The sequence below is a fragment of the Coptis chinensis genome, chromosome 3 (genome assembly GCF_015680905.1).
Source record: "Coptis chinensis isolate HL-2020 chromosome 3, ASM1568090v1, whole genome shotgun sequence".
Lineage (NCBI taxonomy): Eukaryota > Viridiplantae > Streptophyta > Magnoliopsida > Ranunculales > Ranunculaceae > Coptis > Coptis chinensis.
This window is the reverse complement of record NC_141458.1, coordinates 84,858,899-85,003,077: the sequence shown is the minus strand read 5'-3', so window position 1 is coordinate 85,003,077 and position 144,179 is coordinate 84,858,899. Positions and strand designations below refer to the sequence as shown.

General features: G+C 37.4%; 4 protein-coding genes, 4 long non-coding RNA genes and 1 pseudogene across 12 annotated transcripts; 2 read left to right on the top strand and 7 right to left on the bottom strand.

Moving 5' to 3' along the window:
• Positions 1-41,506: 41,506 nt before the first annotated feature.
• Positions 41,507-42,325, bottom strand: LOC147511236 (uncharacterized). The gene is made up of 3 exons (XR_015216963.1): positions 42,198-42,325; positions 41,984-42,119; positions 41,507-41,705 (listed from the first exon to the last, which is right to left on the bottom strand). It is a non-coding gene; the product is annotated as an uncharacterized LOC147511236 (long non-coding RNA).
• Positions 42,326-42,341: 16 nt separating this feature from the next.
• LOC147511235 (uncharacterized) lies at positions 42,342-44,512 on the bottom strand. Of its 2 annotated transcripts, none has more exons than XR_015216961.1 (4): positions 44,402-44,512; positions 42,674-42,735; positions 42,509-42,597; positions 42,342-42,394 (listed from the first exon to the last, which is right to left on the bottom strand). It is a non-coding gene; the product is annotated as an uncharacterized LOC147511235 (long non-coding RNA). The 2 variants fall into 2 exon arrangements; XR_015216960.1 differs by lacking the exon at positions 44,402-44,512 and adding an exon at positions 43,777-44,294.
• Positions 44,513-47,760: 3,248 nt separating this feature from the next.
• Positions 47,761-48,704, bottom strand: LOC147511234 (uncharacterized). Its single transcript, XR_015216962.1, has 3 exons — positions 48,591-48,704; positions 47,981-48,101; positions 47,761-47,808 (listed from the first exon to the last, which is right to left on the bottom strand). It is a non-coding gene; the product is annotated as an uncharacterized LOC147511234 (long non-coding RNA).
• Positions 48,705-59,769: 11,065 nt separating this feature from the next.
• LOC147511233 (uncharacterized) lies at positions 59,770-60,381 on the bottom strand. The gene has a single exon (XM_086598405.1). The coding sequence runs from the start codon at positions 60,379-60,381 to the stop codon at positions 59,770-59,772; it is 612 nt and encodes a 203-aa protein (XP_086454531.1).
• Positions 60,382-61,662: 1,281 nt separating this feature from the next.
• Positions 61,663-62,391, bottom strand: LOC147511232 (uncharacterized). The gene has a single exon (XM_086598404.1). The coding sequence runs from the start codon at positions 62,389-62,391 to the stop codon at positions 61,663-61,665; it is 729 nt and encodes a 242-aa protein (XP_086454530.1).
• A 6,291-nt stretch (positions 62,392-68,682) lies between these two features.
• On the bottom strand, positions 68,683-89,419 carry LOC147511230 (adaptin family protein). Of its 3 annotated transcripts, none has more exons than XR_015219283.1 (12): positions 89,246-89,419; positions 88,647-89,163; positions 87,273-87,397; positions 81,263-81,461; positions 79,861-80,089; positions 79,499-79,665; positions 79,195-79,404; positions 77,445-77,555; positions 77,149-77,325; positions 75,299-75,724; positions 74,390-74,749; positions 68,683-68,993 (listed from the first exon to the last, which is right to left on the bottom strand). XR_015219283.1 is itself a non-coding variant. In XM_086602965.1 (11 exons), exons 1-11 carry the CDS (start codon positions 89,296-89,298, stop codon positions 74,456-74,458), a joined length of 2,508 nt encoding a protein of 835 aa, XP_086459091.1. In that variant the 5' UTR covers positions 89,299-89,419; the 3' UTR covers positions 74,086-74,455. The 3 variants fall into 3 exon arrangements, 1 of the variants encoding a protein (XP_086459091.1); XR_015219282.1 differs by lacking the exon at positions 68,683-68,993 and adding an exon at positions 74,086-74,293; XM_086602965.1 differs by lacking the exon at positions 68,683-68,993 and having other exon boundaries at positions 74,086-74,749.
• Positions 69,163-71,499, top strand: LOC147511231 (uncharacterized; annotated as a pseudogene). Its single transcript, XR_015216034.1, has 3 exons — positions 69,163-69,173; positions 69,847-70,021; positions 70,668-71,499. The product of XR_015216034.1 is annotated as an uncharacterized LOC147511231 (transcript).
• Positions 89,420-96,450: 7,031 nt separating the features above from the next.
• On the bottom strand, positions 96,451-98,042 carry LOC147511229 (uncharacterized). The gene is made up of 3 exons (XR_015216959.1): positions 97,750-98,042; positions 96,878-97,116; positions 96,451-96,615 (listed from the first exon to the last, which is right to left on the bottom strand). It is a non-coding gene; the product is annotated as an uncharacterized LOC147511229 (long non-coding RNA).
• A 15,016-nt stretch (positions 98,043-113,058) lies between these two features.
• Positions 113,059-124,576, top strand: LOC147511228 (phox (PX) domain-containing protein). Its single transcript, XM_086602964.1, has 15 exons — positions 113,059-113,346; positions 113,623-114,013; positions 114,117-114,294; positions 114,378-114,517; positions 114,599-115,841; positions 115,947-116,047; positions 116,230-116,374; positions 117,195-117,263; positions 117,361-117,406; positions 117,510-117,874; positions 118,026-118,105; positions 118,214-118,349; positions 121,661-121,886; positions 122,792-122,874; positions 123,759-124,576. The coding sequence occupies exons 1-15, from the start codon at positions 113,256-113,258 to the stop codon at positions 123,891-123,893; spliced, it is 3,429 nt and encodes a 1,142-aa protein (XP_086459090.1). The 5' UTR covers positions 113,059-113,255; the 3' UTR covers positions 123,894-124,576.
• Positions 124,577-144,179: the final 19,603 nt, after the last annotated feature.

Genomic DNA, 144,179 nt, shown 5'->3' with positions numbered 1-144,179 from the left:
TAACTTCTTAAGAAGTAGACCAATATATTTCTCGAGTAAGTGCCCGAATACCCATCACACACTCTCACATTTTTAACATATGCACTTTTCTTCCTTTTCATTTTTCTTTTTTGGATCTTATTCTGATTTTCAAACACATGCAGGCTACAATATGATAATACATATTGAAAGCAGTCTAGACCTGTAAAAAGAACACCGGCTTATTATGAATGAGTGTTTTTATTTGCACATTTGATTTATACTTTTTTGTATGACATTATTTTTCTAGATAATCTAATAATATATCTAATAATCATCCAAACACAACCTCTGACATACATACACTTGAACACTCGATTCAGAAAATGCCAAAGTTAATACGAGATCAAATGCCAATGTGCAAACTCTCCCAAGTTCTTTATCATTAATGTAGAGAACTGTGCTTCTATCGGTTTAAGAACACTATGAAAGAATCGGACGATCACCGATAGTCATATTTGGAAGACAGGTAGATGTAATGCATGGTTATGCATGTGATGTTGTTTATATATATATATATATATATATATATATATATATATATATATATATATATATATATATAAGGTTTTCCATGTTTATGAGCACCATTAGGTCCACTAGCTTGTGTTTTTTGTTATTTATGTGACATATAATTGAAAGGGCTATTAATGTTTCGTGTTTATGGTTGACGTAATCTAGCTTACTTTTATCAAATATTTATTTTATTTTTATTGATTTTGTTTTATAGTTTTTATTTTTATATACTGGCTAACAGAATGATAACTTTTTTGGTATATAGATTATGATGTTAATCGATTGTTCCACTTATTGTCATGTCTATGCATTCTATTGCCTACATCTCATGATTTGGACTAATTTCAACTATACGAAACAATTCATGATCAAAGCTTTATCGCAAAATTTGAACTATTGCACAATCCATTTTGATTTGCAATTTCATAATGTTTTGGGATCACAAGTTTAATTTGCAAATGCAGTTTAATTTACATACTAATTCTATTAACTCCACCAGTCAGGATTCCACCTCAAGCAAATGCAAGCTTCCTACACCAAACAATAATATGATAACCAAACTTAATATGAGAGAGAGAGAGAGAGAGAGAGAGAACTCATAATCCCTACCAAGCACATATCTCCTCCAATATTGATGCCTCAGCCATACCATCTCTTCCATATTATCCAATGGTACATCGTTTGTCTCCGGTACAAAGAGACAGACAAACATAATCATTAAAAACAAATATGCCATAAAAACTATAAACACTCATTCCTTCATAACACACATCATGGGGTATAACAATTGAGCAAGAAATACGCTTGATGTAGCACCCACATTCGTATGTGTTATAGGTCATGTCCATCTCCACGAGATAACATTAATTGCTAGTGGCAGAGGTTCACGCAGAAGGTATTATTTTTCTTAACATGATTTTATTTTTATCTTTCTTACAAAATTGTCTGGATCGATCATGATGAGAATGATACTCAGGGTTTCAAAACAAAATTTAACATCACCAACATTGTAACATATATGTATTGAATAAAAAATTTGAATCAAATATCCAATTTAGTCGAAAATAGAAAAACAAACTAAAAGCAAAATACAAAACATCATGCATGATAAAATTAAATGATTTTACATCGGTTATACTCATGAATACAAAGTTTCAAGTAATGAGCCATCAGCCTCCTCAAAACATGGTTTAAAACAGTTGATTGCTTTTCATACAAAAAGAATTGTTTTCATTAATACAACAATTGAAAAATATAAAACATAAATAAAAACTAATATGAGTGCAGTGCCAAATACGTACCAAAATTATAAAGGTTATACTTGTTGGTCTTAAGGGAAAACGATGTGTAATAACAAGGCCAAAGGGTAGTTGTAGACTTGTAGCTTCAGGCTCCAACTAAAAATATTCAATCAAAAAACAAGTAATAGAAAAATAATATGGATGAAAAAAATATGGATTATATTTCTCTAGACTTACACCCTAAAATTCTCTTAGGATCTCAGGCTTTCAATGCATTGGTGGGTGTCTCAAGTCATCACATTTTTTATATCGTCATTTATGACATTTCTTGGGCTCCGAAAAAAGACACATTTTTATCTTTTATTTCTATAAAAGAAATAAAAAATATATATGTTAAGTTTTTCATATTTATGAGCACCATTAGGCTCACTAGCTTGTGCTTTTTGTTATTTATGTGAGATACGATTGAGAGGGCTATTATTATTTTTTGCATCATGTTTCATGTTTATGGTTGTCGTAATCTAGTTTACTTTTATCAAATATTTATTTTATTTTTATTGATTTTGTTTTATAATTTTTATTTTCATATTTTGGTTAAACATAATGATAACTTTTTTGCTATATAGATTATGATGTTAATCGATTGTTCCATTTATTGCCATGTCTATGCATTCTAGTGACTACATCTCATGATTTGGACTAATTTCATGTCTGACAAAGACATGTCTCTAGATGAAATGCTAATAATGCTTTTATAGATAACATTAATTGCTGGTGGTAGAGGTTCACGAATGATGCATTATATTTCTTAACATATATGATTTCATTTTTATTTTTCGTATAAAATGATCTGGATTTAAGAATGATACTCAGGGTTTCAAAACAAAATTGAAGAAGTTTGATAATATAATAGAATCACGTTAGAGAAAAATAATACATAATCCATAAATCTGCGCCAGTAACGATGTTGTCTCCAAACCCTCTCTTGCATCTCACCCAGAAGTACATCTTCAACGTAGGTACAAGATAATAAATGAAAAAAACCATTAGAATGCCAAATCCAATATAGAAGGAAAATAATAGAGCCTTGTAAACACATAATTGCTTTGGAATGAATGCAGCCACAGTAAAGCTATCTAAAAGCTACATTCCATTTCAAAGACAACATTGATGCAGTGAAAAAAATATCTTCTTAGAACGTCGAACTTAGCCATCCAAGTGTCCCGAAGGATGTGTAGGAGATAGAAGGCATGGACATGGCAACCAAAGGAATAAGGGTTCGAGCAAGAAGAGAAGGATAATCAAGAGTCGAGATATTAAACATTATCAAAAGGAGAACTTGAATACCAAATAAATAGAATCAATCCATTTAACCAATAAAGGAAAGTAAATCTAGAAAACTTAATATAAGAAATCAATAATTTTCATATTCGATGAAATTAAACTACTTTACTTGAGCGAGCCAGAGTAATAGATATGAATTAAAGCGCCAAATAATGAACCACACCCTTCCTATATTGGGTTAAAAAAAATACAAACTCACCAAGCTAAACAAGCTCACCAACGTGAAGAGACAAAATACCCAGTACGTCTTGTTGGGGAGCCCCAATTGTGTAACAAATGAAGGAATAGAAAACGCGATCACATGAGACCCCAACAATACACCAGAAGACTGAGATATTGTAGAAATAATGATTGTTGGTACGTGTCTTTGTTAAAAAATAGCCCAAAAAGCATGTTGATCAAATTTGATGACATTTTGGGATCTCAACAACTAAATATGAAGACAAACAAAGAAATGCAGAAACAACAACAACTAGAGCAGCCTCCAATCTCCATCCCCCAAGTGTGTCTAGATGACATTGCATAGTTCAATATGCTACTAGATAAGGTCCTAATAATAACTGAATAGTTGAATGCAATCTCAATTGTTCTTCTATGATGAACTGGAAATCTCATACAAATAAACTTGCAATATCTATAAATATTGAGACAAGTTAAAAAAAGCATATAAGCTCAAAGCTAACAAGATGGAATATGGGGTACACATCTTTTTCATATGAATCATTTTTTGGAGTGTTATATAGTACGTAAATGCGTAAATGCATACGACACAAAACATGTAAATAAGATATAAATAACAAATCAATTAACTTGAGACCCTACCAACGCAATGGAAATGTAGGATGATCGAGGAATTTAGAATGTTGGTAAGAAAATCTCAAAAACAAAATCTTAATTTACTGAAGGCCAAGATTCACATTTAAATATTATAAGAATACTAGTATAATTTTTTTTTAGCCAAACACATCATTTAGATTTAGATATCTTTACCATAATATTTTCTGCATTATAGTGTATTAAACGCAATACAAGACAAATAAGATATAACAAACACATCATGTGTCACAAATACTAATCATTCATAAATATATATAAAATAAATTAAAAAAAATTTGTACTATGTTCATATTCTTTTGCAAACTTACTAATAAAAATAACAGTCTTTCAACTAAAGTTATTGTGTTTTATGTACAAATGTTGCATGTGTATATACAAATCAATTATGTGTCTCAATATAACTTGAGACCTTGCCAACGCAATGGAAATGTTGGATGCTCGAGAAATGTAGAATGTTGGTAAGAAAATCTCAAAAAAAAAATCTTAATTTACTGAAGGCCAATATTCACATTATATTTAAATATTACAAGAAGAGTAGTATAATTTTTTTTAGCCAAACACATCATTTAGATTCAGATATCTTTACTATGATATTTTTTGTATTACAATGTATTAAACGCAATACAAGACAAATAAAATATAAAAAACACATCATGTGTCACAAATACTAATCATTCATAAATATAAAAGAAATATACAAGAAATAAAAAAAAAATGTTGTACTATGTTCATATTCTTTTGCAAACTTACTAATAAAAATAATAGTCTTTCAACTAAAGTTATTGTGTTTTACGTACAAATGTTGAAGGTGTATTAACGTTGTAGAGATTACTTCAAAAACGGGAAATGCAAATAGGTCTATCAGAAACAGTCGCATTTCTTGATAATGTTAATTACAAACTTGGGAGCGCAGATAATTTTTTATAACAACTGATTCTTTATAACGCCTCATATCTCGTGAAAGAATGCTTGGAAGAGTACACATTTTTGGCGAGAGAGGTTGAAGTTGTAGAGGAAAGTGTTTTAGTGATGCATCATGAAGTTGCTGAGGAAAGACATTGCATATTATGAAGGTGCTATTTTAGTTTGGCCCAATGTCCCACTTACTCTATATCTCCAACAACAAAAAAATTAATTATCCACATATTTTGCTCAAGTAAGACCATTAGAATCAATTGATCAAATGTAAGAAGATGTGCAGTCTAATCTCACTACCTTGAGGGAGAACACATCAACAACTTAGATTTTACAACCCAGTTTCATTGTGATCCATGCTCAAGCCCCAAGACCACGCCCAAGCCCAAATAGTCATACTTTGAATTTTTTAAGGCAGTTTTTTATGTGGAGGCGTGGAATAAAAACCCGATTTGAACGGGTTCGGTCAAAGACTGACCAAATCCAGAAAGGCGCAAGCGCAAGTAACGAACAACAACTTTTTTCAGTACTTTCGCAAAATAAGTCGAAGTTGTGAGAAATTGAGGTGACGATGAGTCATGGTGGAATTTATAATCAGATAGAAGTATAAAATTGGTAGAAATGGTGCGTCAGTGCCAAGAGTGGCTGATGTGGCTTGGAAGAGCAACAGTAAAAATGCTGAACATGCAGCATCTAAACCCCAATATATTTCAGCTCACTATTGCCCTAGCTTTTCCTCTCTCTTTTTTAACCGTTAGCTAACAATAATAGTCCCTCGTCTTCTCCACATTTCCCTCGCCTTCTCCAACAAAAAAACTCCTCGCCTATCCATAAGTAATAAAAGTTTTAACCTAATCCTCTATTAACAAATATAAAATATTAAAAACTACAATACAATCTTACCTCTATCATCTCTCCTTGCCTTCTACAATTTTTCTTTATAATCCATCATTCTTTCTATTTTAATTTGTGGCGTAGAATTCTTCTTCTCTTTATCTAGTTCTATTCTCTGTTAAATAAATTTATTGAAGTTTGTTAGTTTAAGAATACTATTCAAGCAAGAAAAAGGAAAAATTGTGATCAATATTTTACTCTAATTGTTATATTATAATTTGATATTTCGAACTTTAGTATATTAATAGTAGAGAGCCTCCTATTTGAACTTTGCTTAGGGTCCCTAATTGTCTCGAAGCTACCCCTGTGAGTAACTAAGCTAACAACTTTGCAGCTTTAAAATAGCATCAGTGGTCTTAGTTTTGAAAGTGTTAGAAATTTCGTAAACATCTTTCTCCATGCTATATACAGTATCTTCACCTGCATTTTATCTGAGTGACTACCTTGCATATGTTGCCACACCATTATGTATATTATATTACACTGACAGAAATCATTTTCAGAACTAAGTTGCTACTTCGATTCTTATTAAGAGACATATGACCTTACTTATTTGCTGCTCAAAGTCCCTCATAACCCATAACATACCTTGTGCCAATCCACCAAATTTCTTTTCAATTTTTATTTATTTCTGTCACACTAAATATTCCTTAGATATCAACACACCATAAGTAGTCTTCTGTTTCAAACTTGTGCATAGTGTTTTTAGTGCATATCTTCTGTTTTTGAATTTCAAACATGACATTGAAATCCCTTGAGCTTGGATGTACAACACCTTTAGATTAAGACCATGTTGAGTTTTTTCTTGCCCAGTCGTCGTCCTCAAACCAAACTCATCCCCTACGCATATTATTACTCATTGAATTCCATAATGAGTAGTAATTAATTCCTCATGCTATATGCTCACTCATATTTCTCGCTAATTTAACACATTCTTTTATTATAACATATCCGTTACCGAGTCTTGAGTGCTTCCTAATATTGCTAGCTACCATTCTCCATGTGCTCCAAACTTGGTTATGTATTCTCCATTGCAAATTTGTTTTGACTTACTGTGTCCTGTCCAAATCACATACACTACAAACATTCTTTGTACTTGTTAAGGATTTCCTTCTACTCGATCATGTAATAGGTGCAACTACAGATGACCGTCATAAGTGTGTTTTGCAACTAGACTCAAATTAACATATATAAGTGTTTGTGGCTTTGTGCACTTGGCACGTACCTTTTTTTTGGTAAACACTTAGCACCTACCTGATTAAAGAGAAAAAAATCAACCTAAATGACTTACAATCAGCCTAAATGACGATCTTTCAATTCGACAAATTAAATCTATTGTTTTTTTTTATTTTTTTTTTTTTTTTGAAATGGCTAGGGGTTAAGGAGACCCGAACCTTTTATTAACCAATCAAGAGCGCAAATACATTTTTCCTTCTTTCCCTTTTAACCAATTCATACATTTTTTGGTCAATTAGGGGGATATGATACAAAATTTTGTTACATGAGGACTTGCTCAGTTATATGGGTTTAGATAGATAATCTATTGTTAGTTAGCAAATTAATCTAAAATAAACAAAAGTATGTAGTACAAAAACGCTTTAGTGTGCCTTAGTTTAGATCACACACACATATTCTAGGATAGACAATCTTGCAGTTGTGCTTCTTTAATTGGTGTGACTCAGGTTCTTCATAATATAGTAAAAATTTAGTCAATAGCATATTATGGCTTAATGCTTCATCCAAAAAGAAGAACTTGGTTTCTGTTGTTGAGTCCCGAGCGCTTCCTAATATTGCTAACTTCCATTCTCCATGGGTTATAATTCTTCAATAGTCGTTTATGTATTCTCCACTACGACCTTGTTTCAACTTATTGTGTCTGGTCCAAATCACATACACTGCCAATGTTTCTACACATTCTATGAGTGTGTTTCATTTCCAGTCCCATTATGCACATTTATTTTGGTGGTGTCAATGCCTACAATTTTATGACGAACATCCTCTCACTTAGATTTTGTGCTTTTACCTATAGCTAAATTGCTAATACCATTGGGGGTAAGATAATGTGTATGTGACATATCCATATACACCCAGTTTATGCTGTAAATAGATAGTTTTAGAATAATAATATGAAGTCCATTTATGCTGTTGAGAATGGAAATCAAGGCATATTTAACGTTCTTTTCATGATCACCATATTCCTAGTTTCCGGTCAATTTGTATTCTTTTCTACTATGCTTTTATATTCGGGAAGGTGGGATTAATGATAAAAACAATGCACAATTTAAAAAGAACCGGATTATATTAAAATGGACATTCAAACAACATTTAACAACCAAATTCAAAATTAAATATGGAATTCATAAATTAACATCCAAACTAAAATAAAAAGCAAATACAAAACAAGATCAACTCATAATATTCCTAAACCACTCGCTACTAGTAGTAGAAGGGACATGGGAAGAGCTCCTGATGGGCCAGAGCCATCAGTCCTACGGCGACGATGCTCGTGCCTCACAAACTGCTCCTGGGGTGGAAAGCGTGCAAGCATATCATCTCGAAACTTGCGCTGAGCTTCCATCTCGGCCCTCGTCTGTTCCCACCGCTCATCCTTGCACTGGGCACGAGTCTCAAAGTTATGATGCATGGTAGCCTGCCGAGTTCGAGGTCTTCACAAAATAGTATTGAGAGAACGCATGCCACGATGAATCACAGCCATGCGTTCTGCATCCGACCTACACCTCTCCAAGGCATCGGCATCAAAACATGTCGTGTCCTCCTCATCCTCCTCGACTACCCTCTCTTCAGGCAACCTCCAAACTCTCTAGATACACTCCGTATAAATATGAGGATTTCAGTGCTCTTTCAGGCAAATCCTATCAGAAGTCGGAGTCACTCTCAAGGTCATCATGATCTTGGTTATCAAAACAGGGAGAGGTGCAATACTCTTCCCAACTCCCCTAATCATGTTACCCAAAACTCCAAAATACGTAACTCGTGACTCGCTTTGGAGTATCCATAGAATGTGAAGGCCGTTCAGACCGATGTCACTGACTTTCTCCTTTCCTATGACATTCCTACAAATCCACTGAGCTACAGCCAGCTGGTTGGTTCTGAGAGACGACTGGCGAACACAACGCGAGCTCGCATTGTAGTTCCTTTTCGAAACAGTTGCGCGTTCATCAAAGGCCCAACCCCAGTAAATTGGGAATCCTGTAATATGGCATCGAGATGGCGTCTAGGCGGAATGCCTAAAATCTCAACTAACAACCTAGTAGATACTTCTCTCCTTCGCCCAGCCACCTTAACAAAAATTCTATTTCCATCTAATTCCTTCATCCTATAAAACTGTCGGACCAAATCTTCATGGTAAAAATCCTCTGTCGAGTACCACAAACCACTCCAATCTCTCCTAACCATTTCGTCACCATAAAACGGTGCGAAGTGGTCGGCAGTAAACGCGTGCTCCAGCAAAATCCAACGTCTTTGAGCCATTTTAAGATTTGGGACGATGTGGGGGTTTAACTTGAATGTGGGGATGGAGTTTGAGACAACCTCACTAACCAAACAGTGGTGGTGGCACGGTAGTTCAAATTCCACAAATTTTTTTTGTTTTTTCTAAAGTTTTGGTGGTGGGAATTGGTGGGGGAATAAATTTAAGAAGATTTGGGGTGTTTTTAATTTATTGGCGTGGGTGTAATTAGATTTGTTTTTTTTTATTTATTTATTTTTTTTATTTTAGGTTTTGAAGCTTGGTAATGGCGGAAAATGAAGCTTAACTCGCGACTGTTTTGGTTTGGGATGAAGGGGACGCACGTGCGTGCGAGATTGGGCCCAAGCCCAATTCAATTTTTCAAAATTTGTCGATTTTTCATGCAACTTCAAACTAAAATTGCCGCTTCGTTACCGGTCCGATTTTTGCGAATGAGCTATGGAAATGATTAGGAGAGAATTTCCAATCCAATGATCCATAAAACACCATATTCCGACCGTGGATGACATATAAGAAGATGGAAAATATCTCAAAGTACGTGCATGATGTAAGTTATACGAACGAATGAGCTCTAAATTCATAGATAATCTCACTTCGAATCGAAATACGATTAAACGGCCTACGCAACACAAATGGAAAGTTGAACAATCCATTACGGAAAAATGAACATCCCACCCCCAAACAAATTTTAGACAATAGAGTTTGAAATTTTGTTTTAATAGTGGGTCTTTTAAAGTTAGATTCCCGAGACTTCCTAAATTACTATTTTTATGATTTTAACAAATTTTTTTTTTTTTTTTAATAAAGTTTAATATAAGAAAAATAATAAAGCAATAAATGCATAATTTACACCATAGAAGAACATGACTCAAAATCCGAGAAACGTGAATTATGTTTAATGTGGTCTTAGGATCCGGTACTTACAGCCACACACTCCATAAGGAGGGCCCAGTTACCTGAATGGTGCACTTACCAATATATGGAAATGAAAGGAAGTACACCAATGAAAAAGGTCAGTCCTCATAAACGTGGTCCCTCGTAAAGAGGACTTCCTCTACATCGTGGGGACAATAGCTCGTGAAAAATGTTTCAACCGCTGGCCATTGACTTGAAAAGTACTATTGTCCTTGGATTTACCAAGGTGATTGCCCCATGAGGGGTGACTTCAAGAACTAGAAAAGGACCAGACCAACGGGTTTTTAATTTCCCTGGAAAAATATGTAGACGGGAGTTGTAAAGCAAGACTTTTTGACCTACCACAAACTCTTGCGCAAGATTTGTTTATCATGAACACGTTTCATGTTAGCTTTATAATCCTTCACGAAATCATAAGAATCGCTACGGATTTCTTCAAGCTCATTCAATTGCAACTTGCACTTGACACCCGCCTCATCGACATTGAAGTTAAGGCTTTTTATAGCCCACATAGCACGGTGCTCCAATTCAACGGGAAAATGACAAGGTTTCCCAAATACAAGTCTAAAGGGAGACATACCTATAGGAGTTTTGAAAGTCGTCCTATATACCCATAAGGCATCAAATAGACGCTTTGACCAGTCCTTCCGATCAAGATTTACCGTTGTTTCTAATATCTTTTTGATTTCCCTATTAGAAACTTCTACTTGTCCGCTAGTTTGTGGATGATACGGAGTTGCTACTTTATGTGTAACTCCATACTTTTTCACTAGATATGCAACAACTCTGTTGCAAAAATGTGTTCTACCATCACTAATGATGGCTTTGGGAATGCCAAATCGACAGAAAATATATTCTTTAACAAAAAACACAACTGTCTTATGGTCATTGCTACGGCAAGCCATGGCCTCTATCCATTTAGCCACGTAGTCCACGGCGACTAGAATATAAATGAAACCGTGGGAAACTAGAAAGGGACCCATGAAATCAATGCCCCATACGTCAAAAATTTCTACAACCAATATTGGATTCAATGGCATCATATTATGCTTCGTGATTCGCCCTAAGTTGTTGGCAACGAATGCACGTCTTGCAATGCACTTGGGCATCTTTAAAGAGAGTAGGCCAATAAAACCCACATTGAAGAATTTTAGCAGCTATTTTTATACCACTAAAATGGCCACCACACTCTTTGTCATGGAAGAATGAGAGAACCTCATTATATTCCCATTGGGGAATACAACGACGAATAATCTGATCCGCACAATACTTGAAAAGGTAGGGCTCATCCCAGTAGTATAGCTTAACTCTGGCCAAGAACTTCTTACGTTCATTTCTTGACCAATCATAAGGAATAACATCAGACACTAAATAATTCACAATGTCAGCATACCATGGTGCATAAAAAATAGCATACAGATGCTCATCTGGAAAAGAGTCCGGTATGGAGTCAAAATCACTTTCATCGTCGTTTGTAAGTCTAGATAAGTGGTCGGCAACTACGTTTTCGACCCCTCATTTGTCCTTTATTTCTAATGTGAATTTTTGCAGGAGAAGAATCCATCGGATCAATCTCTGCTTAGCATCCTTCTTAGCGAGAAGGTTCCTAAGGGCTGCATGGTCCGTGTAAACTAGAGTCTTAGAACTAACCAAATAAGGACGAAACTTATCTAAAGCATAAACGACGGCTAAGAATTCTTTTTCAGTAATTGTATAATTCATTTGAGCATCGTTTAGAGTTTTACTAGCATAATAAATAACAGTGGATTTATTATCTAGTTTCGGTCCCAAGACACCAACTGCATAATCATTAGCATCACACATGACTTCGAAAGGTTTAGACCAATCGGGAGGCTGTATAATGGGTGCAGAAGTTAAGGCAAATTTTAAAGTTTCAAAAGCCTGTTTACAGTTAAAATTAAAATCAAAGATGGCCTCCTTTAAAAGCATATTAGTTAAGGGTCTAGCTATTTTCGAAATATCTTTGATAAAACGCCTATAAAAACCTGCATGGCCTAGAAGGGCTCTAATATCACGAATAGTCCGTGGTATAGGTAAAGTCGCTATCTTATCTAGTTTGGCCTTATCTACTTTGATGTCATCACTAGATACGATGTGACATAGTACTATACCTTTTTTCACCATGAAGTGACATTTTTCCCAATTTAAAACGAGACTCTTCTCTTCACATCGTGTTAAAACTTTAGACAGGTTAGACAGGCATTCAGTGAAAGAGTCTCCATAGATAGAAAAATCATTCATGAATACTTCTATGAAATGTTCTACCATGTCACTAAATATATGAAGCATACACCGCTGGAAGGTACCAGGAGCATTACAAAAGCCAAAAGGCATTCGTTTATAGGCATATGTTCCAAAAGGACATGTGAAGGTAGTCTTTTCTTGGTCATCAATATCAATAATAATTTGGAAATAGCTAGAGTAGCCATCCAAAAAACAATAAAAAGCATGACCAGCTAGACGTTCAAGCATCTGATCTATAAAGGGTAAAGGAAAATGATCCTTCCGTGTCATGGCATTTAAACGTCTGTAATCAATACAGATCCTCCATTTCATAGGGCCGTGTGTGGCAACATATTCACCCTTGGCATTACGTACCATGGTAATCCCTGATTTCTTTGGAACTACATGAATGGGACTTACCCATTCGCTATCAGAGATTGGGTATATGATACCCTCATCGAGTAACCGTAAGACTTCTTCCCTGACCACTTATTTCATGGCAGGGTTTAAACGATGCTGAGGTTCGCGGAAAGTCTTTGTGTTATCCTCTAATTGGATATGATAAGTGCACACATTAGGGTCAATTCCCTTAATGTCGGCTAGGGACCAACCAATCGCAGAACGATGTTCCCTAATCACCCTGATCAACCCTGTCTCTTCCTCCTTAGATAACAGAAAGATATAATTACCGGATGACTACCATCCGGATCAAGTTGAATATACTTTAACTCATGAGGAAGAGGTTTAAGCACCGGGGTGGGAGGAATATCGATAAATGCTTCTGGAAGGTCTTCATCTTGAGTAATGAATACTTGCTTAGGCAGCAGGTCTTCAAACTCTGTATATGGAGCAACTGAAGGGTCTACGATTTGTGTAGACTCGAAGATGGTGTTGACTTCCTCTATGTAGGAGTCATCTACAAAATCTGAACTTCCAAAAGAAAGGAATTTTTCCATATGGTTTTCTGGAAATGTGTTATTAAAGTAATCTTGAGCTAAGCTCTCGATCATGCTAACTTCTCCATCTATAGACGAATTTAGTAACTGTTTCATCATTTTAAAAACATTTACCTCAACCGAAAGATGGCCAAAAGACAAGAACATCGACCCATCGCGGCAGTTTATAAGCGCGTTGGCAGTCGCCAAGAAGGGACGCCCTAAAATGATCGGATCAGAGTCTTTAGCGACTTCTGTATCGAAGATAACAAAATCAACAAGATAGTAGAAATCTTGGACCTTAACAAGCACATTTTCAACCACACCCTTAGGGTACTTAATTGATCGATCCGCTAATTGCAACGTCATTTTAGTAGGTTGCATATCTTGTATACCTATTTGTTTGTATAGATAATACAGGAATAAGTTAACACTCGCCCCCAGGTCTAGTAAAGTGGTCGTCGTGTGGGAATCTCCTAAGGTGCATTGTACAGTAGAACGACCAGGGTCCTTGTACTTAACAATTCCATTGTGTTCCATTAAAGTTGGAAATTGTTCAGTTAAAAAGGCGTCTTTAGGAATATTTGTCTTACGCCTTTTAGTGCACAACTCTTTGAGAAACTTAGCATGGTGAGGTAATTTTTTAATTGCGTCCAGAAAAGGTAAGTTTATCGTTAGATTTTTAAAAACTTCCCTAATCTCGTCGAAGTTTGTATCCCTATTTAACATAGCTAATTTCTGGGGAAATAGTGGTTTCTCTCTATATTTAGCGTATGGATCAACTGGATGTCTAACATTTGCTTTCTGTTTCTTAGGTTGTGGTTTAACTGGTACCTCTACAGGGGTAAGCTCTTCAGTTTCTATTACGGTATCTAGTACAATCTCCGGTGTATGGACAACTGGTGGGGTAACTATAGGCATAGTTACTTTGTTATCAACCACTCTCCCAGAATGGAGAGTGGAGATGGCATTTAGCTCACCTACGTTTGCATTTTTGTTACTAGTATTACCGTTTACCTCAAAGGCTGTGTTTGGTGTTTTAGGATTAGGTATCGCTTGTCCTGGAAACACACCTTTGGGTTGCACTTTCTCTTGAGCTAACTGCTGTAAGGAAAGTTAGATGGCTTGTAAAATCTGTTGTTGAGATTGCATAAAGGTATCGAAATGATCCGGTTGTGGAAGAGTGTTAGCTATAGGTTGTATGACAGGAACTATGTCACGTTGATTATTAATGGGTGGATTTTGATAGTTCTTATTTACCAGAACGATACCTCTATTAGCATTATAATTATTATTGTTATAATTATTATAATTACCCTGACCTTGTGCTTGACCTTGTCATGGTTGTGCTTGGTTGTTATAATTATTATAATTACCCTGACCTTGTCCTTGTCGTGGTGGAGCTTGGTTATAATTGTTTGCTTGCCTAACATTTTGATTATTAAACCCTGGAGGTGTTACTTGTTGATTATTTCTCCAACTGAAGTTGGGATGTTGTCTCCAAGGGGGTTTAGGAATAGAAAACTATTAATCGAGCAAACATTATCTTGTTGTGACTTTTGTTGTTCATAGGCAAGAGGACAATAGTAAAAAATGATAGTTTTACTCACAAATAAAGCGATGAAACTCTAAACGCAAGTAAAACTAAAACTGAACTTATACTAGACTTATCAAATATTTCTACTCTCGATACTATTGAAGTAGAGTTGGAATAGAAAATTCGTTCCACTCCTAGTTCTTTAGCATTCAAGTTTTCTATAATTGTGAATCTATCCAAAGTCTAACGAGAGAATTACGAATTATACTACGAAATGCTACGAAATACTAAGGTTTGAATCTAGAATAAGAATTAGCGGGGAATTGAATCCACCTTGAATCCAACTTAAGAAACTAACATAGATTTTTGTAATCCAATTCTTACGTTCTTACGGTAAGAATTGGTCGTTCTAATCCATAATTATATATGGCATCTCTACCAATTCATAACTAGCATATGAGGACGTCCACCCATTCTCATGGCGAATCAACGTCCTTCTAGAGTGGAATAGACTCTTACAACGATTCTAAGCTAACAAAATCAAGTTTTCATCAAGGCTTCATCAAACCCCTCTAATGGAGGTTTAGCCTCGATTCATCAAACTATCATTTCCAAATGAAATTGAATAAGACATAATATAAAAATTCTAACTTTATTGAATTTAACTAAACAATAATTGAAATTGAAATTAACAACTAATAATTGAATAACAACTAATAACTGAATTTAGAAGTAAGTAATTCAATAAATAACAAAATCGAATTTAACAAGAACTAACTATTTTATTTATCTAATGAATGATATTCAACGATTCAAATAACTAATCTAAAACAAGGAATGAAACTAATTAATGGAATGGAAACTAATTAAATAAATCCAAAAACTAGATCTAGAACTAAGGTTTAATGGCTACTCTAATGGCTACCTTCTAACCTAAGCTAATTGATACTTAAGAGCTAAGTCTTGTGTGTGGAAATGGAGGAGACCATATCCACATTTTCGTGCATGGGCTGAGGGTCCATGTTTTAGGCCGGAAAATCGAGCCCAAATCCCAATTTCTTCAGTCCACAGGCCCTTTTTCAGCTGGCTTTGACTTCAACAGGATTTTTGTCTACTTCTGCTCCTCTAATTGGGTCAAGGTTTAGACCATTGGAAAGCTCTTTCTGAGCCGGTCGTTTTGACATAAGGTAAGCCCAATTCTGAGGCTTGAGTTCAAAGATACGATCTTCGGAAGTTTTACTGACTTGTGTGTGCTGTTTCTGCCCATCTTAGCCTTTAATCCCAGAACTTCTTAGCAATCAACCCTTTGCTCCTTTATATCGCCAAAGTGGCACATTTCTGCACATAATTGAGTTCCATGCCTGAAATACATAATTAGCATTAACTCTTATTTATTACTCGCATAATTGGTCTAAAAGTATTATTATTAAGGGGTTAAAACTACAGTTTTGGGCTCTTATCAGTCTCATATGGCGGAGTCCAATCTTACGAATGAGAAGACGGAAATACCTAAGTAATTGGAGTATAGATCCTAATCCACCTTTGGTAATGGACTGATGTAGGAGTTAAATTGTAGCACCATGTAATGTAATTCACTTAATAGGTTGGTATGCCACTACCTGGTAGGAATTGTTTATCCTTTAATTCAGGCTATGTACTCATGTGTCATTAGCCCCTCCCGACAATATCATGATATCTACTTAACACGGTTGTAATGGTTAAAGAAATTTAAGTACATGAAATATTTATCGATAATTGGATGATTACACAATAACCTCAATGGGTTTAAATACATATTACAAAGACTAAAACGTAGAAACTAAATCATTAATTTGCCCTTGTAAGGGACATCCTATCTCTCAGGCATGTGACACGCACACAGTCCACATACAACAACTTCGCCAACTTGATTCGACTCCAGACACACAAGCACTCACACACTCATCAAGATCGGTTCAGCACTAATGACTCATCACTCGACTTCATCTCGTGACATCATCATTTGCCGCCCTCATCATTACTATCATTAGCATCAGGCTTTTACCCACTGCAACACTCAAATCATTGTCATCGATCATCACCTCCTTAACTACACTCTTTCTGTATCAAGCTATAATATTAGCTCAAATAGTATAATATCAGGAACCACCGCACACGTGCAACTTATGAGGACGTGTCGCTCATCCTAGTATCACACATGTTCATACCACCACACGTGTCCTATTAACCACATGCTCCAAGCACCTATAAAAGCCAACCCCATAACTACATTGGCTTGATTCCAGTCTTACCCCAAGGTGCTGGATACGTAGGCATCTTCTTCCTCATAAAGATCAACTATTTTCACCCACCAAAACACTTCCTTTTCTCCACTTAAACTTGAGCTAAGTCATAAACATTTGGTGTAATATACTGTTAATCCCCTAAGATAAAAATAAACATTTACATTTGGCGTCATATGCGGTAGATTTCTCGAAAATCCGACAACTCACACAACTATCTTTTCCGGTGATCAACCTTCTCTTCCACTCAAGCTTTTACAATGGATGTTGATCTACATCCTCCCCCCACCACTACTGAACTTGTAACTCAACTACAATCACTTCAAGAGCAGTACAATGCATTTAGAGCCACACATCCTAATCCACTAGTCAACGGTTCTAAAGCAGAAAACCACAGTGCTCTTATTAATATCCACTCCAGTAGCAGTACAACACCCCCCACCCCCACCATCACAGAAATCCACAAAAGCAAAGACATGTCTCAAGTTATCCTCCAAACGTTATAGACATTCAATTACTCTCCCCACACCAAAGAAGTACAAGAAATTGTTGCACCACCACATTTCCAGCAACCAAAATTCTTGATGTACGATGGCTCCACCTGGTTGGCGGCTGGAGCTGGGAGACGATTGTGGTGGTGTTGTGGGATCGGATGTGGTGAGGATTGTCTCCTTGGTGAGTGGGTATGACGGTGAATGGAAACATGATTTCTATGATTGATCGGTGATCAAGAGCGGTCACGTTTTGCCAATAAGTGACGACAGATTAGATCTTCTGGATGTTCGACGTAGTCGCGTAATTTGCCGTGGTCGATCAAGTCTTGGATATAACTTTTCAAACCACGACACTTGTTAGTGGGATGATAAGAGTGAAATGAATAGTTTACCTACGAAATGAACGATGAATTCACACCGTAAGTAAACTAAACTATCTTTTGTTTCTTGTTTATCAAAGTTTTCTTCTTCTACTCTCAATCCTATGAGATATAGTGGAGTAGAGTGATTCGTTCCACTCTTAGTCCTTCCAGATGCTTGTTTTCTAGTCTCAATACTCTACTTAAAGTCAATGAGAGCTTTACTTAAAAGGGGACTAGACTACGATGCAACTACCTACCTAAATGCAACTAGTCGGTTATCGAATATTAAGGGAATGCTACGCTGATTCGATGTTAAGGAGTTAGAGGGGATTGATTCCACCTTAACTCAACTTAATCCACTAGCGACGAAGTCGTCAGAATCCGAAAATGAACTGCTCGCGCAGAAACAATCGGTTCTTCCTAATCCCTAATTACACATGGCATTTCTACCAATTTATAACTAGCATGTGAACAATTAAACCCATTCTCATGGTGAACTAATTATTTCTCAAGGGAATAGAAATTACGAATTTTACTCTAATATAAACGAAATCAAGCTTTCATCAAGGCTTCTCAACCCCTCTAATGGAGGTTTAGCCTTGAATCATTCCGCAATCATTTCCATTTAGATTAAAACTAAACATAATATAAAGCATTAAAATTTACTTAATTAAACAATAATGAAATCTAAATTAATGACTAAAATGAAATAAGAACAAGAATTGAAATTAGATCTAGAAATGGAAATGACAAAAATCGAAATTGATAAAGAATACTACTTTATTGATCTAATCAAATTGAAGAGTAAGATTCCAAGGTTTAATCTAATACAGGATTTGAAACTAATTAAATAAAACAATTAAATCTAGATCTGAAGTTTATTCTAATGGCTACTTTCTATTCTAAGCTATCTACCTAACCTAACTGCCATTAACAATGAGTTAAGCTTTTGTTCTTATACATTCAGATCCAAAAATCGTGCATGGGCTTGAGCCATGTTTTGGGCCGAGAAATCAGCCCAAAACCCAATTCTTTCAAATTCAAAAGGCCTCTTCAGCTGCAGTTGGCTTCCATAGACTTTTCGTCCACTTCTGCTCCTCTGATTGGGTCAAGGCTTAGACCATTGCAAATCTCTTTCCGAGCCGGTCGTTTTGACATAAGGTAGGCCTCAATCCAGGGTCTGAGTCCAAAGATATGGCATTCGAAGTTCTCACGACTTTTGCTCCTTTATCTCGCTAAAGTGGCACATTTCTCATTATAATGGACTTTGAAGCCCTGAAATGCATAAAAACACGTAATCAAGATTAACTCTTTACTTATTATTCACATAATTGGTCTAACAAGATGATTATTAAGGGTTAAAACTACAGTTTTGGGCTCTTATCAAACCATCCCCAAACAAAGATTTTGCTTGTCCTCAAGCAAAGATGAGAAATTAGAATAAGTGACCAAAAATGGAGTTCTACCTAATCTCGCTTTCACTGAAAGTGCGATTGCATTGACCATATGCAACTAGGGCCTTAAACCACTAGGAATTCCCTAGTGGACGAAGTTATAGCCTCGCGGAGAGTTTTCCAAAGAAGGTACTCACAAAACTTCATCTATACTACAACGACTAAGAAAAATAAACTATTGTTTCCTTATTCATGCTCCAAATTATCTATACGCCTCACTAGCTATGAACAAGAATAACCAAGTCAAAACCTAAGCTAATATATGCATAATAATCTATCATCTACAATAAACATATACACAATGAGTAGTACTATAAAATGTTTAGCGGGTTTGTTTCTCGAGAACTCCTAATAGCCCCCTAAGGTTCTCACAATAATAGTCAAGAAACAACACTGATTTTTCCACTCAAGTTTCGCTTACTCTAGTGTACAGTGGAGGGGCACACTTTACCTTACAATCTCAATGACACACAGAAGCCGAGTCGATCAAACACATCCGCCACTTTACTATCACACTAACCTATTCCTAATTGAGCTAGAGGTCTTTATTAGGTGTTACTGGGATTAGGAGATGGTTTAAGAAGGAAGGAAATGGATATTCTAAAGGACAAGTCCGAGATAATAGAGTCTTCATATTATGTAACTAGAGAAAACCTTGTTATTTACTTTTGCTTCTACACTTTGTTTCCATCCTTAGCCATATTTTTCTTTTCTTTTCTTTGGCTTTTGACTCCCTTTTATTCTATTTTGGAGTTTTTATTTTATTTCTATTTTTTTCTTTTTTCCTTGGATGGAAACTTATTTTCTTTATTTTCTCTCAAGCACTAACTAATTTTTGTTTACACAGGTTTTTCTTTTTTTCTTTCTTCATTCATTCTATTCTCGACTTATTCTAAATTGGGTAGGTTGATTTATTATATATATATATATTTTTTTTTATTTTGTTTTTGTTTTTGTAAATGTGGTAAAGGAATTGTGGTTTATGGAAGGGCTAATGAAAGGCTCGATTAATAATTAGCGGAAAATAATTCATAGGTTTGAATTTCTCTGGCTATATCGATCCAAAAGGGCCTAAATTCTCGCTTAGGATATGGTTTAGTGATCAAGCAAGTGGACGCGTGGATTTCTCTATCCGGATTTTACTTCTCCCTTTGTGTCATTTCTCAATTGTTTCACTCATATAAGGCTTTAGGCTATATTCTCACAGATTTGTAGAATAAGTACTCTAGCCTAGATTTCGAAACTTATCGCCAAACAATCATAGATACTTATGTAATATATTTATAGATAGATGCAAAGATTATTACCTACATATTAACCTAAGTTTCTAACAATTATTCCGATGCAAAAGCTATGTGAGACTTCTAGATTGTTAAGAGCATAGAGAAAGAAACAATACCAATATTCCTAAGTGTATAGCATAACTTATTTATTTATATTTTTAAATTTTTGAAATTTTAACTAGAAAACAAATGCATATTATACATATTTATATCCTAGCAGATGTCTTAATTACACGCGTTTCTATGCCCCCCAAACAAGAAGCATGCTTTGTCCTCAAAGCATTTAAATAAAATGGGTAGGAAAAATACCATTGAAGCGCCGCGGAAATTCGTGAACATCTGTAAAAGAAGGTTAGAACGCATTAATATATAGGAAATAAACTGACTCAACTCTATACGAAGTTCTACCCATTATGGGGTTAAAAGAATGAAATTGCTTGGGACATAAGCGCACACTAACGTAAAATAAAACTTACCTCCACTCCCGTTATTCGCCATCTTCGCCATCCTCCACTTCTATAAAGAAGTGAGGCTCCTTCGGCCCCGCCATGCTATGATAATTTGCCGTGCTTCACGCCATTTATCATCTATGGTTGCTAACCTATTAAGTGCCACTTGGTCCGATGGGGTGTAGGTGCAACCTGGTAAGGTTGTATCCGCCACCCTTGCCAAGTCATTGCACGGAAAGATCGAATAAGACTATTGGTGGGTCGCGACCGCGTCTACCCTAATCCAATCCGCGGAAACGTACAAAAAAAGAGAAAGAAACATAGCATAATACGCGGAATTAGAAATGCATAAGAAGGTACTTATGCCGCATGGTATAGGCTCATGCTAAACTAGACATCAAAGTTCGAAGGTCATAGAACCGGGCCCCGCGGCTAAAGCAAGGAAAACGCTGCAAGTGGCGCCATTCACGTAAGAAAAACGCCATTCCCTAAAATGTTTAGCATAATCCAAAACATAACAGCTTCCTATGTTCATGGACAAAGCTACCAAGGGCAACATTATAGTCCCTTTGGTCCTCAATACGGAAAATGCCTGCCCCATAAGCCTCGCGGCAAAACTCATAAGTGTAGACATGCATATTATCGAATCTAATAGCACCATGGGTCTTGTATCTCAAATAGCAAGTCCAAGAACAAATGCTAGCAAGAACCTCGGTAATTTACATTGGTTCTTCATTAATGTTGATGGAGAACACTTGTTCTCCATCCGTCTCTCAAAGAAAATGCAGTTATTATAAAAATAAGATGCAAGTGCCGGAGAATAAAGTTCAGCCGGTCTTACCATAAGAGGTTCCCACCAACGATGTGATCACCTCACAAAACCAAGCACCGTAAGTAGTGCTTTGGAACAAATCTTCAAAAGATCGTTCGTGATCAATGTTGAGATGTCATCTCAAAATTACGCTTTGGAATAGCTGCGAAAAGATCCGGATACTACGCCAAAAACTGGAAAATTTCTGGTCCACGGAAGTTAGGGTGCGAAAGGCCAACTAGGGGCGCTGAAGTCGCTTTTTGTATTTTGGAATTCCAAGAACTAGGGCTGGTCGCTATTGACTTGTATGCTGGCGCTTCTTAGTATTTTGGAATTCCAGTGTTTTAGCCGAAGTCGCGCTTTATGGGGAGCGGGCGCTCTGAAAGTAAAATTTTCGTCGGCTTGGCGTAGAAAAAGGCTATTCAGTATGCTGGCGCTGCCCCGAAGGCAGATTTGCAAAAATGAAGTCAAAACGCGGGAATCGCGGGTGTGAAGGGTGAGTGATGGAGTTTAGGTGTAGTGTGAGTTGTGAGAATAGTTTGTATCAAGTTTATATAGGTTTAAAGTTGCTAAAAATGATCGGAAAGTTGCCAAAACTAATTACGGCAGCTTCCGAAAATCTAAAATTTCCAAACTCGAAAACGGAAACAACTCATAACCCGGATTCTAATTCAAACCCAAGATCTTTTAGGTTGATTTTATGATAGAATGTACCTATTTAATCTAGATTTCATCCTACAATGATACTTGATCATATTTCTCGCCTAAACAACCATATTTTCACCTTGACTCCGCAATTAATTCTAATAATGAGGGTTATACAAAAATCATGCTTGAATTGATAAAACCACCCCCAAACAAGTCAAGGTGGGGTCAATATGAAACGACCATGCATAATGAAAATAAGCCCTTATATTAAAATTTCATTCGAGTACCACTACAAAATTCAAATTATGGAAATAAAAGTTACATTACAATAAAACAACAAAAATAAATAAAACAACAACCACTATCAATCCTCGACTTCTAAACACCTCGCCATCGGGTGGCGGAGGGCACACTCTCTAGTGGTGGCTCCCGGGCTCCGTATAGGTCCAAAGAAGCTAGCCGCCGTCTTCGCCGACGACGCCATGCGTCGTAGAGTCGGTCCTCGGCGAGTCCAGATGAGGTGGGAAGCGCGGCAAGCATATCCACTCTTAAACCGGCACCGGCTTCCATCTCAGCCCTCCCGCCCCATCTCTCATCCTCTCTCGGGTGCGGATCTCGGTTGTGATGAATAGTCGCCTGTCGAGTCCGGAGGTCCGCAGGCAGAGTGTTTAGTGAACGATGCCCCTATGAAGCATAGCCATGCGCTCGCGATCGACCAACACCTCGAAGGCATCCGTGATCAAAGCAGTCACGCCCTCCTCATCCTCGAGGCATCCCGATATCCCCGAGCCTCCTCTTCATTCCCAGCCCACCATCCTCTTCTTCTTCTTCTATCCTCATCCCTCCTCCAAACTTGTTGGACACACTCCCTATAGATACGCTGCGGTTACGGTGCGGTGGTAATGTAAATCCTCCTCGCATTAACCGGAGTCGCTTTCATCTTCAAAGATGATCTTGGTGATTAACACAGAAAGAGGTGCCAAAGACCTTCCGACCCCTAATCATGCTCAAGAAAAAAACTCCGTGATACGTAAATCGTGATTTCGCTTTTGAATACCCATAGGACGCGGAGGCAGGTCGACCGATGTCGCCGACCTTGTCCTTCCCTAGAGACATTCGACCAATCCATCAATCAGAGCCACCGGTTGGTCCCGAAAGTGATGCCCGGCGAACACAATGGGAGTTTGTATTGTAGCTCCCATTGATGACAAAGAACGCTTCATCAATGGCTCTACCCCGGCAAACCGGGGCTCTGTAGAGTGGCAACTGGAGATGGATTCTAGGCGAATGCCTAGAATCTCACCAACAAATCCGTAGTCAACTCCCTCCTCTTCTTCCTTACCATCACAAAAATCCTACTCCCTCCAACTCCCCTCGTGTTGTAGAACCGTCGGACCAAGTCTTCGTGGGTAGAAGGCTTCGTCGAAAATACCGAGACTATTCCAGTTTACTAGCCATTTCACACCGTAAAACGGCGAAAATGGTCGGCAAGTGAAAACTTGTTCCCAGTGATAATTCGGGCGCCATTGAGCCATCTAGTGTTTGAATACGGCTTGGGGTTTGTAGAGGTGTATGAATAATGAGGAAAGACCTTAGTGATAAAAAACGATGGGTGGTGGTGATGTGGTGGCGTGGAAGCACCAATTTTGATTTTTTCGGTGGTTTTGTTGGGTTAAATTGGTGGAGGTGGTTTGGTTTTAGTTTTGAGGAGATTTGAATTGGAAATTTGATGGTCAAGCGAGTTATTTTGGTTTTCTTTTTAATTTTTATTTTTGTTAGGGTTTTGAGCTTTGTTAATGGCGGTGGAAGATGAAAAACGATGAACTGTTGCTAAAGAAGTTAAGGGCGCGAGCGCGCTGGTCGTGGGCGCGGGTTGGGCCCAAGCCCAAAATCGAAATTTTTGATTTTTTCGATTTTTTTTTCGCGAACTTCAAATCAAAATTCCCGCTTCGTTACCGGTCCGATTTTTGCGAATGAGATATGGAAATGATCAGGAGAGAATTTCCTATCCAATGATCCATAAAACACTCTATTCCGACTTCAGATGACATACGAGATAGTGGAAAACGCCTCGAAGTGCGTGCATGACGTAAGTTATGCGAACGAATGAACTCTAAATTAATAGATTATGTCAATCCGAGTCGTAATACAATAAAACGCCTAAGCAACTGTAATGGGACATAAACATTTAGTAATGAACATTTAACACTTCATTCCCCAAACAAATTTTACAACGGCTTAGAAAATTTGTTTTAGTAATGGGTCTTTTAAAGTCGATTCCCGACTTCCTAGATTACTATGTTTATTTTATTTTTATTTTTATTTTTATTTTATTTTTAGAAGGAAAAACGATAAGCAATAAAGACATAATTCACACCATAGAGAAACATGACTCAAAAAAACCGGTAAAAACATGCAAGAGTGGAAAAACGGAACTATGTGAACCGTGGACTTAGGATCCGTACTTACAGCCACACACTCCATAGGGAGGGCCGGTTACCTTAATGGTGCACTCACCAATATATTAAAGTGAAAGGAAGTGCACCAAACACAGAAATTGAGTCGCTTATAGTCGATACTTTGTGACTTTATCTAAAACATATGTATGAACATGAAGTTGATCATATATCAACAACCTAAATAGTTGTGGATCATTCCATAAATAAATATCACATAAAACATATCCAAACACAATGAAACAACAATTTTCCCTATGACTCAACCTAGTGAAATGAAAGCTAAGTCGGATTACCCTATTGTGTAACCTATCATGCACCTTATTTTTCATTTTGAATGAGTGGGTATTCTAGTAAATAAGTGTGGAAAAGTGAATGGTTGTGGAGAATATGGTAGATATGGATAAGTTCTAGAAAGACAGCTTGTACACAATGAGGATGTGGTTTTAGCACCTAACTCATTCATTGTGTGTGTAGGACTGCCTCAATTCTGAAAATGAAGGTGTCAAATAGTTTGTCCTTCCTCAAGTATCTGCTTGCTAGGAGGATTTAAAAAAATTATGAAGCACAGAGAAACAAAAGGATCGAAAGTGCAAACTCGAGATTCCTTTGAAAGGGTGGAAGGAGGGGAATCGAGGTGGATGTTGTGCAAGTTAGTTCTTGATAGGGTGAATTGTCACCTACTCGAAAAAACTCATCGAATTCCTCATCTAGATTGGTCATATCCACATTACTATGGTAGTCCTCTACATCTTTGAGAAAATCCTCTATCCCTTCCTCATCAATAATACGTGTATCGACTAGTGTAGGAATGAAAATGTTGGAGTCTGACTTTCCAAAGGAAAGAATTTTGGGCATATGACTATCAGGGAACGTGTTGTTGAAATAATCTCGAGCAAAGCTCTCGATCATGCTAACCTCTCCATCCATAGACGAATCGGGTAACTGTGTCCTTGTTTTAAAAACATTGACTTCAACAAAGAAGATGGCCAAAAAGACATGGACATTGAACCATCACGCAATTAATGAGCCGCGATTGGCATTTGCCGCTGCGGGACGCCCTAGAATGATCGACAGAGTCGCTAGCTTACTTTCTATATCGAGGACTACAAAATCAGCCTGATAGTAGAAATCCCGAACTTTTACCAAAGACATTTTCGACTACACCCTTAGGATACTTAATAGACCGATCAGCTAATTGCAACGCCATTTTAGTGGGTTGCATCTTATCTAGACCTATTTGTCTATACAAATAAAATAGGAGTAAGTTCACACTAGCCCCCGTGTCTAATAACGCTGGGTCGTCGATAGGAATCTCCTAAGGTGCATTTTACAAGAGGGATCTACCGTGGTCCTTGTACTTAACAATTCCATTATGTTCGATAAGGTTGGGAATTATTCCCTTAAAAGGCGCCTTTTGGTATATTTGTCTTACGCCTAGTAGTACACAATTCCTTAAGAAACTTAGCATGATGTGGTAGCTTTTAATAGCTTCGAGGAAGGGAAGGTTTATAGTTAGATTCTTGAAAACGCCCCTAATCTCCTCGTAATTTGTATCCCTAGTTAACATGGCTAATTTTTGTGGAAACGGTGGTTTCGCCTATATTTAGCTATGGTATCACCGGATGTTTAACCGTGGCTTTTTTTTTAGGTCAGGTTGAACCGGTACCTCTACAAAGCTGGTAGGCTCTTCGGTTTCTATTTCGGTATCTAGTAAAATAGTAGGTGTAGGGTTATCGGGGTAACTATAGGCATAGTTACCTTTTGTTATCAACCACTCGCTTAACGGAGAGTGGTGATGGCATTTATCTCCCTACATTTTCAAATTCATTACTAGTATTATCCGCTACCCTCAAAGGCTGTGTTTGTTGTTTTAGGATTAGGTATTGCGTGACTGGCAACACACCTTTGGTTTGGGCTTTATCTTGAGCCAATTGTTGGGTTAAATTATTAACGGATTGTAGAAGCCGGCCGGTTAGATTGGTTTGAGCCATAGTTTGGAAAAGTTTTGGCTCACTTGTATGAAAGTGTCAAGGCAATCCGGTTGTGTGGGTGTAGTAGTCACGGGTGGTGTGGATCGAACTATTTCACGAATTATTTATAGGTGGATTCTGATAATTATTATTTACCTAACGATACCTCTATTAGCATTATAATTATTATAATTACCTTGACCTTGTGCTTGACCTTGTCGAGGTTGTACTTGGTTGTTATAATTATTAAAATTACCCCGACCCCTGCCCTTGTCGTGAGTGGAGCTTGGTTAAAGCCGCGTTGCCTAACATATTGATTATTGTACCCTCGAGGTGTGACTTGTTGGTTATTTCTCCAACCGGTTGGGATTTTGTCTCCAAGGGGCTTAGGTTCACTATTAATGGAAGAAGCCCGCTTCATAGGCTATAGACATGATGGGAGTCGGATGTTCGTGACTCCAACAAACTACATGGGTTTGAATTTACATTCATGACGGGGATAGGCTTTTGTTGTACAGAAAATGGCCTCTACCTTTTAGTGAGTGATTCGATTAGAGTTTTAAGCTCGAATCGTGTTTAATTTCAAACATACCGCGCCTTAATCTGTATTAGTAGAACTAGCGAGCGGGGATATCATCACTACCCCCAATTATTATTTCGCTTAGTTTGGTCCTCTAAAATTTTATAAGCCTCCGGTGCTCCTTTACTTAAGAAACTACCCCCATTCATTATGTCAAGGACTTCTTTATGGTGATGTTGAAGTCCTTTGAAAAAGGCAATTAACTAACGGTCTTTTGCTAGGTTATGGTGTGGACACTCTATAAGCAGATCGGGTGAAACGATTCCAAGCCTCTGAAAATGATTCATGAGGATTTTGTCGAAAAGAAATGAATCTTGGAAAGCATCTCATCCGCTTTAGGGGTGGGTAAAAATGCTCCATAAACAAATGAACAAATTTAGCCCACGAAGTCCATTGAGAATTAGGCGCCTTTGGGCGCTTAACCAGACACCGCCTTTATCGGCTAAGGTGAAAGGGAATACCCTTAATTTAATTTGTTCCGCACCAACCGTAGGATGGTGGAATGTTGTTAAGACTTGTTCAATCCTACGATAAATGATAAGGTTTTTCATGGTCTAAACCATGAAAAACGGTAACAAATTAAAAATATTTGGAGGGATTCTCAAAATCCTTCACTGGTCCGCTAGAACGATGCAAGATTTGGAGCTATCGCCAAGGCTTTGTAGAAGTCCGAGAGAGGAGTCTCTTTTCTTCCCCATTATATCGGTGATGTGTGTAAAATAGTAGCTAGAGGTGTCGTGTGGTATACTAGATAGATTTGTTTGTTGGTGTTGTTGTGTATTTACGTTAGGTGTTTTGTTCTACTGCATCTTAATCTCATGCAAGACTAAGTCGAGCTTAACTAAACATGCAACACTCCAAACAATTCGATATACTAGTATAAAACCTCTAACAGAGATCTGAGGTTTGGAAGAAAGGAATACCTGACAAGGCCCTTGCTTCGCTTATGAATAATAGCGCCTTGTTTACGCTTTGTTCAGCGTATATAGCGTGGTTAGAACACCTAAAAATATGAAAGATCAAAGTTTGAATCAAAACCGTCAAATCCGAAAAATTTAACACGTATGCCACAAGGCCATAGATTTTCCGCCATCAGCTCGAGGTATTTTCAAATTACAGTGTTTTTAGGGCTGGGCTCGCCAGGAGGCGAGGCCAGGCCAGTGTAAATTTTGCTCGAATTTTTCAACTCTAAAATGGACAGCCCACAAGATGATTCAAACAAGGGTGGGTGGGTGAAATGGGACTTTAAAAACAGTACTAACACTATGAAAACAATAACGAAAGTGAAACTAAGATGGCAGCCCATTTTGATAAGAGTGAAATGAATAGTTTACCTACTTAAAATGAACGATGAATTCACAACCGTAAGTAAACTAAACTATCTTTTGTTTCTTGTTTATCAAAGTTTTCTTCTTCTACTCTCAATCCTATGAGATATAGTGGAGTAGAGTGATTCGCTCCACTCTTAGTCCTTCCAGATGCTTGTTTTCTAGTCTCAATACTCTACTTAAAAGTCAATGAGAGCTTTACTTAAAAGGGGACTAGACTACGATGCAACTACCCACCTAAATGCAACTAGTCGGTTATCGTAATATTAAGGGAAATGCTACGTTGATTCGATGTTAAGGAGTTAGAGGGGATTGATTCCACCTTAACTCAACTTAATCCACTAGCTTAATTTAGTCGTCAGAATCCAAATTGAACTCGCTACGCAGAACAATCGGTTCTTCCTAATCCCTAATTACACATGGCATTTCTACCAATTTATAACTAGCATGTGAACAATTAAACCCATTCTCATGGTGAACTAATTATTTCTCAAGTGGAATAGAAATTACGACGACTTTACTCTAAAAAACGAATCAAGCTTTCATCAAGGCTTCTCAACCCCTAATGGAGGTTTAGCCTTGAATCATTCCGCAATCATTTCCATTTAGATTAAAACTAAACATAATATAAAGCATTAAAATTTACTTAATTAAACAATAATGAAATCTAAATTAATGACTAAAATGAAATAAGAACAAGAATTGAAATTAGATCTAGAAATGAAAATGACAAAAATCGAAATTGATAAAGAATACTACTTTATTGATCTAATCAAATTGAAGAGCAAGATTCCAAGGTTTAATCTAATACAGGATTTGAAACTAATTAAATAAAACAATTAAATCTAGATCTAGAAGCGATTCTAATGGCTACTTTCTATTCTAAGCTATCTACCTAACCTAACTGCCATTAACAATGAGTTAAGCTTTTGTTCTTATACATTCAGATCCAAAAATCGTGCATGGGCTTGGAGCCATGTTTTTGGGCCGAGAATCGTGCCCAAACCCAATTCTTTCGAATCAAAAGGCCTCTTCAGCTGCAGTTGGCTTCCACAGACTTTTCGTCCACTTTTGTTCCTCTGATTGGGTCAAGGCTTAGACCATTGCAAAGCTCTTTCCGAGCTGGTCTTTTTGACATAAGGTAGGCCTCAATCCGAGGTCTGAGTCCAAAGATATGGCATTCGAAGTTCTGCTAACTTTTGCTCCTTTATCTCGCTAAAGTGGCACATTTCTGCACATAATGGACTTTGAAGCCTGAAATGCATAAAAACACGTAATCAGTGTTAACTCTTACTTATTATTCACATAATTGGTCTAACAGTATGATTATTAAGGGGTTAAAACTACAGTTTTGGGCTCTTATCATGGGATGAGAGCGAATATCATGAAACTAGCAGTAAACACGATCAAGAAGCTCTTTGATTTGTCGATTTCAGGCTTGAACTATCTAGCGTTCTTGATTCGATTGTATATATGGGACAGGGATCGAGTTAGAGGTGTGAATACTTGAGATTAGGACCGGTTGTCCAATTGCAGTTGTTTGGTGTTGTTAACGAAAGGTTCATCATCGAGTTCTCTGGGGCGCTTGAGGCGTGGATCGTGAGTGGATGTTGCTGCTACTAGCTCACTTCTCTTGGCTAGTGCGGTGAGTCTGCTTTCTTCTTTGATGCATTTGTCAACTTTTTTGTACAAGTCACCTAGAGTGGCGGGGTCACCTCTTAACAGTGATCGATTGAGGTCAGATGTGGGTGTTAAGCCCTTGCAGAAGGCGATGATGATGACTGATTCGAGAGACGGTGTTGTCAAGTGACAAGACAACTTTTTTGAAGCGCTGGAGGTACGATTCAAGTGTTTCGGAATATCATTGGTGAGTTTTGAAGATGGCGGGTAGGGTTGGCTATCTGGCTCGATTGTGAAAGAATTCTTGTGCGAAGATAATTTTGAATGTGTATAAATTTACAATGGAAGCAGCGGGTAGATTGAAGAACCATTTGAGAGGGGGTCCTTTCAAGGTTAATGGGAATAGGCGGCATAACAGCCCATCAAGGAAGATGACAGAATCATCCACACTATCATCCAAGCCAAGCTGACGAGCCAACAATAGATTATTCTCATCGCGACAAGCATTGCCAAATTAGTGATAAAAATCATTGCTTCAACCTTATCCACACCAGAGCTTCATCATCCCCTCCCTGGTCAAAGGCCTCAATCCGGCAATACTCTACTTTGCAAATGATGATCTCAACAAAATTTACACACCACACAATAATGCACTCGTGGTACAGCTTAAGATCAAAGGTGTTTGAGTCTAGAGAATTGTAAAGGTTGTAGTTGGGCTAACCTTACATGTAGGCTAATTCGAGGATAATGGGAGTGTGGATTGGATTTGACCGAGTTTGTATGTGCGAACTGCCTACTTATCAAGCTTTCACTCTAGGGGGAACCTGAATCAGGCCAGACATAGTTCCTCATCCTCTTTATATAGGCAAGATGCCCGCGCCTTCGGCTCTCTCGCATCAGGTCAGGTTCAGGTCTCCACATCATTAGTGAGCCATGATGGCGAGTTATGGAGAATCAATGAGGTGCGTGCCTGAAGTTTCAGTCTTGAAAGCCAAAATAAATATATATGTTACAAGCCGTTATAGAACGGGATGAGCGAGCATCATGGAGGTCCCTTATAGGCAAGATCGTGTATCCGACTTGAGTCACTTTGAAGTGAGCTCGTAGGACGAATACTTGAGATCGGTTGGAGGTCACTTGATTTATCAGATCGCTTGCCTGAGTTGAGTCCCTATGAAGCGAGCTCTGAGGACGAGGACCTGAGGTCGGTTGGTAGTTCTATTTATGCTTTACACGTGCTTAATATTCATTGGATGTGAATATTACTCCCTCACAAGAATCTTAGTCGACCCAGAAAGTTCTTGTGACAACCTCTGCTATAACACTTTCAAGCAACTCAGCTTACCCTACTTCGTCTTAATCCCAACAGTCGCTCCAATCTATGGATTCAACGGACTACGCACCAATTCGAAAGGCAATGTCTTACTACTAGTTTCCATTAAAGATGACACAGGTATGTATAGAAGTTACAATGAGAACCCACTTCAGCGTCCTCGATATCCCATCTTCATACAATGCCATCTTAGGGCGTCGCTAGATCCATAACATGTGCGCCGTTCCTTCAACTCTCGACCAAGTCATCAGATTCTCTGTCCCGTATGGTATCATGGAACTCCACCATGACCAATCCGATCATCACTGCCACTCCCACAAAAGAAACTCTTTATCAGACGGTATATTCACTCCTTACCACTCCTACTGACTTGACTCCAGAACAAGGTCTGACTTTAACACCCCCAATCACTAAGTTAAGCATTGATGTCCCAAACGTCCATGTCAACATAGGCACAGAGGCAAACCCTCAGCATGTATTTATCGGATGTGACCTACGACAAACCATCCATGACCAGATTGTAAAACTCATAAGTGAATAAAGATGTTTTTGCTTTCTCATATACCAATATGCCTCGCATAGACCCTTCAATCGGATGCCATTGACTCAATAACAATCCTAAATATCAACCTGTCATACAACGACTTTGCATTTTGTCACTCCGATACAAGCACAAGATCAATGAAGAAATAGAACAACTAAAAAAAGTAGAGTTCATTAAACCCGCCATTATGCCCAAACGGGTAGCTAACATTGCTGTTGTCCCAAAAAAGAACGGAGAAGTTCGTATTTGCGATGACTTCACATACATCAACAAAGCATGCCCAAAAGACAGTTTTTCCACTCTCACGCATCGACCGCCTTGTCAACCAAACCTACTATCACGCCTTACTTTCATTCATGGATGCATATAGCGGATACAATTAGATCCCACTCCACCCGGACAACCAAGAAAAAATTGCCTTCATCACTGAAAAAGGTCTATATTGCTACACCGTCCTCCCATCCAGTCTCAAAAATGCTATAGCTACATTCCAATGGTTAATCAACACCATTTTCAATGACCTGATTGGAAAACCCAAGGAAGTTTATGTTGATGATATGCTCGTCAAAAGTATGGAAGCTGCTGACCACATCATGCATCTAAAAGATGCTTTCGACCGACTCTGCCAGCACAAAATGAAGCTAAATCCTGCCAAATGCCTCTTTGGCATAACTTCCAGCAAGTTTCTCAGATACTTTGTTTCCAATCCAAACAAGAAATCGAAGCCAATCCTGATCAAATCAGAGTTATAGTCGACATGCTAACTCCAACCACCAAAAAGCAAATACATATACTCAATGGACGAGTCGCAGCTCTCAATCAATTCATCTCCAAAGCATCTGATAAGTGCCGACTTATCCTCGAAATCATCCGCAAAGGATCCCCATACACATGGAATGATGAATGCAATGAAACTTTCTCCAAGCTCAAGAACTATCTTTCAACTCCATTAGTAATCTCCTTCTCAGTCGGCGATGAAGATCTCTGTCTATATCTCTCCACATCTGATGCCGCAATCAGTGTTGTACTTCCTATAAACGACAATGGAATCGTTTACAAGCAAAATGTTACTATCTACTGAACAACGTTATACTCCACTTGAAAAAGTCGTCTTCACTCTCCATTATTCTACCTATAAATTCTGACCATATTTTCAAAGGCGCACCATCAAGGTCATCATAGAATACCCACTGAAACACATCTTGAATGACAAATCCAAACCCGCACGCATCGCCAAATGGGTAGTCAAACTAGCAAAACATGATCTCGAGTTCTTGCCATGAACAGCTCTCAAAGCTCAAGTCGTCGTAGATTTTCTCAATGATTTTCTAGCCGAAGATCCACACTAGCAGCTAGAATATGAGCCCCGAACTCCAAAGCCCACAGAGCAAGATGTATGGTCTTTTTATGTGGATAGTTCTTACAACAACGATGGCACTGACATGTATGTGGGCACTCCACTCACCAGAGGGAGTCATCATCAAAAAATCTGACAGCATGGATTTTGCTATTTCCAACAATGAAGCAGAATACGAAGCTCTCATTGACGGTTTACGTACCACCAAAACCTTGCAAGCTCAAAAAATCAAAGCCTACAACGAATCTCAGTCAGTGGTCAAACAATTTAATGGTGACTACCTTACCAATACTGGAAATCTCGCTCGCTATCTCCACTTGGCTAGACACTTGGCCAATTCGTTCGAGAAGTTCAACCATGAACATATTCCTCGAGAGGACAATCAACATTCTGATTCCTTAGCATACCTAGCCACTCACACTAATTCTAACTCACCTCAACTCATCTCTATCGACATTCGAACTAAACTAGCTTACTTTGATCATCAAGAAGTCGTTAATGAGGTATCAGATCTCCTCCCCACAATGGAAGCAGACATACAGACCTGCTAGATGAAACCCATCATTGATTATCTACAGGGTAACATATTACCCTCTGATTCCCATCAAACCAAAAATCTCCAATGCAAAGCACGAATGTACACCCTCAATAATGATCGACTATATCGCAAATTTGCAAATGGACCACACCTCTGTTGCCTCACCCCGTTTTAGTCTCAACTCATCTTAGCTGAAATTCATGAACGTGAATGTGGCAATCTCGCAAACGAACGATCCCTGGATCACAAAGCTATTCAACAAGGTTACTTCTGGCCTTACATGCACTCCGACGCACACGTATATGCTCAACGATGTGTCAAATGTCAGACATTCTCTCGCGATATTCACCAACCAGCACGACTGCTTCACACTATATCCAGCCTATGGCTATTTCACATGTGGGATCTCAACATAGTTGGTCCACTCCATAAGCAACCAAAGACAGTTTATCAATTCGTCCTCGTCACAACTGATTATTTCACGAAATGGATCGAAACAACTCCTTTAATCAATGTCCGAGAATACGACGTCCAAAATTTGTTTGGGGCAACATCATCACTCGCTTTGATTTACCACATACCATCATCTCAGACAACAGGACTTAATTCAACGGCCAAACCATATCAACATTCTTCAAGAAATGGAAAATATATCGAGCATTCTCCGCCCGCCTTTACCCACAAAGTAACGGCCAAGCCGAAATATCCAACAAATCCATCCTCGAAGTCCTTCAAAAGAAACTGGAAAACAAAAAGGAACAATGGCCAAATCAACTCAAAAATGTCCTATGGGCTCCACACACTACCGCTCAATCGAGTGCCGGCGTATTACCTTATCTCTATGCTTTAGCACAGAAACCGTCATTCCCTCTGAGCTAACAGTCATGACAACTCGCTCTAAATTAGTTAAATCCGGACTAAATGACAATGTTCTTACACAAGGCGTCGATCTCCTCGAAGAACGACACGACCAAGCCGCCATCCACTTGGCTCATTATCAACAAACCTTACATAAATCATATGATCAGAAGGTCCACTAGTTACACTTCCAAGTTGGCGATCTCATTCTCAAACGAATGCTAGACGAATCCAAACTATCGCCCAAATGGGAAGGACCTTATCTCATCCACAAAGTCATAGGAAAAGGATCATATTGGCTATAACATTCCATAGGTGAACTTTTACTACGACCATGGAATACCGCCAGACTCAAAAAGTTTTATGCTTAACTTCCTTGTAATCATTTCACCAAATATCAATACAAGACAACTTCCCCCATCATACATTGCAGCAATCCGTTACTACAAATTAGTTCGCTAGCAAAAAAAAACATCCTTGTTTGCTAGCCTAAAAGTGACTCCACTATCAGTTAGCTGACCTCTTATCATTGCCAAATGACAGGTCAAAGAGCAACTCAACATCTTATACGCAGGCATACAACATCCAAGTATGTTAAGCCCAAAAGCATCACACTCTCAAACACTTGCCCATTTTAAGAACTTCATTGAGATAGGCCAAACAACGTTTCGATCATTAGTTCGCTGGCAAAAGAGCATCCTTGTATGCTAGCCTAAGAGCAACTCCTCCATCAGTTTGCTGACCTCTGATTATTGCCAAATGATAGGTCTAAGAGCGACTCAACATCTTATACGCTGGCACACAACATCCAAGTATGTTAAGCCCAAAAGCATCTCACTCCCGAACGTTTACTTGACTTAAGAACTTCATTGAGATAGTCAAAATAGTGTTTTGAACATTAGTTCGCTGGCAAAAAAACATCATTGCATGTTAGCCTAAAAGGTACTCCTCAATTAGTTTGTGATAAGATCCCAACACTGTAGTTTTAACCCCTTAATAGTATTATATTTATGTCAATTTTTTTTATAATAAATAAGAGTTAATAATGTTTACGTGTTTTAGTGTATTTCAAGCTTTAGAATCAATTATGTGAAGAAATACGTCACTTTTGCAAGAGAAATTAGTCAAATTGCTTGCTAGAGAAATTATATGATTAAAGCCCAAGTTTCAAGGAGAAAAAATCTTTTTAAAGCCTAGTCAAAGCTGAAAAGTCAAAGTCAACATAGGTAGAAAAATAGCGAAAAAGTCAACAAAACTTCCGCAAGCCATATCTTTGGACTTAGACTTCGGAATTTGGCCCAAAACGATCAGCTCGGAAAGATATTTCTAATGGTCCAAGTCTTGACCTAATCCGAGTAGTAAAAATATATGAAAAGGGTATTGCAGTAAATTCCAGTAGATAAACCCTTTATGGACTTATGTAATTAGGTTTTTAGCTTGATTTAGTGGCCCAAAGCACAAGCTCCAAAGCCCATGCCCGAAATTGTAACCCTAACCCTCTCCTATATAAAGAAGATGAAGGCAAAACTCTATTCTCACTCCCTCCCATTAGTTAGAATAATTTAGCTCTCTTTACCCCCTTTTTTAGTTTAGTATAGTTTAAGTAGTTAGGGTTTATAATTGTAGCCTCCATAAAACCTCCATTAAAATACATTCAAGTTATTATTATTATTCAATTCAATTGCTTCTCTTTCTATTATGTCTTCTTCTCATTCTTTTGTTCATGATAGTCCCATGAATCAAAGCTAAACTCCCATTAGAGGGAGTTTGAATGAAGCTTTGAGAGGACTTGATTTATTAGTATAGATTTGTTATTTAGGGTTTCAAGTTTAGGTTTTTCTTGACTTAGAGATAAGAAGAGTTTAACCTAAACTAGAGAATAGTGAATTTGCCATGAGAATGGGAACAAACTTTCTCTCATGCTAATTAGTTTATGACTAGAGATAGTATAAAGTAATTAGAGATCATTAAAGGTCTAGTCTTTATATTTTAACATTGTGTGAGAATATCTAGACTAGGGTTTTCTATATACTAGAATGTTAAGAAATTAAAATTTGAATTTCAATCTCTCTCTATTGTTCTCTATATTTTATTCAAGTCATATTTAATTATTTTAATTAAATTAGTATAAGTTAAATTCATATATTTAGTTTTGTAGTATAAATTCACATCCATAAATATTGCCCTCACCATTGTTTCCTTGTATTTGATTAGTTGAATTCATTTAAGTCTAAAGAGTTAAGAGTGGAACAATTCTGTACTCTATATATTGTATGAATATATATGTCAGAGTAGGAAATAAATAATTGATAACGTAAGAATAAGTTAAAGAGATCTACTATCGTTTTTACGATTTATCAAATGGCGCCGCTACCATCTTAAACTAACTCAAGACAAGAATTTAATTAGTTGAATCCAAGGGGCAATCCCCCATTCTCTACCCACCCACCCTTTTAATTTTTCATTCTTGTTTCTCACATTTTCATTACTGTTTAAATTTGATATTCACTTTTTTAAACTCAGGCTCTGCCCGCCCTCCCTTTTGCCTTACACAGAGTGCGACCGCGCCCCCTTAAGACTGTGGGAACCACAGTGAAGAATACTACAGTAAAGGAAGACACAAGATCTACCATGAGTCTCCAGTAAAATTTTGGCGATTTTTGGCTCTGTTTTGATTGGTTAACCATTCAATTGTTTGTATTATATCCGAAAACTATTTCACAAGATCTACCAGTAGTTTGCTATATTGGAAACAACCAAATTAATAGAGCAAAGTTCGTGAAACTATTTCAGGAAAATTTGTATTGTTCCTATATTGGAGCGCGCCCACGCCTTAACCTCCAATAACCTAAGTTTGCATTTTCTTCAATTTTCTTTTACAGGGCGCACGCACCCTAGTTACCTTATATTTGAGCGCGCCCGTGCCCTCTAAAGTAAGCCCAATTTACAGGTTAGTTACAAGTCATATTTTAGTTCGAAATATTTGTTGGTTCGGTGTTCCACGCTTCTACATGACACTGAGATTCGTATTGAAGACGTTATTCATAAGCGTAGCAAGGAGGCATTCAGGTTCTCTTTCTTTCACTCTCGTCTCTTTTGTCATAAGAGTTTAATTCTAGTATAATCAGGCTTCTTTGACTGCTATTATTGTTCTTTCATATTAGATTTAGCCTTGCATATATAAGATTAAGGTCTGGTAAGAAAAAACTATCTAACGTTATCTATCATAAACGTCAACGCACACGCCTATCTAGAATATCACACACCACACCTGCAATAATGGCTAAAGAACCAGAGACTCCTCTCTCTGATTTTTACAAAGCCCTGATCGATGGACCTAAGTCATGCATCGTTCTTGTAGACCTCCGTGGACTCATGGGCTAAAGTGGTTCAATTGTTCATGGAACAGTTTTACCCACTACTGAAGATAGATGAAATGCTTTAAAAGATTCATTTCTTCCACCATAACCCTCATGAATCCTTTTCAGAGGTCTAGAATCGTTTCACTGATCTTCTCATTGAATACCCGTATCACAATCTTGTCAAGGACATGCTTGTCAGCGTATTCTTCAAGGGCTTTTCACATCATCATAAGGAGGTTCTAGATATCATGAATGAGGATAGTTTTCTTAGTAAAGGAGCCTTAGAGGCTTATAAATTCTTAGAAGATCAATCTAATAGAAACAACAATTGGGGAGGTAATGATGTTCCCCGCTCCACTCCTTCTTCTTTTGAGGTTAAACCTGATCCTGAGCTTAAAACTCTTATTGATGCCCTCACTAAAATGGTAGATGCCCTTTCTGTTCAAAAGAAACCCACTTCTGTCATGAATATAAACTCTACTCGCTATAATATCTGCTTTAGTCTTGAGCATTAAGACTTCTATTGTCCTCTTGTCTATGAACAACCACCACCACAGCCAGAAAATGTCTGCGCTTTTAATAACAACCCAAACACACAATGGAGGCAAAACACCAATTATAATCCACGACAACAAGCTACACCTCCAATTATTAATTATCAAAATGTTAGGTCCACTACAAACTTCTACCAATTTAACCAACATCTAGGACAAGTAAACTTAGGTGCCCATAATAGAGGTTTAGTGCTCATGACCCAGAACTATCAACATCCAGACATGAACGCTCAACAAGATTTAATTCCACTCACTCCTCCTATGACCACTCCACCAATCAAACTATCTACAGACGAAGTAGTAGTGGTTTTGTTGGAAAAACAAAATCAAATTATGCAACAAAACTCTAACTTGATGAAAAATCAGCATGATCAAAACTTTAACATGCTACAACAAATTATGCAAATGATGTAGTCTTTGTGCCAAAAGGTTATTGACATGTCTCCTAACCAAAATAATAACCAAACAGGCATGTTTCCAGGTCAAGTAGTGCCTAATCCTAAGTCAACAAACACTGCCTTCGAAGTAAACAGTATTCAGTGTAATATGGTAATATAAACCAAGGGAAACTATAGGCAGTCACTACCCTTTGTTCAGGGAGAGTAGTTAATAATAAAGTGATTATGCCTGAAGATCACTCGCAAACAGAAGCTGAAAATGAAACCATACCAAATACTTCTATAGAAACTGAAGACCCTACAACTGTAGAAGTTCCAGTCCAACCACATACAAAAGGGAAAACCTTAGAACCCCATAATAGAAGTTGAAGATCCTATACCTATAGAGGTTCCAATATGGACACCTAAATGGAAAGCGGCTAAAGATAAAGTAAAGACTAATAATGTTGTTGACCCTTATGCTAAATATAGAGATAAACCACCATATCCCCAACGACTAGTTGTATCTAAAAATGACGAGAATTTTAATGAGATTAGGGAAGTGTTTAAAAATCTGACTATAAACCTACCTTTTCTACATGCTATAAAAAGTCTACCTAGACACGCTATGTTTCTAAAAGAGTTGTGCACCAAGAAGAGGAAAACCAACATACCCAACGAAGCCTTCTTAACTAAACAATATCCCTCTTTATCTTAACATAATGGAATTGTTAAGTACAAAGACTCTGGTCGTCCTACTGTACAATGCATCTTAGGAGATTACTTCATAACCATTGCTCTATTAGACCTGGGGGCGACTGTTAACTTACTCCCATTTTATTTATATAAACAACTAGGTCTAACAAAACTTCAACCAACCAAAATGACTTTGCAATTAGCCGATCGTTCTATTAAGTACCCCAAGGGCGTAGTTGAAAACATTCTCGTTAAAGTTCAAGACTTTTACTATCCACCCGACTTCGTTATTCTCGACACAGAAGTTGCTCATGATTCCATTCCCATCATCTTAGGGCGTCCTTTCTTGGCAACTGCCAATGCCCAAATCAATTGCCGTGATGGCTCAATGACTCTTTCTTTTGGAAATCTTTTGTGGATGTTAACATGTTTAGACTCAAGCAGGGACAACTAGGTTTGCCTATAGAAAGAGAAGTGAAGTCCATTGAGAGTTTTGTATCTCACATTAGTGCAGCCGACGCTTTCGTCCCCACACTAGTAGATACCCCTCTTATGGAAGAAGACAAATATCATAATTTCAACTCCTTAGACGAGATTGATGACTTTCTCAAATATGCAAATGACACTACCAAAAGAACGATTTTACCCGACTGACTATGGCTGTCGCGAAAGGTATTACCCGACAGACCAAAACTGCCGCAACACCGTCGGAAAATGCTCGGTCGGCATAGCCTTCCGACGGTTTTTATTGGTCAAAACAGGCTGTCGGGGTTGAAGATCTTTGCCGACGGACATTCCCGCTGTTAATAACCGTCGGATATGCCGGCTGTCAAAAACCGTCGGATAGTTCCCTCGCCATCAAAACCGTCCGGATATTCCTGGCCGCTAAAACCGTCCGGATATTCCTGCTATTTAAAACCGTTAGATAGTTCTCTTTATGAAACCGTCGGTTAGACCAGTGGCGTCATCGGTCGTCGGATATGCCACCGCTAGCTAGCCGTCGGGTAGTTTGCTACTAGACGGTTTTCATCCATCGGGTATTAGTTCTTTATTTTAAAAATATATTTTTATAATAATTGTTTCAGGTATCCCAACATTACATTCTTGCAAGTTCCCACTCAAATGCTACAAACGCCAATGTATTCATAAAGAAACAATGTGTTCATAAAAAAAAAATAAGAATAAGACATGTTGTTCACTAAGTATACATATTACTTCCTTTAGAAACCAAAATCAGCACCACGCATTACCCATCCTGTCTAACAACCAGTCCTAGTAATCTCTAGTACCATTACTTACAACAAACATACTCAAAAAACCAAAATAGATGAAGTTTGCATATCCCACACAATAGATTACTCATACTGCAACCTTGATTCAACCCTTCAACAAAATCACCAAGGTCCAAAGCGTCTCACCAAGTTGGTAATCCATTTGCCAAGATCTTGAAGTGAGTTTTGCTGACCAAAAAAAAAGAAGCAGAAGAAGATCATGAAGTACTCTCTTAGGAACTAGAAATAATTCTAGCTGTTCTATTCTAGCTATAAGTACCTAAAAATACCCAAATAAAAAATCCCAGCCCATGAAAATACCCAAACAAAAACACGTGCTGGAAGAATGTAAGAAATTTGCTAATCAAAACAGAATCAAAAGCCTTAAGTTTGAATGTAAGAAACTTGCTAATCAAAACAGAATAAAAAACAAGTGCTGGAAGAATGTTTGAAGTTTGTACACTAACCAAAACAGAATCAAAAGCCTTAAGTTCTATTTGTGCGCCCTCTATGCGTCCTTGAACAACTGCATGCCTATCTTGGATTTTGAAGAGCCATGTGTGTTATAATAGCTTGTAGCTTTGTTCCCACTCCTAAGATTGCCTGCAAGCAGTTCAAGGGTGAGATTGAACTTCAGCACTAGTTAGGAAAGCTACTACCATAATACATAAAATTGCTTACAAGTAGAAGAAACACGGCTATCCACAACAACGCCTGCCATCCTGGAAATAACAATATGATCCAATGAAAAGACTGCATCTTAAATTGAATTTGAATTGAGAATATAAATAACCAGAAAAATGTTTGATTAAAGACGTGAGCTCACCAACAACACATTCAGAAGCAAAAATACCACAACCGAAGGCCATAGCAAAGGACTGTTCACATCATGGAGCGATTCTTTAAATTAAAATGCATAATTAGAAATCCATTATCAAAAACCAACACAACTAGAAAAGTTTCTGATAGAACCACAACCAGTAATGTCATACCTAATTCCAACAACTATCTTGAAATCGTCTTCTAATGACCTTTTGATATATTTTTGAAAGTTGAACTTACTACCAGGGGATAAATGAACCTATAAGAATAAAAAGTTAGCACAATACAAAACAAAAATGAAGGAATTTGATGATTTGTTGTAGACAAAAACTCACACTAATGAATCCATGATGCATAGCCAGGTAGTCGGACTTGCGTACAGATCTGAAAAACAAAACTGCCGAAAGGAGAGTGAAAATTAAGATTGACACCAACAGTTTTTTGCATCTTCAGATCCTTGATTGAATGTCAAATAAGAGAATATCTAGTAAAAGGTATTTGAATGCTACTACCTTACTACTAAAATTTCCATAAGAGCTACATTCCATGGTAAAGAGAATTATAGCAACGCAATACATAAATTATGAACAATTTATGACTCAGAAGTCTGGAAGCTGAAATCATGTTAACCAATGAATGTAATCATCGACACTTTTACTTGAGAAACCTATCAAACCATTGGCTTGCTTCTTTTACCATTAACGGTGTCATTTGATGTCCAATTTCAGGCTGGGCTATCAATTGGCAACAAAAGAAAATGCACATTTGTCAGCTGAAGGACGGAGATCATGTACAATCAAAAGAAACGATGATGTACCAATTAGTGCACGTAACTAAACCTTATAAATACTCTAAAAAAACAAATGTAGACAAAAATATATATAAAGATTGATGAGAAAATATAATTCATGAGAAAATATAATTAGAAACCCCTCAACTTGAACAAATAATTTCGCAAGGATATATACTCCGTTACTGTATCAAAGCAATATTAATTGTGTACTATGACCAGCAAGCAACATGTCAAGGTGGCTTTCTAGTGTTGATTGATGCATTTAAAACAAATGCCTAGTGCAGGGAAAATGGGAAATACAAAAGAAATAGGATTTCACAGTACAGAAAAAGGACCAAGACATTCTAAGTATACTTCCAGCTTGCAGTGAATGTTGGGACAATTTTTTTTTAAGTGATTAATAGCAGTCGACACTTTGTATTAGTCAACTGTAAACAAAAAAAATATTCACAAAATTGGGATCATTTCGACAAAGAAGTCGAGTCATTTAGTGAGAATCAAAACACATTGTCAACATTTATTTAAGCAACATTTTCTTTGAAACAAAGAAAAGAACATACGCCAGTTCATTAGCAGAAATGATTTAACACGGACATTCATACATCGCGTTGAATGCGACAATGGAGCAAGTGTTAGTGAACATACTCTCTAGGCTAGATCTTTCTTCCTGAGAAACAGGAGACACAATGCATGCTCAAGGGCGAATTGTTGAGATATTATTTAATCAGCAAAAGAGAGAAGAGCTGCAGTGGTGCACAGGAGAAACATCTTTCTGCCAGCAATAGCATAAAAGGTTTGCAACAACAGAATCACAAGGATGGTGTCGCTTGAGATTTCTCACTAATTGCGTCTCTGACTGCTTTCAAGAGCAATGGCATTAGCTTCTGATTAGTGACAATTATACCTGTGTCTAGATCCAAGAATCTACCCTTTGAGAAGTCCATCTGGCAATTTGGTTGCTGTCGTGCTATTGGTACCACCATGGTACTCAAAAGTTGGAGTTTTGACTTTTCTTCAATTGTTTTTTGGTTTTCTTTATTTTACTTGCTGCAACTGTTTTTACCTTTCTTCTATTTTTTCTTCTTCAGGGATACCAGGGCACTAGGTCTGATCTGAGTGGCGTAAGCTGTTTTGTGTAGGTGTAATGTAGTATCTCCATTTTATCAATATAATATCTTTCATCAATATATATATATATATATATATAGTTCCATGAAGTTGTTGACGTACAATGTAGACATAATTAATGTAGATGAAGTTCCAAACAGACCTTTATTTCAAGTCCCAGCAATGATATCTTTTCCACAACCTGAGAATGCTTGATAGAATACTTGATGGCAGGATCTAGATCATCAGGGGTAAGCAAAAGTTGGAAGCGCAGGTGTCACAGCCCGATTTTCTAAACAATTAAAAAAATGAATATTTGAAATATAAATATCTCAAACATCACTATATTCAATTGTCTAAAAACCCAGGCTATGACGGGGTGGATACAACACGTGTCAAAACCTAAAACCCACATCATAAAGAATCTTAACAACAAAAATCTCCAAAATTCCTCAACCATCACTTTATTAAAAGACTTTCTTCCATCCCAATAAAATATCAAACCACTCTAAGAATAACAATTTCCAACATCGTATTCTCATGTCATATAAAAATGTAACCTACGTTATTACATCCTTCCAAAAAGATCGGACCTAATAAACTAAACTCCCCGGACTACTCCAGTGAGAATCCCAATCAATCGCCCAGCGTTCCAATGTTCCCAAGAACACACCCACGTTGCCAAAACAAAGCAAACATGGGTCAGCAAATTGAATTTGCTGGTATGAGTAGACTAAACACATATAAACATTATCATACTTTAATTATCCAAACAATCACTTTATATTATCCCATAACTTAATCATTCACGGCTTGGAAGATTGGTTCCACATTTTAACCGCATAATTTCTTCCCAAGCAAAACTTCCATTTTATTAACTTCCATCTTATTAACTCATTCTAATAACTCCTTTTAATATCTAAATAATGGAATTACACTTACCGATATCCGCCGCTGTATAAGGGTAGGACCGCGTCCCTGCACAAAATATTATTAAGTCCTACCCTCCTGCAAAAGAAAGTTAGAACTTGTATACATAACATATGTAGATATTCTATATGTATTCAAAGGTAAACCCAAGCACACTCGTATAAACAAATCTATTTCTCTTATCAATTAATCAATTACTTTTCTTATACACCCACCCTTTAGTACCTACTCCACGATTTGCACTCCACACATTTGCCAAATCACACATTTCTGTGTGCCTCTCTTCCACCGAATACCACAATATCATAGCCATCTCTGGGCTTTCATACACATATATCACAGCCTCTTTGGGCACAAAAACTCAGGTCATTCAAGGCACATTCAATGAATACCTTAGGCCATTCCCGCCACATTCAAGGAATACCTATCATATCACTAACGGGCCATTCATGGCACATTCAATGAATGCCCTGGGTCATTCCTGCCACATTCAAGGAATACCCAATCCTACATTCTCGTACACTCAAGGAATACAACTAACCCGCAAGGCGAATACCTTAGTTCCTCTTTAGGGCAGTCAACTATAATCTGGTCATTCATGGCACATTCAATGAATACCCTTATATAACACTAACGGGCCATTTATGGCACATTCAATAAATGCCCACCTACATATGACATCATCACTCATAAAACTCAAATTCCAAAACTTGAGGCGTGGAGAGTTCTAAAAGGGTGCGGTAAATTTTGTTTACGCATTATTGTACTTTATTTCATATATCATTTCAGAGAACGAATGAGTATCTTGATTCCTGTATTTTTTATTTACGCGTTATTAATTTCAGGAATGTCTTAGTGTCATAACGTTGCATATCATAAAATACTGCAAAATCACATAGTAGTTAATACACATACACACGTATATATAGAGGTCTTAGCCTAAAGTCAAGTATGCTAATAGCCCTAGACCTATCTTAATAACCCATATCATAATCCGAAAGTTAAAAGGTCAAATTGGGTCAATCAATCAAAGTCAACCCCGGTCAAAGTCAACCCCGGTCAAAGTCAAAGTCAACTATCATGGTCGGTCAAACCGCTGCTTCCATGTTTAACAAGTCGAGGTCATAGCCATGGTTCATGGCTAAGGTCAATGTGCATGGCTCATAGGCTCATGACTAAAGTAATGGTTCGGACCCAACTGGCCAAGCCCAAAACTTAGAACCCGAAAGTCTAAAAGTTGAAAGACCCATGTAGATCTATTTTAAGTCCAATGGACTGGCCCAAGCAATATTAGAAACGGGCCCAAAACACAACTGAGTTCGGCCCGAAAATTTAACTGAAACCGGCCCAATCAAAACCCCAATCAAAACTAAAGTGAGCTGACCCCATCAACTAATAAAATCGGCCCATAGAAACAAATCAAATAAGGCCCAACTAATCACAACTGAAACCGGGCCCAAGGAACCAAAAGATTTTGGCCCAAGGCCCAAAGCCCAAATCGGTGAACAGTTCACCTTCTTCCTCAAGCAGTTCTCCACCACCACCAAATCCGGCCACCACACCTTCTACACAACCACCCATTTAAACTATGCGGTTTTACTCCAAATGAAAAACCCCACATCTTTAATGAAAGCTAAAACTCCATTCTTGTGATTAAAATCGTCAACCCAAAACTAGATCTAAACGTTTTACTGCCACCATTAATGGCTTCTTTCAAGCTCAAATCGACAGCCCCCCACCACTCTACAACACTCAATCAAACAACAACCAACACAACATTCAAAAACACAACCCACACAGTTCAAACTACCAACAAAATCGACCAAAAACAGCCCCACCACCGATTCGGCCACCGCCATTACCGCCTCCAACCAAGCTTTGGCAGCCCCGACATCACGCACTACACAACCCAACAACACATCCAAACCAATCAACAAAAGTAAAAACGGTTTCGGAGCTCGCGCCGCCATTACCGACCTGTACGAAGCTCCAACAGTTTTGAACCGTCCCACCATTCAAACATAAATATCTACACCACCACAGTATGGTTTCAAAACCAAAATCAGGGGAGTTCAAATACCAAATGATTTATGTGGGGGACGCCATTGATGCTCTGTCGAAGCTTCGACAGTTTAAAGTACCAATTCAACGGTGTTTTCTAAAGACAGATCTAAACACATTTTAACAATTACTAAACTACCGGACAATTAACAATAACCGAATAAATGAACAGTAAATTCTAGTGAAAACATAGGACAAGAAAAGCGGTTTTCGTATTCGTGAAATAGCAAAATAGCTACTCACCTTAACTAACAACTCGACGAATTTTCCTAGCCCGAATCGTCGTGCTCCACCTCTCCAGCAAACCAGCTTCTTTCTCTGCCTCCATTTTTTTATATTTTATTATTTTCCAAAACCTTATTCTCTAGAACAATGTGTTTATATACTTGGGTCCGAAACCCAAGCCCAACACCGACTCGGGCCCAAAACCAAGCCCACGTATCCCGAGTCCAATCCGACGAATTTTTAAAATAAACAATTAAATTAATTAATTAAATAGAAAAATACGTATAAAAAACACGGGGTGTTATAGCAGGCCCCCAACATGTAACCATGCATGACCAAGATTTTCAAGAAAATCTGAAAAGCATTAAGTTGAAGACAGATGTAAAAGTTTTTGGTACTGAAAAAAGTCCTCATACTAGAGGACCAAGTATGAATAAAACATTGGAGGACAAACTTTGAAGGTGAAGTTTACCATACACAATTATAACCAACAGAGACAGCATATATTAACTCATAAAAATTTTACCTTGAGATGAACTTTGAAGGTAAAGTTCTCTGAGTGGCATGACAAATGAATCCAACGAAGAAGTCAACCTACTGTGGCTTGATGAAGCAATGAGTGAACTCAATGACTGGAGTTTTTCATACTGCAATCAAACACACAAAAGTCGAATGAGTCTACATTGTTAGTGGTGAAGATATCGATCTCAAATTTACTTCATTTTTATCTAAGGAAACCACAAAAGCGCGAGGATTTAATGATTGGGGAAAGCTCAATTTCAATCTTCTATGACAATTTTTATCTTCTATACTCACTAGTCACTACTTTTTTTTAACAAAGAAAAGTCACCTAATTAATTTCTCAAAAACTTTCAAGAAATATACAAATGGATCTCACAGAAAGATGCTACTCGAACTCTAATCTACACCCTTCCCCCCATTACATCATGCTAGTTACCCTAAACCGTCCTCCATGCTCAAGTGGTAAAAACGGGATTCGGTAATATTCAAAAATAGATGAAGAGATAACACATAAGAGGTCATAAATCTACAAGGGACTGCTCAAAAGATGGTGCAAATGTAAAAGAGAACAAAAACATCCCTCAAGGAGAATTTATTTGAGGAAATAGGAATACCTTATTTTTATGACCATGAATACAATCAAAAGTAGCCCGTATTTCTGCATACTTTTCTTCCCCAAAAGATTTCTTGTGAGTAGATTTCCTCCCAAGACACGAAGAGTTTTTTTGTTGCTTACGATTTTCTGTGTTCCTCAAGCTAGAAGTCTGCACATGTTAAAGTTAGTAATAGTGCACTTTAATTTATATCAAAACACATATGCCTAATCACCATGAAATAAAACAGAAAACCCATTAACCTTGAATTTCTCGAATTGCAATTATCCACAAATTGTCGCCAATCTTGCAGAGGAATTCCTTGTTTGGGATGTTCCCTCACAAAGGAAGGAGGTTGATCTTTGACGTATTTTTTGAACAACTCATGCTTGTACTCCTTCCACGCTTTCTGGAATTTGCTTATTGTCCAATCCGTGTCAATAGTATCGATGTTTTCAAACACATACATTCTTCCTAAAGTTTTAATAGCTTTGGGTATGATGCTCTCATGCGAATGAATTGGTTTCCAGCTATCATAGCGAATTGGGATGTCACGGCGAGCAATGTGACCAAGCTTGGTGATGAAATGGTCAACCTCTTCTTTGGGCTCATCTGGTTGACCCCACTCATTAAGCTTAATGATTACCTTCTCATAGCCTTCGGGCAGCTCCTCCGAAACACCTATCGAAGGACCTCTTGTTTCCTTAGAAGAGGAAGTTGATGCACCAGAAATGTGTGTCTCACCTGCATATATCAACCAAATTTGTTAGTAAGATCAAAACAATGGTATGGAAAACTGAAAACTAAAAGTCATCTCCATTACCTAAGTCATAACCAAGGCTGTCACTTAGTGAATGTGAGCTGCTATGTGTTTGTCCTCGTCCATGTGCAAAGAGCTATAATACAATACAACAAGTATGCATATCCATGGTGCAAAGATCAAGATCAGTTAATTTTTTATTTAAATTTCTATTTAACTAGCAAGAGAAAGCATTCCATAAAAGGCCTATTATGCACACATGAAAAATACAGCCGGAAAAGAAAAAGATTCAAGTACAGGCATACCCTGTTCAAACAAAAAGTTGCACTTAATAAAAAAAAACTACCAATATTTTAATACCACAAAACTCACACCACTAAATCAACACAAAATATAAATGGACTATGTTATAGATCTCTTTCTTTTTCTGCTACTCTCAACAACTTCAAACATGTCGTCTGGGTCGTTGAATATCAGTTCATCCACCATAGAAATGTTGAGGTTGTTAGGCCCTATATCTGAATCATTCACCACTCTTTCCTCTGAGAGACACGGTCCACCTTCATCAAAATACACTTTTCTTGGAACCTCCAGCACTACATGCCATTCAAGATTCTTGGGATCTTGGGAATAGAAAACCTGAGTAGCCTTCTCTGCAAGAATAAATGGTTCATCACATATTTGGTCCGAACTGAGTTGATTGGATAAGTTGACCAACCTCAACTTTGCTTCCTCATCCACTTTCACACCAAGTTGTGTGCACTTAGCCCAATCACACTTGAACAAAACAGTCTTGTAGTCTTCACGATAATTTAGTTGAACAATGTTTGTTAGAACGCCATAGTAATCTGCATCTTCATCAATTGGATTTTTATCCTTAGAACTAGAACAGAAAGTTGTAGGGCAACTTGTGGTAACACCGCTGTTTTGGTTCCTTTTATTTTTCTCGATAGTCTTTGGTGATGAAGAGAAACCCATTGACACAATACTTATGGTACTTTGTAGCAAAGCGTGTAGGTCCCCTAACTAAATCCTTGAAGTGATCATCAGTGGATTCGAGGAACTCCTGCTATTTTGTCAACCATGTGATGAAATCATCAGAACACAATGCCACCCTAGTGTGCCCAGTCCTCCTCCTTGCACTTGTTCTATTGTCCTCAATGAAGCTAGTGTACTTCCTAAATGATTTTTGAAGTAATAAAGTCAGTTAGGATTATGTATATAATTTAGATTGTGTTAAGTTTCTAACAACTTTAATACGACGTGATATACTTACGTGTGCCATCTGTCATAACTGGGATGACTTCTTAGTACCCATTGGCGTGCTTGTTCATACTCCACACCTTCCAATAAATACTTTTGCACTTGGGCCAAGTGGCCCACCCCCTCATTGGCGATGTGGTTGTCGCCTACACTATCCAAAAAAATCTGGTAAAACATTAGGTTCATTTTCAGCCATCCTATCAAGTTTATCTAAAAGACCACCTCCTCCTTTATATCCAGCACAATACATTAGTGTCTCCTCCTTCAAGTAACGCTCTGCAATACACCCTTCCAGGCTTTGTTGTTGGTAACATAATCCTTGAAATATTTCATGTACCTTAAAAAGTATTTTAGAAGCAATAGAATCTTAAAAATGAGAAAATAAATAAATAAAATAAGTAACAAAAAAATCAGGCTACGCCTTTCAAAACAATACATCCACCTAAAGAAAACAGGCCCCACAAAGGCGAGCCTCATGAGCTAAGTGAATAGGAAGATGCATCATAGTAACAAACAATGATAGTGGGCAGATTCTCTCCAGCGCACACAATGCCTTGACCATACCCCTTTCCAATACATCAAGTGTTTCAATCTCTACTTTCTTCGAACACAAAGCACTAAAGAAAGTACAAATGGTAGTAATAATTGTTTGAGCTTCTTTTCTGTTACCATCTCTATAAGCATGCTGTATTAATACCGGCAGCAAATGTTGCATTAGAATATGATAGTCATGTGACTTCATTTGTCTCAAATCCATTGAATCTCCTTTGACAATATTAGACCAGTTACCACTAAACCCAACAGGTACACTAAGATTGCGCAAGGTTTGGATGAACCACTAAACCTGTTTCCCGCCAAGCTTAGTCACCCAATATTTCTTCTTTCTCTTCATGCTTTTAAATCTTTTAAGTGCATTGACATCATCTTTAGTTTTCCCTTTCGTATTCAACATCAAAGCAAGAAGAATTTCACATACATTTTTTTCAATATGCATGACATCAAGGTTATGACGGACGAGAATGTGTTTCCAATACTTGAGCTTAAAGAAGATAGATTGCTTTGAAAACCAAATTTCCTTTATTCCCTTCCTTATTCTTGCCGAGCTTCCCAAATTGATGATTTTTCAAACTCTTAGTCATTCTCTTAACTTCAACTCCAGTCAACCTTATTGGTTGCTCACCTTCTTCCTTTGTCTTATCATAGGTGCTTTCTCTTGTATCATTTCTAGCCTCGGATCTCAATGGAAGCCATCGTCTACTTCTGATATACACATGCTTACTTCCATGGTGAAGTCTTATAGAAGCAGTTTTCGGACCACAAGGAGGGCAAGCGAATTTTCCCTTAGTTCTACAACCGTAGATATTCCCATAAAATTTGGAAAATCATGGATTGTCCACAATAAAATGGCACGCATATGGAACTCTTCACCTTTGAATGCATCTTTAACCATCACCCCATTACGCCACAATTCTTGGAGTTCTTTAACCAACGGCTGCAAATAAACATCAATATCATTACCTGGTTGCTTTGGACCCTCAATGAGAGTTGAAAGCATGGTGAATTGAGACTTCATGCATAGCCAAGGCGGGAGGTTATAGTTCACAAGCATAACAGGCCATGAACTGTGTTGCGCTCCAAAGTTGCCATAAGGAGTAAAACCATCAGTGGCTAGTCCCAAGCGAACATTCCGTGGCTCTACAGAGAAGTCTGGATATTTTAAATTGACTTGCTTCCACACTGCTGAGTCAACAGGATGCCTTATCGTGCCAGGCTTTGATTCTCCAGTAGAATGCCACCGCATCTCCTTTGCCACCCAAGGCACACTATACAATCGCTTCAACCTTTTTGTAAGTGGAAAGTATCGCAAGACCTTAGCAGGCACCCTAGTGCGCTTCCTCAAATCCTCAATGGTTGGAGTTTTGTATCTAGAAACTCCACAAGTAGGGCAGGTAACCTTAAATTCATTCTTTTCCCAATACAAGATGCAGTTGTTCCTACATGCATCAATCTTTTTGCATTTCAGTTTCAAGTCTTTAATCATCTTATCTGCCCTGTAGTTATTCTCTGGTATCTTGTTACCAGCAGGCAACACCATGCGGAGTAGTTGAAGCAATACGGTAAAACTCTTATCACTCCACCCATTTGTGTACTTCAGGTTAAGGAGTTTCACAACAAATCTAAGAACACTGAAGTCACATCCAGGATATAATTCAGTCATTGCTTCACACAAGTTAGCATTAAAAGCAACACCGTCTCACTTCTTCTTCCCCTCAGACAACCTCCCCGGATCATCTCCAAGAAAAGTGTCCAAGTTGTCAAGACTAAACTCTTGAGCAATGGTGTGGAAAGCAAAGATTCATGCCAACCACATGCACGTTCTCTTGAAATCCGGGCCCTCTTTCATTGTGTTGTTCTTCCACTTCTTTCTCACCGTGCAAGAACCACATTTTATATGTCTTGTCAAACCCATAGCTAAAACAGTGTAGGCAACATTATTGTGACTCATTGTGCACCTTTGGTTTCGACACTTTCGACAAGAACATGGTATGACATTCTTGTTAACGTGGTGCTCCGAGGCAAAGGTTACAAACTCTGTAACACCTCTTATAAAACGCGGATGCCGGAAATCGTCTAGATCAATCCAACTCTTATCTACCAAGCACGTTGATTCCATGATGTACTTCTAAGAGATAAGAAAGAATGAATGAAACTCAGAACAAGAAAAATAGCTAAATAGTTATGTAGAGGCATACACTAACTAGGCCAAGGAGTTACAATGCTAACTCTAAGCATACACTGACTTCAAGCTAACTCTACGCATACACTAACCTAATATTCATTACCAAAGTTAGATGAAACTAGAGTCGAACACATATATTCATGCATCTTATATAATCAGCAATATATACACAAACATATTGGTGTTGTAATAAGAAAGACATCAATCCTACAATGCTAGTAGGACATTTCTATTTGAAAAATCAGTTTATATTTCAAAGAGTAAAAAAGGTAGAATAGTTGAACTTTGTTAACTAGATTGCTCTCAAAATACTTTAGAATTTTTTTTACAGAACCAAACACAATGTGGCAATTTTATTTTGATACATCATCCTCATTTGACTAACACATTTGATTAAAGCATTACTCAAATAATAATAAGATGAGTTGCTTTAAACCAAATCAAAGTCAGTAGCCTTTGATTTGAAGGTATGATACTAGTATGCTACATATGATACTAGTCTCCATACACCTCTTACGTTCAATATTTTTTCAGCATTGAAGGTATATAATACTAGTCTGCTACAATTACTTCTACAATTGTAAAGCTATATAAACACGACATTTCTAATTCCACAAAATGCATTACCACTAGTATAAAGCCCGCTTAACTATCGTGTTTCATCAAACAATGTTGAAAATAAAAACACTTTACTCACATTGGGAACTAAAAAATAGAATATGGGGAAAAAGAAAAATGCATTCTTACAATTGCTTATATATCAAATGGAGCTTTCAGAATTCGTATAAGAGACAAAAAAAAAGATAGCCAGTGCATATCTATAGAATACTAAACTTTCACCGACACTAAAATATATAATACACACTTACAGAAAGCAAAGAAAAACAGCCAAGGAACATGTTTGTCATCCAAAGCAATTTAAATAAGAAGATCAGACATTATGTAAAAAGCCCTTTGTCGAAACACAAATCAATTGGATAAACTTACCATAAATTATGGCAACAGACGAATATTCTCAGAGCTAAAATTAATCAAACACAAGTTTTAATAAAACAGCTAGAAAAGAAATCATGTTTCACTTATTGAACACAAGTTTTAAATAAATAACTAAAGTTTTCATCTTTTAAAAGTCGGTGTTCAAACGAGTAGTAGTGGCAGTGGATGAGGAGATGCGTGGTGGCAGAGAGATGAGGTGGTGGCTTTGTAGTGAAGGAAAGTGAATATTTTTTAAGGATTAAACATGCAAAAACTAGAAAACGGCGAGAATGAGGCTTTGATTCAAACAAATCAACTAAATATTCAAACATTGAAATTACCTGCTCAGGTTGAGAAGGGCGTCGGTGCAATGAAATTCAAGGGCGGTGCAATGAAATTCAAGAGGTAATAGTCGGACGTGACTCAGCCAGCCTATTGCGCGGAAGGAAGGAAAAGTTGAAAACTCGGCAGTGTTAGAGTCGGTTTTATTATTTTAATTTTAGGGGTTTAATTTTTCATGAAATTTTAGAGCGTGGGAAGTGAAATCTTTGCTGCCTGTTGAATAGATATGCCGACGATTTAAGAAATATGGCCATATTTTGGTGTCCGTTGGAAACAAACAATGGTTAAAGGCAGTTGAACTAGCCGATAGCTAAAAACTGTCGGGCAACCGTCGGACAGAACAAAACAATTGTAATACCTCCGGGACGGATGGCCAACTAATACCCGACGGATAAAAGGCGTTGGTAACTTCCTATGGTTATAAACTGTCGGGTAATCTTTCTAAAGTCTGTCGGGCTAAAGTCGTTTTTTTGGTAGTGTGAATACTGTAATTATGTGGATGCGAACAACCTAGTTGAGGAATTCGACGAGTTTCTAAGAGCCTGTGATGATCCAACTTCTCAAACACTGTCTAGAGCACCACCCGACCACCATCCACCTGAGTTAATCCCTCATAGAATCCAATCATTCTTCCCACCCTTCTCGTCCAGCGGGCGTGTCTTCTTCCCCTCCCCCTGCTTCTACTGCCGTGCCCTCCACCTCCGGTCTCCCCACCCCTTTATTGCCACCTCCACCCAGATCTCGTAGACCTAATTTGGACGCCCTTAGAGCAGCCTACGGTGTTCCAGCCTACGTCATACTAGAACATGTGCCCTCTGTCACCCACTACCCCCATTTGGTTCCCCGCCGGTCGGGCTCTCTTGTCATCACCGTGGGTCAAATGGTTGCCGGTCTGCGGCTTCCCCTCACTCTGCTGGATGTTGAAGTTTGCAACCATTTCAACATTCCCCCGTGCCAAGGTATTGGGAATTTTTGGCGGATAATGTTTGCCGCGAATTCCTATAACAAGTCCCATGACCCCAAGATTATCAGCCGCAACATCTACTCCCACTACTATCTCAAAATCAGCACCAAGGACGTCAGTATAGGCTATCAGTCCTTCTGCGTTCGTCCTAAGAAACAATCTTTTCTCCTTAAGCTTACCACCTCAGATAAAGTGTGGCACCATTATCCGCTCTACGTATTAGGCAACTTTATGTCCGCTAACATACCTCCTACCCTGACTCTTAACCACCTCGCCTTCAGACTCCGCGGTGAGTATAATAGCTCTTTCCCCTCTTTCGAATTGTTTTCTCTCTGATCTACTAACTCACCTCTGTTCTTCTTTGTAGGCTGGCGCCCAAATTCCAAATATGGACTTTATGATAGTATCTCCTGCCCCATCTTTGCTCAAATCCGCGACCTTGGCCCCGCCCAAGCTGCCCTTTTAGGTATTCATCCCACCACCGCTACTCCATTGCTGCCCATCCCCGCCCTTAACACTTTCCGCGACTTAACAGGTCCCTTTTTTCGCCCTCCCCCTCCCAAAGAATGCAATCCCCGTGCATCTCCCCCTTCCAAGAAGCGGTCTCGTTCTCATAACTCCCCTCGCCCCCTCCCTCGATCTTCCTCCCATTCTTCTGCCTCCCGTGAACCTCAAGATCTCCACCCCTCCTACCGCTCTATCTCCCATTGGGATGACCAGTTTACCTCTCGCCCTTCACCTGCCACAGATATGGACGTCCACAAGCAAAAATTGTTTGATAGTGACTCTGATGACGAAGTGATGGATGTTCCCCCTACTGCCATGCATGCTCCCGCCGATCAACCGCCAGCCAAGAGGTCGTGACCATCCACCTCTGCTGAGCCGGTCCCCCCAACTCATCAGGCCCCCAGCCCAAAGGCCCCGCCCCTTCTTCTTCACCTTCTCATCCGGCTGCCTCTCCTCCCAGCACCCGCCGACTTGGTAAGGAGCCCGCCTCCACTCTTGCTCCGGTTGAGGACTTCTGTCCTATCTTCAATGTGCGAAATCAGAAGGTAAATGTCAGGGATTCCGCTCTGGACAACGCTGTCATGGCCTCCTCCTTGTTCTACAATGCCCATCTGCCCAAGGACATTGCTTATGCGGATGGAGGTTCATTTGATTCGCATCGCACTTCCTTGTATACCAACTGGGAACGGGTACAACTTCTTCTCCCCTTCCCTTTTTTTTTTTTTTTCATTTTTTACCCTTCTCCCTTTTTGACTCGGGTGAGCCTTGACATCTCGTTTATGATCCGCAGCCTTCTCCATGCTAGGAATAAGGTGACCGCTCTGGAGCAAGAACTCAACGGCCCCTCGGGCTTGCGAGCGTCTTATGCCGGTCTTGAGTCAGACCTGGCCGCCACCAATTTGGCCAAAGTTCAAGCTTAGGACGAGCTAATTGCGTCTGAAGCTTCCCATTAGCGGTACATGGACTCCGTCAACGAACGCCTGCGCTGCCAAAGGGAATAACTTCTCCAACACCATCTGCTTGACTCGAATGCCCGCACCCAGCAACACCAGCAAGCCGTGGCCTCCCTTACCCAGGCCTACAAAGATGAAACCGCCAAAATTTTAGAGCAGCACGAAAAGGATATGACTATTCTTCGTGATCATTTCAAAGCTTTGGCTGAGAAGCGGGTGGCCCAGAAGGTTCAGGAGGAACTCGACCGGCTTACTCAAGAGGGCCGCCTTCTACCTCTTCACCATTGTCGGTGGCGGTTCCCCGAGGCCGCAGCCGGATCCCTCTGGAACCTCGAACCTTTGAAACCTTGGCGCATGGGCTTCGGACCCCCTTCCGGCCCCTCAAAGATCCCCATAAGGCCGTTGTCGATGATGTTATTGAATAAGCCAACCTTGAATCGTCCACCTAGGGAAAGCCCTAGTTTTTAATATGTATACAAACTGTTGTTAACTTTACACTTTGGCTTGTCTTTTCCATTTGTCACCACACTGTTATTAACTTGCGATATGGCTCACCTTGATTTAATATATTTTGCTATGTGATTGTGAGCTATATTCTTGTCGTCTTCCCTCCTGCCCCCTCCTTTCATTTATTTAATTCGATTGCGCACCTCTCATCCATGTCAACCTCTCATCCCGATGCCGGCGACGGCTCATCCCACTCAACGAGCTCGATCCTCCTGCTGGGACAGTTCCCCTAGCTCAGGATCTGTTCCACAACTAATGTCAGCGAAGGGCTCACCCCCTCCGCTGCTTCTCTCTCTCTCTAGGGGCTAAAGATGGTCTCTCTCATTGCCCCATGTATCTTTTTGTCTGAAGTCTGCGGAGGGTCATCCCGCTCCGCCGGATCGCTCATCCTACTGGAACAGCTCATCTTGGTCAGGTCCCCCTCCAAAGCACTCTCTCTCCCGAAGCCAGATGGGGTTACGCTCGTTGCCCATGTGTTTTTCAAGTCCGCTGTCTACGGAGGGCTCGTCCCTCCCACGACTCCATCCCGAGCAACAACTCATCTTGCTCAGGAACCGTTCCATGACTAATGTCAGTGAATGGCTCATCCCCTTCACTGCTTCCCTCTCTATAGAGGCCAGATGGGGTCCCTCTCATTGCCCTATGCGCCTTTCGAGTCCGCTGTCTGCGGAGGGCTCATCCCGCTCTGCCGACTCCCTCTTCCTGCTGGAGTAGCTCATCTTGCTCAGGATTCGTTCCACAAGTAATGCAGCGAAGAGCTCATCCCCTTCACTGCTTCCCTCTTTATAGGGGCCATATGGGGTCCCTCTCATTGCCCCACGTGCCTTTCAAGTCCGCCGTCTGCGGAGGGCTCATCCCGCTCTGCCGACTCCATCCTCCTGCTGGAGCAGCTCATCTTGCTCAGGATTTATTCCACAAGTAATGTCAGCGAAGGGGTCATCCCCTTCACTGATTCCCTCTCTATAGGAGCCAGATGGGGCCCCTCTCATTGCCCCATGTGCATTTCAAGTCCGCTGTCTGTGGAGGGCTCATCCCGTTCCGCCAACTCCATCCTCCTGCTGGAGCAACTCATCTTGCTCAGGATCCGTTCCACAAGTAATGTCAACGAAGGGCTCATCCCCTTCGCTACTTCCCTCTCTATAGGGACCAGATGGGGTCCCTCTCATTGCCCCTGTATCTGTTATGTTCACGTTCCCATTTAGCAAATTGCGAATAATAAACATATTTTCTTTTCACAAAAGTGTTGTAGTTTTATATATTTACACACAACTATTGTCCTCCGTTTGGGACCCTCTTTACATTGCTCTGAACTTCAGTACATTTACTTGTAAAACCTTTTCAGCATTCTTATGTTCCAGGGCCTCGCTATTAGCTTTCCTTCCATTGTTTGAAGCTTATAGGTTCCCGACCCCCCTTCCTCCATCACGGTGTACGGTCTTTCCCAGTTTGGACCCAACTTCCCGTCCTTTTCCTACTTCGTGCTTGGCGTCACCCGGCGAAGCACCAATTCCCCTATCTTGAACTTCCGCGGTCTGACTCGCTTGTTGTATTGCCGATGTAGTCTTCGATGTTACTCTTCCAGACGGATGCGGGCTGAATCTCTTCTCTCCTCTGTCAATTTCAAATCTCCGCAGACGTTATACAAGGGTTCCGTAGGTGCAAATATCCTCTGTGCAAATCTCTGACACTTATCACACTTTTTGGCAAATTCGACCGCATCCCATTTCATATGAGGTCAGAAGTAACCCTGCGTCAACAACCGATGTGTCGTGGTCCTCCCCGTGGAGTGACTCCCACAATTCCCTTCGTGCAATTCTGCCAAAACCTCTGATGATAATCGCGGCCCCAAACACTTCAGCAACGGCCCATTGAAGTTCTTCCTATACAATTCCCCTTCCATCAGCACATATCTCTGAGACACTTGATCCAACCTTCTTTTCTCGTTCCTATCTGTCACCAGTCCTCCTTTTAGAAAGCATTTGATGGGCTCCATCCATCCACCCTCTTCCTCTGCGACATGGCACACCTCCATTACTTCCTCTGTGCTTGGCCTTCCCAATCTTCCTACTTTTATAGTCCTTTCCTCAAACCCCTGGCATGGCGGCGGCCATATAAGCCAGAGCGTCTGCGTGTTTATTCTCCCCCCGCCCTAGGTGTATAAATTGAAGCTTTGTTAACTTGCTAGCCCTTTAATGCACCACCTGCAAATATTTGGCCATTCTTGGATATCGGGCCGCAAAACCCCCATTTGCCTGGCACACCACCAAGTTTGAATCTGAATATACTATCAAATCTTTCACTCCCAGGTCTTCCGCCATTCTCAATCCTGCTATAACGGCCTCGTACTCTGCTTCATTGCTGGATGCTGTGAACCCCAACTTCATGGTCAACTCTATCCGGTTATTGTCCGGCGTGACCAACACCACCCCTATATCGCTGCATGTGTCGGTAGCTGACCCATCCACAAACACTTTCCACCCATACCGCTTATCCCAAGGATCCAACTGATCGGGCGTCCCATCCTTGTCTGACTCCATGACCATCTCCTCTCCCCACGTTGGGTCCTCTGCTGGGAATTCTGCCAAAAACTCTGCGACGGCCTGAGCTTTCTCTGCTATCCTAATCTGATAATATATCTCGTAATAACTAAGCATCACTGCCCATTTCAACATTCGGCCCGACTTCTCTGCCCTTAACGCTTGTTTAAGTGGCAGGTTGGTCACCACCACTATCGAATGAGACTCAAAGTATGGTTTTAGCTTCATGGTGGAAAAGATCAAGGCCAAGGCATATTTTTCCATTCTGCTATACCGCGTCTCTGCGTCCAACAAGGTCTTGCTTTGGAAATACACCGGTCTCTCCACTCTATCCGCTAGTCTGACCAGAACAGAACTTACCGCATACTCGGTGGCCCCTAGATACAGGTACAATTTCTCCCCCTGCTCTGGCCGCGAAAGCAATGGGGCTTTACCCAGATACCTCTTCACCTCTTGAAACGCCTCCTTGCATTCCGACGTCCATACGAAGTCCGGCGTGCTTCTCAACAACTAGTATAACGGTCTATACTTGTCCGATGATTTGGAAATAAATCTGTTCAATGCCGCGATCCTCCTAGCAAGACGCTGAACCTCCGTGACGTTCTGTGGCGACGACATCTCTACCAATGCTCTTATCTGCCCTGGATTAGCTTATATTCCCCTATGAGTAACGATGTAGCCCAAGAACTTCCCAGTGGTCACCCAAAATGTGCATTTCTCTGGATTCAGCTTCAGATTGTATTTCCGTAGTATCCCGAACGTTTCCCTCAATCCGTCTAAATGCTCCTTCTCCGACATACTCTTCTCTACCATGTCATCGATGTATATTTCCATCCCCCTCCTGATCTTGCTTTCGAACATTTTCTCCCCTAACCGTTGAAACGTGGCTCCGGCGTTTTTCAACCCAAACGGCATCCTTGTGTAGCAATATGTGCCGCCTTCTACCACAAATGTTGTTTTCTCCTGATCTGGCCTGTACATTGCAACCTGATTGTATCCCATCGACGCATCCATAAACGAGAATATTTTAAACCCTATTGTCTTATCCACCAATTCATCCACCCACGGCATGGGGTAACTGTCCTTCGGGCACTCGGCATTCACATCCGTGAAATCCACACACATCCGTACCTTACCATTCTTTTTTGATACCGCCACCACATTAGATAACCAGTCCGTGAACTCTACCTCTCGTATTATTCGGGCTCCCTTCCACAGCACCACTTCCTTGCGAATACCCTCTGTGATACTTCAGGTCTAATGCTCGCATCTTTTGCCTTTACAGGGCTTTGCCTCCTCTCATGTAACCGATGGCAGCGGTATTCGGGGTCCAACCCCCAGAACCTCTTCAATGGTTCATGCAAACACGTCTTGATTTTCTAATAAGAACTGGATCAATTCCCTCTTCCATTCACCCGTCAAGCTGGCCCCTATCGCGGTAAACCTCTTCTCCTCTCCTCCCACATTTACCACTTTAATCTCATCCAGCGTCTTCAAACCTGTTGCCGCCTCCCCCTTCTCTTCAACCGTGGCGTTCTGTAATTGCTATGCCTGCCTCTTCCTTGGATTGGAATCCTCCTCGTTCGGCCCTCGGATCAACCGTTTAACTGTTCCCCTATGACTGTTCTTGGCTGTCACTTGATCTCCCCGAACTTCACATATACTCGTGGGAGTGGGAAACCGTATCACTTGATAGTAAGTTGATAGGACGGCCTTCATCTCATGAATCCACCGCCTTTCTAGAATGGCATTATACTGGGAAAACGAGTCCACCACCATGAATCGCGCGAACAAAGTCACGGGGCCTGTCGTTACCGGTAATAAGAGCTCCCTCATTGGCTCAGTCATGCTCCCATTGAATCCATATAAGTTAGTCTGCGGCGGCCTCAACTGTCTATGATCAATCCCCATCTCTTCCAACGCTCCTTTGAACAACAGGTCCACGACACTGCCGCAATCCACCAATACTCGTTTCACCATATAATTGCTCATCGCCACCGTGCTGACCAATGCGTCTTCATGGGGGGCGTCCACCGCCCGCAAATCTGCACTGCTAAAGACAATCCTATCTCTGTCCTCTGCTTTCCCCGCCCTTGCCCGCAATCTATCAGTCCCTTCGTTAATCTGCTGAATGCTCGCAGTTCTTCGCACTCTATCCCTGTGGGCATTATGGCTTAACACTTCTCCACTGAAGATCACGTTAATGGTTCCAAGGATTCGATCTTGTCGCGGTACCACCTCCCCGCTTTGTCCTCCCCTTATAAACTCTCTCATCCTTCCATTTTCTACCAAACGATGAACCAGCCATTGTAACGCGTAACAATCGTCGGTCTCATGATTGTGTATCTGATGATAAGCGCAGAAAGGTTTACCAGGCAACTCCCCGGTGTGTTCCGCGGCCCCTCATATCCCTGCATGTTCTTTATCAACGGTAGTATTTCGCTCAAGGACCTATTCAGCGGCGTAACTTCTACCTCACGGTATGGTTTCCTCTCTCTGTTCTCCCTTCTAATCCCTTCGCGGTTTCTTTGCCCCCTTTGGGGGTAGCCACGGTATCCCTCCCTTCCTTTCTCGGTCGCTCCCCCTCTCCTAGGTTCCCTATCTTTCTCCAAGGATAACACTGCCTTACCGGATCTCTTGGATTCCTTCTGCATACTATCCTCATATCGGATGTATTTCTCTACCCCCAGGATACAGCTCATGCAATGTTGCAATCTCGTTCTTCGCCACCGACTGGTGTACTCCTGTCCCTGGCCGCAGTCCCCTTTCAAATGCAATCACAGCGGTCCTTTCATCTAGGTTTTCAACCTTTAACGTCTCAGCTTTGAACCGACACAGGAATTCCCTCACAGACTCGGTGGATCTTTGTCGTACGTTAAATAATGCCGCGATATCCACAACCCGCTTTTTCTGATGAATGAAATGATCTATAAACTCCTGTTCTAGTTCTTGAAAGCTCCTTATACTCCCCGCTGGTAACCGATAATACCAGTCCAATGCCCCCCCTTTCAAGCTTGCCTGGAATATCATACACCGCAACCCATCATATCTAGACTCTTGCCAGAGTGGCATTTGCTGCCGGAAATGGAGGATGTGGTCTGCTGGGTCGCCTTTTCCATCGTACCTCTCGAACCTAGGCTGGTTGAAATGCTTCGGGACTTCCGAAGCCCAAATACTATCCGCCAATGGGTTGCGACTCAGCCCCGCTATCACCTGACTAGCTGCTCCCCCACAACCCTTCGTCAGTTGCCTGTTAGCCTCCCTGTTGTTGTTTATCATTTCTTGCACTTGCTCCACCGTCAAATCGGTTACCGGATTTTCCACCAGATTCGGCTCGTTGCTTTCTTCCTCTTCCGTATCCTCGCCTGCCTCTTCCTCCATCTCTTCTTCTTCCCTTTCCATTTCCCTTCTTAATTCCTCATTATCCTCTCTCAACCTCCCTATCTCTTCTCTCATGAGCCGCGTCTCTTCTACTTCCTGTTACTCTCTTTTGTTACCTTCTTCTCCCACCACTACCTCGGGCATCGGTTCCTATGTAAGAACCTAAACTAAGACACCACCTTCTTCAGTCTCCCTACCTGTTCCTTGGGTGCCATCTCTTTCTTGTTTCTTTGTCCCCACAGACGGCGCCAAATGTAAGAACCTAAACTAAGACAGCAAAGAAGAAAACAATAATTGAATTATTACAACACTCCAGACTCAGATCTCACCTCTCTTTTTTTTTTTTTTCCTCCTCTCTTTTCTCTCTCCCTTTTTCGGCCTCCTATTCTATCCACCTCCGCTTCTTTATATACCCCTTCCTCCTTGATCTAAACCATCCATCCCTTCCTCCATCTGACGGCCTTCCCTTTGTTGTACTTCAGACACGTCTGCCCTTAGGGTTCCGCGGCACGGTTCCGCTGCTCCCCAACCTACCCGCTTACCTTGCCTTGCCTCGTCCTCTTTGACTTAGTCCTCTGGTATATAATGGGCCACTACAACAATTACTTTTAATTCTTAGTCGTTATAGTATAAATGAAGTTTGTGAGTACTTTCTCTTGAAAACTCTCACGAGGTTATAACTCATCCACTAGGGAATTCTTAGTGGTTTAAGGCTTTATTGCATATGGTCAATGCAGTCGCACTCAGCGAAACGAGAGTAGTAAGAAATACATTTTTGGTCACTTATTTTAATTTCATATATTTGCTTGAGGACAAGCAAAATACTGTTTGGGGGTGGTTTGATAAAAGCTCAAAACTGTAGTTTTAACCCCTTTATAGTATTATATTTAGGCCAATTATATTTATAATAAATAAGAGCTAATAATATTTACGTGTTTTTGTGTATTTCAGGCCTTGGAATCAATTATGTGAAGAAATACGTCACTTTTGCAAGAGAAAGGAGTCAAATTGCTTGCTAGAGAAATTATATGATTAAAGCCCAAGTTTCAAGGAGAAAAACTTTTTAGGCCTAATCAAAGCTGAAAAGTCAAAGTCAACGCGGGTAGAAAAAGAGCAGAAAAGTCAATAGAACTTCCGCAAGCCATATATTTGGACTCAGACCTTGGAATTGGACCTATTATATGTCAACATAACCGGCTCGAAAAGAGCTTTCTAATGGTTCAAGCCTTGACACAATCAGAGTAGTAAAAGTGGATGAAAAAAGTGCTTCAGTAAATTCCAGCAGATAAACCCCTTTTTGGACTTAATTAGGTTTTGGGCTTGATTTAGTGGCCCAAAACACAGCTCCAAAACCCATGCACAAAATTGTAAACCTAACTCTCTCCTATATAAAGAGGATGAAGGCAAAACTCTATTCTTTATCTCTCCCATTAGTTAGAATAATTTAGCTCTATCTCACCTTTTTTAGTTTAGTATAGTTTAAGTAATTAGTTAGGGTTTATAATTGTAGCCTCCATAAAACCTCCATTAAAATACCTTCAAGCTATTATTATTATTTAATTCAATTGCTTCTCTTTCTATTATGTCTTCTTCTCATTCTTTTGTTCATGATAGTCCCATGAATCAAAACTAAACTCCCATTAGAGGGAGTTTGAATGAAGCTTTTAGAGGACTTGATTTGTTAGTATAGATTTGTTATTTAGGGTTTCAAGTTTAGGTTTTTCTTGACTTAGAGATAAGAAGAGTTTAACCTAAACTAGATAATAGTGAATTTGCCATGAGAATGAGAACAAATTTTCTCTTATGCTAATTAGTTTATAACTAGAGATAATATAAAGTAATTATATATATCATTAAAGGTCTAGTCTTTATATTTTAACCTTTTGTGAGAATATCTAGACTAGGGTTTTCTATACAAATCTATACTAACATGTTAAGAAATTAAAAAATGGATTTCAATATCTCTCTATTCTTCTCCATATTTTATTCAAGTCATATTCAATTATTTTAATTAAATTAGTATAAGTTAAATCCATATATTTAGTTTTGTAGTATAAATTCACATCCATAAATATTGCTCTCACCATTGTTTCCTTGTGTTTGATTAGTTGAATTCGTTTAAGTCTAGAGAGTTAAGAGTGGAACGATTTCGTACTTTATATATATATATATGAATATATATATGTGTGTGTGTGTGTGTGTGTGTGTGTGTGAGGAAATAAATAATTGATAACATAAGAATAGGTTAGAGAAATCTAATTTTGTTTTTACGTTTATCAATTCACTGACCTCAGATCATTGCCAAATGACAAGTCTAAAAATGACTTAACATTTTATATGCTAGCACACAACATCTAAGTACGTTAAGCCAAAAAAGCACCTCATTCTCGAACGTTTGCTCGACTTAAAAACTTCATTGAAACGGTCTAAACAACGTTTCGATCATTAGTTCGCTGGTAAAATAGCATCTTTGAATTGTATGATAGCCTAAAAATGACTCCTCCATCAGTTCGCTGACCTCAGACCATTACCATATGACATGTCTAAGAACGACTCTATATCTTATATGCTGGCACAAAACATCTAAGTATGTTAAGCCCAACAACATTCTATTCTCGAATGCCCACTCGACCTAACAACTTCATTAAGATGGTCCAAGCAGCATCTCAAACTAAGATCGCTGGCCAGAGCACATCGATCCTTGTATACTTGCCCAAGAGCGACTCTACTATCAATTTGCTAGACCCAAATCATTGCTATATGACATGTCTAAGAGCGATTTCACAAGAACCTCAACGATATCCTCTACTCAAAACGATCTGGAGAACATGTCATAATTTTACAATGACCACAACGCATTTACATATGTCGGTCGGATATCTCACTATATCCGATCGACTCCAGATTACTCTCATCATACATCAATTCAAACCAACTGCGCACCCCATACGTATATAATTACACTGAGGGCTACATTCTCTATTTCCTCAACAATTCAATACTACATGCTACATTCTTAATTCTATCTACACATGATAGACCAAGAGCGACACGACACTTCATTGGCTACTCATCAACGATATTCATCCACTAAAATCAAATGTAAGTATTTTTACAACATATAATCAAATATGCACAACACCGAATGCGATTTTCGAATCGGTTCAACTCTCAACAATCATCTCAAGTACTTGACATTCACTCACTCGAAAGCTTTGACGAACAATATATATATGCAAACAACATCATACGAGGAAAAAAAACATTCTTATTATATTCCTCCAGAACTGATATATATACAATCTCTCATATTTCAAGGTTGCAATCGAAGTCTCCGCTCTCAAACTCAACAGAAAACAACTGAAGCAGACTCCACTCCTTCTCGCACGCTTCCACTAAAACAATTGAAAGCATATGGTCCCTCTTACAGCACTCAAAAACCTCCTACTAGTTCCAAAATTAACCTTTTTTCTGCTAACTTCTTCGATTTATATATACTAACACCCGATGAACTCCAGCCGTTTAATGGAAAACCGTCATTTTCATCATCAACAACCCATATATAAAATCTTTCGCCTAACCGTTTTAAACACTAACTCTTTAATCAAATAATGCATATCTACAGCTCAAAAACCTTTCATCCAACGGTTCAGCAACAGTACTGCACATGCAGAACTTCATCAGTGCCTTGACTGCCATATATCCATCTTGAGCTCCACAACCGTCTCTTCACATGGAAAAACAATCATAACCGCAGTAGTTATTGTTCCAGCCGTTCCCCACTAATCCACGTAACCATCCCATCATGTGACCACGGTTTCCGAATTTCTCGTCAACACGCCTTTTTCAATGACGTACCGAGGTCTATCTAAGGGACATTCTATCTATCAGGCATGTGACACGCACACAGTCCACATACAACGACTTTGCCAACTCGATTCGACTCCAGACACACGAGCACTTGCACACTTGCCAAGATCAGTTATGCACTAATAACTCATCACTCGACTTCATCTCGTGATATAATCATCTGCCACCCTCATCATTACTATCATTAGCATCATGCCTTTACCCACTGCAATACTTAAATAATTGTCATTGATCATCACCTCCTTAACTACACTCTTTCTGTATCAACTCAAACAACATAATATTAGGAACCACCGCACACGTGCAGCTTGTCAGGAATGTTACTCATCCTCGTAGCACACATGTCTATACCACCACACGTGTCCTACCAACCACATGCTCCAAACACCTATAAAAGCCAACCCCAGAACTACGTTGGCTTGATTCCAGTCTCACTCCCAAGGTGCTATATACGTAGGCATCTTCTTCCTCATAAAGAGCAGCCATTGCCACCTACCAAAACACTTCTCTTTCTCCATTTAAACTTGAGCTAAGTCATAAACATTTGGTGTATTGTCCTGTTAATCCACTAGGATAAAAATAGACATTTACAACCTTAATAAAATCATACATCAAATCAATTCCTAATAATATCTGATTGACATTACCATATATATAAGTCTTGATCCTAAATCTACTAAGAAAAAAAATCGCTACAACTAAATTAAATACCCGCACCCAGTAGCGATATATCAGTCTCTTTGCTCAAGCTATAGTCCCACAATCCATCTTGCCACATATTGTTGATCAAAGGGGTTCCCTATAAATTTTTGTAAGTGCTTGGATTTTAAAAGACCTTTGTCAAGGTTTGCCTTTACGTCTTCCAAATGCCACTTACTGCTACTAACTTATAACCCTGTAATGCCTTGGAAAAAATTGTTCTCCAAAGCACTCTTTCCTGTTAAAGATAGGCATTGTGAGTTTGTGACCCATGCTATCACCCTTACAGGAAAAAACTCATGGCGACAGTCAAGATTCGAGAAGAAAGCGACCAAATCTTCTTTAAGTGGAGGGACAGAATAACTGCAAATGATTGACTAATTCATTGCAAACATAATGACACACATTGAGACCACATTTTTCTCATAATGGGACTCTAAAAATATTTTCAGTTATTGTTAGGAATGAAGTTGAATTGCAAAGCTTCTTGATGGATCACAGGTGATAAATTTGTTACTGTATCCAGAAGAGATATTCAATGACAAATATAAGATGGAATATACTAAGTGAACTGTGAACTCATTAAATGTGAGTTTGGCAGGATGAGAAAGGATGTTTGCAACTGACGATATTATCAAATGAATATGTTAATCAGTAACAAATGGATCGGAGCATCATATAAGATTGCTGTTAAATTAAAGTTTTGTATGAAGTACAACAATTTAAAAGATGAGTGACCACATTGTGTTCATGAAAGAATAATAGGAAAGATACATACATGTTTATCAAAAGACCAAGTCCAAGCTTATGAGTTTATCTTCATCTGTAAAGTCGAACACCTCCCAAGTTCTTGAGATTCTAACAATTATTTTCCAATGCTTCTTGGATCTATCAATTTGTTCCAAGGAAGTTGCTGCCATTTTGATCTACAATTGAATAAATAAAATACGAAGATACGAAGGCATCAATCAACCTAGCTTATGAATTCAAATAATATGAAGAACTGTGATTAATATTTGGCTTTAGAAACAATATAATGTTTTAAAACTTCAGTCTATATCGTTCGTTATTAATTGTAGATAAGAACAATATGACATGCAGGTTCAGTATGTAGTAGATCAGTATGACATTTTTTAAGCAGTAGGGCTGCAAAATCTTGTTAAGAGTGACATGAATACACTAAGAAAGTGTTGCAACGATTGAGAACAAAGCAGTTGGATTTATATTTTGGGAGTGAAGTTTTTTTACTCCACTTTTGCCGTATTTTTAGTGGAGCGGCTTAGAAAACAGGAAATGGCAGGCGAGTTGGAATAGATTAGAAGACTTTTCCCTCAAGTAATTACAGGAAATGACAGGCGAGTTGGAATAGATTAGAAGATTTTGGTTGCCAACATAAAAGTGTTAACGTATATACTATCTTGGTGTATATTCTCTAATCTCCTATATATTCGGTGTACATCTTTTGTATATATTCTCCTTCCTAGTATAATTAGATTTCCTTCTATTCATTCTTTACAAAAAGAGTCTGGTTCTAGTACGACTCTTTGTAACTCTCTTTACCCAAACCCTCTCTCGTCAATCAATCAACCCATCTAAAACTCCCAGCAGCAGAAAACAAACAAAAAATTCAGTCAAAACCAAAATTTGAGTTTTGGTTTTACTGATTTTGCAAATAAAATAAAATAAATGAAATAAAAAAAACGCATGAAGATAATGAACACTGCTAAAGTCGAATATACATTGCCATCAGAGTTAGAGCTGGCTGGATTGAAATCCAAGATGGCTGAAATCGAAGAAACAAATATCAAGAATTATAGGATTGAATGAACTCAAAGTACAACTCAGAATGTGGGCCAAAGGAATGCTATTGGATAAGAAGCGTGTATGGCTTTAGGGCTTGAGATCGCCGCACAAAGCCTCCCTCATATGGCGTTTCTTGGTAATCCTGGAACAGGTAATATGCCTAATGTTTTGTTGAGAATCTCATATTATTTGTGCATGAAAAGTTGGTTTCTTGAAATTCCTTACTAAGTTGTACATTCATATCCTACAATTCAGCACATTGTTTTTTTTCTTAGTTAAAGGAATTAATACTGGCGCTATATCCAAATCAAATATGTATTGAATAACCTAAAAAAATTGAATAAGTTATAGTGTTAATAAGCATATCCCACATGTTGATTAAACTTCAAAGAGTTACATAACTCCCCAAGAAAGAGTATGATCATTAATTAGAAGGGGAATCCTTAATACAATGACACTAGGCTATGAGCCTTACAATCATAAAAAAACATGAACATAACACCAATGCGGGTGTACAAGCAAGACTAACAACACGTAACCATCTATCGTCTGCCAGCAAATAAAAGTTTATCCCTCAAGGTCGATGGTCCTTTCTTAAATGTGCTCAAGACCGCATTCACAGCAAGCATATGTTAAACCAAGAGTGTCATCCCAAATCTCCTTTAATGTATTCATCAAGGTTTTTACCTTTATATTTTGCCTTGGATGCTTGCTTCATCATAGCTAAGGTTTTGTTATTTTTATCTCATTAAAAGTTGTTACTAAAATGCTGAGGGCTATAAATTTCGTGCAAACAGGGAAAACAATGGTTGCTCGAATCATCGGAAGACTACTCCACATCGTTGGAATTTTACCCAAAAATAATGTAACAGAAGTGCAAAGGACTGATCTTGTAGCGAAATATGTGGGCTAGACAGGTCCAAAGACTAGGAAAAAGATAGAAGAAGCAGAGGAAGGAGTTCTTTTTGTTGATGGAGCTTATAGGTTGATACTGCAAAAGCAAGATGATATGATGACTACGGCTTGGAAGCATTGGAGGAGATCATGTCTGTAATGGACAAAGGAAATATTGCAGTAATATTTGCTGGTTATAGTGAACCAATGAAGCGTGTGATCTCCTCAAACGCTGAATTTCGCAGAAGAGTTACCAAGTTCTTTGACTTCAATGACTTCAGCTCTGAAGAACTAGCCCAGATTCTTCATCTCAAGATGAACACTCAAGTGAAGGACAGTCCTTTGTATGGGTTCAAGTTGGACCAACTCAGTAATTTGGATGCCATTGCCAACCTCGTAGAGAGAGAAACCACCAAAAACCAGAGAACAATGTTGAATGGAGGTTTAGTGGATCAAATGCTTGCTAATGCACGGCAGAATTTGGATCTTCGGCTTGATTTTGACAGTGCTAATGCAGATGATCTACTCACCATCACCCTCGAAGATCTGGAAGGAGGTTTCAGATCACTGAGGTCTTCTATAATGGCATCTATATCTTATGAATGAGAAGGCAGTACCAACCTTCAGTAACTTGCATATAGATCCTAATCCAACCGGGCGTAAGCTATGTTCGTAGCACCTTAAGTAACTAGGCAAGCTGGTGACGTTGGGACGCTCCACTGTAGCTAGCTAGAGTGCTAGACAACGTTAAGGAGCTCAATGGACATATTTGGCTGGGTATTCTACATTTCTACAGTTGTTGGGTTTTTGTGCTGATGTAGGAATCATAGCACCTTGTAATCACTTAATAGGTATTAGGTTCTAGTATGCCGCCTAGCTTGTTGAAACTGTGCAGCCTTCACCCTTCATGCCATGTACTCGATCATGTATCGTGAAATCCATCTGGGTGGGTTGTAATTTAGTTTCTACTTTCTACTATTAATATACTGGCCTTCGGGGTTTTTGATCAAATCAGTAAGCACTTTCTCCTGATTTTATCATTTTTTTTTTTTTTTTTTTTATAACTCCTGATTTTATCAATTGATTTCGGAAAGATTAAATGTTTTGCTCATTTTTAAACCTGCAAACCTTAGGTATCTCAGTGATTTTTTATTAACATACTCAATGTTTGCAAACTCCTATTATTTAGGTGACTTTGTTTGTAAGTCATCATAACCTGCTCGTTATATGAACTCTACTTATACGAATTCCAAAAAACTTCCACCATGAAAAACAATGAATAGAGGAGATGTTCTCCTCACAATATAGATCATTTTAGAAAAAATCAGTACATTTGAAAATATCTAGACGTATCAAAATTAGCTTACAATGTTATAAAATTATCCAACGGTCTATATTTTTCAAATTTCAAAACAACTTTTGACAAAATTAAACATTTTCATTCTGATTTTTTATAAGGAAATTCTCTATTATGAGAAGACTATCCTCACCAAAAATCAGCCCTCAATTCATCTTATAAAACCATTTTTCATGGTGGAATTCATTTGGAGTTCATATAAAGCAGAGTTCATATAACGGGCTCGCATCATAAAACAGGTAACCTTCATGCAGATTATTCCAATTCTACTTAGGTATCATTACTACTCGGAAAAAGATTGCCCTTGTTTTAAAAGGTCGTTCATGAATCTAGGCACTAACCTGTAGTTTATGTTTACATTTCAAATCAAATAAAAGATGACTAGGTTTCAAAACTGCTTTCCTTATTCCACCCTGAAATTACCAAGCATTGCGGAATCTCACTTCACAAGTAAGTGATTCACATTACCAGCGAATTGCCTTGCAATGCACTTTTTATCATATGTTATTTGCATCATTCCATGTTTCAACCTTACACTCTTCAACCTGACTGAACTTGGTGAACAGACCAGCAAAGTCAGTTGGACGTTTTCTAAAACAGCAATGAGAACTATGTCCTGGTGTCATCGTTCACTAAAATACTAAGATGGCCCTCTGAAAACTTTGGTGACTGGCAAGGAGCGTCATCTCACATTTATAACAGTGAGGCAGTGAGGCACAACAGTTTCACTGAACCACAAATCTCAACTAGATTTGAAGATCATATTCAAGTCAAATAACTCATTAAAAGAATAATGGGATGAATTATCACTCTTTTAGGTTTAGGAGAACAAGGACTGCACGAATTATTACGAGGAAAGAGAACATGGGGACAGCTAAAACACAAACTCAACTTCCTGCAGCTATTTAGAACACATACGAGCACACAATGATCACCACTAGTAAAACAGTAATACGATCTCTTAAAAAATGAAGGCTGGAGCCTAGAGCAAGAAGACAACAAACTTCAACTTATTTTGATCCCTCGAGTCTCATTACTTTAATATTTTGATTGTACATTCCACACCAAAGAAAAGAACATTACTTGAGATCAGTCAGACCCTACGGCAAGTCAGTTATACGTGGAGAATGAAAAAGAATCGCTGCATCTTCTCCATAGAAGAAGTCAAGACCTTTTTTTTGGCAAGCAGAATTGACCGTTAAGCCCTTCTCAAGATGAAAGCAAGCAGAATTGGCCCTTCTCAAGATGAAACCAAACAGAATTGGCCGTTAGGCCCTTCTCATGATGAAAAACCAAACATCATAGTCCTTTGTGGATCCTAACTGTTATTGGTTCGAGGTGTCATTCTCATAGGTCATAGCTATGGCTAAGAGAATGCAATGGTTATGAATGAATTTCTCAAATACTCAAATCTAGTGTTTGGGTTCTATTGAAAAGTCTCACAGTTGGACATGCTCTAAAGCACTATACTTGTCCCTGAACCCAATTAAATTTAAAACATCGCAATGGTCAACTACCCCACCTCTACAAGATCATCTTCGAGTCGTTCGAAATCATGGCAATGACACCTTTTGAAGATCATCTTCAAGTCATTCAACTCGTGCTTCTCATTAAATTAGAGAAGAGGATGAGATGGAATGAATGTATGATGAGCTTAAATTAACCTTAAATTAGAAAAGAAACAAAAAATGGAAGGAAAAAACATTTACTGAGCAGCTTAAGCCCATACCTGCAGTGGCACTATACTTGTCCCTGAACCAATTAAATTTACAACATTGCAATGGTCAACTACCCCACCTCTACAAGATCATCTTCGAGTCGTTTGAAATCATCGCAATGACACCTTTTGAAGATCATCTTCAAGTCATTCAACTCGTGCTTCTCATTAAATTAGAGAAGAGGATGAGATGGAATGAATGTATGATAAGCTTAAATTAACCTTAAATTAGAAAAGAAACAAAAAATGGAAGGAAAAAACATTTACTGAGCAGCTTAAGCCCATACCCACAGTGGCAATTGATAGAACATTTCACTAAAACAACTGTGACACCAATTTCAGAATAAGTTGGGGCTCAAAACAATAAAAAAGGAGAATTTATCCTAATTTTCCCCCTCAAATCTATATTAATTCCATTGTACAAGAACTTTTGTGCATCAATCTACATACCCAACCTAGCACCACCCACAAAAGAAAAGGATACATTCACTCACCATGAACAGGATGTATTAAACCGTTCAGACAAGGTAGTTACAGTAAGTAAATTATACCTGGAGAATGACGTCTGATTGCTTCCGCTTCTCCACAAATCCCACCACAAAAGTTGAATATCAAAATCAAGAAACGCCAAATTTGGATAAAGCTGATTGGAACAAAACTGAGAATGCATCAGATGTACTTTGATCGTCGGCTTTAATCTTTATCTGTGCCTTTGCTGAAGATGCATTGAGGAGACACTCTACAAGAAAGAAGGTTGCCAATTCCTCTTCCTTTTGTGCAAAGAAGAAAAACTTGAAGTTTGGAGCTTTACCACCTGAAGCAATACAGTGGATAGAATGGCCTTGCATGTGCTTAAGGAGGACTTGAGGTGTGGTCATGGATGCAGCTCCTTGGGGGCTTATTGAGCATTCCTGGATGGTTAACAATTTAATTTAAAGGAATGCAAGAAAGTGCAAATCTTGAGATGATAATATGAATAAAAACATTCCAGATAGTAACAACAAAGTCAACGGCATGGACATCTCGATTCAAAAAGTTTTAGTGGCTGCAAGGAGCCAAGAACTACACAGCCTCCACAAGGATCATCTAGTGGATGAGAAACTCAAATGAGAGCTCATTCTTAGCTTCAGAAGTTGAAAAGGCATGTCTGGCCTTCTAAATTTTAAGATATTGAATACTGGCCATGTCTTAGACAAGTTCCTGGTTAATCATCACCAACCACCAAGCAACAGAACTAGTAAGTGGTAATGGATCACATTGTTTCATTAATATGGAAGATTAGTCGACGAGAGTTACAGAAGCAGGAACGGAAACAACACGTGAAAAATACATTTGGACTCCAACCATTGAAGAGTTGAAAAAAGCAATATTCATGCTAGAAGATTTGAGCATCCTTAAGCAACATAGAGGAGATATCAAGTATAAGAAAGAGAAATAGAAAAGTCAGATACGAAGTAAACCTGTGATGAAGAGACAGGTAGCTGGCCCCATTTCCGCTGAAAAGCCCCAGGTTCTATGGCTGCTTTTGCATTAAGATTTAAAGGAGGTGGGGACAGGGTAGTCGGTAGACCTAAGCCAAGTAGATCATCAATGGGCGAGCTAGCTTGTGCACTGTATGTTGACAAACTTGAGCTTGGAACTGTCAACTCTGACTGTGTCTGCAAAGCACTGTCATATGCAGGAGCATTGTAAGCAGAACCATTGTTGCTAGGACCTCTAATTTCTTCTTTCTCTGAAGTACTAAGCAGAAGATCATTATCACTTGCTTCAACTCGATGGGCGGGTGCTACGATATCCACAGATTCTACTCCTAGAGACAAATTTCCAACCTCTTCGGAGAATTCAAATGGACCCCGGTGTTCCTTATCAGTGAACATGTAAGAAGGCTGCAAAAATTTAAAACCTCAGTTTGTGAGGAGTAACTTCCACTACCAAAAACTTCAAATGTATATAGACAAAAGAAAATCATAACATATGCAAGCACTCACAAGTTTAAATGTTAAATAACTTTAACTTCATTGAAGGAGGTTGCAAATTAGAATATAGCGCAACCTTTGCCATTTACAATTGTTCAAATGGGGTGGATTTTCGTGAGGATGATCTCAGTGGTAAGAGATCATCTTCGCAAAAACTCATCCTTTAATTCCCTCCCCTATAATTATCTTTGCAGTTCTAACGTTCCCAGGGGATTCTTCTCTGAAGCTTTTCACACATCTGGAATACCATAATATACATTTAAGAAAGCTACTTTATCACTGCTATGAAAGCACTTTGCATAGAATAAGGGTACTTCAGAAAATTACATCAATCTCTTTAAACAAAGTTAGATAGTTAGTGATCTCTTTAAACAATATTTGTTAGTGGTTCAGTGAAAAAGCATTTTATGCCTATAGCCCTATAGGTGGTGGTGAATGTTTTCTACACACTTTTTGTGTTTTACCAAAGTTTAGAATAAAAAACTACCACATTCTTTGTTTAAACCACGATGATTTATTGATCTGCAAATCCCTAGTTGATTCGCATGCTCTTTCATTAGTATGTATAGACATATAATGCTTTATTGTTAACTGATTAAGCAATATGAATCTCATGGTTTGTTGTTGTCCTGCTGATCCCAGATAATCAGGATAAGGCGTTGATGGTGTTTTCAGAACGCTAAAAAATTTAAAGCATGTAAGTGTTGAGACTTTAATCATCTGAAAGGAAGCTTGTGATCAACGTTATCCAAACTTAAAAAACCTGCTAGAATGGAGAATTCGTCATTTTTTTATCAGCAAAAAATTATCATAGCTTGTCAACGACCATATTCTGAATTTACATCACATAACAAACAGAGGGAAGAAAAAAAAATGCACAAAAATTAATTCACAATGAAATAAATCTCAGTGATGTTGGTAGTTTTCAAAGAGGACGAAATTATATATAACTGCCACCAAAACTCAAAGAGCTGCCACTTAAAAGAATGGCATATCCAAAAACAAAATGATCAAAATTCACATAGAATAAGAATGTACCAAACAGACAAACAAAACAGTATAACACTGACCACATTGCAGATTTAAAACAGTATCGGTTGCTTGACTTGGATTAAGAAAGGATACTTTAGAAAAAGAAAAAAAAAAAAAAAAAAAAAAAAAAAAAGTGTGTGTGTGTGGGGGGGGATTAAATCTGGACAAACATCATTCCTATTTCTTCATAACAATAATAAATGACACCCAGCCTGCTAACTGTTGTACAAAATGACTTTTAATGTGTGGAACAAAGTATTTAAAATTAAGCACTAAATCTACAGATATGGAAAGTAGGACACCTTTTGGTACACAACCGACAGGCTATTGAACTCATCAAATATCCGATCTTTGATTTCACTGCTCTGAGTATCAGCAAAGACTGAAACAGCTTGCTTGGGAGGGTTCGCCACACGGTCTGCAACAGATACATCGTATTGCAAAAGCCTATAGTAGAATAAGGCTCTGTCATGAACATCCTGCATTTAACTAACCGTTCAATATACTTACATGCATACAATATTCTCAAACGTAGGGAGGTTTTATAGAAACAAGCTTTTTCGTTTTTTTTACTTCTTAAACGTAGTTCAACCCATACCTGATGAGAATCAGCAAGGCCTGCAGCCAATGCAGCTCCAAGGGCTCTTTGAGTCTCAGGTGGCCTTCTTAGGAAACACTTTAACACTGCAGTGAGCAGGTGCAAGCGTACCTGTGCAACACGAAGAACGATTAATATCTAAACTCCTCCAATTTGATTTTAATGTGGAGCTATATATGCGGAAAAGGGTTTTAACATAATTTGAGAATGAGTCGAAAATGTTTATGATATACACTCATAGTTTAGTTATCTTTACAATGTAAAGGACATATAAACCAACAATAACCTTGGAAGGGGTAGCACAAGTAGGGGTGTCAAAATGGCCCTCAAACCCTTAGCCCGCCCGCCCCGACCCGGCCCATGGGCCCAAAAAGCCCTCAAAATGAGGCCCTCACACATTCGTGGGCTGGGCCGACCCGGCCCTCAAGCCTTTGAGGGGAGGGTAAGGGCCTAGACTTTGAAACTTAAGCCCTCCCTTAAGCCCGGCCCTCATTAGGCCCTCAACATTTATTACATATATTTTAATAAAAATTTTTTAATATATTTCATTTTAACATTAATATGCTAAAAATCACTTAAAAAAACGTTTATCTATTAAGTTTGTCAACCTTATAATTTCATTATAATATTTTATGAAATGAATTTAATTGATCTTAATTGACTAATACAACTTTAACAAGTTTTTTTAGTAGTTTGAAGGTTTAATTGTGAAGTGCATTCGATTTTATCATTTTTAACTAATGTTTTTAAATTTATTTTGTAAATCAAATGTATAACATAGTATCCGCCCTCACGTTTGGCCCTCAAGGCCCTCTCTCTCGAGAGGGTTGAGGGCGGTAAAGCTTCGAGATTTAAGCATTGGCCCGACCCGACCCGGCCCTTGAAGTAAATGAGGGTAGGGCTAGCCCGGCCCTCAAAGCATGAGGGTTTCATTGTTTGAGGGCCGGGCCAGCCCGGCCCAGCCCATTTGACACCACTAAGCACAACTGGTCCGGCCTTGGGTTTTGCTCCCCAATGGTCACTAGTTCGATTCCCCTCAAGGCCACTGGCAAGGCAGTACCCGGTCGAATTTCCAACCAGGGCCCCAGGATTAGTCGAGGTGCACATAAGATGGCCCGGACACCCAGTTAGCAAAAAAAAAAAAACCCAACAATAACGTGTAGCATTGTAAATTACGAATTTGCATACCAATTTTCCCTTTAGCTGCTTGAATAACTATAACAAAATTTCTAATAAAATGTACTACTAGCTTGCACTCCAGACCATCAAATACTGGAATCCTGTCGGCGACAGAACTCAACAACATTTTTCTAATGACCCTATTAAATATTAGCATCAGCCAGCAAACTTGAATTCAGGACCAACAATGATGTCCATCAAAAGTTTTAGTTTAATCTACCAATACTTTTACGCTTTTGACATAAATATTACTTTCTTATTGGAAAACATGGATCTGAAACCTCTACTGACAATAAGAAAAAAATCAGGTGTACTTAATGTATTTAGTCTTTATGAACATTATTATTTAAGAATGCCAACCAAAAGTAGGGTTTACACGCAAATTTGTGAAGGAAGCTTAATTTCTTTTTGTTTTCAATTCTGTGTCAAAAAATATGTCCAGAACATTTATTATCTTATTTTTCTGATTGGTAAAAGTCAATTCATTAATATCAGGAAATTGCACATTTACAAGTAATAGGATTCGTTAGCACATGCCCAAAACATCTTTCTTCAATAACCATTTGATTACCTCTGCAGAAAGCTCCTCATCCCAGTTGTCAATAAGACTCTCCAGAACATAGGGAGCATCAAGCATGTCCTGCGAATACTCCCCCAGCATCCATATAAGAGCTGCCTTGGCTTTTGGTTCTTGCACATTCTTACTGCTTATGTTTCCAACAACAGCAATGCAGTCATGACTCCATTGAGGATATTTTCTTAAAAGATCTTTCACAAGCACCTGCACATACTTCCATCAGCATGTCAATAAGAGTCACCACTTTGACTAAGAGGAATTGGATCTATCAACAATCAGAACATGAAAAGAATATTACCAATGTCTCAGCAGTCACATAGTCCTTTTCCATCTCAAGAAACTGAAGAAGCCTATCAACAATAGCATTCACATCATACTGCTGCAGAGCTATTTTCCCAACTGCCCGTACGGACTCTCTTGCAATGGGAACATCAACATTTGCAACATATTCACATAATTCCGTCACTGAAAAAGTGAAAAGTGATTAAACAGGATTTACACAAAGAGTATGTATACAAAGAAACAAAATCTGTCAACCAACAACAAAAGAAAATAAAACTGTGGCAAGAGTCAGTCTAAAAGCGAAAGTAAATCTCCAATCCCAACATAAGGTATTACCAATGGGACTAAAAAAGTAAAGACACAAGAAGAAGTACTCACCAATTTCATAGGTATTGCTTTCATCTGCCACTGCAGTTAACATGTCAAGCTTTAGTTTCTTGACATAAGATGGCTCATTGTACTGGCAGTAGAAATGCTTATAATCTGAGGAAAACAGGATAGGAGCGCGCATAACCAAGAGATGCAAGTGGCTCAGTACTGCATAAGATTGCTCTGGACTTCCAGAACTCACTAAGGTAAGCAGAGGGGCTTTGATACGTTCATATACCTGCAACAAAAAACTAACAATTAGTGGCTTCAGAGAAAGGGAGAGTCACTAGGACACGGTCACTCTGATCATGCAATGAGATTATGAGGATAACGTGAAATTTTGGTAGGAAAATCAATGGAAACGGAAATATAGAGAAGTCTGCACATGCTAACACTTCTATTTCTTTTCATCATGAACTGCAAATATGAGACATGTAAGCACTTATCCTATGTTAACAAAATTAAAACCTTCCAGAGTTCCAGTTGGTACAGGCCTTAATCCTAGTAGTCCACCAATCTCTCCACCACTAAAATAAATAAAATAGGTATAGCGTGTAGACTTGCCCGAGTCCAAGCCAGAACAGGGTGATAAAGCCATGCACTCTCTGGTCCCTTTGGGCCATAACCGGCACACCTAAAACTACAAATGATAAAACCCAGCTGACATGGTTTAACTTCTTTTCACCAGCTTCAGGGGTAACCAGAAGCTATTATATATCCTACATAGATATATATAATGCAATATCATGCATACCCAACAGGGATACAAAACTTATGTGTCTTCTTGACAAAAAGCGATCAAGAAACAAAGGTGTCTATGGCATGCATTCCCCATGATTTGCTCTCTAACTCCAAACATGTTGTAATTACTTGGCCTCAAAGGGAAAACATTGAAAAGTTATGAACTAATGATGGAAGACTTTTCTTATGGATCATTTTAGTTCTATAACGGAGAGAAACTATATAACCTTAGAGGTAAGATATATGCTTTAGGCAATCACTCTAAATATAAAGAGACAAATATACTATTATATCCATTGATCTTTGCCTCTTTAATAAGGGTTTTGTTTGACGATTTTAAACAAATTAAATGGCTTGACCAGAACTAGATCCTGAGTCCTGAATATCCATCTTGGATTAGTCTCTAGCATGCTACTGTTACTTGTCATACATTGCTTCATTCCTCTTTCAAAAAAAAATTGTACAGGTCAAATGTAAGACTGACAAGGAGATGACAACTCTCACAAAATCACAAAATAGATAACAATGAAACGAATTACATATGAATATTGTTACAAGCTAGCAACCCTTTTTAATTATAGCACAGGTTTCAGGTCAGAAATTTAAAATATCTATTACTTTCCTTTACAACTTGAACTGGGTCAGAAAAAGGGGATAATTTGGCATGCACCTGTTGATGAACATCAGTCATTGAAAGTGTCATATGTAGAAAGACTTTGATTGTGGCCAAGACGACGGCACCATTTGCATGTTGAAGTCTATCCTCAAGAAGATTCATGATGTCAAATATCTCATTGCTGTCAGCAGGAACATACTTGGAAACCAAATCAAGGACAAGACACTGTGCCCATTCACTGAAATCTTTGATCCTGCAAAGGGAATTGAATATGGCATACGTAAAGTTCTTTTGCAATAAAAAGAACAACTCAAGTGTACTAATTACTGATAAGGGAAAATGTATTGCTCTGAACCCCTAAATTAATGAAATAGATTTGCCACAACACTTGCTATAATATCAAATAAAGATGCACATGTAGCTAATTCATTTCATTGTTACACTAACATTGTATTTTTTAAGAGTGTGCTTGGGAATGGAAAATGGTTTGTGGGTGAAAACTGAAACATAGTGAGAACTGTTAAGTTGGCAGCAAGAACTCTTGGGTCTAAATATTGAACTGTAAAAATGTCACTACTTCAAAGGAAAATACGGTATTTTTTTTTCTTTCGGCAGAACCACATGATCATATCTCAAGTTCTGTTCTACCCTGCGCTCCATTTCTTCTCCACCATAATTGATATTAAGAGATTAGGTGAAACGCCTTTGTCTACACAGCCTATCTAGACAGTGTTGCTGCTCCTCATATCCTATTTAAGATCCAGAAAGGAGAAAGAACGAAAGAGAACTCAGGTGAAACACCTTTAGTGCTTCTTCTTATTGTTGCTACTGCCAAGAAAAGATACGAGTTCTTTTTTTCTTTTAAAACAAAGTCTAGTGTTCCCATTGCATGAGTTTGTGGAGGGGATTGGTTCAGTGTTATGAACCAAGTCATTCACCCCAATTGTCACCGATTCCCTCTTACGGCACCCAAAAACAGGTGAGGATTAAAAAAACTCCCACCAACTCCCATATTCTAGGTAATTTCCACGGTACCTAAACACAACTAAGTGATCCTTCCTTAAGAAGAATGCTCCAAACACAAATAACTCAATTTGAATATCATACATCTCTGAATCAGTTACAGAAAATACTGGTGGACACGCATAAGAGATGTTCAAGCAGACACACACACACACACACACACCTGTGTGTGTGTGTGTGTGTGCTTGAACATCTCTTATGCGTGTCCACCAGTATTTTCTGTATATATATATATATAGGTTGGCTCTTAAGCGGGACTAATTCAAAAGGACTCTATACGGACTTGAGTAGCAATAGGAAAGTCACGTTTTCTCTCCATCGTAGTTGTAGAACAAGTATGCAAACCGTGCTACGCATCGGTTTTTTTAAGTCTTGAAACCCGTCCCTCGAGATCGATAATTAGCATGGTTTTTTTGGATTCTAATTGTAAATGGTAATTGTAATTATATAGGAGAGACTCATTTATTTATTTATTTTAAACAAAATGGGAGATAATTATGTTATTTAAGTGATATTAGGGAGGTTCTTTTAAATTATCAATAATAAAATAGGGTTTGTTTTAATTTCAATGTGGGAAATGGGGGTAATTATTTAATTTAAGTGACATTAGAGAGGTGTTTCTAAATTATTAATAAAAAAGGAACCTTTTTCAAATTATATTAATAAAAGTGGGGCTTATTATTCTAAATTTAGTGAGGGAGGTGTTTCTAAATTAAGTAAATAAGGAGATCTTAAATTGCCTACTCGATATTGGGAAGGGTATTCCGGAAGACCCACTATCATATAGTGTAGAGAAGTGGGACCCAATTTGACTCTTTTTCTCTCCTATTACTATCTCTCTTGTAATATTGCTCTCTCCCTCTACTCTTCCTATTAAATAGGTGGGTCTGTGCTTTCAGTAAAAGTCAAAAAGTTTATGAGAACTATATGTAAAACATCAACACGTTGCTTTTCTTCACCATTCTTTTTCTTTTTTAGAGTTTTGTTTCATCTCATCTCAAGTTTTCTTCTAGATCCACCAAACAACCGCCACCTCCAACGAGTTTTCCTCTACTACATTTTCTTTTGTTCTAGAATTCAAATTTTTCTAACACATGACATATTGAATAATTAATTTAATGTATATTGAGGCAAAGGTAGTTCTTAATAACACCAAGAACTCTAACGTCTAAAATCACTTAGGAAGAAACACATACATGAAATTCTTTTAAATCATATGATGTTGTTGGTTTAGTTTTAAAATGTGGAGAATCAAATGCCACAAGAATGGTTCATGGAACTAAGCCCCACTTGATACAAGCTACTAGATTAGAGAAGAAGAATTTGCAAAAACCAAAACCTCTTGCGATTAGCGAGTTTGTCAATTTGATTGTCTGGTTTTCATCTTGCTGGTTATTCATAGTCTTCTTGATGAGAGAAAAAGTTTAGGAAAATTAGAGGAGATGTATAAAAGTGAGGTTGGTTAATATTGGGAGGACCCCATTTTATAAAACAAAAATGTGGGGAGTTAACCTTTTTGTTTTGAGTATGTTTGCGGATAGAACTACATTCTTTATGCACACATAGTGCCCACATTTTCGACATACAAATGAATTAAGGTCTGGTTTTTTGTGGAGTTGATATCCCCACCATGAAGATCATTCTCACAAAAAATCATCAGATTTGGATGTCTAAGTACTAGGGGTGGAACTCGAGAGGGGTCGGGTTGAGGTCTAACCCAAGCCCAATCCGAGTTTCAAATACTTCAACCCGAGCCCAGGACTAAGCCCGGTCTTTAAATTTTCAGCCCAAACCCAACTCGGGTTGGTCGAGTTAGGTCGGGTTGGTCATGTTTCTTGGGTTTCAATGTTAAACAGTGAAGAACTCAACACCTTTTCATTGTTAAATAAATAATTAAGAGATAAATAACACTGAAATTAAATATTATAACTAAATCAAAGGGACTTGATTATTTGAAAGGGAAACTAACCTGATTGATTCAATTATTCTCTCTTAAATTGATATTCTCAACTTTATTTTTGACAAGAATAAATCCTTATAAGGAAACAATATAACAAAATAGAATGAATTAAATATATACCTACATATATGCAGACGGACTCGGGTTTTTCGGTTATTTGATATTCTAACCCGAGCCTAACCCGAAACTGAGTCGGACCACGAATCTGAAATGTTAGCCCATAACCAACAAAAATTGGGTTTTAGCCCATCGGGCTTGGGCTAACCCGACCCAAGTTCCACCCCTATGTCTAACTATGTAAAAATTAGTGTTCATTTTTGAACTTTATATCTAATGGTCCAGAATTTTTGCGAGCATGTTCTGAAGTTAGGCTTATTTGAATAAGCTGAATCTTTGTAAGGATGTTCTCCATGGTGGGGAGATCATATCTGCAAAAATTAAGCCTTTAATTCAACTTTTGAGTCCACAATTTTACTTGAATTCGTTTACAATATGGCTTTAAGAAGTCATTTTATATATATTATGCTCATATGCGAACTTCCCATACTAAAAAAAATCCGGACCTAAACAAATTCACGTGACCTCCCCCAATTCTTAATTCTCTCTCTCCTCTCACTCCACTTTATTGATTTTTTCTCCAAATGACCCCACACTCTCTCTCCTCTCTCCAAAAAGTAATTCCTCTTCACTTTTCACTTTTTGGGCTGCCACTTTTTCAAACTTCCGACCCCACCCTCATAATCTCACCTCAATATCACCACCACACCTTATCAGAAGAAATAATTTTGGTTATATATTCTACTAAATCTTCCTGGAAATGTTGTCACAAGATTCAAGTCTGTATGCAAACTTTGGTACTCATTGACTTCTTCTCCACGTTTTTTCAGCACCTGCTTGATCCATTGGCACCAACTAACAAACATAAAGATTTATCAATGCCATGCTCTTGTAATGGAATCCTCCTTTTTCAAGACAATAGTCGAGACGATATTTATATTCCTATTCCCTACATGCAAAACAACGATATTTATATCTCCAATCCTATCACCGGCAAGCTTGAGGTTCTTCCTCGTCTTGAGCAATGAGCACCACTATGATATTTTGGCGTTGTTCCATGACGTGTATTGGAACAAATACAAGGGGTGTTCAGAGTGAGCTCTCGCAACATAGGCTTGCTTACTCAGGGAGAGAACACTCCCAAGTCCTAGAAAATTTTGGAGTATCCAAGACACATGCAGCCACATAAGGTACTATTATCCCAACTCACAGTGGACGAAAATGAAGTAAATTGTCTTAGTTCAATTTGAGAACCACCATGCATGCCATGTTTCGTCGACTGCAAGATTCGGATTCACTTGCATTGAATGGGTTTCAAAAAATACAAAAGTTGGGTTGCACAAATTGACAGAAAGAGAGATTGAGACATTTATAGGAGAGAGAAAGAGTGGGAGCAAAAATTGGAGAGATAATATTATAGTGGAGAGAGAGAGTGTGTGTGGGGTCGGAAGAGAAAAGAATGGAGAGAGGTGAGAGAAAAAAAAAAATCAAGAGTTGTTTAGGTCCAGACTTTATTTTGTGCGGGAAGTCTTGACGATTGAGACATTTATAGGAGAGAGAAAGAGTGGGAGCGAAAATTGGAGAGATAATATTAAAGTGGAGAGAGAGGAGAGAGGGCGTGAGAGAAGAAGTGGAGAGAGAGAGTGTGTGGGGTCAAGAGAAAAGAGTAGAGAGGTGAGAGAAAAAAGTCACGAGAGTTGTTTAGGTCCGGACTTTATTTTGTGCGGGAAGTCCTGACTAGAGCATATATATATATATATATATATATATATATATATATATATATATATATATATATATATAGGTTTAGGTTGGCTCTTAAACGGGCATCCTTCAACGGACTTCTCCCAAGCTAAGGTGTTTCTCTCTCATACTAAAACCGAAAATCTCTATTTTTTTTTCTCTAACCAATAATCTCTCTCCTCTTTAAAACAACACACGGTCTCTCTTCTTAATCACGCTCTCTCCTAAATTTAACTCTCTCCTCTCCTATTCACTTTCTCTCCTCTCTTCTATGTATACAATCTCCTCTTTAGCTATCTTTCACATCTCTCTCCTCTTTATAGACCTATTTTTTGTGATACTGCTTTGTTTGATGAAGTTGGAGGATGGGAAAATAACAACAGAGATGGAATTAAAAAGATTGTTCCATGTTCTTTCCTTACATCTTAGTTTTCTTGATTGTAGAACATGTTGAAGACTACACAGTTCAGAAGAAGTTGTTGCTGCCTCCAATTCAATAGAAAATGCTCCCCATTTTTAATTCCAATTCTAAACCAGCACAAAATGGTTGCTTTGCTAACATTCTTGAACTTTTTATTGTTAATATGGTTGATGTTATGGTGATAATACTTGGACTGAGATCAACTTCAAATTTGAATCCATTTATCTCGTTCCTAAACTGATTCACACTTTCTTGATTAAGTAGAATCAACAATTTCATGAATCAAGAAAATGAAACTTGTGAGTCACACAAAATAAATTCATCATGAGAGAGATCGAGTAATTAACTTTCAAATTCTTGAATTGGACTCCTAAAATGGGCAAATTTGCTTTGTGAAATTAATTATGTATGTTAATGGGAAGTCCGAAATTGAAGAAAACCAATTCAAATTGAAAGGATGAAGAGATAATAGCAAAGAAGATGACAAAAATAAATGGGGTACTTTCTCTCTCCTGACAATGCTAATTATTTTCATTGTTTTCTTTTATGCAATTCCATGAGAGATGCAAATAAGATGGCGTGCTGTTATAATGTGGGACCCAACACTCTTCCCGAAACCCAAATTTATCTAAGCACATGATTTCTTAATTTTTGGTTCAAGTCCGCAAACGGGAATCCGCTTAGGAGCCTACCTGTATATATATATATATATATAGCATTCCATGAACCTGTTATCAGGATGTACACTGGATAAAATATAGAACCCCTTGAAGTTCCAAACCTTTTTATTCTAAGTTTTTGGCTGTGGGTGTGTGGTGGGGAGGATATGCTACATGTTCAACAAGACAATAACATAATACCTGTTCAAGAAGTAATACACTACTGGCTTGCTAAGTAAAGCTTCTCTCTCCCTGGACGCTTCCTCTGAGGTGCTTGCTTCCAAGCTCCAGATCTCTTGCAAGGCAGACAAACAATTTGCAACTACCTGGCAAAAAACAATAGTGCAAAAGTACAATCATTGAAGTAATATGAAGATCCACATCTAGTTGGTTTATTGCTAACAGTTAAAAAGAAGACACTAAATCCCAGGTCTATGCAATAGTATGGCTGGAGCATAACAGAAATAATAAGGTATCAAATTATGTTTAGATGCCCAAACATTTCTAAATGAAGGAACAGTCATACTTATAGAAAATTCAATATGGAATCTATAAACATAGGAACAGGTGGCCCAAGTTGACTTTACAATCAATCGCTTAGTTTATAGTTCATGAAAGGCGCTGACAATCACCATTTTTTTCTTAAGAATTACAAAGTGCAGGTCGTGGGAATCACTTTCTTACTTTGAAGGCTAAGTAGTTGGTGGAACACATTCCAGTATGTGGTTTTTGGACCTGAAGGAATAAGAGAGTGTTTGCTCACAAAGAAATTGCCTTACACCGCATCATCATCAAAGTCAAGGAACTCCTATTTGAATGAGCATTGGGTAGTCCATCACATAGGCAGCTGTATTTCATATATTGGTGCATAATACCTATGATTCTGTAACTTGTGTTGAAGTTCTTGAATCCTGTCAAGAACACCTTGTCATGGACCAATGAGGTGAGATTGTAAACAACGAGTGGGCTACGACGTACCAACCTAATTAGCATGGCATACTTACCATACAGATGCCCATTCACACCCTCTATTCTGATTGATTGTACATTGGCACTACATTAATGGAATTTAGGCTTACCAATCACAGAAAAAAACAACGACAACATAAAAATATACAGCCTCTACAGTAAACTTCTGAGGAACATCATGATTCTGCAGCGCATGTATGAGTGAAATGTTTTTTTTTTTATTGGTATGAGTGAAATGTCCTTGTATAATAAATCTCTTTTAGGTCTAATGCAATGCCACGTAAGTTACGAGCAGACTGATTTGTAATTTCATAAAGGTATTACTCCGTTCATACGTTAGGTTGCTAGGTTGTACAGTTTGGTCTCTAACTTCATAAAGCTTTACCCACGTTTTAAAAACTGTCTCTGAAATATTCTCCATAACCAAAAACTCCAGGACACATTACTGCCACGATCTACAGTTTGCACAAATGTTAAAAGTATATTCAGCTCACAAACTCTATTTCTTCTACCACGTTAAAACCTCTATACACTGAAACGTACTACCACATTGTTAAATTCAAAGTAAACAACATAAACAATAACAACAATCTTGATCTTGCATACCTGGCTATCCGGGTCATTAAGCATAAGAGTTTTAAGCACAGTTGTAAAATCAGCATCAATACAAGTAGCCGCATGAATACAATACAATTTCAAAACACCCGTAGCAGCAACCGTCCTAACATACCCATTCTTATCTTTCAACCCCAAACCCAACGGCCCAACCAAATACTCAACTAAATTAGCCACTCTCAATCCACACAAACTCCTCAAAGCAAGTCCTCTAATCATAGGATCCTCATCGCGACAATCTTTTTGTAAAAAATTAATAGTTAATAAAGCTAGTTCCGGATTCCCTTTGGCGTAATTACCAACATATAAGTAACACATTTTTTTTAATACAATGTCTGATGTTGCTGAACACATGACCATTTCACTGAATAATGATGACACGTCGATCCCTATTGTCATGTAGGATATTACTTTTTTAAATAAGTCACGTTTTGAATCGTCTGTTCCGGGTGCTCGCGAGCCTGCTAGTTGCCGGAGTTGGAGTTTTAGATCTGATACTTCTCCTTTCCTGTGAGTTATAATAATTCGGGTTAGTTAATATAAATGGAAATTTAAAAATTAGTGGATTGTTAAGATTGAATTTGACTTACCCGGAAGGTTGAGATGGGGAGGGAGATCGTTGGGATTGTGATGGAGGAGGCATGGTTAGTAGTAATTTTGGAGAGATTTTCAGATGGGAGAAAATGATAATGTTTTGTTTTCTGTGCAAATTTTTAAGGTGTGGGTTTCAGTGCCAGTAGAGAAAAGGCTTTTTATATATGACACGTGTGGACAAATGTATATGTGATGGTGGAACAAGTACTTTCATTAGCCGAACCAAGAAAAACAATTCGGATGATAAAATTGGCATACACAACGTCCTATACATGTTTGGATACTATATAATTTTCTACGTACTAAACTATATTGTACTATCAAAAAAAATTCAGGGTAAATATTCTGGCCAAAATGTGCTGACGTGACCAAATTTGGAGGTTTTATCATCTTACGTGGAGACATGCCATTTTATTTATCATAAAAATATGCGTTGGCATGGCCAAATTTGCCCCACAAGCTGAATTGCCAACAAGTTGAATGTCATTTCCCGTATTTTCCTCTCTCCAATTTTTCCCTCTCTTTTGATCAGCGCCCAAAAATTGGAGATTTCATCAGAAACTCTAATTGACCAAAATTCGTTGTCTTTAAGATTAAATTGTCTAATTCACACAAACCCTAACCTATATAAATTACTAATCCATAAGAATCTGGTCCAGATTAAAATAAGTTAATATTTTTTATATTGTTTTTTGTCATATTGTTGTCGGCTATTATATATGAATATTATACTATGGTAGTGCTTTGCTTTTCAATTTAAATATATATTGTTACACAGTTTATTGTTATTATATTATTAATATATTGTTGCTAAATTATTGCAGTAGAAACAGTTGTAATTAATCTCCATCATGGGGGTTCATTTGTTACTAGTCCAGACCTTTATTATCTTGGTGGTAGGGTAAAATGCTTGGACAATATTAATCCAGATAGGTTTGAGTATTTTGATTTAAAATCAATGGTGGAGGAGTTGGGGTATTATAATGTGAGTAAAATGCACTATGGTCAAGCCAGCAGTCAGAGTTATATGTTAATTTTTGATGATACTAGTATTATGAATATGATGCAAGAAGTTAGGGCTGGGAATAGAATTAAGGTATACATTGAACATGATGTTGAGGTGGATTCAAGTGAACAAAGTGTTGTGCATGATATTGAAGTAGTTGAGATAATGGAGAAGACATTGAGATACAAACTCAGTTACAGAGTGATAAGGTTTGTATTTCAGATGATAATTAGTAAGATGAGGAAGATTTTAGGTTTGAGGATTTGCCTGAATTGTCTGATAATGATGAGGAGCTTATTGAAGTTAGGAAAATGATAGAAGAAAGGAAAAAACGAAAAAGACTTGAAAGAATGAAATCAATTTAGGATGATGGTGATCATTAACCTGAAGTGAATGGTATTAGAGCTGAGCAAGCAATGAATGTTGAAGGTGATGATGATGTTGAAGCAATGAATGTTAGTACTGGTGATGTAGTAGTGGATGGGCTTTATGTTGATGAAGCCAACAATGTGTTTATTAGTGATGATGAAGTTGACCATGGGGATGTTGATAGTGACTATATAGATTCAAGTGATTATGAAAGTCCAGATACTTATGAGGATGATGGTATTAGAAAAACCAAAAAGTTTAGGTACCCTAGTTTTGATCCCAAGACTGATGTATTTCATGTGCAACCAAGACTAGGGATGGTGTTTGCATCCCCTAATCAGCTCAAGGATTGTTTGAAGGATTTTGTAGTTGCTCACGGGTACCAACTTTGGTTGAAGTTAAACAACCAAAAAAGAATCCTTGCATTATGTGCTGAGGATTGCCCATTTAGACTATATGCTAGTTGGATGACAAGCAAGAGAAGCTTCCAGATAAAGTCTTATATGGAAGAACATAAGTGTTCAAAGATATTTGATGTCCATATTGCTAACTGTAAATGGATTGTTATGATATATGGAGAGAAGATACTGAAGTATCCTAAAATGAAATTGAATGATTTGAAATAACATATTATGCACAAGTTTAAGCTTGATGTGACATTGTGTCAATGTAACAGAGCTAAGCATAAAGTTCTAGATTCAGTGGAAAATAGGTTGGCTGGTATATATGCAAAGTTGTGGGACTACAAATTTGAACTAAGAATGAGTAATCCTGGGAGTACTATTGAGATAGAATTATTTCATCCTATACCTAATGAACCTGCAGTGTTCAAGCGCATGTATATAGGGTTTGCTGCACTTATAAATGCATGGGAGAGTGGTTGCAGACTAGTTATTGGAGTTGATGAATGTTTCTTGAAGGGGTACTGCAAAGGAGAGCTACTGGCAGCCATTGGTAGAGATGCAAACAATCAAATGTTCCCAATAGCATGGGCAGTTGTAGATGTGGAAAACTCAGATAGTTGGATGTGGTTTTTGGATTTGTTGATGCAAGACTTGGGTTATTGTGAGGGTCAGGGTCTTGGGTTGACTATTATTAATGACCAGCAAAAGGGTCTTGTACAAGTGATAAAAGACTATTTGTCTTTTGCTGAGCACAGAAATTATGTCAGGCATGTATATGTAAATTTCAATAAGACATTTCCCTGGTTTACATTATAAGTTTCTATTTTGGAAGGCTAGCAAATGTGGGACTCCTCAAGAGTTTGAACAAAATATAAATGAAATGAAAAAGTATTATGATGATGCATATCACCACTGCATGGTGAAGCAAAACCCAAGACAGTGGTCAAGAACTTTTTTTAGCATGTTTCTTTGTTCGGATTTTGTTAACAACATATGCGAGACATTTAACTCAACAATAGTGGAAGCAATGGAAAAGAACATCATAGAAATGCTTGAGGATATCAGATTGCAAGTAATGGATAGAATGCAAAAGAAGATTGCAGCAATGGCTAACTGGAAGACTGCCTTTTGTCCTATTATAATGCAAAAGTTAGAAAAAAAAATAAAGAAGATCATAGGTTTTGGGCTGCACATTACAATGGAAGCAACTCATTTGAGGCCAGGAAGAACAAATATGAAGCTTTTACTGTTGATGCAACTGCTATGAGATGCAGCTGTAGAATGTGGGAAATGAATGGCATCCCATGTCCATATGCCATTTCAGTTATGTATTATCTCAACATTGATCCATTGCAGCATGTATCTAGTAATTGGTATAGTGTGACAGAGTACAAGAAGATATATAGTCATGTGTTAGAGCCTTTGAATGGTAAAAACATGGCATAGGACAAAGAGGCCTGCTATTTTGCCTCCCATAGCAAGGAGGATGCCTGGCAGACCCAAGAAGAATATAATGAAGAAAGGAATAGCAGTGGGAACTGGAAGAGTGACAGAAGACAAGACTTCTCACTAACTATGCAGGAAGGGTAGGAAAATGCATTGTTCTAGATGCAATAGTAAGGAACACAACATAAGGTCATGCAATTCTATAGACCCACCACTTAAAAAGAAACAAGTGAGTACGCATTTGTCTTTTACTTTTATAAGTTATTTTTACAAGTGGTTTTGATTGTATTTAAATATGTTAATATAACATTAGGTGAGGAAGAATAAAGAATAAGTGAATAATGTCCTAGCTGAGGATGCAACTAATAAAGGGCCAACTAATGTAACAGCTGAGAATGCCAGTAATGAAGGTAGGTGTACAAGAGGCAGATGTACAAGAGGGAGAGGAAGAAGGGAACCAGTCCCTATAGATTTTGGAGTACACACTAGTCATGAAGGAGAAACTTACATCAATGTGAGTCTTCTAATATATTTAATGTATTTTCCATTCATTATGTTTTGTGCATTATCTTATTCATAGTGCATTATGTGTAGACTGCTTCAATATTGACACCCTTGAATTCAAATGAACCATCTCCAAGTAATGAAGGGCCAAGTACTTTAACAGATGAGAGTGCAACTAATCAGCAACCAAGTACAAGGGGTCAAGGTACAAGGGCTAGGGGTGAAAGATGAAGAGGAAGAGGAAGAGGAAGCAGTGAGCCAATTACTGTTCCACTTGGTGTAAACACTAATACTATTGAAGGAGAAGCTGACATCAATGTGAGTGTTTTAGTTTAGTTTTTTCAATAAATTAGTTTGAGTGCATTGGTTTATTCATTGTGCATGACTGTGTAGACTACTTCAAGATTAGATGTTCCACTTGCACCAAGAGTAATTGTGTCAATGGGTGATGGAGTACACATATTACCTCAAACTGGAAGAAAATATTTTCATGTAAGTTCTTACTTTAAGTTTTTATTCATTCAAGTGTTTGCAATTTAAAATTTAGTTTAGTTTATGTCTTTATTATTTAGTTTAGTTTGGTAAGGTTTTATTCATTATGCTTTATTTCTTATATAGCCACCACAAGAAAGGAGAGTTGTACAAAGGAAGACTTCAAATGCAAGTGATAAAGTTGGAAGTAGCTAAGGGTAAAATAATACACCACTTGGAACTCAGGAATCAAGTATTGCAAAGAGTACAGCAGAAGGCATCCCATGAATTATTTGGTAAAATTGATCTAGCTCATTTTGGTGTTTTAAGAGTGTATTAATGGTTTCAGACTTGTTGCTTTAATGAACAAGTGTCACGTTTTGTATGTTACTCTCAAACATGATCATGCAAATAACAAGTGTCATATTTTGAATGTAAGGAAACAATTTTTTTTTTTTGGTCAAGGAGAATGCTTTAATGAACATATTGAAAATTGATTTGACTAATGTATTGTAAATAGTGTTATAGTTTTAATTTTGAACTTTATAGTTGGTGATAATTAATGGTGTTTGGTATGCAATCTATAAAACCATCCTAGAGGGGTAGAGGTTGTATGCAATAGGTTTAGATTCGAAAAAATAATGACCAAGGGTCAGATGATCCATGTTGAGGGTAAGGGAGAACCCAAAACTTTTGAAAGAGCACTGGTTGCAGTTTGGGACCTCATCAAAACAAAGCAGGGGAAGAGAGTGTTCATGGAGGTTGTTTATGAGAATGATGTCATTAATCTGAAGCCTTGTGATGACTGTGGAAGGGTGTGCATCATTGAGTTGTTGGAAGAGGGAGAGGCAAGTCGACCTAGAGAACCAAGTCCAGAAGTTCCACCTGGATTCGAACATAAGCTCGAGAAATATCCAAGGTTACCAAAGAGCGAAGAAATGAAGCGGCGAGTTAAAATGAAGCAAAGAATGAGGGAATCAGCACCAACACCATCCAAGCAGCAAGTTCAAGAGGTTATCCTGGGTCTTGCTACTGTTGCAGCTTATCCTGGGTTTTGTATGAAGTCCAAGAAGTTTAAGTCTAAGAAGTGATGTCTTGGTGTATATTTGAAGTGAACTGATGTTTGAAGTGTGTTTGTTAGGTTTATCTAGGCAGTGTCTTGTGTCTTGTTTCTATGTTTTGATGTTTTTTAGCTTGGTTGTCTTGTTCTATGTTAAATTATCAAGTCCTGATGTAGTGTAGTGATGTTTAATGTTTGCTTTTGTTATGTTAAATTATCAAATGCATTTTGATCGAACTCATTACATATATACAGTGACAGAAACAAGAGAACTCTACAATTTCATTCCATTTTCATTCAACTCATTACATTACAAAAACCATGTTACAGAACATTACTGAAACACAATGTACATCACTTATTAACCAAACAAATACTTGTAAAGCAGGAATACAACGACCAAAATCAAACAAGTTTTCTTCGTCTTATAATTCTGGCATTCCAAAGCTGTCACCTTTTTCTTCAACTCTGTTCTCTTCTTCTTCTCAGAGTGAGCGATTACATTCAATTTTTCTTGCAACTCTACCTTTTTCATGTTAGCTTCCTCCAAACTTTCTTTCAATCCGTCAACCTCTTTGTACAAATCAATGAACCTTTGCTTTGTTGATTTAGGAACTTTGTCATCCCAATCAAAATAGCCACAGTCGTGAGTTTTGTAATTTGTACAACCAAAAGATCTTCTTCCCAAATTTCCAACAGTCTTTGACATTACCAAAGGAGATAGCTCTCCACAAAAGCATGAATGATTTGAATTGATAGAGGTGGACGACATTTTGAACTATCACTACACCAGAAAAAGCGTTTACTAACGGTTATATCCGTTACTTATATTTTTACTAACGGTTATATCCGTTAGCTCAAAGCCACTCTCACTTAGGCCAAATTTAGTATGTATATAACCGTTCATCGATAATACTTTTAGTAACGGTTATATCCGTTACTAAAATTCTTTGTAACAGATAGCCAATTGTTGATGGCCCGATTAAATTTGTCATTTCTAACGGATATATCCGTTAGTAATGGATATGCTAGTTACTAACTATTGTTTGTAACGGAAATATCCATTAGTAAACTGTAGCCACTAAAAAAAATAATAATAAATCCTAGGTCAAATAATGTCCACCATGCACATCTAGTTTTAGCAAATATGATATAAAGAACACATTCCACAAACTTAATCAACAAATGAATAACAAAAAAGGTTTCTTTTCAACACAAGAAAAGAAAGTTGGAAACAAGACTTGTTCTAATCAAGCAAAAATTGAAAGCAAGTAAACAAAAATGAAGTAAGCCAAAATAACAAAATATAATTCATAAGACCAAATAAGAACATACGAGTTCCATAAAATGCACAAGTACACCATCATTCTCATTCAAGAATATAACACTCATTCTATCACTGTTAAAGTTCTCTAGTCACTAGCAAACACAAACACAAAATACTTAAGTACCAAAGGCTTTTGATACTTAGCCCTTCACAGAAGAACTAAACACCAAGGGCACCAAGCAAATGACACCACCACCACCACCACAAAGAAGCACCAGTAGTCCATGGCAGCGAGCGGCAGCAAGAAGCGCAGGCAGGTACCCAACAACAAAGCACCAAAGACACACTCCACCCAAAGAGCAGTGAGCAACCACCAAAGCCAGGTCCATGGCAATGCGGTCCAAAAAGTTAGATAACACCAAAGAAAGAGGCTCCACCCAAAGACACAACACCACCACGCACACACTAATGGTGCAGATGGAATACTTCAAAACATAAAAGATTATGCTTAAATGCTATAGATCAAGTTGGGACAAAAATATATCCCTGACAGATTAGACAATGAATTGATAAACAAATTGAATAGTTGAACTTAGTTTTCTTTCGCTTGAATGAAACAGTTGGGAAAAGCATTGTAAGTTTTCAATAATGATGGTTTTTATTAATATGATGACTTCAGTAAGCTTACCTCGGTGACCAAGATGTCCGAGTAATCAGAGGTTTTGCTCATGTTATTCTGTCTTCTAGTAACAATCTCTATCAGAAGCACCCCATAGCTATAAACATCGACCTTCTCTGTTAATTGACCATGTGATAGATACTCGGGAGCCATATATCCTCTGCAGATATAAAAAAAAAGTTAATATGTTCTCATTATAAACATAAATTTGTTCATAAATTCTCGTAGTAAACATATATGAAAGGAGATGTGCTAATGCTGCTTCTTCATGTACGTACATATATGGAATTATGTATGATCTTTATATGGAGAGTGTAAGTAAGAGGTGGTACAACACGATTCTATGGAAACTAACTCATTTTGTAGGCTGACATATATATATCTTTAAATTATTTTGAATTGAAAAAGTGAATGCCACTTACAATGTGCCTGCAATGGCGGTGCTGATATGGCCTTTGTCATCTTGGAAAGATCTTGCCAACCCAAAATCAGCAATTTCAGCTTGGTGCTTAGAATCCAAAAGGAGATTGCTAGCCTTTATATCTCTGTGAATGATTATAATCTTCGAGTTCTCATGCAGGTAAATCATCCCTTCAGCTGTGCCTTTAATAATCTTGGATCTCTTCTTCCAGTTCAATGTTTTTCCTCTGGATCGATGTATCTGTTGTTTATGTGATTCAAAATTGAAACTTAGTTTCATTTTAAGAATATTTATCAAAAGTGAGGCAACAAGAGTAGTTTCATTGGTAATCTAGTTTGTTGGTAAGTGTAAAAAGCATTGAATCACGCTTCTGTATGGTCCTATGCACAGTTATCTCAGACTTTAACAATTTGCAGTCAGGCCAATCTATTGAATATACCATAGTTAAACTATTGAATTTTGACATCTTTGTTCACAGGCATATAATTAAAAGTAGGCAGGTGAAGTTTAAGAAAGTACCAAATAGGAACTGATCTAAGCTCCTGTTTGGGAGGAACTCATATAATTAAGACTTTCGTGTCCTGAACAATCTACAACCCAACAACCTCCAGGTTTTTGTGCCCTAAACTGGCGATTAGGTTGACTTCGTTATAGAAATCTCCAAAATTTCATTTGTTAACAAAAGCCTCTTAACAAAGACCTCTCTTCCATCGCCTAAAACTCCCGTCAAGAAAAAAAGGAGGTTGATCACCAACAAGAAAAATGGTTTTCATGATATGTCGAAAGTCTCCATTATTTCAAATTTTATGAATGTTTTTTGGCCATTGCAAGTTGCAATAACAATGTTTATATCTGCATAGTTTTGCAACTTACCTTGTATACTGTCCCGAATCCTCCGTGACCAATCTTGTTGGCAATGTTAAATGATCCAGTGGCATATTGTAGTGTCGAATACTTGAAGTTCTAAGAAACAAGGGAGATTGTCGTACTAGCATTTCTCCCTCTAATGGGGCTTCAATAACTTCAAACTCAGCACCCTGAAAAGTGAAAAGGAAAAAAAAATCAACACCTTCAACACAATATTCATTTTGTCTACAAATTGTTATCCTTATAATCACCCAGATCAATCTCATGGTGCCTCTCACAGTCTGCTGTAAAAAAAAAAAAAAAAAAGTTAAACGACCAACACCACCACATCCTTTGTTCACAAAATCTACGGTAACTTTGATGAGCAAAACTCAAACTCAAAGTCAGGTTATATATATTCAAGCAAGCACAGTAATCACATCCCTAACTATTCATCATTTTCAGAAATAGGATAAAAATTTAAAAGACTTGATTACTTTATAAAACTAAAGCAACAAATTACAGTACTGAAAAAAAAAACCCATCTACATCTTCATTACCCTAATTTGTTTTCAAAGCTTGGTAATCAAAAAGAAACTAGAGGCAAATTATATACAATTATTAGAGTCGATATCCTACCAATTGAAAGAGCAAGACCAAGACCTCCCCATTATGCCCTTAAAGTAGTGTCAATGAACACAACGTTAATACTTAATTCTTTGCCGTAATACTCTTGGAGATTGAAAATGAATTCAAATTGAGAATTTTTTAGGAAACCCCATTGAATAGATTGGTGCTCCAAGCGCATGGCGGTAAGTTGAATAGCTGGAACTTAATAGAAGTGAAATTAAAAAAAAAAATAGATTTAGACAAATGAGAGAAAATAGATCGAGCGAGAGCTTACCTTGTCTCCACCATTAAAGCTATATAAAAGAAACGTCTTTTACCTAAAAAATCCCTAAAATCTATGAACACTATTTTAAGAAAACCGCATGGGATTAAATCTAAGAACAATAAGGAAATCAGAGGGTAGAGTACCTCTGTTCTTCTTAACAGATGATGAGCCTTTCCTCTTCGAGTGATAGATCAGAAGGAAAACATTGTCTTCCTCGTTAAACTTTACTTTCTTTCTTTTTTGGTTGCGGGCAGAAACTTTACCATTTAGATGCTCTTCTTTTTTTGTTCTTTTGTTTTATTTTCTTTTTCTCGCTTAAACATATATTAAAAATATAATTAAAATATCTTATTTGGAATATATCCTAACGAAAAACTTGATAAGTAACGGATATATTCGTAAGAAGGTTGGTAACGGATATATCCGTTAGAAATTAAAAAAGTGGTCTGTTAGGAATTGACCATTCTGGTGTAGTATTCAAATTGAGAGTTAGGGTTTTCAAAGGGAGGAATAAGGTTAAACTCGCAATTTCGGTGCTTCAAGTTTCAAAATTGCGAAACTATATCACGTGTATTTCACGCTTGCAATGAGGTACCAGGTCACGTGTATTTCTAAAAATCCCACATGTCTAGATGGCCGGACACATGGTATAGGACGGTGGCCACATCAACAAAAATTGATCGGAAATACTTCCAAGTCGCAAAGTGATAATTTTTTGATAGTACAATGTAGTTTAGTGCCTAGAAAATTGTATAGTATCCAAAGTGCAAAAACATGTATAGTACGTTGTATACTATGCCAATTTTGTGAAAACGTTAAGAAACATGTATTTTTATTATTATTTTTTTCCGATAAACATTTGTTTTTCATTGATATAGAGAATATTATGGTTGTACAAACAAATATCAACATCAAAATACACATGGAATATTAAAGTAATTAAAAACAAAACCAAAACAGCAACCATGTAATCTTGAATTGAATAACCACTGTAAAACACAATCCTCCAACTCCAACGAAAAAGATCGGAAGATCAACCCAGCACCAAAAAGAAGTCTCGTTACTGGCCGGAACATGTGTCGGATTAGCACCTCTATAGGAAAGTGCCCCACCAGATCCACAACAACGGCGCGGCAGTGGCCCAACAAGAACACTCAACGCATCAATACACCAATAGATAAGATATGTAGGAGCAGAGGACCCATTCCACTATTTTCGATTATGGAACCAGCAATTATAGTGAAAATACAAGCTAACAAGATCTTTTGACAAATCAAAACGGCTACATCTTGATACCACAACCAACAACCAAACTCTACAATAAAAAACATCACACAAAACATTAAAAGCGACAAACAAAACAACAAACGGATCTGCCATAGTATAGGTCTTAGCAAACCCCAAAGTGATGAAGAAATAATTCATAAATACACCCTTCAAACAACCTTGAGTTGTCACCGAGCAAAAAAAAAACTACCTTGAGTTGTTGCAAAAGGACCATTGCCAATTGACACACACTTCAACGAACTGAAAAAGAAAAGCACCATTTTTTTCCTTTTCTTCTTCATCTTCACAACAAATATCTATAGAGGGAGAGTAGATCTGGAAAAAAGGGGCGGGAGAAACATGTATATGGGTATAGTATTGTTCAAAAGTGTATCAATATTCTAAAAATTATTATACACATTTATTTTTTATTCTAAATTTGTATACAATTTTTAACAAATGGAACAAGAAAAAAAAAATGTATGTCCGAAGGTATATGGGAAACAATAGTTTCACTATGGCATCACGCATGATGTGACTCTAGTAACTTCTTGGCTATTAGTTTGAAAATTGTAGTAGTACAACTCTTGTATCCTTGTTAAGAAACAAATGCTATTTTGTAGGGAAAGAAAATAAGAAATAGATTGAACTAATATTGAATTTAAATGAGCACCACATGTGGTACAAACATGTACAAGGGAGTATTACACGGGTTTTCAATATTGGGGTTGAAAATTTGAAATTTGGGGCTGAGTTTCTAAATGTATTGTGATGAATTCCCTATTATCATGCTCAACTCAGTTGAAAAGAGATCTTTAGAGCCTGCGTGCAGTTTAGAGTTTAGACATGTGAAAAGTGAAAATAGTTGATATTAGAAAACTCATTGAAGTACAATGGAGATATTAGTTTCTCAATCCTAACTCGATGCTTTTAAAGACGATGATGAAAAAAAAATGATGCAACAGAAAACGCAGTCTACATACAGATTAAAAAGCTAAAGTGCTAGAAATGTAAACTCAAAAAACAAATAATTAATGCAAAAAGTTATAAAATAACAAAATATGCATAATTATTTTCTAATAACGATCTTCATGGTTTTATATAAACATGAGAATGAATGAAGATCTTATCGAAAATAGTTTCCTTGAAGATATATCTGGTATGCAATATTTTTATTTATTTATTTATTTTGTTTTGTTTTTCATCGTTTTAACTAGGGGTGTCAATGCAATTTTAGTATTGTAAGAACCAAGAACCATATTCTTAAAATTGTGGAACCTTACCCATAACCACCGATTCCGATTATTTAGTTCAGTTCTTAAGAGATTCACTCCTACACACATTTTTTATTGGTCTTATTAATAAAATGTGTACTAATACCGCACGAACAAGTCATCTTTTAAATATTTACATAAGTAATCATGTCATTCTATAAGATATTTGTTATTGACAAACCCCATATTGTGTTGGGCAGACTCCAACAAAAAAAAACAATTATTACAAGTGTGTCATTGGTCCCAAAAAATAAAAAAAAAAAACAAATATTACAAGTATGTCATTGGTCCCAAAAAATTGAATTCGAAAACCCCAAGCTTAAACGACCCGGCTAAGCCGTTCATTATGCAAACCCAACGATGTGGCCACATCGTTGGGGACTCAGTCCAAACGGTGTGACCACATCGTTTGGACTAAGTCCCAAACGACTTGGCCACATCGTTTGAGACTTTGAGATTTGAACTTTGAAAAAATATAAAGTTCTGTTTTTTGGCGTTTGAGACTTAATCCAAACGGTGTGGCCACACCGGTCAAGAGGCCAAAAAACATAACTTTATATTTTTTCAAAGTTCAAATCCCAAACTGTGTGGCTACACCGTTTGGACTAAGTCTCCAACGATATGGCCACACCGTTTGGACTAAGTCCCCAACGATTCGTTTAGGATTTGAACTTTGAAAAAATATAAAGTTCTGTTTTTTGGCCTCTTGACCGGTGTGGCCATACCGTTTGGACTAAGTCTCAAACGATGTGGCCAAGTCGTTTGGACTGAGTCCCCGTGTGGCCACATCGTTGGGGACTCAGTCCAAACAGTGTGACCATATCGTTGGGTTTGCACAATGAACGACTTAGCCGGGTCGTTTAAGCTTGGGGTTTTCGAATTCAATTTTTTGAGACCAATGGCACACCTGTAATATTTGTTTTTTTTGACTTTTTAGGACCAATGACACACTTGTAATAATTTTTTTTTTTTTTTTTTCCCAACACAATATGGGGTCCGTCAGTAATAGGACTCTTCTATAATTAATAAGTGAAGTAAAACCATATATTTAAGGTTGTTAGCTATATTTTATATTATTTAAAACATTAAATGTCGTGCCAACTAGCAAAATTGGTAAAATCTCTGGGTGGTGATGATACCAGAGGTCTGGGGTTCGAACCCTGCCTCATCAATGAGTTATTGATATAGTTTAAAAACAAACTTGCTAATAAAAATAAAAAATAAATAAATAACCATGAAAACTATATATTATACTAATAAATAAATTAACCTTTTGAGTTTATATACATTTTATTTTGATAGTTTTTATGTTAAAAGTACGATAACATTCATTTTTTATATGGTTTCATTTTGATAGTTTTTATATGGTTTTTTGTTTAAACTATAAAACGAGGGGGGGATTCACTAAGCCCACCATTCCCACCATCCCAATAGATGGCCAACAACTTCCACTAGTTGAACTTCATCGTCATATTTCTTCTACTCCATATGTATATGGAGATTTCCCCGAGTTTTTTGATAACTCTAAATACTGTAAATGTATGTGCGACGCATCTGTGAAAGAAGTGGATGGGGTATATAAAATGTTTATTATTTCTCTTTTATGGGATTTGAACAATAAATATTTGGGTTCGATCGATGGTGAGGTAACTGGTTATAACAACCCTATTATATATATATGGCTCTTAAGCGGACGTCCGCAAACGGACTCCTTGAAAATTGGTTGTTTTACACATGGACCAAAATATCGACAAAATATCTGATATATCGCCGATATATATATCGGTATTTTGGTACACCGATATCGATATTTCTGACATATATCCACCAAATATAGTAGGGGTGTGCACGGGTCGGTTCGGGTCGGTTTTGGGCTAAAACTGACTACCAAACCGACCCAATCGGTTTATGCAATATTGTAACCAAACCGACCCGACCCTATAGACTCAACCGACCCGCAACTGACCCGACCAGATTCTGTTCTAACCGATGCCTGACCAAAACCGACTATTGGTCGGTTTACCCGATTATAACCGACCCGACCCCAAAATCAAAAGATCAATTGCAAACATTCCAAACAAGCCACAGAGATTGAATGGAAGCGACTGTCACTTCCAGGGCATTCAAACCTTTTAACTGATGGAACTAACTTGTATATTTAGTCTGAAAACTTTACTGAAAACTAAAGCCCGTACTCTTGTTCAATATCTATTCTTTCTTTCTTTTTAAATGGGTTATATCTAAAGTGGTTATGCTTTTGTTGATTTTTCGGAGAAAACAACCCGGTTATGTTCCAACCAAACTAGTGAATTATTGCCTATGATTGATGAGGTTGGTTGGTTCTTTAATTTTATTGGAGTGTAAATAAAATTTTGTAATGATTACTGTTTGTAAAGTTATATAAAACTATGAAGTTAATGTCGTTTGGCTTTTTGACAAAATTACGTGTTTATAAAGCGGTAAAAGCACTATTAGAGAAAACCAAATCAGTCCAAAAGCTAAAGTGGAGAATAATAGGTTACGTGTATCTGTTCACTTCCGGATGTGTTGATGAAAAGGTAGATTTCATTTCCATATCTTGTATTTTATTTTCTCAATGTTCTTCACCATGTGTGTATTGTTATAGAAATACTATACCGATTATATTAAGATAACCAACTTTTATAGAAGTAAAATATGCATCGTGAGAATTAAAACTCCACGCCAACTCAATAACTTTGAGGGTTCTTATTTGAATTTTTTTTTATGGGAAATGGTTCCCGGCAATTGATGGTGATTACAAGCCATGAACTGTTCTCGCCTCTCCTACTCGCAGAAGGAATCATGAACAAACTGGAAAGAACCGATTCTGCAGATTTAGCCGTTCTACGAAAAGTTTTAATTTTATGGGCCTGATTTTTATTGATCATGCAGAGGCGCTCGTTGACCTTCGAGGGGCCGATAGTTTGAGAACCGATACTTAAATAAAGTGCCGTGATTTCCTTTGATGTGAGACTTTGAGTTTGGAGATGCACTTGTCATTCATATTTGCCTCTCCAAATTGCATTCGTTTCCCCTCAAATTGCATTAGTTTTCTAACACAAGAAAAAATGTACATAGCCTAACCCATTCAATACAACATTATATAAATAAGAACTGTTCTTAAGGTACGTAAGATACCCTCTTAACTATGGTGTAGGGAAGCAAGGGATTTCCACACTTTCGTGAACAAATTGAACTTAATTAACTAGTGAGGTTGGCATATGCTTCTACAATCCCCTCCTCCCCATGTCGCTTGACTTCTCCGTTTTGAAAAAAAAAAAAATTTTATTCCATAACAATGAAGATGCGTTTAAGGTATCCTATGTTCTTGTTTGATGATCAAAACCCATGTACATTTTTGTGGTTATTATTTTCTGTGTCATTTTAGCTTTCTTTTGCTTACAAACTTATTGGTGTAAGATGGATTCCTTCTTACTTAGGTATTGCGCGATAGAGGACAAGGATTTGGCGTTCTTGTTTCTAAAAGTTCAAAAGATACAAATGCTTCTTATTCTCTCCGGGAACCAAAAAGTAAGATCTTAGTCATGCATCTATCCATGCAATTCTTTTGAACTTTTTCTTGTTTTGGGTCTATTTTTGCATGCTAATGTTTTTACTTGTTTTGTATGTTTATAGGTTATGGATTTTTTGCACGGTTAGTCGAATGGAAGTGATTTGTCACTTGAGGGCATTCAAGGGTTTAGCTAGAAAGGAGATTTTACCCATCCATGAATGACAAATGATCAATGAGTGGGGGGATAATGTATTTTTCCTTTGTTCAGAAAAAGAAAATTAGTCTAGAAAAAAAGGCTATTCTCCTTTGTTTTTAACAGGCTTGGAGACCTTCTTGTAAGTTGTAACTACGTATGTACAAGGGAAACTTTATCAACAACCTAGCCTAATCCCATTACCTGGGGTTCACAACATTACATTTGAAAAATGTAATTTTCCAATTTTCTGTACGGATCAATATATAGCTCTTTATATATCTTTCAGTCTTTTGGCTTTGACTCTTTTGAATATTTTGCATTGTGATGTTTCACTATGGTATAGTTCAGCTTTCAGTGTATACTTTGGAAACTATATATCTATAATTTTGAATAGTTAAATGCAGCGTTTACGGAATGTTGCAATCATATTATCTGAAAAGAATCTATTCTTAATCATGTGCTTAATACGGTGATTGCAACCTCGCAAAACAAACGATGGGTTACAAAATCAACGGTAGCCAATAGTTTCTACAAAATTCCAAACGAAGGTTACGAAAGAGAGAGACTTTAACACCAGGTTTACATCAGCATTTTACAACTGCATAAATAGTTTGCTAATAGATCTGATCTACAATTGAGATGCGTCGTCACCGGTTCTGAGGAAAGGTGACTGGCTTTTTTACACTTTTACATTTCTCGGAAGGAAAAAGAAAAAGAAATTTCACCGCAAGACTATTATGGATTATGTGATTTGCTGAATTCTCTTGAATCCATAACACAATTTCCTGAAAGCAAAGGGACCGCACGAAAGCAAATAGCCGAAATTCTTCCATCATATAACCAAAAACCAATAGCATCGACAAAGGCCAAAACTATCCACACAAGCCACAGCTATCAAAACAAAAGCTATCCACATGATCTACATCTATCTGCCTATCCACATCATCAAGTTCTAAGCACAACTGCATTTCATAACAAACAAAAATAATCCAACTTATTCAAGTTCACAAATAGACATAGTGAATGAACTTCACAAAAAAATAAACTTAAAAACCTGATTACCAATCAATTATCCGTAACATTCGCAGCATTAGGCTCAGAAGAAGTCGATCCAAATAATTCTGCAAAAAAAAAAAAAAAAACACAAGCATATACATACGTAAGTCGAACTACATAAGTACATATTTTAACATAAGAAAATAACGATAGACTAAACATTGCAATGCAAATTACCTCCATCTAGTTTATCATATTGCTCGATATCATCCATTGACTGTCGAAGATTAATTGGAATTGATGGAGAACGAAGCCAATCTTGTGCACAAATAAGGGCTTCCACCGTGTTAGGAGCTAACGAACTTCAAGTATCGCCCCGTGCTAAATGCGGACTTCGGAAGCTCACGGAAGATATCGAACTGCCAAAACATCACGTGCAACAAGAGAAAGGATCCGAAACCTAGAAGCGTTGATCTTCCACCAACCCAAAATGTCAAACTTATCCCCACCAACTTCATTAGTTTCAGCCAAAACCTCTCAACCTTAGACTTATTACGTAAAGTTATCTTCCTCTAGCAAGTGTTGCTTTGAAATTTTTGACTAGTATAGTAGGATCTTGCTCATCATCATCAACATCCATTCGGGCTTGTTTGTTTGGCTCACGCTCATATCAATAGGTGGCTGATTTGAAGAAGAATAGTGCCCAACATACCACTCATACAACGCAACCAAAGCATCTTTCACTTTTTTGCTTCATCATTAGCTTTAGTTTCTTCATACAACCTTGTTTGAAGGAATACGACACATACTTCATCTTGAAGCGGGGATCAAGCACAACACCAACATATAACAAAATGTTAATCTTATCCATATCCCAATACTTATCAAATTTAGTTTGCATACGCCAGCCATTGATCTCAAACGTGCATCCTCACTTCCATTAAACTAAATCAATTTCTTCCTCCTAACAATTAGAATTTCACTAAAGAAATTATTCGAGGTAACATAACGAGAACCTGAAAATCGCAATGTTTGCCTTATAGAAAACTCTTAGAAATTTCACAAATAATCTCGCACTATTCCAATCGGTTAAGGTTGGAGGCCCCTTGATCTTGTCATCATCAAAGTAAAGGGTGTACTTGTGGGTCTTCAAGCTCCAATATCTCAAAGGCACTTTGGAACTTCTCAGAACTTCTAACATCATGAATGTAGCATTCCATCTAGTTGCCACATCTAAGCATAAAAGTTTGGTGCACTCTATTTGTTCTTCCTTCACACACTCCTTGAATCTGGCCAACCTAGATGGAGATGACCTCACATACCTCAATGCGATGCGTAATTTCGAAAATAGCATCATTAACATCTTTCGGGCCATCACAAACAATAAGATTCAGGGATGTGAGCACAACATCTCATATGTAAATACTTATGTTCCATAACGGTGTCTTTCCCAATTTTTTGCTTTTCTTCAAGTAATCAATGGCAAATGAAATTAGAACTTGCATTATCAACGATTCTGATAAAAGACTATGGACACCCCAATTAAGAAGACACTTTTCTACCATCTTTCCAATGGTCTCACCTTTGTGATTTGGAACTAGACAAAAATTCAGAATCCTTTTTGTAAGTTCCAATCACTATCGATGAAATGAGCAGATCAAAACCATGTAATTTAAGTTTTGAATAGATGTCCAAGTGTCGGTTGTTATACATATTCTATTACCATGCAGAAAACTCTTTAACTTTCTTCTCTCCTCCATGTAAAGTTCAATGCAATCCCTACCAACTTGAGTCCGATAGGGCAAATTTGTGAACTTAAATAACCTTCACAAAATGTCGAAACCCTTCACCCTCCACAAAACTAAACGGCAACTCATCAATAATAATCATTCTAGACAGAGCATCTCTACAAGCTTTTTAAGCTAAAACTAACGAGAACAAGCTCTTTATCTTTGAAAGACAATATTTGTTGTGATTTATCGAGGATTCTTCTTACATACTTTCATATGACTCAACATATTAGAAGTTCCACTACTTTTGAAGCACAAGCATAACTAACGGGGCAATAATTACATTTGGCTCTTGGATTTTTGGGATCACAACTCTCTATCTTATGAAAATGATCCCAAGCGAGGGAAGATAAGGATTTTCTTTTATTACACCTGCCATAGTAGGATCGACCGTATCCGTAGGGATTTTCGACACGTTATTTGTAGAGATGGACCATCACTAGGAACCTCGATTAGAAGCCATCTAATAAAAATGACACATATTAGCAATCGAGATAAAACAAAAAGCCCGTGATAGATCGATAAATTTAGCAAGTGTGAAAGACTCCAAAGTGCATTCATTTATATTTAATTGTGGAAAGTGGGGAACCATCGACAAATAAATTGAATCGAGATATGTAGTCAATGAGAAAGTGGTCACCATTTCATGAGCTTGAGAAGCTTTTCGTCAATGTTCTATCATTACTATGTGTTGTATAGATTATAGAACACCATTTTGTAATTCATGGAGTGGAAATAGTTTTGTTTCAAAGACCTTGAGTATAATTTGCACATCATTACACGGGAGTTAAATATCATGTATATGATTATACATTTATCTTTGGATTCTCTCTTTTTGATAGATCAACGACTGCAAAAAGGTATTTTGGTCTTTTTTTAGTGTTAGTAAGTAATCAAGCAAAAGAAGTTAGCATGGTAACACATTCATCTTGCATTTTCGAAAAGTACACACACACACACACACACACACACACACACACACACACACACACACACACACACACACACACACACACATATATATATATATATATGTGTGTGTGTGTGTGTGTGTGTGCACCTTGAGTATAATTTGCACATCATTACACGGGAGTTAAATATCATGTATATGATTATACATTTATACTGGATTCTCTCTTTCTTGATAGATCACTGACTCGCAAAAGGTATTTTGGTCTTTTTAGTGTTAGTAAGTAATCAAGCAAAAGAAGTTAGCATGGTAACACATTCATCTTGCATTTTCGAAAGTACACACACACACACACACACACACACACACACACACACACACACACACATATATATATATATATATATATATATTATCGATTCACATAATTTGCCTATTGAGGTATTGTATACAGTAGCCAGAGTGTAGGGATAATCACCAAATTCCTATGCTTGTGGGGCAACAATCTATCGCTATAGCCTATTTATCAGCACTCTTCTTTTCCATTTTTTTGTGTCTAATGCCTAGAGCTCTTAGGAACTCTACACTAGCAGATCCTACCAAGTACCATGTAAGTCCCGCCAATATACTTTGCAACCACAAGTCAGTCGACAATATCGATTGCTAGAGAATCAACTACATGTTGTTGAACACCGGTACGTCAGATCCCCCAAAATCAACCTTTCTCCCCATGTAACCGTACTATAGCTGCGGCTAATATTGCTGTTGCCATTGGAAAACTGTATCTCAAACTGAACGGATTCCTTGGAACACTATCCTTCTCTATTGGTCACCATTTCATGATCAAAACCCATGTACATTTGAACTATTTTGTAATAAGTTTTAATTGATGGCTCGTATTAAGATAGCGTATCGAAGAGATGAATACTACAGGGCAAAGAAGAAGATCATATTTTGGATCTCCAGTTTTTGAGAGAAACACATAAACAAAAAACAAAAAAAAAAAAAAAAAAGAAAGAAACCAAATAATTAGTTATTACCTTTGTTGATGGTGTTTGACTGGGCGACCGATGGAAGAGTGGTGGAGGAATGGTGGCGGCTAGACCGGTGGGGATGTAGCGGCTCGATACCCTAGTTAATGGGTTTTTACTTTTACTAATTGGTAATTTGGTACGATACATTTCTAATTTTCTACTAATCTAGTGAATTAAGATATTGCGGATCGGTCGGTTATTTTTGGTATATACAAATCCAAACCGAGCACCGAACCGACCACGTCGGTTTTGCCATTTAACAAACCGACCCGAACCGTCTTAAATGGATAACTGACCCGTGTAGCTCGGGTCAGATCGGATCGGTCGGTTTAGTCGGGTACACCGGTTTTATGCACACCCCTAGAATATAGTACCCTTTTCCCCAACATATATCGGAATTTCCGATATAACAGTTTATATCGCCGATATAATCGTTATATCCGATATTTACGATATATATCATTTGACTTTTTGACCATTTTTTAATATAAATCCGATATTTCCAATATATTTCCGATATATTTCCAATATTTCCGATATTATATTTATGATATATCCGATATTTTAAATAGTTTGGACTTATTACCAAAAAATGGATATATCCGATATATATCGGTTTTTGGGTACACTGATATATTCATCGATATCGATATTTTGAACCTTGGTTTTACAGAAGTTAAACTTAAAACCCACACTTTCTCTTTTACGTAGTATTTTTTCTCGATCTCTTCCAAAAAGTATAATTCTAAAGTCATAAATGCAACTAAAATTAAGGAAACAAAATAGAAATATAACAGGAAAAATAAAATAAGACCTTCTTCTCGGTCACCACCCTCTTTCTTCCTCTAAATTAAGAGAAACATTTCATTATTTAATATGCAACTTTAAGATTTTGATTAATGATACAATAATAAAATAAAAATAATTTGAATTTGAAAAGTTTTATAAACTATAATTAGAAACAACAATTCCATATGCTTTAAGTTTCACGACACCGCTATTAAAATCTGGAAGATGGAGAGAGATACAAATAACCACCATTAAAATTTTGACGATGGAGAGAGGACAAGATTTTTAAGATTTTAAAACATAATGTCCATTAATGTATTATACACTTATTGGTACTATTAAATATTATTCTATTATAACTGCTTTTGTACAGGAATGACGAGTTGAGACTTGCGAGAAGGAGATGAGTTTTAATTCATCTTTACAATTAGCTTATGGTGGAGAGAGAATGTTATTCATCCGTTTTTTTTTTTCAGTTACATTGTAGGACCCATGAGAGAGAATATATTTTTTTGCCATAATAACTGGAAAGAAAATATTACGTGAGAGAGAGTGAGTTTTAACTTACGTAAAACAACCAATTTTCAAGGAGTCTGTTTGCTAATAATGCTAGTGTCCAAATAATTAATGCTAATAAAATAAAATAAAATACATGTATATTTATAGCATGTATTTATTTTGTTTTATTAGCATTATTTGGACACTGACCTATTATCTACAGAGTGGGCTAGTGGGCTAAAAACAAAAAACAAAAAACAAAATGATAAAGATAGAAAAAGAAAAATGTGGGAAGAGAGAAAGATATGGGGTCAATGTTATAACCACCGAACCTCTTTTCTTGTATTTAGGGTTTAAAAAAAAAAAAAGAGATAAAAGGATACGTGAGAGAAAGTGAGAAAGAGTGAAGAGAGGGAGAGTTTTAGGTTTAAAACAAATAGAAACAAAGAGAAAATAAAAATGAATAAGAAGGGGTATTGGCGACTTCGGCGCAACGTCATTTTCCGATTTTCTTTAGTAGATTCTAACTAACGTTTTGTGATCTCTATTGGTGAGTGGATTTTTCTTTTTATTTTTCTTTGATATATATTCACAGTACATCTACGATATATTATCGTGATTATTAATATCATATCATGTGGTTTGACAAAAGATCGGTTAGAACGGATGATACAAGTATCGTTTGATATGGTATCATGTAATTTTCCAAGTTCGTTTCCTGTTGGGTAATTTTGTATGTATTAATACACTTGCCTTGTGCGTGACGTATTTTTCCTCTTCATTTTTGTTAAGGTTTGGGTACTCGTATTAAATAGGAATGTGTGGGATTGATTTATTACAAGAAAATAAGTCATGACATTTGATGCCACGCATGGACAATTCAGTGAAAAGTCAAAGTCATAAATGGGTTTTGATTATCCAGGTACATCCTCGAATTGTTGCTCATTTAATAAGGTACTCGCTATGGGCACCTTCCATTTTGTGTTGGACGGACCCAAAAAAAAATTTACAAGTTTGCTATTGACCTAAAAATCATATTTTGTATTAACCTAAGAATTTGTCGCGAAGAGAAACTGAGAGATTAGACCGAATCAATCTTTAATTTCGTGGAGACTGAATCAATTTTTGGTTTTTGGTGGAGTAGAGGAGACGGAGACGGAGACGAAGGCTGGTAACTGGTTTCTTTGGTTGGGGGTGTAACTGGTTATTTCCGGTTTATTTTTGTTTGGGTTTTGGTGATGAGATCTGCCCAACACTCTATGTTGTGCCCAACATAATTACAAACCCCAAATTGGGTCGGGGTCTGCCCAACACAAAATGGGGTTTGTCAATAACATGACTTAATAATTTAAGTAAGAACATGTGAACTTGATTACTTATATATAAGATAAGAAGCCATGAACTTTTTTTTTTTTTTTTTTTTTTTTTTTTTTTTCGATAAACAAATTGATTGTATTAATCAAAAGATGGATTACATACAACAACTTGGAAACAAGAAAAAATAGATGAAAACAATACAAGAGAACCACAAACAAGTACTTAATCTTAATCAATTTGCGCATAAGGCTGAACCTGAGCCAAAAAACAACCATTGGTTTGAGGAAAAACATGCATGTGTTGATGTAATTGGAGTCTCTTCATTGGTAAGGTTGGGAAATGATAGCTTTGAAGTAGGAAAAACAACTAAAAAAACAGTGACAGGGAAGACGGAAAAGTATGAGAAAGCTTGTAGGACTAACTAATATTGTTTTATTCTGTTTAGTTTTAATACCTTTGGATTATTGGAACAACAGTCAGTTGGGCTCCTCAAAAAACTTATGAAAGTTATAGACAATACGTTATGACAACTGGTTATAACAAGTTTGTTTTTAGAAGGATATGATTTGGACTTGCGGTACAGTTTGTTGCACGTTTGTATTAATTATTTGTAATACTCGTTATCAATAAAATTTTCACTTGATTTAATAATAATAGAAAAATGGATTAGACCGGTTTTACGTTGAACCTGTTTAAACGGTTTAACCTGCCTTGGTACGCGCGGCATATACTATCAACTCAATTCGAACCGTTTAAGTAGCAGATGAGCACGTGGCGGTAGATTAAGCTGACGTGAGGGCAGCATATTTAAGTCATCATACCCGCGTGACCTAATCTCTAGAGTCCGTACATAAAAAATAAAAACATTGTTTTATTTCATATCATGATCTGAATCAGCCAAGAAGAACAAACCAAAACTCATTCGTCAGCACTATAAGAATAGAATAACAATAATAATAATAATAAAAAACTTGTTTAAAATCAGATCTTCACTATTAGATGATTGTTATTTGAGCTTGGCAGTTGAATTAAAATGAGTACAGTTCGTGACCTCGTCGAGGAAGCGAAAAAACGGATGGTCTTGCTCGTCACTTGTGTAGTGGGACTCTCTTATCTAATGTCTCGTAAGTTTTTCATTTACGATTTAAGGAATTGTTTTATTCTTATGTTTCTCTATAAGGTTACATTTGTCATTAGTCGATATAATATGATTATCTTAGCTTGGAATCGTGTATTTATTTAGCTTCTGCACTCGTGCTAATTGTTTGCATTAGAAAAAGGAACATAATGTGTTTCTACAAGTTCTTGATTTGGTTTTATGCCTTAGAATGTTATATGTATATCAATCCAACTTCCAAGTGTGCACATACAAGTTTTCCTGTCTGATTTTTTATTTTCAGTGACAAGTTCTTCAGTTTGGGTCAATTTGCCTGCTGCTGCCTCCTTAATTTTCCTCCTACGTTATGTATCGTTTGACCTGGAAATGAGAAGAAAAGCTGCAGCATACAATCCATCTGCCACTAATCGCGTTTTAAAGCAACCTCAAGAAGGTTTAAAGGTTGTTTCACGGGACAAGTCAGAGTGGAGAAGGAAGGTGAATTCTCCCATAGTTGAGACTGCAATCAGTCAATTCACTAATCATCTCGTTTCTGAGTGGGTGACAAATCTCTGGTATTCTCGTTTAACACCTGATAAGAATGGTCCAGAGGAGCTAGTTCAAATAATGAATGGCGTTCTTGGAGAAATTTCCTGTCGTGCGAGAGAAATAAATCTCATTCATCTTCTCACCAGGTCAAAGTTTGAATATTTTATTTTGAATGTGCTCTCTAGCTTGAATCATCTTAAGCTCCGGTTTATGTTCACAAAGAATCTAAACCATTTTGGGGTTCTGTAGGGATGTCATTGGTCTGATTTGTACTCATTTAGAGCTTTCTCGCATAAGTCAAGCAAAAATTGAAGAGAAGAAGTTAGGAGATCTAACTTTTGATCAACGAGATGCAAAGTTGAAACTAGTTCTGGCTGCTGAAAACAAGTTGCATCCTGCTTTGTTTTCTGCTCAAGCAGAACACAAGGTTTGTCTCCGAACTGCTATTATATTTTGTGATTTTGGCAGTGTCTTTTTAAGTGGTCAGACACCAATTTAATTTTTCCACAGGTATTGCAGCATCTGATGGATGGACTCATCTCTTTCACTTTCAACTCTGCAGATCTGCAATGCTCGTTCTTCCATATTGTTGTCAGGGAGCTTCTTGCTTGTGCAGTTATGCGTCCAGTCTTGAACTTGGCTAGTCCACGGTATATCTACTTCCTGCTTGTTCCCTGCTTTCTTGGTGTTCAGTTGTGTTATTGAGATTTCTCCTAACATTTTAATGGCAGGTTTTTTAATGAAAGGATCGAATCCTTGGTTCTGTCTGCTAAGCAAAAAGCTGACAGAGGAGTTACTCCTGCACAGGAGCCATCACGACAAAAGCCAAATGGGTCTTCAAGTACTTCAGCTGATCAGTTTTCAAGGTTTCTAGATCAGTCTGTTAAGGGTGTTGAACTTGTGCAGTTCAAGCATGATAACTCTGAAAAGGTGTTGGGTGGACCTGTGAAAGAAATGGTGAATGGTAACACTTATCAGAAGGACCCACTTCTTTCTCTTGATCCTCGATCCTCCTGCTCTTGGAATGCTTTGCCCTCCCATACTCCAGGAGATGACGAGGAAGATATCCAACGACATAGATCTGGAGGAGAATGGGGTCAGGTGTTGGATAAAATGTCCCACAGAAAGAGTCAGGCTCTTGCTCCAGAACATTTTGAAAATATGTGGACGAAAGGGAGAAACTACAAAAAGAAGGAAGGGGATAACCGACCTGATAAACAAGCTGCAAATAATTTAGTGGCTGGGGGTGGCAGGGATCATTCAGTGGATTCATCTACGCACAACTTAAAAGATAAATCAGCTGATGTTGTTTTCCCACAGAGGAATTCTCTTCTTCCTCAACAAGAAAACTGCTCTAAGGCTGAAAAGGTTGGTGTCCATGCTGGTGGAAGCAGCTCAGGTCATCCTCAAAGTGCTTTATATCAACAAGCGAATGAACATGATCTTCTGTGTTTAAAGGAAGGTGAATCTGATGGTGATAGCTCTTACACAACTGAAGATGAAGAAACCAGCACTGTGATGGGTCTTGATTCTCCTGGGACTAAAGTTTGGGATACTAAAAAAAATAGAAATGTTGCAGTTTCACATATACGACACCCACTAGAAAGCTCTGAAGGTGGTAAGGCGAGGAAGACTAGAGAAGGTCATGCTAAGTATCGGAGAGCACCTAGAACCCAGTTAGGTAGGAAGAGATCTAGGTTGAGCAATGAGAGATTGCCCATCTGGCAAGAGGTTGAAAGAACATCCTTCTCGTTGGGTGATGGGCAGGATATACTAAATGCACCAAAAGGAGATCCAAAAGAAGAAGAAGATTCCAGTGAAGAACCTGATTTGGAAAGCTGGAGTAGACTTCATAGCGGAGCAGCTGCTTCTTCATCCACGTGCGCTAGTTTAGTGTCTGATGTGTCTAGTTCGCCCTTGAACTCCCCAGAAAATTCCTTGTTGGCAGAATCTTTTTTAAAATTGAGATGTGAGGTAGTTGCTCAAGAACTCCAGATATCCTTTTCCTGGGGGTGTCATATTTCAGACATTCTAATATACTGATATATGTGAAGGATGTGAGCGCATTTCTTGTTGCAGGTATTGGGCGCTAACATTGTAAAGAGCGGTGCTAAAACATTTGCTGTATATTCTGTATCTGTTACCGATGCAAACAATAACATCTGGACAATCAAAAGAAGGTGCTATACATATCACCCTATCTGTTTAGTAGTTTCACCATTCTGTGTTCATATATATGTTTATCTATTCAATTGTCAAGTCATGGTTCCTGGTTTGACTCAGCTTTTCATATTGGTTTGTTGCATTTACCTGTATAGATACTTTTCACTTCTGCAACTTACTGTCCAGCTTCTTCTATTAGATTCCGCCATTTTGAAGAGCTACATCGACGTCTGAAAGAATTTCCAGAATATAATCTTAGTTTGCCGCCCAAACATTTTCTGTCATCAGGTTTAGAAGTGACTGTAGTTCAGGAAAGGTGTCTTTTGCTCGACAAATACTTAAAGGTGATCTGTCAATTTTTTGTTTCTTCTGTTGGACAGCTAACATGCTCCTAGAATATGAAATATTTACTGTATCTATGATGACAAGAACTCCCAATCTATTTTGATGATCTGTTTACCATGGTACATCTTTCAAGTCTGTTATAGGTTTACCTTGGGAACAGTAAATAATCTATGGTAAGAAAGTGAGGAATATTAACCGATGAACAATAATGGACAAGCAGCAGTTGAATTCCGTGACTGGGCTTCTGATCAAGCCTTGAGTTTTTACCAATCCATAGTGTTCTTAAGGAGAGAGAACAATTAAACATAGTGATTAGGGTGACATTATATTTGCAAAATTCTAGACTAGCACTTCAGTCAGATGGACCAGTCCTACTATACCATGCTGGACCAAAAACCTCTAAGGCTCTAACAGTAAAAATTTGTTATCTGCACATTGAGGGTACTTGATTTTTCTTTTCTTCCTTTTTCTTTTCAAGTATATGATGCTTGTACTTTTCCTAAAATTTCAGAATATGGTTTTGCATTCGGGTTTCAAGTTAGGTTGTAATTACTTAATTAGATATTGCTTCTTCTAGGGGTAGCTGGTATTGGAAAATTGACTTTAATTTAAACGCATCCCTTGTGTTGTGTGTGATCATGGATTGAAGTTTAAGTCAGGGACTTGTGTATATTATTATTTACACCAGCACACTCCAATATTTGCATTAACTAGGAGTCCTATCACCTTATTTTAATATATCTCACAACTGATTTCTTTTTACAAATCCTAGCAGTTCTTCTCATTTGTATGTATCTCCGAACTTCTTTCTTTTCGCAGAAACTACTACAGCTTCCAAAAGTATCAGGATCGATTGAAGTCTGGGATTTCCTTAGTGTTGATTCACAGGTTTAATATTTTGCATCTTTAGCACCCTTCCCTTTGTCTGGTTATTTATTGATCTTTTGGCTAAATGTTTTAACTTGTGTGTTTTGCTGTAGTACAGACATACATGTTCTCAAATTCCCTTTCCGTCGTTCAACCGCTATCGGGTTAGTCATGTTCTAAGCTGCGAAGTTCTATTACTTTTCATTTGTTGCTCTTTATTTTATAGTTCATTAGCATTTGACTTATACTGCCCTCTTTCTCTCCTAGTTGACCTAGATGATAAGCCATATGAAAAGGGTGCAAATATTCTGAATAGAGTTGATGCTGTAAAAGATCACTCCTCCTCAAGGGAAGAACAGTTAGACCCCAGAAGTAAGGGAACTGTGTTGCAAATGAAGCAGAAGGCAGATCCCTCTAGAATGAAAGCAAGACAAACTGCAAATTCTTCTGTCAAATTACCCTCTAAAGAATGTGACTTTCTATCTGAAAACTCAGAAAGTGATCCCGATAGTCAGGAAGTAAGGAGTACCTTTTCTGTCAGAAAATCCGACAAGTCTTTAATTGAAAGAGGGACACATGAGTCAAGTGAATCATTTCTGGATGCTGTTACTGATCCAACCCTTCCCACGGAGGTATAATCTATATATCATTTCTATTTAACTGTATTTTGTTAGACATGCTTTTTAGTACTAGAATTTCTTCTAATCATTACTTCCATGTGAGCTCTAGTTCATAAGGTTCCCTATGATAGTATGATTTTGATAACACCTTTTCTCATTCCAGTGGGTGCCTCCAAATTTGAGTGTGCCTATATTGGACTTGGTGGATGTCCTTTTCCAGCTTCAAGATGGGGGGTGGATCAGGTATCAGCGTCTTTTATATGCTTAAGTTTGCCTTGGCCAAAAAGAGGGAGCAGTACTCGCGATGAGTTTATTATTTCGCTTTTTGATAATATCTTATCCACTTTATAGGCGACAGGCATTTTGGGTGGCCAAACAAGTATTGCAGCTTGGAATGGGTGATGCCTTTGATGACTGGTTAATTGAGAAAATACAACTTCTGAGAACAGGATCAGTAATTGCTTCCGCAATCAAACGAATTGAGCAGGTGATGACTGAGGCCTAAAATACTAATGTGGTCAAAATTTTGCCAAGACTAAAAGTGAACTGTTAAGGGAAGGGAACTAATTATCAGAAAAAGGTTTTGTAACTGGAAGCATGTATAACAAATAAGAGCATGTATGCCTTATTGCCGTGCACTTCCAAAGATTGTTTGTCAGGTTTTGGCCCTTGTAAGCAGTTCTCGATTGTATTCCTAACTCGGATTACAATTGGATGCACCTCGAGATTTGCTGAGAAGGGCCAAAACGATCTTTGGAACCACAAAGGTAGTTTGGCATTGTTTAGAGGGAGAAGAATCCGAAAATCTCTTCATTTATGTTGACTTTTAGAGTTTGCTTATATCAGATATATCAACAAAAATGGAAAGCGAAGGTTTAATCTCTGATTGATGTGAAGTTGTTAACAGTTTACGGGTTTGAGGTCACAGTCACTATGTGAATGTTTAATCTTTCTTTCCTGAAGCAAGATTATGTTTGTTTGCTTGTTTGTTTCCTATTTGTTTTTATTTGGCATATATAGACATATAGTAATAGTAACAAGTGGAACTCTATTGGTAGTGAATCCAAAGACCAATCTCACATGCAACCTCTAGGAACCAAACAGGAGTGGTTCTATACTTCTATCTACATATAAAACAGTACATTCTAACTAAAATAGTAATCAACTGTAAGAAACATTTAAAACACATCCAAACACATATATGTAGGTAGTATGTATGAAAAGTAGGCAAATGTATATAAGTATACCAATAAAAAGAAAAAAAACTGTGGGTTTGTTACAGGCTTCTTAAGTCGGATTTATGCTAGACAAGCTAGTGGCATCTTATAAACAAGTTAAAAGGAACAATTAATAGGAAGTATCTGATTATTCCGCGAGACTTTAGGAGTGGGAGTCTTTTCTAAAGAGGGAAGGTCCTCATTCAAAAAAGGGCGAATGTTTGACAAGCTACTGTGGCATGGAGCAGGGTGTTGGACTTTAATTAAGAAAAAAGAACACATGCGTCTAGCAGAAATGAGATTGCTGAGATTGATGCTCGACGTTACTAGTCCAGTGGCCTACTGGTCAAGACTTGGGAGGTTGGGACCAAGGTCTTGGGTCTGATTCCCACCTCCACCGGGGAAAAAGGGAATAGTTCTAACTATAACAAAAGTTAATGGAAGTGAGAAAAGTTGGGAGTGGCATCTATTGCTAGATAAATAAGAGAATTAGACGCTGTGGACATGATCATATGACAACAAAGAAATAGGCACCAGTACGAAGAAGGAAATTAAACAGGGGGCCCAAAATTAATTTTTGTTGAAGTCATTAGGAAAATGATCTAAAGAAGCTGTATATAGTTGGTGAAATGGCTTTTGATAGGAATTACTAGAGGAATGGAATTCACTAGCCGACCCCATTCATATGGGATTAAGGAAAAAGTGATGATAATGATGTTGATTCTTAATTCAGCGTTCCACTTCATCATCAAAATACTGTAAGCATCAGATACCAATCTCCGTACCGTACAAATCAGTAATTGTTTCTTTCAAAGGTGTATCCTTTACACCTTTGAGTGGCTTATACAACTGATATTGGTGTTCTTGTTTGTTTTGAAGATATTTGGGTTGGGGATAGACCTTTGAAGGAGCTATTTGGTGAGATGTATGTGTTGGCCAACGATAGAAACACAAATGTGTTGGAGTGCACAAAGAGAGGGGAGCAAATAGTAATGTGACCTAAGAAGGGGATTGAATTACTAGGAAGTTGAAGCCTACAAATTGCTCCTGGCTACCATTTATCAAGAGGGAGTCAAGAAGGAGGGAAGTTTGGGGAGTGTGATAGGAGGAGATGTGTTTGGGCCAACAAAGAGGAGTTCTTTTTGCGGTCGTTTTACCAAAGATTGGCCAAGGAGTATGCTTTGTGAAAGCTACAACTAGGCGAGGTGGTTCATAATATTTCTTATAAGGAGATATGGATGGATTCTATACCAATCAAAGTGGCTTTCTTTGGTTGGCTTGCATTTATTGGTAGAACTCAAACCATCTTCCTCTTGAATGGAAGAGGTATGGAGATATATAACATATCTTCACTTTGTAAAGAGGAAGTAGAAAGTGTGGATTATAATTCTTCTTAATTGTGAATTCTCGAAGGATATTTGGGAGCAATTCCTTTTGTTGTTCTAGAACCTTGGAGGTCGCCTACTAACATGGGGGATGTGCTTGGTTAAGTCAACAATGTCATAACTATTAAGTAAGGCAACTTGGTTTCCGGAGTATCTCCCTGAAGCAACATTTTGGATTATAGAAGAATAGTAACAGAAAGGTGTTTGAAACTTTAAGCAAGAAGAAAAGGACATTTTCTAAGTAGTGGAGGCGAGGAGGAGCCATATTCCTTGCTTTAAGGGGTTTGGACACTCTGGTAACGTAATGTGGTTGGAATTGGGTAATGGGATACTTGGCGAAGGTCTAGGAGCATCTTGCTATGAGACTCACTTGTAACTTATCGGAACTCTCGAGATATAAAGGAATAAAAATGACTTTTATCGATAAAAAAATCATTTGTTTCAAATGACCTGCTTTACTAAGCGCGTTAACCATTAGAAGGAAGTAACAACTGCAAAAACCCAATATAGGTTTGGCCAAGTGAAATGAAGGAAACAACATCTTCCCTTGCACAAAAGGTCCCTATTAAAATTGAAAACTGAAGTACATCCTGCTTGATAATATTTTTCAGTACAAAATAAGATTCTTAGTGGCGATAAGGGTGTCTTTCCTGTACAAAAGAAACCTGTAAAAAGCGAAAACAAAAAAATCCAAAGAAACCCATGAAGCGCCACCTTTCCTTCAAGAACACCACCAGACACCCATCAACGACCCTGTTCCCTTTCAACCACCAAGCCTATTTTGAGTCGACAGCATTGAACGTAATTAATCTATTCCTCCTCGTTATCTCCTTCTTTTGGATATTGTCAGTTTAACTTGTTCTTGTCTTCCTCATCATCTTAATCGTCAATTCTCTATTATCTTCTGTTATTAGTCCTTCCATATCCGCCTTCGTTGCCTTGTTCATTTCGACCTCTTGGTTGTACGATCTCTTTTGTGAGAGTTTGGTTTCAATCTCTTTTGTATGAGTTTGGTTTTGTGTTGTGTACATACTGGTATCGATTAGGCAGGTGGTCCGGTCAAGAGGTTGGATTACCAATACAATCTACTAACAGTTTGTGTGTATATTATATTCACTTTGCCCATATAAAGTGTACACCTAATAGAGTATATTTCTTTATTGCGTGTTGATTTATCATACCTGAATTTGAAACAGATCCTCTGGCCTGATGGGATCTTTATCACTAAGCATCCGAAGCGGCAAAGGCCACCCCAATCAGTAGCTCAGTCTCAGAGTTCACAGAGAGAGCCAACAAAGATCTCTTCACCCAAGAAAGACGATGTACAGAAAGTCCATGAGAAAGACAATAAGTTCTTGACAGATGAGCAGCAACGAGAAGAAGCCGCTCGACGTGCAAAATTTGTTTATGAATTAATGATTGGTAATGTCAGCTATTCTACTTTTCAATCTACCTGCACCTTATTAGGTAATATTGTGTGAGTTCATTTCCTTTCTTGCCATGTTGTTTGTGTATCAAAGAGGCTCTCCTCTGAAATAGTATACTTAAAAAATGTCTTGCATGTTTCCTGTTTTCTCAATAAGATGGAAACAAGAGTGGCAGTGTGGATTATCAACCTTCCACGCTATGTAATGGACTAAGCTGAGAAACTCACATGCTTAAGAAAATGTTTAAAGCCCCAAAATTAGGTGTTAACATTGTTTTGAAAATGAGAACAGATAAATACTCTATACCATTTAAGAGGGATGCAAATTCAGGTCTAAACTTGTCTTACAGTTAGAGATTAGATTCAGATGGGGTTAGTGGACAGTCGCTAAAACGTTGGTGAACCTATAAATTGCTTGATATGGCATGAGATTTAACCTGGGCTGAAAGCAATATCAGAGCATGGACTTGGTTTGAAGCTTAGCAAACCCAAGTTGACTTAATCATTGACGTTCATGGAATTGCATGCAATATAATACTATAATTCGAAGCAGTTATGTACAATGATAGTATGGGTCTTGGAGCAACAGTAAGTTTGCGCCACTCTCACCTGGAGGTCACGGTCGAATTTCTGAAACAGCTCTCCTAAGTGGGGTAAAGCTGCATATATTTGACCCTCCCCAGACCCCGCACTGCAGGAGTTCTCTAGGCTAGCCCTTAGCCTAGTTATGTACAACAGAACATGACAATACTTAATTGGCCATGACACAAGCTAATGTTTGTACTGTTTTACTCGTATTTGAAGCTGTTGAGAATAAACTTGTGGTGTAGGTAATACCTGTGGTCAGAGTTATCAGATTTGTTGTATTCATGAATCATTCCAATCTTTCATTTGTGCGCAGATAATGCTCCGGTTGCACTCGTAGGCCTTGTTGGTCGAAAGGAGTATGAAAGAAGTGCTAAGGATCTATATTCCTTTCTTCAGGTATCTTTCTATTGAAAACATAAAAGTGGGGTTCTCAGCACAGGAGTCAAGTTTCATATTTTCAAATATCTCATTTGTCTTATTTTAGTGGGGATCTTCTGTGTGAATTGAATTTTACACTGTACCCATACTGATTTTCATAGTTGGCTCTGGGAACCTTCTAAACGAGATTATTCACCTTAAAAATCACTTTACGTCTTAAAAACTACTGCTACTGGACCGGCTCTGTTGTCATGGCCTTAAATATTTCTTTTGAGGTCATCTAACTCTGTAAAGGCGTAGATGCTATGGGTGATCTACTGTCCATGTGAATCAATTATTTTGTTGCATATTTTAATTAATAATTGTATGTACCATTTTCCCATGCCTTGTGAAAGCTTGATAGGATTAGCATAAGCTTCTATTTTATTGATTTGGCAGTAGGCTACCACTATTCCATAATTTGTGCTGTAAACATGGGATACTAGAAATGCAACTTGTATGATAAATTCCCCTTGGAGGTGTCCAGTGGCCTACTCTGGTCAAGCCTTGGGAGGTTGGGCTGGTTCCCTCCTTCACCTTGGGAAGAGGCGATTTCAATGTATAGGGAGTAAAAGGCTAACTATTAAAAGAATGATTGGTATCCCTTAGATATGCTACTATATGCTTCTTCTGTCTCGTTTGATCGAGCAGTGATCTTTTGTTCTTTGATGCTCATATCACTATTTTTAATTGCGACTTGAATCAAAGTCAAGAAGACACAGGCATGTATTCTTGGGTGCTGCATGAACAACATGGGCATGTATCCTTGGGTGATATATGAACACCATCCCTTTTTAGTAATTTATTGGGGTGTCATCTCTGGATCTTGATAGCTAAACTCTTTCCCATCTTTTATTATGCAGTCCTCTGTTTGTTTGAAGCAGTTGGCATACAACCTTCTCGAGTTACTGCTCTTATCAGCATTTCCAGAGCTTGATGATGTTGTCAAGAAGTTGCATGAAGAGAAGCAGAAGTTTGGACAAGTCGAAGTGGAATAAATGGATTTATTGCTTTTTGGATGTTAAGATTGCCATTCGAGGCCAAGATTCAGTTTTTGTAGTCAATTGATATACTGAGCATGCGAAACTAAAGTGCCGAAGGACCCACATTGTTGTTTTATTGTAGTTTGAGAAGTCATTCGGTGCATTGCCAATTTGGGTGCCTTTGTTGCTTTAGGTGGATGTTTGTACCTGTCATATTCGGGTGCCTTAGTTACTTTTGGAGGAGGTTTGTACCTGTCATATTCAGGTGCCTTAGTTGCTTTTGGAGGAGGCTTGTACCTGTCATTGGCAACAAGCTTCTTGTATAGATTTTTGGCTGCTCCATGTACTCCTGATTATGAATGAGGCAGTGGATTCAAGCGGATAGTAGTATACTCCAGATTTTTACTGGCATTGCAAGATTGAGTAGATGTTACGAACAGATGGTCGTTGTCTACCCCATTTGAAGGCGTGGATTAGCTTTTCCTTTTCATGTATAGTACACCATTTTCCCTCCGTGGTATGGTATTGATAGTGTCTAAGCAGGAGAAATACCAATGTAATTTGTACTTTTTTCGCTACAGGTCAGAGGAAATTATACATAGTTGCAGATGTGATATGAAAAATATCAATGTAAATCTACTATGGCCTCTCTCTATATTAAAGTAGAGTACATCCTATGTGGACTGTCTCTCTCTTAAGTGGCACTCTCCCAAATCCCAATATAGAGTAAAGCCATGTGGATGAGTTTGTTTCTTTTGGGCCCAAGAGAGAGTGAAGCCATGTGGATGGGCCAGTTTGTTTCTTTCGGACGGCCCTCTCTCAAATAACTCAATTAAACCCTTCACACTTCTTCTAAAAGACTAAAACTTCTTAGGAACACCGATAGAATCCCTAGGTTACTCTATTTATTATGAAGACGATCTCTCTTCCAGCAAAATAGAACAACTCTAACGAGCTATACCTCAACGGGCTTATTTTATATTGAGGGTGGTATATGGACACAACTTGGACACAACTGGTCAATTTGATTCACATAAAACCAGTGTTGCCAATGCAAGCTACAGGTTTGTTGAGTTTTTATTATAGTTTTATTTATTGATCAATCAATATGATTGTTGAAACTATTGAGACAACTTTTATTGTATATGCAACTGAATGAGCGCAATGTGATTTTTTTTTGGCTTTGGAATTGTGTTTTTTTTAGGTTGGACTGTTGGGCATGGCCCGGTCAGTGCAAAAAACTCTTGAACAGATTAGATTGATGAAGCGGCTGATACATCCAAACCTGTAGGATTGAGTTATATTCTGACAGGTAAATATGATGTACGCTGTGCATTTAATTTTTCATGTGTTCGAGCCATTTAGTACCATCCTTTAATTAGCACTGGATAATGTATACTGATGTGACCACAGACTTCTAATCTACATACTAAATTCTGATAGCTATACTTGATTGCTGAACAATTTATTCTAAGAAGACATTGAGATTTGAGATACACAGTTGAACTCAATTAACTTGGGAACTCAATTCTGCTTGCATTTCTCTTTAGATTCGCTTCTGACACTTTTGTTGTAAAGTACTTCTTAGAAGTCAAGTTGCGCCAAATTGTCTGCGAGAAACTATGTATTATTTTGTGTGAACTATTAGCAGAGTCTTTGTTCATGCAAGGAGTTTTTATTTTGTTGTTGGGTTCAATTGTTGAATTGCTTACGGATGGACCGTTGCCATTTAAGCATCCTTCTGCAATGATTTTAACTGTCCAATGAATGATAGGTTGCATTTTAATATAAACTCAATTAAAAGGCTTCACGGACCCTCTCTCAAATCTTGAATAAAACTCAATTAAACCCTTCAACACTTCTTTACCACCCTCTCTCAAAAAGACACTGAGAGAATCTTTAGGTCACTTTGTTCTTTGTGAAGACCATCTCTCTCCGGGCGATCAAAATAATATCTCAATGGGCGGGATGGGATGAGATGCATTGAGAATCAATAAATAATTTCTTTTGTTGTTTGTATATTAGAGCGAACCACCGAGAATTAGAGAAGTTTGGAACAAAGGTAAGATCATGTTTATTTTCACTTTACTATGTTTGTACGTTAATTTAAATGTCTTATTATGTCGTTTGTTGTTTCTGTTTATATATAAATTGTTAAGATTTATTCCTACGCGGTTTTTGCTATCCTAATTTCCTTTACTAGAATTCAACAAGTGTCAGTGTGGATTTAAAATTTTAGTTGGTAAGAATTTCTAGATGAAAGTACTTATTTCAATGTATATCGAAAATTAGCCAACACCTGTATCACCAATAGGCAATAGCCTCTCCTTCACTTCTGACATACTTTTGTCGTAAAGTACTTCTTAGAAGTCAAGTTGCGCCAAATTGTTAATATACCTTAGTTTAACACATTCTTCACTACTTCCATTTGTTGATACCATCAAGAATTGAATAACTTCTATTTACCAATAAGTTGGAAATTCACCATTGGGTTATTCAAATTTAGTCATCTGAGATTGCATTTCATTCAAGAATTTTTACTTTTAGGCATGTGCTCAATGAAAAATACTTTTCCTCATTTCAAATAATAAGAAGCCCCATATTATCTTTTTTAGGAATTTATTTCGATCGGGTTGGCTTGACGCCTAAAACTTGATCCCAGCATTTCAGTTAAGGTTTCATTGAGACTGTCAAAAAAACTATTTATGAATTCAGGTTGAAGATAACAATTCCCTTATAACAGGGTTTCTGCGGACCCATGAGTGGGTTCTCCACAGAGGGTGCAGGTGGGTAAAGCAGCATGATAAACAATAGATATACATTATACATGTAAAGAAATGATCAAATTTTTGATGACGCTATTTAGAAGTACACAGTGTAAATTCCCCAACATCAACACCCTTAGAATACATGGACACAACAATAGCAGATTCTATGTAAAAACCAACTTCTTAGAATTAAGAATTGGAGATGATGAGCCTTTTGGTGTAGTGATATTGAATTGTGTAATTTTGAGAGTTTCTTGGAGCGAAGTTTCGAAGTCCAATACTATTTGTGGTTTTAATTGTGGGCGATAAGGTGGCGTGATGCACGATATAGCTGAGCTTTTGTAGCTGGGAAAGATGGGTTGTTGTTGTTGTGTTAGTTGTGCCATTTAAGGTTTGGGGTGGTGGTTGGGTTGATGTTGGGTTTGCTGACGGGTAGACTCTTTCAGTCATTTTTTAGCTAGTTTTTTTTTTTTTGGGTTGGGCAAGAAATCAAGACTTAAGGTGGTGAAGAAATAATAAAGGAATAGAGAGATGGGGAACAATACAACTATAAAGAATTGAAATAATAATGAAGTATGCAGGGAATCTTTGGGCTATTTTCTCTCTTTATTTGTTAAAGTTATTTTGGTGATGTTGAAGTTGAAACCACTTGGGAAGGCCTTTTGTTTAAGTTAGAGGAATTATGATTTGGGGGATTAGAGAGAAGGTTTTGTATTACCTGTGGCGCATGTGAGATTTGCAAATGTAATGGGTTTGCAAGTAACATCAAATAAGGATTTTTATTTTATTTTTTCTCCTGGATCAGGTAGGGGCATGCGGCTAAGTGCACAAACACTTATGTTACCCAACCAAGTTAATAATTTGAGTCCAGTTGCAAAACACACTTATGTTGGTCATATAGTTGCACCTATTACATGATCGAGACAATGTGCTACTGCCAGTACTGTCTAATGCAATAACCTAATTGGGCTTCACTTCCTTGTTCCTTCATTCCCAGTGAGTGTAATAATAAGACCTGTAATCTCATACTGTAGCTGAGTATATTACCTTATATTTATTTGTTTATTCATTATTAGTGTTTGAAACAAGGTATAGATTTAAAACTATTAACTTTGTTATGCAAACTTAGGGTAGGGTAGTTTTTATAGGTTGTTTTGTGGTGGTTAAGTATTTTTTCATGCCTAATCCACCCATTTTCCCTGTGTGATCATGACACAGTATAATGAAGAAATCTCTATTCCACATCCGTCCTGATATCCCGCTAAATGAAATTTGAAGAGTTTAGACTCTGATGATGAAGAGTTATTCTCAAGGTGCGTGCTAAGGGCCAAGTGGTTAGAAGTTTACCTTATTCTATTTACGTAGCCTGCTATTTTATGTCATTGCTGACATTAGTATTTTGCATAACCAACCTATACAATAGGGTAGTTGATACAAAATTTGGAAAATGGTATAACACTGACTATATCGATCAAATTTAAGATGTTGGATATAACTACAACCAATGAAGCTATCATTTATCATTTATCGTAGTTAGTGGATTTGTTGTTATTGTAGTTAATTGTTCTGTCAGTCACAGGCTACCACCAACTTGGATATATATAGGATTCAATCACCGCTAATACTCTCTACTTGAATTGTAAGTAATTAATATGAATTCAATTGTTGAAGCCCTTTATCTCTTTGATTTCCTTATTATACCAATTCTTGAAGCAATTCAGTGAATCAAAAGTGTTATTTCACATACCTTGAATGTCGATAAAACTATGAAAGGATAAGTGCAAACCTCTAAACCAAAAGCACACGATGAAGTCTCAAGAGGCTGGTCCGAACCAAAAATAAAAAAAATCAAAATAATATTAAAAACTCAATTTTTTCAATTTTTGTTTTGTTAAGACTTATGATATGTTTTAAAATTTGATTAGGAAATATTAAACTTAATTTTATGGTTATTTATCTTTAATAGTTTTGAATTTATGAATGTTGATACATTTAATTTAGTTTATAATGTTTAATTTATATAAAATAAAATTATAAATATTAATTAATTTCTCGTCCTTTGACGCACATTTTTGAGATATAATCGAAGTCGGTTGCGTCGATTCAGTTTAGGTGCAAACATAACCAAAAGCACTAGATGAAGTCTAGGCTAGAACCAATGACACTACCAGATTTTGAGACAAAGATCTGATTTGTTGTTGTTTCATGTCCACATTGAATGATATAGTTTGTTGCAGGTGTTTTGTATAGGTATTTGGCTATGCGATGCCCAATAGATTGAATGGTAACAAAATCATTAATGGAACTTGAGCTTAATGGAATGGTGGAGTCGAGATTGATGCTATAAATTATGATCTGCAAACTTAAAGACTGCAAAAGAAATTGTGTCGATGATTTTCATTAATGAGACTGGTGTAATCCTGAGCAAAAACTTGGTTTGTCTTGTATTCCTATGCGAAAATTCAGCTACAAAGTCTTAAGTGGAACTTACGTGCCCTGTGTATGCATGCATATCTAATCATCAACCCATCTATCTATACCTACAATTTTAATGTCTTATAAGAAAATGTTTGTTTTATGGTGAATCAAGGACTACCATCGAAATTTTGTAGCCGATTTAAAAACAATGATACATCAAGAAAATTAGATCTTATAAGTTTTATGAAGTTTTTCTAATGATGAGATGCATTAGTTAAAAATTAACTTGAATGTTATCAATTTTGACATCAAGCTTTTGTTAAATATGATCATCAGGTGCGCAATTGAGACTGAGGAACTTAATGTGAAGTTTACAGCTTTTAAGTTTACGATGACTTTGACCATTGAATTTAAGAAAACACTCCCAAGGAAAATTTCCAAAAGAGCTCGGCTATATACTAAAGTAGAGACCTCGATCTAAAAGAGATTTGTCTCTCTCCTATGTGGCACTCTAATATGAGAGATATTATTTTCTCTCTCCTATGTGGCACTATAATATAAAAGATAGTCTTTTCTAATAGCCTACAATCTCACGTATATGGAACCTCTTTGGAGAGTTTGAGTGTATTTCTAATTCTTATATATTTGATCAAATAAAAAAAAATGCTAAAAAATAGGTGATTTGTATAAGGTAGTTTCCTATTACAAATCAAACATTTTTCAACGACAGAACCTCCCGTTGTGTCACATTCCAGTGCTGTTCTGAGTTATTTGTAGATGTATTGGATTCTTCCAGTACGTTCAGGAGTTCAAGACGTTCACGGGTTGAAATGACGGTTTCATTTCTTTGGCGGACTTGCGGGATGCTTACATGTTCTAATTTTTAATATAATTTTGCATGATTCACATGTGTTTATCTGTTATGTCGTAGGTAATGGACTATTATTTGCGCATTAGGATATAAATATGTATGAATCATGTGCGTATTCCGGTTAATGTGTATATACGTTTGAGTGATTATGAATTGCATGTTAATGTATATATACATGTCGGTGATTATATTTTGCATGGTTATATTTATATATACGTATAAGTGGATGTTGTTGCATGCTTAGTATCTATCTACATATGAGTAAAATGTCTTGTTCAATAATTTGATTTTGTTATGAAAGAGGAGAACATTCTAATGAGGGTTAAAATCTGAGTTGGGTAAGTTGTTTCTAAGTCCTTCGGGGTGAAGGTGCTCTCTATATGACATTCACAATCTCACTAAGTATTGACAAAATCAAATTATATATTATGCAAAACACGGGTAGTTTAGAGTAGTATATTAGTTTATCTATACTTAGTTGCCTGTTTAGTTTTATATATGTGTTACGCCTTTGCCTATCAGTATATATATACACGTGTACATAGAATATCTTTGCCTGCTACCATATCTAGATACGTATGAATAGTTTCGATTTGTTTATTAGTGTAGATATACATATACGTAATATATATTTACATATTAGCCTCCATATACGTATTACGGATGTATATTTGCCTGTTCGTATAGAAATATATATAGATGATACATCTTTGCATATTAGTATATATATACGTATGAGTAGAATATCTTCACATGCTACCGTCTCTAGCTACGTCTGAGTGGATTGTGTTTGCTTGATTAGATTTTATATGCCTATTTAGTAACTTAAATTACTTAAAAAAAAGAAAAAAAAAATCTAATAATAATAATAATAATAATAATATTTTGTGCCTTTATCTTTTGCATAAATTTTAAATAACTTAAATAAAAAATAAAAATAAAAATCACATAAATCTTAAACATATTCCAACGGTGTCTAGGAAACTTGAAAGATTGAGGTTCCTTAATTAGGATCGTGTTTGCACGGAAATCCTCCCTCATATCTTTTCTGTGACCTGGCTGCTGGTATACGCATATGTATTCCCAGCTTCACTGCTACATTAGCAGCAGCTTAGGCCTGCGTTGTTCACTTCTAATGCTTAAGAAAATAATAAAATTCAAGTAATAATAACTTCATTTTGTGCATCAGATCTAATTTTATGCTTGCATAAGATTAAGGTCTGGTAATAATAAAGAATTTGAACATACTTACCGTCGGAGAAAATACGATAGGCAATTACGTAACTTCTCACCTCAACAAAGTTCTTCATCTGTTAATAAAAATCATCAAATTCTTTTGTCGCCATTATCTCCATTCGTTATGGCCGATGAAACTCCACTAGCTGAGAAGCCCCTTACGGACTTCTATACTGTCTTATAGGAAGGACCTTCTTCCTGTATCAAACTCGAGGATATTGTGGGAGATTTTTAAATCCTATCCAACGTTTTTGGATTGTTACCTGTTTATCATGGTTTAGACCATGAGAAACCGTACAATCACCTTCGTAGGATTCAACAAGTAGCCACCACATTTCATCATCCATCCGTCTCTAACGAACAAGTCTTGCTAAGGTTGTTTCCTTTAACTTTAGAGCATCTTTAGGAGAGACACGATCCTAGCATCAAACACCAAATTTTCAATAATTTGGTATTTTTTCATCTTCAGGAGAGACACTTTTTGATAAAAACACCAAAGCAAACACCAAATTGGCCAAAATTTGGTGTTTGCTTTGGTGTTGTATCAAATCTCTCTCGTGGTTTTGGAAAAACTGCGCGGTGTTTCGAACACCGCATGGGTTTGGGCTAGAGTGTGGGATTCAATGACGCGGTTTTGTGAAAATCGCACGGAGAGAGGGAACATGAAAAATGAAGAATGAAGAGAGCCACGCAGGAAACACAGGGTTAAAAGATGATAGCACGTGGTGTGCGACACACCGCGCGGTTTCTGGAAAACCGCGTGGGCTTGGGCTTTTGTGGTGGGCGTCTATGGCGCGGTTTTGCGAAAGCAGTGTGGACTATATGGTGCGGTTTATCCAAAACCATGACATTTGATCTCAACTTTTTGATATCGCTCCTGAAGTTGGTTGGTGTAAGTTTGGTTTGATATTTGGTCTGGTTAAAAAATTTGGTTTTGGTATCGCTCTTAAAGATGCTCTTAGTTAATAAAGCGTCAGTTTGGCTAGTAGGACAACAACCACAATCCATAGACACATGGAACAAACTTGTGCAATCTTTCATGGTACAATTTTACACTTAGAAGAAAACTATTGAAATGCTTTAGAAAATCCAATTCTTTCGCCAAAATCCTCATGAATTCTTTACGGAAGTATGAAGTCGATTTACTGTTCTTCTTTTAGAATGTCCTCATCATCAGCTCAACACCGCTGTCCTTGTTCGTTCATTCTTTAACGGACTTTCTGATCATCAAAAAGAAACACTTGATATAATTAACAACGATTGCTTCATGAACAAAGGAGCTACTGAAACATACAATTTTCTTGAAAAACAAGCAACGAGAGGTACACATTGGGGTAACACTGATTCTTCTAGATCATCTAAGGACACTATTACAAAAGTTACATCTGTCTTTGAGGCAAAACCCGATCCTGAATTAAAAAATCTGATAGAATCCTTGACTAAAAAAGTAGATGCCCTCGCAGTTTAAGTGAACAATCAAAACCCAAAACAGGTCATGAACGTTAACACCTCCCCATGTATTCTTTGTCTAAGTCCTAACCATCTTGATGCGTATTGTCCCTTGTTATATGCCTCCTCTTCACAACTATCAGAAGAGGCTTGTGCATTCAACATCCCTAATGCACCTTGGAGACAGAATCTGAATTTCGCTTGGCGCCCAAATACCCAACAGATGGCTCCTCCAAGTTTCGCCAATTCACCTGTTAGACCATCCACCAACTATATTCCATACCGTCAAGGAAATAATTAGTAGTACCAACAAAGTCAAAATCAATTTCCAAGTAATTCCAATCCTAACTACCATAACAACTGTAGCCTTGTTCCAGCCAATCCAAGTTACGACTATAATCCTCAACCTCTTAGCAATAACCTTGAACTAGTCCCTGTTGCACCACCTATGCAACTCGGTACTGATAAGACGAGGGGGACTTTCTTGGCTTACATGAACCAACAATCTCAAATACTGGCGTCTATCCAACAATTACTTCAACTATTAGTGCAGGAAAAGAGTCAGAAAGGCGAGTTTCCTGGACAAGCAGTTCTAAACCCTAAGCTAGCAAACACTGCCTTTGAACTCAACAATGCACCTTGATAGAAGTAAAAAGACAGTTTCTTATCCTATGAATAATTATTTATGCTAAAAATAAGTAAACTATGCTATTCTACAATTAGATCAAAGTTTTACTCTCGTTTATCATGCAATATGGCAGAGTAAAGATTTCATTCTACTCCTAGTTGTTTAGACGTAACAGTTTCAATATATTTAACAATTCTACATATATCATGAGAGCAATGGATTGTAATTTTACTAATATGATAAAAATAACTAATTATGAAGATTTAATGGTCTAGTTTATACTAAGGCAATTTACTACGAAGATTTTAAATGGGAAGAAGGGATTAGGGGGATTTGATATTCACCTAGATAAATTTCTAATATGCTAGTGTAGATTATTGCAACCTTAACCAATAAAGATTAAGTATTTGATCCCTAACTATTCATGGTATATCTAACCAAATAATAATTAGCATGAGAGGAAGTTTAACCCATTCTCATGGTGAATAAACTAACCTATAGATTGAAACTCTTTAATAAGCAATAAATCTAACTAACACATCAAGTCTTCATCAAAGCTTCATCAAACTCCTCTAATAGAGGTTTAGCTATGATTCATTAGATTATCATTAATAGAAGAATAATAAGACATAATGAAGACAATAACAATAACTTGGTTTTATTAATGGAGGCTAGGGTTTAGAAACAATAGTTAGGCTATACTAAATAGAAAGAGAGAAAACTAATTTAAGAAAGTTCTAATTAATTGGGGAGGAATCTAAAAACTAAAAAGTATATCTTTAGAGTTATGCCTTAGTCCTCTTTACTAGATTTTGGACTCGGGCATACGCCTGGGATCTATTAAATGTTTTGTGTGTTGAAAAGACTTTACAAAATGTCTCACACAATTTTCGAATAAGAATATATTTTTATTGAAAATAAACCGAAATACGTTAATGAGCAGCGATTATGGTGCATAAATACTTAGAAACTAAGGGATCAAATTGAGAAAGCCTATTCACTTTGTGGTTTAGGATATTAAGCCGTAATTTTCAAATAGAATTATCTTAAACTCGATCTAGCTTGTATAATAGTTTTTTTAGATTTATGGTGATTTAGCGGTAAATCATCACCGCTCGGCTTATGTACTAATGTGTACAAATCACTATAATATCTATCAAATCACTAAAACAGATTGATTGTTTCCATATCCTCAAAGAATGCACTACTCCTACTAGAAAAGATTTATCACATGAACGTATTCTACGATAAATTGATGAATACAAAAAAAATTCTTTTTCAAAAAAATGCGTTCACCTACTTAAAATAATCTCCCAAGTATTTTCTCTTTTTCTATGTGATTGTTTGTATACATGCAAAATATACTTATTCAATTCCAACATGAATAATATAGAAGATCATGTCGTTCTATGTCTTTCGTCAATGTGAACATGTCAAAATGTTAACGTAAGATTGGGTGGGTAAAATGAGTAATGGACATTAATTTTCATATTTGAATAATCTAATAATCAAATGGATGGAAGAAGAGTGTGTCTTTCAAATAACATTCCCTTTCCAAACTTGAAGCTTCTAACACACACTTTGAACTTACAATAAAATGTTTAAATATTCCAGATTATTCCACATTTTTCCTTATTTCTTATAGTAGATTTATCTATTCTCAATGTGTCTACAAGCACATTGCAAAACAAAGTTCAGATGAAGAAATAGTACCACAAAGTTCTTCCAATATTGCACTAATGTTAAAAGGGTTAAGTTTGATGGTATCAATAAAGTGCAACAAAAATAAGTATAACAATAATTCACACAAACACTCTTCACTCTTTTGGACCAAAGAATTATCAGTAGAACACTCGTAAGAGTTTTTAAGCTTCGATATATTTTACTCCAAAATTATTAAAATTCCTACAACCAAAAAATGTTTAGGTGGCTCTCTTTGCAACCAAAGTTTGTTGCATATCAAATAAATGTTGTTGAGCTATTGCAAGTTCAACTGTAGTTTCATCGTTTTGAAATGCTCATCACAATGCAAATTCAATGATAGCTTTCTTATGCAATACCAAGAGTAGCTCATATAGGACATCATATTATTATACAACTTGACAAGATCCCATTCCATGATGATATGGATATTCTATAAGCATCCACACCTATTTATGAAGTTAGAGAGGAGAAACATATTTGGCAGGATCCTACTCCATGATATGGACATTCTATAAGCATCCTGACCTATATCTTTTAGCACTATCACATCTTCTTTCACTTAGAATGAGCTCAAATTTTGAAAATTTATTTTTAGCACTATCCCATCTTCTTGTACTTGAGAAAAAAAAGAACAAAACTTAGAAAACCAAAGACAGCTGCCTCAATTAGTTAATTTAATCATCGCTCTTGAATGAAGTGATTTCACTCACCGTATCTTGTATTTGTTATAAGAGTCAGTTCCAATTTCTGTTCCAGGAGCTGAAATGAAATGTAAGAAGGTTGTATATATTCAGTTCAAAGAAAGCCAATGTATTGTTTATAAATGAAATTAGTTAAGTACATATACTTAAGATTTTGCTTACCATTTGGGCCCTAAAGGAAACTGCCCCAAGTGCCAAATACAATTTTGCTTCTGAGTTCATTTGTGCTTCCTAATGATATCCAAATACAAAATCTAGATTATTATAGTCAGTTTTATTGTGATGGAAAAAGCTCTATGGATTCACATGTAAATGTACTCTATTGCTATATATACATTGAATAGAAAAACAACATCACATGCATAACTATACATTATATCTATCTGTCTTCCAAATATGACTATCGGTGATCGTCCGATCCTTTCATAGTATTCTTAAACCAATAGAAGCACAATTTTCAACATTAATGAGAAATAACTTGGGAGAGTTTGCACCTTGACATTTGATCTCGTATTAACTTTGGCATTTTCTAAATCGAGTGTTCGAGTGTATGTATGTGAGAGGTTGTGTTTAGATGATTATTAGATATATCATTAGATTGTCTAAATAAACAATACCATACAAAGAAGCATAAATCAAATGTGCAAATAAAAGCACCCCTTCATAATAAGCCGGTGTTCTTTTTACAGGTTTAGACTTTCAATATGTATTATTATATTGTAGCCTACGTGTGTTTGAAAATCAGAATGAGATCCAAGAAAGAAAAACGAAAAAGAAAAATGCATATGTAAAGAATTTGGGAGAGTTTGCCCCTTGGAATTTGATCTCGTATTAACTTTGGCATTTTCTGAATCTAGTGTTCGAGTGTATGTATGTGAGAGGTTGTGTTTGGATGATTATTAGATATATCATTAGATTGTGTAAAGAAATAATGTCATGCAAAAAAGCATTAATCAAATGTGCAAATAAAAGCACCCCTTCATAATAAGCCGGTGTTCTTTTTATAGGTTTAGACTTTCAATATATATTATCATATTGTAGCCTGCATGTGTTTGAAAATCAGAATGAGATCCAAGAAAGAAAAACAAAAAGAAAGAAAAGTGCATATGTTAAAAATGTGAGAGTGCGTGATGGGTATTCGGGTACTTACTCGATAAGTATATTAGTCTATTTCTTAAGAAGTTAATAACCAACAACAAATGCAAATTCCAGGTTTATGAAAGGGTTATGCGAATAACATTTTGAGTATTCTAATTCGGTATATCTCATATAATCCTTAGAGAATGTGGGGAATTGTCGGAAGTTGATTTTACATCCTATAATAAGTTATTAACTGAAGAATATGTAGTGTTTTTGAGGTCGCGTTAAAGATATATTCGAAATAAGTTGGTGCTTTATCATAGGCACTAAAAGTATATGATTTGTAATAGGGAATTAGTTTATACAAATCACCTATTTTTTAGCAATTTTTTTATTTGATCAAATATATAAGAATTGGAACACTAAAGTGTTTGATTCGTAATAGGAAATTACCTTCTACAAATCACTTATTTTTTAGCAATTTTTTTTTATTTGATCAAATATATAAGAATTAGAAATACACTCAAACTCTCTAAATATAAGAATTAGAAATACACTCAAACTCTCCAAACGTACTCTATTGCTCTATATACATTGAATAGAAAAACAACATCACATACATAACTATACATTACATCTACCTGTCTTCCAAGTATGACTATCGGTGATCGTCCGATCCTTTCATAGTGTTTTTAAACCGATAGAAGCACAGTTCTCTACATTAATGAGAAAGAACTTGGGAGAGTTTGCACCTTGGCATTTGATCTCGTGTTAACTTTGACATTTTCTAAATTGAGTGTTCGAGTGTATGTATGTGAGAGGTTGTGTTTGGATGATTATTAGGTATATCATTAGATTATCTAAAGAAACAATGTTATACAAAGAAGAACAAATCAAATGTGCAAATAAAAGCACCCCTTCATAATAAGCCGGTATTCTTTTTACATGTTTAAACTTTCAATATATATTATCATATTGTAGCCTGCATGTGTTTGAAAATCAGAGTGAGATCCAAGAAAGAAAAATGAAAAGAAAGAAAAGTGCATATGTTAAAAATGTGAGAGTGCGTGATGGGTATTTGGGCACTTACTCGGGAAGTATATTGGTCTACTTCTTAATAAGTTAATAACCAACAACAAATGCAAATTCCAGGTATATAAAAGGGTTATGCGAATAACATTTTGAGTATTCTAATTCGGTATATCTCACATAATCCTTAGAGAATGTGGGGAACCGTCGGAAGCTGATTTTACACCCTATAATAAGTTATTAACTGAAGAATATGTAGTGTTTTTTAGGCCGCATTAAAGATATATTCGAAATAAGTTGGTGCTTTATCATAGACATTAAAAGTGTATGATTTGTAATAGGGAATGAGCTTCTACAAATCACCTATTTTTTAGCAATTTTTTTATTTGATTAAATATATAAGTATTGGAACACTAAAAGTGTTTTATTTATAATAGGAAATTACCTTATACAAATCACCTATTTTTTAGCAATTTTTTTTATTTGATCAAATATATAAAAATTGAAAATACACTCAAACTCTCTAAATATAAGAATTAGAAATACACTCAAACTCGCCAAAGAGGTTATATATACGTGAGATTATTGGCTATTAGAAAAGACTATCTTTCATATTAGAGTGCCACATAGGAGATAAAAAATGATATCTCTCATATTAGAGTGCCACATAAAAGAGAGAAAAATCTTTTTTAGAGGTCTCTGCTTTAGTATATAGATAGTAGATATAGGAGAGGTCTAAGTTTACAATTTTGTGCATGGGCTTTGGAGTTATATTTTGGGCCATTAAATCAAGCCCAAAACCTAATTACTTAAGTCTATAAAGGGTTTCTCTGTTGGAAATTATTGCAACAGATATTTTGTTTACTTTTACTCCTTTAATTAGATCAAGGTTTGGACTATTAGAAATCTCTTTCCGAGCCGGTCGTTTTGACATATCGTAGGCCTAATTCCGAGATCTGAGTCCAAAGATACGACCTACGAAAGTTCTGTTGACTTTTCTGCTCTATTTTTGCCCGCGTTGACTTTGACTTTTCAGCTTTGACTGGGCTTTAAAAATGCTTTTTCTCCTTAAAACTTAGTCTTTAACCATAGAACTTCTTAGCAACCAACCTTTGCTCATTTCTCTTGCAAAAGTGATATATTTCTTCACATATTTGACTATAATACTTGGAATACACAAAAACACGTAAACAATACTAACTCTTATTTATTATACATATAATTGGTCTAAATGTAATATTATTAAGGAGTTAAAACTACAGTTTTAGGCTCTTATCACACCTACTACAAATAATCCAAACCAGGGTGTGGTGAATGCAATCACTACTTTTCGATCTGGCAAAACCGTAGACAATCAAATACGTATGCCAGATGATCAACCAAAGGTAACTGAAACTTCCAATGAACCTATTTCTGATAATGAACCTACACTGGAAGCACCAATTCCAACTAAGTCACCAACCCAAAAATTGAGAAACGAGCAAGCAGATCCTTATGCCAAATTCCGACTTAAGGCACCGTTTCTTGCCCGTATGACAAAGAACAAACCTGACAAAATTTTTGATGAGATTCGAGAAACTTTTAAGAATTTGACAATCAACTTATCTTTTCTCGATGCCTCAAACAATTGCCAAAACATGCAAAGTTTTTTAAAGATATATGAACCACAAAAAGGAGAACAAATATTTCTCAACAAGCGTTCCTCACCGAACAGTTCCCTTCCATCACTGAATCTAATGGTATTATGAAATACAAGGACCCTGGTAGACCAATCGTTTCATGCACATTGAGTGACAAATATACTGCTACTGCACTACTAGACCTAGGAGCTAGTGTGAACTTACTTCCATATTACATGTTCAAATAGCTCAGTCTTCATGAGCTTAGACCTACCAACATGACTCTGCAATTAGCCGATCGTTCCATTAAGTATCCCAAAGGCATTGTGGAAAACGTCCTAGTAAAAGTCCAAGATTTTTACTATCCCGTCGATTTTGTCATTCTAGATACAGAAGTTGCTTGTGACTCAATTCCTATCATCTTAGGGCATCCTTTTCTAGCAACTGCTAATGCCCTCATAAACTGTAGGGATGGTTCCATGACCATGTCCTTCGGAAATCTTTCAATCGAGGTAAATGTGTTCAAGTTAATAAAACAAATTTTAGAGGCTGACATTGATGGTGAGATTAGCATGGTTGACAGTCTCGCACAAGAGTATTTAACAAACTCTTTTCCTGACGATGAAGTGCACCAATTTTTTTCCTTTGGTGTTTCCAAATTTGATGTAGACTCTTACACTCATGAAGTCAACGCGTTATTAGTCAATACCACTATTAATATTTGACCCTACTATCGTGATGTCGAGTGATTTGGAAGAACCTCAATCCATTTTCTCTGTTGACGACGACTTTCCTCAAGAATCTTTGATACCAACTCCTCCCACCCCTGACTTAAAACCTCTTCCTTCAGATTTAAAATACGTGCATCTTGACCCAGATGGTAGTCATCCAATTATCATCTCATCCAAATTGACTGCCGATCAAGAATCCTATTTAATTAATGTCATTCAACAACACCGTCTTGCTCTTGGATGGTCTCTCGATGACATTAAGGGCATTGAGCCTAGTGTGTGCACCTATCGCATACATCTTGAAGAAAGTACAAAGACGTTACGTGGACCGCAACGTCGTCTAAACCCTGCCATGAAGGAGGTGGTGCGGGAGAAAGTTTTAAGGTTACTCGATGTAGGTATTATATACCCTATCTCTGATAGTGTTTAGGTAAGTCCAGTCCACGTTGTTCCCAAGAAGTCTGACATTATTATAGTTGTGCGAAATGATAAGGATGAATACATCTCCACTCGCATCCTAGTGAAATGGAGAATATGCATTGGCTATCACAAACTTAATGCGGTAACTCGTAAAGATCACTTCCCACTTCATTTCATTGACCAGATGCTTGAATGTTTAGCGGGTCATGCATATTACTATTTTCTTGATGGTTATTCAGGTTATTTTCAAATTGTAATCGATCCTGCTGATCAAGAAAAAACAACGTTCACTTGTCCCTTTGGCACCTTTGCATATATACGAATGCATTTCGGCCTTTGTAATGCCCCTGGTACATTCCAACGCTGTATGCTTCATATTTTCAATGATATGGTTGAACGTTTTATGAAAGTTTTTATGGATGATTTATCCATATATGGTAACTTATTTGATAGATGCCTATCAAACCTTTCCCAGGTTTTTACACGTTGTGAAGAGAAAAATCTAGTTCTTAACTGGGAAAAATGTCATTTTATGGTTACTAAAGGAATCGTTCTAGGACATATTGTTTCTAAGGACGGAATAGAAGTTGATAAAGCTAAGATTGAAAAAAGTGTATCTCTTCCTATACCAAGAACAGTTCGAGACATACGTGCCTTTTTAGGCCACACAGGGTTCTATAGGAGATTTATTCAAGATTTTTCTAAGGTTGCTCGACCTTTAACAAATATCCTGATTAAAGATGCCGCATTTGATTTCAATTTCAATTGCAAACAAGCTTTTGAGACCTTTAAAACTGCCCTAACTACAACTCCTATAATTCAACCACCTGATTGGTCTAAACCATTTGAACTAATGTGTGATGTTAGCGACTATGATATTGGAGCTGTCCTAGGTCAACGCCGAGACGACAAACCTATTGTCATTTACTACGCTAGTAAAACTTTTAATGAAGCTCAACGTAACTATACCACCACTGAGAAAGAGTTCCTCGTTGTTGTCTATGCCTTAGATAAGTTTTGTCCATACCTAGTTGGTTCTTCGACAATAGTCTACACTGACCATGCGACACTTTGTTACCTACTAGCGAAAAAAGATGCAAAACATAGGTTGATCCGATGGATCCTTCTCTTGCAATAGTTTACTCTAGAAATTAGAGATAAAAAAATTGCAAGAATGTTGTTGCCGACCATTTATCACGACTCGTTAGTGATGTCGATAATGATCCAGACCTTTCCTGATGAACACTTGTACTCAGTCTTTTCGTCTCCTTGGTACGCTGATATAGTAAACTACCTAGTTACCGAGGAAGTCCCTTCATCTTGGTCTCGTGTTGACCCCGAAAAATGTTCTTCTCCACTGTAAAATTTTATTTTTGGGATGATCCCTATCTCTTCAAGTATTGTTCAGACCAACTAATATGTCATTGCACTCCCGACTGGGAACACAGTGACGTGTTATCCTTCTGCCATGAACAATCTTGTGGTGGTCATTTCAGTGGTAAGAAAACTGTGGCCAAGGTTCTGCAATGTGGTTTTTATTGGCCAACACTGTTTAGAGATGCACATGAGCATTGCAAAACATGCACCCGCTGTCAGCAGCTAGGACACATTACTCAACACAATATGATGCCCTTAAATCCAATTCTAATTATAAATTTTTTTGATGTTTTGGGCATCGACTTTATGGGTCCCTTCCCAAATTCTCAGGGCTTTCTGTACATCTTTGTAGCTGTTGACTACGTGTCAAAATGGATTGAGGCAATAACATGTCATGCTAATGATCATAAGATTGTCATTTTTTTTGTAAAAGAAAATATTTTCTTTCGTTTTGGTGTTCCCAGAGCTATCATTAGCAATGGGGGAAAACATTTTTGTAATAAAATTTTTGAGTTGTTATTAAAGAAATATGGAGTCACCCACAAAATGACAACTCCCTATCATCCTCAGACCAGTGGCCAAGTGGAAGTCTCTAATAGAGAAATTAAGTCCATTTTAGAGAAAACAGTTAATCCATCTAGGAAAGATTGGTTTCTCCGATTATCTGATGCCTTGTGGGCATATAGAACGACCTTTAAGACACCTATAGGGATATTTCCTTACTGCCTCGTTTTTGGGAAACTTTGTCAACTGCCAGTTGAGCTTGAGCATCGTGCTCTATGGGCCATCAAAAGCCTAAATTATAATACCAATGCAGCAGGCGAGAAGCAAAAATTGCAATTAAATAAGCTTGAGAAAATTCGGAGTGATGTATATGATCTCTCGAAATCTTATAAAGCCAACATGAAAAGAGTGCACGACAAACACATATTGAGAAAATATTTCAAAATTGGTCAAAAAGTTTTACTGTACAACTCAACATTACACATTTTTCTAGAAAAATTGAAAACACGATGGTCTAGTCCTTTCATTGTCTTTGCTGTCACCCCATATGGGGTAATCTCGTTGACAAATTTAAATGAGAACAGTAGATTTCAAGTAAATGGCCAACGCCTTAAACATTACCACGAGTTAGGATCTCTAGATGTAGAAAATACTCTTCTCCAAGATCCAGTTTACAAAGACTACTAGATTCGCCGGTGTACTTCCTTCCATGTGTTTAAAAAAGGGGAAGTACACCATTTTGGTAGTCAGGCCCTCTTTTCTCTTCTTCTCTCAAATCTCTTAGAGTGTGTGGCTGCAAGTACCGGAACCATAGTCCATAACAACTATATTTCAGAACTGAGTATAAATGTCTTTTGATAATTGAGCAAACGTGCCTTTTGGTAAACGATGGATACTAAAAATTTTCCCTCCTTCCTTCTCTTTCTTTTTCTACTCTCTTCCTCGCGAACTTTAGCTAATCATTTGGTGTAAGTCTCACTCATCTCGAATAGGTAATAGTCGTAGTACTTTTGCTCGTAAACGACGTGCACGTAGGATGGGGTGGTATATGCGCTGTCAAACATCTTTCTGTCCAAGTCTTCAATCACTATCTGATACTTGCTAGTATAAGGTATACTTTTGCCTGACACCAGCTGAGCATGATAAACTTCGTCGTTGTGCCGTTGCTCCCACGGGTTGGGAATCATCTTGAGGATCTGACGTTAAAAGACTCGCAATCATCTTGAGGATCTGATGTTAAAAGACTCATAATCGTCTTGAGGATATAATGTTAAAAGACTCAATATGTATATATTTGTGTCTTTTCCATTTTCCCTTAGCACTAACACTGTGCCCAACGAGATTTGTGTTCAACATCAGATGTTGCCTACTTGGGGCACGGGCAATGGATTCCACCAGACCAACCCCTAGCTGTTTCGCTATTTGATTTCATTTTTGGGCAGTTTGAGGCTATACCATATGTAATAAGGGTAATATTATTAGACCGTTGCACCCCTCGCATGGTCAAGGATGGTACCGTCACCCTAGGCTCCAAAAATATAAAGGTTAAGCCACAGTCTAGCTGGATTGGGTTTACTCTAGCGTCGACATGACAGTTGCCTGGGATTTTACGTGGAGAGTCTTCTGGCCGTCTAGTATTGCAAACACATAACTCTTCCTTTGTACATTTGTATATAGGTCATTGAAAAAAAAAAAAAGGTAGAGTTCTGTTTCCACAGGACTCAACCCCTTCATGTTTTGTAAAATTTTCTTCCATCTTTTCTTTT

What these genes read in the sequence shown, in the direction of transcription:
- LOC147511230 (XM_086602965.1), bottom strand. Translation starts at nt 89,298, where the DNA reads ATGCCTCCTCCATCACAATCCCAACGATCTCCCTCCCCATCTCAACCT. An exon ending in TTAATGACCCGGATAGCCAG is followed by an intron (nt 87,398 to 88,646) that starts GTATGCAAGATC and finishes GTTTTTTGCCAG; the next exon opens with GTAGTTGCAAATTGTTTGTC. An exon ending in GCCTTGCTGATTCTCATCAG is followed by an intron (nt 77,326 to 77,444) that starts GTATGGGTTGAA and finishes AGTTAAATGCAG; the next exon opens with GATGTTCATGACAGAGCCTT.
- LOC147511233 (XM_086598405.1), bottom strand. Translation starts at nt 60,381, where the DNA reads ATGGAAAAATATGCCTTGGCCTTGATCTTTTCCACCATGAAGCTAAAA.
- LOC147511232 (XM_086598404.1), bottom strand. Translation starts at nt 62,391, where the DNA reads ATGAGAGAGTTTATAAGGGGAGGACAAAGCGGGGAGGTGGTACCGCGA.
- LOC147511228 (XM_086602964.1), top strand. Translation starts at nt 113,256, where the DNA reads ATGAGTACAGTTCGTGACCTCGTCGAGGAAGCGAAAAAACGGATGGTC. An exon ending in TGCTCGACAAATACTTAAAG is followed by an intron (nt 116,375 to 117,194) that starts GTGATCTGTCAA and finishes TTCTTTTCGCAG; the next exon opens with AAACTACTACAGCTTCCAAA. An exon ending in ATCCAACCCTTCCCACGGAG is followed by an intron (nt 117,875 to 118,025) that starts GTATAATCTATA and finishes TTCTCATTCCAG; the next exon opens with TGGGTGCCTCCAAATTTGAG.